The sequence below is a fragment of the Eleutherodactylus coqui genome, chromosome 4 (genome assembly GCF_035609145.1).
Source record: "Eleutherodactylus coqui strain aEleCoq1 chromosome 4, aEleCoq1.hap1, whole genome shotgun sequence".
In the NCBI taxonomy this organism is placed as follows: domain Eukaryota; kingdom Metazoa; phylum Chordata; class Amphibia; order Anura; family Eleutherodactylidae; genus Eleutherodactylus; species Eleutherodactylus coqui.
This window is the reverse complement of record NC_089840.1, coordinates 231,685,425-231,801,195: the sequence shown is the minus strand read 5'-3', so window position 1 is coordinate 231,801,195 and position 115,771 is coordinate 231,685,425. Positions and strand designations below refer to the sequence as shown.

Below are 115,771 nucleotides of genomic sequence, written 5' to 3'. Positions count from 1 at the left end.
TCATGCAATCCCCATGTCTGAAATTTAAGAGGAAGGAAAAGCACCACGGAAAGGAAACATGTACTTGTGGCCATGATATATTGTGCTGGTGTTAGGAGAGGTGATAGAATTAATAAGATGGTGCTGCCGGCCTAGTACACTGGTCGACCAATGGTCAAATTAGCGTCAGACATTAGCATAGGTAGAGAAAAAAGAACTAGGACTCTAGTGCAACTTGGGGGTAGATGACAATTTTGGAATAAAGGTAAAGCCAAAGATGTAATGTGAACCAAAAATGCTTCATTATATAACTAGCAGGTTAGGCATTTCGATGGAGAACCTCTTCCTCAGACAGATGGGTACACGTATGTTCAGCAATCCTGGTCCAAATGCTGTCAAGGGAAATATGCCAGTAGTCGCCAGCGTCCTTGGCCACCAAGATTGCCACCACGGATGACTTCTGGCTTGTTTCCCTTCACAGCATTTAGACCCGGATCGCTGAACATATTACTATATGTTCACCCAGCTGTCTGAGGAAGAGGTTGTACCTGCTGGTTATATAAAGCATTTTTGGTTCACGTTACATTTATTTTCCTCTATTCCAAAATTGTCATCTGCCACCAGGTTGCGCTAGAGTCCTACTTCTGTTTATCTATGCTAATGTCTAATTTTCATATACGGATCTGCTGTTTGTGCTGCTGTAGATCCTGAATTTTACAGCAGGATTTCACAATTATCTACCATTTATATTGTATTACATTCTTCTAATAAACCATTTAGTTGCTTCTCATGTATTAAAGCACATTTTAAAATGAACACTGAAATCATATTATTAATAGCCCTCATAATGAAGCTGTGTGCGGTTTATTGCTTGCATCCGATTCAGCATGCCACACCAAACTTTGTGAAATCTTCATTTGATCTTCATAGTCTTCTTTTTACATGATGGAGTGGTGGGGTGGATGATATCAAATATTACATTTTTTATATATTTGACTTTGTGTAGAACTGTTCATTATCAAGTAATGGCTTAATATCATATCACTGTACAAAGGGGTCACTTGGGATACAAATTTTCCTATTTTGGGAAAATCTAGGGTAGTGACATTCATCTGGCAGACAAAGAGCAATTGTCTTAAAGGTAGACGGTATTGGTCACACATAGGCATTCTTGTCAAAATTTCTTGGTATTCCTCTCTGTTCATTGCGGTTGTTGTTCTGATCCTGTCGGCTTGTTGGACCAGATCTCACAGACTTTACTCCGTTGTACGGATAACTTAATCTGAAAAACACAGAACAAGAATTGATGGAAATAAAAACGAAGTAACGTATATGTAGAGTTTACAAACGTTCAGCAGCTGGGCATTTCTCATTGTAATGGGGATGAGAATAGGGATGATAATGGGGTGCCCAGGTGCGAGGAAAAGTAGTCTTATGAACTCTAATGTGGATAGCAATGGTAGCTCTGACATCCAGAAAAATACGAAGGCGCTCCCCAGTGATGATAGATAAAGTAGCCTTTACATGTGTTTTGGACCATTGGTTCTGAAATACTATTGTTGGAGTAATCACTTAATTTAGGTGATATTCAAGGGGTATCGAAGCCTTATCAACCAGGTATGCCAGATTTGACGGCGCACTGGAGAAGAATACAGTGTGAAACAGACAAGTGGCGTTTCAACATTCGCTTCCTCCTCTGAAGCTCTTTATTGGGTAAAAAGTATATATAAACACACTGTAGCAGGAGATGATCATGAGCAGATACTGCCCGGCTGTCATCCAATCATAATATGACAGATGGGTTGGGTTTTTCTAACTAAGTAATAATCATAAAATTATTCTAGAAGTTACAATTGACGTGTCAGTTACATTATCTCAAATTTGCATGTGAACATGTAAAATTGCTAAATGTTAAAGCTAGCAGTTGCAATATTTTAGGCTTGCTGTAAACATATGCAATTACTAAATGCTGAAATTGACAATTATTTTATCTAAGGCTTGCATAGAGAACAGGTATTCTACTAGAGCCTCACCCACTGCTGACTTCTGTTTTTGACTAGTTTCACAAGTCAGTTATGATCCTAAAATAAAATAATGTCAAACACTATTACAGGTTACTCTTAAGGCCCATATACACGGAACAATAACAGAAAACGGCCATATACTTACTGACTAAGGAGTACATATAGATGCATCCTCTCACCATGCAGGTAGCAGACTGCCAAATGAGGGAGCTAATTGCGCCTGTGAGGGACCCCAATGAGACAGAAATACATATACACTGAACAATTTTCACTCAAAATTGACCTAAAAGCCATTGTTTGAGCGATAATTGTCGTGTGTAAATGCTCCCATCTTTCACTAGTTGGCTAAATGATGATTTTTAGGTGAGCATAAAATCCATCATTCAGTTGGAGAGAAGATAACACAGACAGCATGCTGTTTTCTGTCCATGGTGCTCTATTCTCCACGGGAGTGCTGATTACATTGTATTCAGCTTGCAGCCCAGCTGAAGAACAAAGGTGCTGAATGCAGAGAACAGACTACTTGCTGCACTCTGCATACAGGTCCCGGAGGCTTATTTACATTCAAATGAATGTGATAAGCTGCTAATTGACATTAGTGTACCTTAGTAGTTGATGCAAAAACAATCACTCAAAACCTATCTTTTGAATGATTATGTTTGCGTGTAAATGGGCCTTTAGATTCCAAGGGGGCACTTTGCATTGTTTTTGATTTGTAATAGTAGATATGTACATCTAGTTGCTTCCTCAGAATGTAGCAAACACAGCCAAGATCATTATTACCAGAAAGTTGTTTGGCCTAACTATACTTAAAAGGGTTTTCCAATTTAGTAAAATAATGTCATAAAAGTAGAATAATGGGCATAAAAGTGTTAAAAATAATAAATTAAAACATAGAGACCTCTCCGGTTCTCTGCTAGCCCAGTGCCGCCACTCTGTTCTCCTAGTCAGTGTTTGTTTCTATTGACTGCAGTGGTCACGTCTATCTATGAATGTTGGTCCAAAATGAATGCATCTTATCTTATTATGTTGGCACACAACATCAGAAGCAGATGTTGATAGTATGGCCTTCCTGCCAATACTCAGTAAATTTTGCTATGTGACTTGGTGGGTTACGACTAGAGAACTACGTAAGGAGTTGAATATCAGCTTCAATGCATTGGAAATGATGATTTACCAATTTGTACGGATAAGCTTATTAAAACGCTCTTCATTTTGTGGTGTGACAGCTGTGCATGGCCGTCCAAGATGTTGCTTGTCTTTTACGTCGCTGTCGCCACTGCTGAGACACGCCACCCACGTCCCACTGTGCTAACATCCACTGTTTGGTCTACATATACATTCAGCAAGTATCCATGAATTCAATAACTGTATGAACCTTTGCTTTATACGCACTTTAATGTCAGACGCTTTTTTGTCAGACTGGTCCTCCGCTGCCATCTTTTGCACAGCAACAAAATTTATGGATATTAGCAGAATGGTTCAAACTCTATTGCCATACCACTAACATCTGTTTCTGATGCTGTGTGCCAACATAATAAGATAGGAGGCCTTTGTTTCAGACAGACCCTCATATATAGATGTGAACACTTCAGCTAATGTCCTCCCAAGATCCTCCCCATGGATATGTCATCAGTGATGTCCCACAAACAGAGGTAGGAAAGAATATCTGCTCCTTAGACTGTTTACAGGATGTCACTGGACTGGGAGCCAACAGTGAAGTCACAGGTCACATGACATGCTACCTGAATGAAAAAGACAGGTAAGTATATGGCCAATAGGCTTTGGGCACTGGCAGAGGAGGAGCATTAGCATTTTAAAAAAATATGGAAAAACTCTTTAAGATGGACTTAAAGCCCATTTACATGCAAAGATAATCTTTTGAACAGCTGAAAGATCTTGCTATCTGTTTGCATAAAGTGTTAATGGCCATTAACACTTTATCATCTTCATTTGCATGTAAAAGGACCTCCAGGAGCTGTTAGCAGAGCCCAGCGTGTGATTAATCACACGCCCAGCTGTGCAAACAGCTGCATTGTTCTTTTTGTGGCTGCCAGCAATGTTACAATGTTATCTGCCGACTCCTGTGGAGATAACAGCCTACGGTCTATTGAGAGATACTTTATCTCTCACTAGGTGAATGATGGATTTTAAGTTCACATTTACATGTAACAATTATTGCTCATTTTCGTTTGTTTGAACAAATTATGAGCATTAATCGTTACGCGTAAATGTGCCTTTACACCTTAGATGGCTGTTGTCAATTGTTTTCAATTGAGAGGGAGGAATAAACTGGACACTCCCATAGACATTAGATAGACAACTCGTTTTGTCCAATTTGCATCTAAGGATCCTTTTACACAGAATGCTTATCATACTGGTAATTGTTGGAATATGAGAAACTGAAGTGTAAACACTGTCAACTAATGAATAGAGATGAGCGAGCGTACTCGTCCGAGTATTAGGGTGTTCGAGATGCTCGTTACTCGTGACGAGTACCACGCGATGTTCGAGTTACTTTCACTTTCATCTCTGAGACGTTAGCGCGCTTTTCTGGCCAATAGAAAGACAGGGAAGGCATTACAACTTCACCCTGCGACGTTCAAGCCCTATACCACCCCCCTGCAGTGAGTGGCTGGCGAGATCAGGTGTCACCCGAGTATTAAAATCTGCCCGGCCGCGGCTCGCCACAGATGCATTCTGACATAGTTCAGGGAAAGTGCTGCTGATGCCGGAGCTGCTATAGGGAGAGCGTTAGGAGTGATTTTAGGCTTCAAGAACCCCAACGGTCCTTCTTAGGCCATAGAAATCGCAGATCGCACCTATCTGCGATCTGCGATTCCTGTTCTCTTCTCTATATGCGCTCAATGGGGCCGGCGGCAGCAGCGCCGACCCCATTGAGAACATATAGAAGACAAATCATTCTTCTCTGCCACAGCTGTAACAGCTGTGACAGAGAAGAACGATGTTTGCCCATTGAATTCAATGGAGTCGGCAATACAGCAGGTTCCACTGAAAGCAATGCGCTGCGGGCGTGCACGGGATGAATTGTCGGGAAGGGCTTAAATATATAAGCCCTTCCCTGCAATTCATCCAGAAATGTGTTAAAATAAAAATATACATATATATATATACTATTACTTACCTTGTCCCGGCAGACGGAGTTCAGCCGCGGCGGCCGGCAGTGGGTGTGAAGGGGGTGTGAGTCAGACTCAGCGCTGAGCCAATCAGGAGGCAGTTCTGACTCACACCCCCTTCACACCCACTGTAGGCCGGCCGCGCTGAACTCCGTCTGCCGGGACAAGGTAAGTATATACCGTATATACTGGCGTATAAGGCGACTTTTGAACCCCGAAAAATCTGCTCTGAAGTCAGGGGTCCTCTTATATGCCGGTAATACAAAGAAAAAGAAAGTGTCAAAAAAAAAATCATTACTCACCTTCCCCGGCGTTCTGCGGCGCTGCTGCAGGCTGTCGCTCCCTCCTGGTCCCTGGCAGAGCATTGCTTTCTGGACGCAGGGCTTGAAATCCCCCCGTCTTATACGCCCCGTCACCTTATACGCCGGTATATACGGTATATTTTTTTTATTTTTACACATTTCTGGATGAGTTGCAGGGAAGGGCTTCTATATTTAAGCCCTTACCGACAATTCATCCCGCGCACGCCGGCAGCCCATTGCTTTCAGTGGAACCTGCTGTATTGCCGGCTCCATTGAATTCAATGGGCTAACATCGTTCTTCTCTGCCACAGCTGTTACTGCTGTGGCAGAGGAGAACGATCTTTATGCTGACAGTGCAGGGGGGGCACTCTTGCTGCTATTGTGGCTTAATAGTGGGACCTGGGAACTTGAGATGCAGCCCAACATGTAGCCCCTCGCCTGCCCTATTCGTTGCTGTGTCGTTCCCATCACTTTCTTGAATTGCCCCGATTTTCACAAATGAAAACCTTAGCGAGCATCGGCGAAATACAAAAATGCTCGGGTCGCCCATTGACTTCAATGGGGTTTGTTACTCGAAATGAACCCTCGAGCATCGCGAAACGAGCACCCGAGCATTTTGGTGCTCGCTCATCTCTACTAATGAACAATAAACAATAATTCATTCACTTATTGTTCATCGATCATTTTATGCAGGCATAACAACCTGACGATAATTGGCCCATGGAGACAGGCAGTTGTTCATCTATGAATGACTGCCTGTTTATTCTGAATGGAGGCAGGCCACCAGAAGAGATCTCCAGTGTGCTCCAGCTCCATTCAGTGATCAATTATCACTCCTGAGATGACTGTGGGGCGCTTAAGATCCCCCACAGTCGTCCCATGTAAAAGGACCCTTATTGCATATGGACACCTCTAATACTTTTTTTGATAATTGTTATTGATGGAGCAATATTACTTTTGAAAACTGGTGAATCTGATATTTGTTGTGGTTATTGCTATACAGATATAACATATAACAAGGGGTTATCCAGGCAGCGCCTACCGGGATACACCAGGGTCAGAGAGGGATCACTCCTTTGACCCCTGTGTAGTCACTGGCACTCGTAATTTCAAACGCAACTCTCATTGAAATCAATGGGAGCTGTGCTTGTGATTGCAGGCTGGAGGTCCATTGATTTCAGTGAAAGCTGCACCTATAAATACAAGCACCAGACACTACACAGGGGTCGGAGCAGTGCTCCCACTCTGACCCCAGTGTGTCCCGGTAGCCCCTTTAAGGATATGAGATGGCGTATCATCATTTTTCATACCTGTCTTTTTTGATAGTATCATTCAAAGAGAGGCAGAGAATAGCACCTCCAATGACAGTAAGAGAGGATCCAGCCCATCCGATGAACAACGCAGCTCCTAGCTCATACCTGTTAGAGAAGAGTAATTGATATAAGAAGATACAGTATATTTTCCATGATGCGTTTCCCCAATTTATCGGTTTTCTTTTTCTGTTACTTACTTTTGCTCCAGGAATGTTGGATCAAAGAATTCAGAGGTAATTTTGTGAGCATAAAGTGATATTCCAGACATAGCACAAAGACCTAGAACAGACATGAGAGGGAAGTTACAGCTCCTTCTACTGAGGGTCAGTTCACCATTGCATCGTTTCTATTCTGTCAGGATTTCATTGCATAGAATAGTGTAGCAACCAGCGATTATGAGGCCTCTTGTATACAGCTGTACTCCGACTCGGATTATGGCACCATATACTATACCTCTGTGTGCTTCGGATTTTACAATATGAAAAAAGGTTTGGTGCCGTGTTAGCCAGTAGAGTAAAGTATGATTGTTCTCAGTATGAGAAACCAAGTAATCTTGTAGATATGATACCTTTTAATGGCTAACAAAAATACATGATGTTACAGCAAGCTTTTGGATTCTTTTCGACCCTTCGTCAGGCTAATGAAACTAGTTGGGATGGCACACAAATATAACATACAGATGCAGAGGGGATGGGGACACCCCTCTTGATCTAAATAAATGTTCACACACAGAAATTTGAGACTTAAAATAACACAAGACAATCTGAGCAAAGAGATAAATATTTAATCAGTTTGCTCAGCAATTGGGAAGAGGACGCTCGTCTTGACCTCCTTCAGACCTTTCATATTCTCCACTTATGCAAGAATCCCGGGCTGAGGTTCATTCCATTCTTGAGGGTATCAAACTTGGCCATAAACTTATACTCCCAAATTCTTCTGTGAAGTTGGGATTTGAAGTTGTCCTTCAGTATGATAACTCTCATCTGCTCTATGCTGTGCCCCTGAGCACAAAAATGTTTTGCCACAGGTAATTACGTCTTTTCCTCTCCAATTGAGTGGTAATGAGATCTCATCCTGGCTCTCAGTTTTTGTCCTATTTCCCTGATATAAAGCCTCCCCACAGGATCCATGGGTTTCACATCCAAGGAATCCCCTGCTGCAGCTGTCACAGCTGCAGCAGAGGATAGCGATGGGACTGCACTTTATGTGTGAATTTTGCTATTGTGTGACCGCAAAGCAAGTGCAAATTTAAAAACGCACGTCCCGCAAATTTGTTTTACATGTGTTTTGCGGGTTTTTTTCACGTACCTAAATGTGTTATAAAAACGCTCGTCTGACCGAGGTCTGAGACAAACCAGGGCTGTGCACTCTCTCCAAGGACCAGTTGCAATCTCACGGTCTGTCTTTATGCTATGTATGCACTTGCTTATTGTTTGCTTTTCTGTTTTTTTTATCCCCATGCACATTATTGTCTTCCCCAAAATGAGGTGACCAGGAGCAGGTGAGTTGGGGCAGACCAAACTAAGTTAAAAAAATATGCTTCAGTGTTGTGTCTAAAGTAGCACTGCCAAAAACATTGAGTATGCTTTCTTCAAAACTGGGAGCTGCAATTATTCTATTGAGTCTATGAGCTCAGAGGGACATCTCAAATAGAGATGAGCGAACGTACTCGTCCGAGCTTGATATTCGTGCGAATATTAGGGTGTTCGGGATGCTCGTTACTCGTAACGAGTACCACGCGGTGTTCCGGTTACTTTCAGTTTCCTCTCTGAGACGTTAGCGCGCTTTTCTGGCTAATTGAAAGACAGGGAAGGCATTACAACTTCCCCCTGTGACGTTCAAGCCCTATACCACCCCCCTGCTGTGAGTGGCTGGGGCAATCAGATGTCACCGGAGTATAAAAGTCGGCCCCTCCCGCAGCTCGCCACACATGCCTTGTGAGTTAGCTGAGGGAAAGTCCAGTTCTATTGGAGTTGCTGTAGGGAGAGTATTTGTAGTGAGTGTAGGCTTCAAGAACCCCAACGGTCCTTCTTAGGGCCACATCTACGTGTGTGCAGGCTGCTGTTAGCAGTGGAGAAATTTTTTTTTTTCCTCAAAATCGGCAGTGCAGAGCATTGCACCCGGTATTAGGGACAGAAGTGGTGCTTAGGCAGGGAGAGTGTTAGGAGTGAGTGTAGCCTTCAAGAACCTCAACGGTCCTTTCTAGGGCCACATTTAACTGTGTGGAGTACTGTGCAGGCTGCTGTTAGCTGTGTTGCTTTTTTTTTTTTTCCTCAAAATCGCCTCTGCAGAGCATTGCACCCTGCATTGATACTACAGGCACAGAATTGTGTAGGCAGGGCCACAACACAGTTATTAGTCATTGAATAGACGCAGTGGGCCTTTTCTTTTTTAACAAAAGGGAAAAAAAGTATATTTGCCCTGCCTCTGTCAGTCCTAAGGGCTCTGGGTACGTGTGTGCTGCGTGGAGAACGTAAAAAAATCAGACGCAACCAGCCACGGTCGAGTGCAGCCTTGCACCAATTTCTTTCCTGCCTGGGAAATACCTGCTCTGCCACAGTTAATAACTCTGCAACAGTAAAGTTCTGTGACACTTTTGCAGGGCCGCAACACAGTTATATTAGTCATTGAATAGATGCAGTGGGCCTTTTCTTTTTTAACAAAAGGGAAAAAAGTATATTTGCCCTGCCTCTGTCAGTCCTAAGGGCTCTGGGTACGTGTGTGCTGCGTGGAGAACGTAAAAAAATCAGACGCAACCAGCTAGGGTTGAGTGCAGCCTTGCGCCAATTTCTTTCCTGCCTGGGAAATACCTGCTCTGCCACAGTTAATAACTCTGCAACAGTAAAGTTCTGTGACACTTTTGCAGGGCCGCAACACAGTTATATTAGTCATTGAATAGACGCAGTGGGCCTTTTCTTTTTTAACAAAAGGGAAAAAAGTATATTTGCCCTGCCTCTGTCAGTCCTAAGGGCTCTGGGTACGTGTGTGCTGCGTGGAGAACGTAAAAAAATCAGACGCAACCAGCTACGGTTGAGTGCAGCCTTGCGCCAATTTCTTTCCTGCCTGGGAAATCAAATCACTGGTAATACAGCATGCTGAGGGGTAGGGGTAGGCCTAGAGGATGTGGACATGGCCGAGGACGCGGAGGGCCAAGTGAGGGTGTGGGCACAGGCCGAGCCAGTGCGGTGGCCAGGGGTAGAGGCAGGGCCAGACCGAATAATCCACCAACTGTTTCCCAAAGCACCCCCTCGCGCCATGCCACCCTGCACAGGTCAAGGTGCTCTACGGTGTGGCAGTTTTTCACAGAGACGCCTGACGACCGACGAACAGTGGTGTGCAACCTTTGTCGCGCCAAGATCAGCTGGGGAGGCACCACCAACAGCATGCGCAGGCATATGATGGCCAAGCACCCCACAAGGTGGGACGATGCCCATTCACCGCCTCCGGTTTGCACCACTGCCTCTCCCCTGTGCCCCAACCTGCCACTGAGATCCAACCCCCCTCTCAGGACACAGGCACTACCGTCTCCTGGCCTGCACCCACACCCTCACCTCCGCTGTCCTCGGCCCCATCCAGCAATGTCTCTCAGCGCAGCGTCCAGACGTCGCTAGTGCCACAGTTTGAGCGCAAGCGCAAGTACGACGCCACGCACCCGCACGCTCAAGCGTTAAACGTGCACATTGCAAAATTGATCAGCCTAGAGATGCTGCCGTATAGGCTTGTGGAAACGGAGGCTTTCAAAAGCATGATGGCGGCGGCTGCCCCGCGCTACTCGGTTCCCAGTTGCCACTACTTTTCCCGATGTGCCGTCCCAGCCCTGCACGACCACGTCTCCCGCAACATTGTATGCGCCCTCACCAACGCGGTTACTGCCAAGGTCCACTTAACAACGGACACGTGGACAAGCACAGGCGGGCAGGGTCACTATATCTCCCTGACGGCACATTGGGTGAATTTAGTGGAGGCTGGGGCAGAGTCAGAGCCTGGGACCGCTCACGTCCTACCCACCCCCAGAATTGCGGGCCACAGCTCGGTGGTGGTATCTGCGGCGGTGTATGCTTCCTCCACTAAAGCACCTTCCTCCTCCTCCTCCTCCAACGCAACCTCTGTCTCGCAATCAAGATGTGTCAGCAGCACGTCGCCAGCAGTCGGTGTCACGCGGCGTGGCAGCACAGCGGTGGGCAAGCGTCAGCAGGCCGTGCTGAAACTACTCAGCTTAGGAGAGAAGAGGCCCACGGCCCACGAACTGCTGCAGGGTCTGACAGAGCAGACCGACCACTGTCTTGCGCCGCTGAGCCTCCAACCGGGCATGGTCGTGTGTGACAACGGCCGTAAGCTGGTGGCGGCTCTGCAGCTCCGCAGCCTCACGCACGTGCCATGCCTGGCCCATGTCTTTAATTTGGTGGTTCAGCGCTTTCTGAAAAGCTACCCCCACTTGTCATACCTGCTCGGAAAGGTGCGCCAGCTCTGCGCACATTTCCGCAAATCCCACACGCACGCTGCCACCCTGCGGACACTGCAACATAGGTTTAATCTGCCAGTGCACCGACTGCTGTGCGACGTGCCCACACAGTGGAACTCTACGCTCCACATGTTGGCCAGACTCTATGAGCAGCGTAGAGCTATAGTGGAATACCAACTCCAACTTGCGCGGCGCAGTGGGAGTCAGCCTCCTCAATTATTTACAGAAGAGTGGCCCTGGTTGGCAGCCATCTGCCAGGTCCTTGGAAAATTTGAGGAGTCTACCCAGGTGGTGAGCGGCGATGCTGCAATCATTAGCGTCACCATTCCTCTGCTATGCATCTTGAGAAGTTCCCTGCAAAGCATAAAGGCAGACGCTTTGCGCTCGGAAACAGAGCCGGGGGAAGACAGTATGTCGCTGGATAGTCAGAGCACCCTCCTGTCTATATCTCAGCGCATTGTGGAGGAGGAGGAGCATGAGGAGGAGGGGGAAGAGACAGCTTGGCCCACTGCTGACGGTACCCATGCTGCTTGCCTGTCATCCTTTCAGCGTGTATGGCCTGAGGAGGAGGAAGAGGAGGAGGAGGAGGATCCTGAAAGTGATCTTCCTAGTGAAGACAGCCATGTGTTGCGTACAGGTACCCTGGCACACATGGCTGACTTCATGTTAGGATGCCTTTCTCGTGACCCTCGCGTTACACGCATTCTGGCCACTACGGATTACTGGGTGTACACACTGCTCGATCCACGGTATAAGGAGAGCCTTTGCACTCTCATTCCCGAAGAGGAAAGGGGTTCGAGAATGATGCTATACCACAGGGCGCTGGTGGACAAACTGATGGTAAACTTCCCATCCGACAGCGCTAGTGGCAGAAGGCGCAGTTCCGAGGGCCAGGTAGCAGGGGAGGCGCAGAGATCAGGCAGCATGTACAGCGCAGGCAGGGGAACATTCTCCAAGGCCTTTGCCAGCTTTATGGCTCCCCAGCAAGACTGTGTCACCGCTCCCCAGTCAAGGCTGAGTCGGCGGGAGCACTGTAAAAGGATGGTGAGGGAGTACGTAGCCGATCGCACGACCGTCCTCCGTGACGCCTCTGCCCCCTACAACTACTGGGTGTCGAAGCTGGACACGTGGCTTGAACTCGCGCTGTATGCCCTGGAGGTGCTTGCTTGTCCTGCGGCTAGCATCTTGTCAGAGAGTGTGTTTAGTGTGGCTGGGGGAATCATCACGGATAAGCGTACCCACCTGTCAACCGACAGTGCCGACAGGCTTACACTCATCAAGATGAACAAAGCCTGGATTTCCCCAGACTTCTCTTCTCCACCAGCGGACAGCAGCGATACGTAAGCAATACGTAGGCTGCACCCGCGGATGGAAGCTACGTTCTCTATCACCATCCAAAACGGGGACATTTCTGCTTCATCAATCTGTGTCTAATATTCCTCCTCCTCCTCCTGCTCCTCCTCCTGAAACCTCACGTAATCACGCTGAACGGGCAATTTTTCTTAGGGCCACAAGGCTCACTCATATAATTTTTCTAAACAATTTGTATATGTTTCAATGCTCTTAAAAGCGTTGAAACTTTAACTTGAACCAATTTTTCGTTAAACTGGGCTGCCTCCAGGCCTAGTTATCACTTAAGCCACATTAACCAAAGCGATTAATGGGTTTCACCTGCCCTCTTGGTTGGCCATGGCCAATTTTTTGGATGTACATTAGTACTGTTGATACAGCAATTTTTGTGGGCCCTCGCCTACAGTGTAATCAAATGAATTTTTAGCCCACCTGCATTACAGCTGACGTTACATCCGCTGTGTTGGGCAATGCAATGGGATATTTTTGTGTATCGCCGGTGGGTCCCAGGGAGCCACCCATGCTGTATGTGCACACGGAGTTTAACCTACATGTTTCCACTTGTAAAGAACCCCAGTCTGACTGGGGCATGCAGTGTGGGCCGAAGCCCACCTGCATTAAGCACGACATTACTACCTCAGCTGTGTTGGGCAATGCAATGGGATATTTCTATGTACCGCCGGTGGCTTCCTGGCACCCACCCATGCTGTGGGTCCACAGGGAATTATAAATGCATCTGTTTCCACTTGTAAAGAACCCCAGTCAGACTGGGACATGCAGTGTGGGCCGAAGCCCACCTGCATTAAGCACGACATTACTACCTCAGCTGTGTTGGGCAATGCAATGGGATATTTTTATGTACCGCCGGTGGCTTCCTGGCACCCACCCATGCTGTGGGTCCACAGCGAGTTGTTACTACATCTGTCCACTTGTAAAGAACCCCAGTCTGACTGGGGCATGCAGTGTGGGCCGAAGCCCACCTGTATTAAGCACAAATTTACTACCTCAGCTGTGTTGGGCAATGCAATGGGATATTTTTATGTACCGCCGGTGGCTTCCTGGCACCCACCCATGCTGTGGGTCCACAGGGAATTATAAATGCATCTGTTTCCACTTCTAAAGAACCCCAGTCTGACTGGGGCATGCAGTGTGGGCCGAAGCCCACCTGCATTAAACATGACATTACTACCTCAGCTGTGATGGGCACTGCAATGGGATATTTTTATGTACCGCCGGTGGGTTCCAGGGAGCCACCCATGCTGTCGGTCCACAGGGACTTCACAATAGGGAGTTGTACCTGCCTGTGTCTATGAATTAAAAAGCCGGGTCTGACTGGGGCATGCAGACACCTTGACAGAATGAATAGTGTGTGGCACATAGGTTCCCCATTGCTATGCCCACGTGTGCAGCTCCTGATGGCGGTGGCACAGGATTATATTTCTCATTGCTTCTGTACAGCATTGTGGGCTATCGCCCCGCCCCTTTTAAAGAGGGTCGCTGCCTAGCCGTGCCAACCCTCTGCAGTGTGTGCCTGCGGTTCCTCCTCATGGCAGACGCACTTCTAAATAGACATGAGTGTGGCGTGGCATGAGGGCAGCTGAAGGCTGCGCAGGGACAATTTGGTGTGCGCTGTGGACACTGGGTCGTGCGGGGGGGTTGGGCAGCATGTAACCCAGGAGAAGTGGCAGCAGAGTGTCATGCAGGCAGTGATTGTGCTTTGTTGGAGGTAGTGTGGTGCTTAGCTAAGGTATGCATTGCTAATTAGGGCTTTTCAGAAGTAAAAGTTGTTGGGAGGGGGGGGGCACTCTTGCCGGTATTCTGGCTTAATAGTGGGACCTGTGAACTTGAGATGCAGCCCAACATGTAGCCCCTCGCCTGCCCTATCCGTTGCTGTGTCGTTCCCATCACTTTCTTGAATTGCCCAGATTTTCACACATGAAAACCTTAGCGAGCATCGGGGAAATACAAAAATGCTCGGGTCGCCCATTGACTTCAGTGGGGTTCGTTACTCGAAACGAACCCTCGAGCATCGCGATAATTTCGTCCCGAGTAACGAGCACCCGAGCATTTTGGTGCTCGCTCATCTCTAATCTCAAACATACAGTCTCTCCACTTTATGAACTGATTTAAATAATGCATAATAAAATCAAATACAGATCAGTGACCTAGTATAATGCAGTTGGAAAGGATTATTTTAGCAAATATGAGGTGTTGATGTGGCAATAACTTTTAATGGCTTAGAAAACAAGTCACAAAAAGTTATCACTGTCAAGTATAATTTTGCAATTAACTTCAAATCAGCTTTCCTGAAAACGTATGGTACATCTAATTTGTGAGTATTTAAGTTAAAGGGGTTCTCCCAGATTCAGTCTGAATGTGCAGAACTTGCATACCAGGCTGGATGTGTACGTGTATGTGGCTCATACTGCACTTTACTATATATACTGTCTACCAAGCCATTAGTACAGTCAGAATCAATGTATAGCAGCACGTTTTCACTATAAGCAGTCATGCAATACAAGCACACTCACCACTTATGATAAATAGCACACCAGAGAAACCAGTGATTTTTGCTTTCATGTCATCTGAGCCTCCAATCTTGGTACATTTCATTCCAACAAGGGCAAATATTGAGCCAAAAAATCCCAAGCTAACAGCAGCTATCAGCAAACCCCGGCAAGCCTGGATGTACCCTGCAACGAAGACATGGTTTAAAAAAAAGACTATACATATGAAATAAAGTCCATTGTTTAACAGGTTGTGATACATTATGGTGATTTTTAGTTTCTTCCATTGGTCGTCATATTTGTGCCAACTACAGAATATGTACAAGCAGCTCTTCATTATGTTTTCAGGACATTTGTGAATCTAACGCTTTTCAAAGGGTGCCTGCACACGAGCAGAATTTCAAGTGCGTGATTTTAGGCACATAATCCGCCCCAGACCGCAGCCAATATACTCCTATGAGGATCCGCAGTTGTCCCCAGACGGACGGATGTGTATCGCGTTTTTTCACGCGCGTGAAAAAATCTGCGACCTGTTCTAATTTTGGTCGGATCATGCGCGTGAAGCCTCCAATACAAGTGAATGGGTGCGTTTTTTCACGCAGTACATCCGCAGTGCAGCTGCGGATGGAGTCACTGGTTGCTATGACTACAGGAAGTAGGCATGGTAGGAGGCGTCCCAACACACAGCACAGAGCTTCACAGGCACATTTCAACTGCAGATCTGTCCTTTCAGTCCCCTCATCTACCAGAGAGCAGCCAGCAGACACCAGCCTGCCACAAGCCATAATGATCGACATGGGGAAACTTGTGGCAATCATGCAGGACTTCCCCAGCCTATGGGACAGTAACTCCCCAGAATACCTCGACAAGAACAGAAAGGAACAATCCTGGCGTCTACTGTCCGCGCAGGTTTATGGGGATGCGTGGACGAACGCAGTAGAAGCAGAACAGAAGAACTTGCGTGAGTATTATTCGCTATTGCGTCAAATGTACTTTTTTTTTCATTTTAACCCCTTAGTGGCCAAGCAGTTTTACTTTTGTTTTTATTGTGCTTTTTTCCATCCCCACTTTTAACCCCTTAGTGACGGAGCTTTTTTGCTTTTTTCCTTCTTTTCCCCCTACTCCCTAAAAAATCGTAGTTCCTTTATTTATCCATCGACGTCGCTGTATTAGGGCTTGTTATTTTTTTGCGGGACGAGTTGTATTTTGCAATGGCACTATTTATTGTACCATATAATTTACTGAAAAACCTTTAAAAATTGTAATCGGAGAGAAAAAAAAAAGACTTTCCACCATCTTTCGGTGCATCCTGTTTGTGCAGCGCGCAAAGTGCAACAAAAACGACCCGATATTTTTATTCTATGGGTCAGTACGATTACTACGTTACCACACTTATATAGTATTTTTATAGTACGTCCGAAAAAAGTTACATGGATCAACCATGCCCACAAAGACATCTGCTCACCGGGTGAAAGCATGTTGCCAGAATAATTTAACGGTGCTCGCACAAGCAAGAGGGACAAAACGGAGTCTGGGTGTTGTTTTTTAAGCTGTTTTCCAGAGAATGGGCAGTTCTCTAGGGGTTGGGTTTACAATAAGGGTGTCTTCTGGATTTTTCTGCGCGTTTTTTTCCGCAACACATCCGCGTATATCCGTGCGTGATTTTTCACGCATCCGCACCTATCCGCAAGCACATTTAGGTAGCATACGCGCGTGAAAATCCGCTAGTGGAATCCGAAACGCTCGTGTGCAGGCGGCCAAAGATAGGAATAAAACTGGTCAATTTCTTTGTAGGATGGCCTTTTTTAAATTGGAGCTGGCCTGGCAGTCAGCTGGAACATGCCCAACTTCAGAAACACCGGGCAAACAGTTGCTAGAGCCAGTGAAAGGTTTAACTGCACCTTCTAGTGAGCATTGTAGGGTAAAGACACTCTCTCATGCCAGCCATGTAATTCTTGGACAGACTCGGTCTACCAGAATGAGAGCTTGGCTCTCTTAGTGGTTTTCCAAAGTATAAGTAGGGAATACTGTATGTGCAGGGTATTTTGGTGAAAGAAAACTTTTAAGAGAAGGTTCAAACTTTTATATAACCTTAATGTCTTCTGTAGCCTAGGTCTACACTATGACTTATTCATTTAACACTATTTAAAGGCACAAGTACTTAAAAACAAGGCAGCGCTCTGGGATAAAGACTGAATGGACTCACCTGGCATAGACTGCCATACCTCCTGGCAGGCTGCTACACCTGTGGTCCATGAATGTGTGTAGTTAAAGCACTTTGTCACTGGGACATCAAGAAAGGAAAGCACGAGGAAAGGATCCAAGACTTTAGTGAGGCTCGGTATTAAAAGCTAATAAGACAATGACTAGAGATGAGCGAGCACCAAAATGCTCGAGTGCTCGTTACTCGAGTCGAACTTTCAGTGATGCTCAAGAGTTCGTTTCGAGTAACGAACCCCATTGAAGTCAATGGGCGACTCGAGCATTTTTGTATATGACTGGTGCTCCGCTAAGGTTTTCATTTGTGAAAATCTTAGCAAATCACCAAAGTCATGTAAAAAACACAGAAATGGATAGGGCAGGTGAGGAGCAACATGTAAGGCTGCATTTCGGGCTCCGAGGTCTCACTATTAAGCCACAATAGTGCATATAAGCCATTCCCTGGAAATGAATTAAAAGTGATTTAAAAAACAAAAAAAATAGATACTCACCTCCCTTCAGCTGCCGGGGCACAGCCGCGTGTTCTCCTGCTGTCCCCTGCACTGTGGTGCTGAACTGCTGTCATTCAGCTGAGAGCTGCGCTGAGCCAATCAGAGGCAGCATTCACTCACCCATTCATGAATTCATGAATGGGTGTGAGTGAGATCTGCCTCTGATTGGTCAGGCTGTGACCAATCAGAGGCAGCTCATTTAGCAGGCGGGGATTTTAAATCGCCGGCTGCTGAATACTACAGAGAGCAGTTCAGGAGAACTGCCAGCTGGCCGCAGCTGAACTCCGTCTGCCGGGACCAGGTGAGTATATATATATATTTTTTATTTTTACACATTTCTGGATGAATTGCAGGGAAGGGCTTATATATTTAAGCCCTTTCCGAAAATTCATTGTGCGATCGCCGGCAGCCCATTGCTTTCAATGGAGCCGGCTGTATTGCTGGCTCCATTGAATTCAATGGGCTAACATCGTTCTGCCGGGACAAGGCGAGTATATTTTTTTTTTTACTTTTTACACATTTTAGGATGATTTTCAGATAAGGGCTTATATTTTTAAACCCTTCCCGAAAATTCATCCCGCGCTAGCCGGCAGCCCATTGCTTTCAATGGAACCGGCTGTATTGCCGGCTCCATTGAATTCAATGGTCAGCGCTCGTTTAATCGAGATGAGCACCACGTGGTGCTCGTCTCGAGTAACGAGCATCTCGAGCACCCTAATACTCGAACGAGCATCAAGCTCGGACGAGTATGCTCGCTCATCTCTAACAATGACCAATAAAATCCTGCGCTTCAAGTGTTTAAAATACGACAATTAAAAATCAAAGTGGTGAAACATCCTGGTACTCCCTCGGTGGGGCGTAGGTTCCAGGAAACCAAAACAACAGTAAGATAATAAAAACTTGTCACTACTTCGGACCCAGCCTAGTGCATTTGACGAAGAACATCCAACTAAATTTGGTATTCCAGGATATCAGAGCGGGGATTCCTGGATCCTAACCCCCACCTAGTGAGTATCTGGATGTTTCAGCTTTTTGATTTTTAATTGTCATATTTTTAACACTGAGAGCAGGATTTTCTTGTTTTTTTAATTTACTATTTAAAGGCAAGTTGCCCAACTTAAATTGGATGGTGCAGCAATTTTCAGCTCCAATAAAAATATATAAAATAGCTCTAATTTTTTTTTTTCAAGCAACTCTTATTTACATACAAATAGCAAAAAACAACCAAAGTCATAATATTGCCCATGTCTTTGTGACAGATATATGTATACATCTAGGTGACCAACTCATTTTTCCTCACCATTTAATTTTATGCAGGCTTTCCAGTTACAAAAGGAGAATTGTGAGGTGCCTTATACACATTACATAGCTGTCAGCAAGCAATTATCTTGCCCGATGGGCCCAAACATCTGATGTTTGGCTCAGCAGGATTGGCAAATATCCATCTATGGTGTCCGACCCACTTTCAAGTTTATTCAAGGGCATAATTTGACGTTCTTGCATGTCAGCTCATACTGACTAAATTTCCCTAATGTATAGATATTATTAGACATATTTTCTTTCATATCATTTTTTCTTTCTGCTTCTACATTTTCTTCCTTCCACTCTTATAAAGATTATGGCTCCAGTAATCATGTGGGGTTTCGAACAGTAGGGAGATAGAACAAACAGGAAAGCATTCGGGAGTTAGCCATTAACAAGCCCATTTAATGGCTCATTAACTTTTGGGTCTCTAGAACACAAGCATTACTTACATAGATTGCATCTCGCATAATTTCAAATGATCCCTTCAATTAACAATTCCAATGTTACTTAAGGTTTATTCATGTGGTTGCTTTGGTTTCCTGAATTTAAAAAGTTGGTATAGAAGAATTGCAGTCTAATTTATTTCAAATTGTTGTGAGAGGTAAAGTTGTTCCAAACTTAACCATATTTGATGATTAGTCCGGCGGCAAAATACTTGTGATCAAATAAATGTAACACGTCATAGTCTAACCAAATAGATAACTCTACGTCTCCCTACTGTCACAAGAAGTTGAACAGAAGACCTATGGCTTGTGTAGCAGGAGATTCTGGCATCTCTGGATAGGCAAGTGGTTCACCAAGTGATCGTGATGCCCCCTTACTGTCTATATCAGTGGTGCCCAATTAACAGGTTATAATCTACCGGTAGACCTCAAAGTGGAGACCAAGACATCTTGATGTTAGGCCACCAGGATGTTAGCTATCCTTACCAAAGAAACGGGAAAGCTCGTAGGTCTATATTTCCGTTTGCCAGTTATCAACATTCCTAGTGAAATGCTGAAGTGTGAATCATATGGGAGTTTGTGAATCTCGAGTGCTAGTGCTGATAAAATGGTGTGGGATTCACACACCCTGATAATATGTACTCTGGCACAGTATAGAACATAGGGAAGGAGCTGCATAGTCTTGTATGCCTTGCAGTAAATAAGTAAATTTGACTCTTTTTGCTGGGGGACATCTAAAAAGCATGGTCATTCGAGTTTAGCCATTGGTCTATATTATGTTCTGGTACCTGTTTCCATGTGTAACAGTATATTAAATCTCCACTAGCTACCAGATATATGTACAAGACACAGCTAATACACTAATGCTAGATTGAAGTTCTGGAGTTGTGCTGAGAAGAGCTTATAGTTGGTAAAGATATTTGTCCTATTTATTATTACAACCAGGATGTTAGTTCTGGCATGAAAAACCTCTTCTTATTAAGCAGGCTGTGTGAAATCCAACATCCTCATATCCACTGTACATGTACAGAGGGTGTCACAGGGGAGTGAACAGAGAGGGCTCAGGAGCTGAGCCCACTCCATACGTACTGCGGTCAACTGTGTTATATAGCTGAAACCTACCTGCAATGGCTGGGATTGTATATACGTTGGCTGTAGAAGCTACAAGCAACAGCAACTAAGGCATCTCAGTGGTTAGACAAAAATAAGGGGCTTCCTTTGTTACCCTATTAGTAGCCCCGCCACATGATTGCAGGGTGCTGATAGGTTGGCATGGCCAGGGGCCATGAAGGCCTCCAGGTCCGCCATTTCAGTACTCCTATTAGGTCCTGACAGAGTCTGACAGTCACAATATACTGCAATACAAAAGTATTAGAGTGTATTATTCAAGGCTTTAAGAGATCATATGGTAAAGTCTGCTAGTGAGACAAAAAAAATGTAAAAAACAGTTTAATAAAGTTTTCAAAAATATTCCATGCCCATCCCCTATTAAGAAATCTGTAAGTAGATTTGCCTATTGAAAAGGACAAACTCCACATGCAGATACCAGGCAGATAAGGGCATGGCCGGGCAGAAATCCGTAACTCGAACTGAGATTTCTGCCATGGATTTTGAGATGGGGTGCACATGAGGAGGATTCATCCTTGTGAACCTACAGTAGCCTTGAATGTGATCTATTTTTTAAGTAAAAGGCTTCCAAGATGCATAAAGTAGGTTGTACATTCAGTATTTCCATGATTTATAACTAGTAGAGATGGCCCCTTGGGCCCTGTTATGTATCTTGCATTATGGCCCAAGAGCTTTCACTTCTACCTCTGACTAGCTTTGCTGACAAGCTCAAAGCATGGGTATGAGCGCAATCAGACAATAATTGTTCTCCTGCTTTCTGCATCTGGCATTTGACCCTTGAGCAATTTTTATGTCAGCTCTCAAGTATGGTTGAATGTCCATAGTAAAGATCCGTAATATGTATGGTGAAAAAGGATGCTTCAACATTTCATCTGTATTTGTATTCTTTGGTATTAATTTCTAATGGACAATATAAAATAGGGATGCAATGCTGATGCAATATGAATGCATCCCTATTTTAAGCACTCTTCGTGGACTTTAATTAGTGTTTTCAATCAGCAAAACGAACGACAGTAGTGCAAGTTGCAGAAATGTGTGTATATTTTATACTCCCTGGAAAAATAGACTTTAATAGATTAACATTAACTCCATATTATGGACAGAAAAAAACAACGGAATGCAGATAAAAACTATGATCAGCATTTTTTTCGGGGGGGGGGGGGGGGGAGACCTGTAAAATTCTGTCTTAATCTAGGTGTTGTTGTGTTGTTTTATTTATATACACTTGTCATGCTTCTATTTATTTGCTTTTTTCCTATGGGAAAGTCTATGGAGATGAACCTAAAAAAAACACCATACCTAGAGCATGCTAATTTTTGAGTAAAAAAAGCCCAACTTGGTAGAAAATTGCAACAAAAAAGCCGCAAAAATGTACTATTTGCAGTGCATTTTATAATTACCTAATAACTTACAGCAAAAAAATTGCTCCATTTCGTTGCGAAAAAGTGCCAAAAACATCTGGAAAACACTGCAAAAGACTTTAAAATTTTTTTTTTTAAATGCTATGTGTGAAAGCACTTAAAGGCATATTTCACATGAGCGTATATCGGCCGCCTTTTTTTACATTCGGCCGATATACGCTACCATCTCAGGCGTAAAAACTCATGAGAGGGCGCACAAATCTAACATTTGTGCACCCGTTCAGATGGCATGGGCCCCGGCGCATATACACCGAGGCCACCATGCTGTTGCCCCTTTCCCTTTCCTCCCACTCACCAGCTCACCTCCTCTCTCCTCCTCTCTGGCTGTTTGCAATGGGAGTGGAAGGGGGCGGAGCTAAGTTCCTGCCCTCTCCCTGTCCCTTGTCTGCAGCAAGCAATGGGAGGAGGCGAGATGGGGTAGCACTTAGCTCTGCTTTGCCCCGCCACGCCCCAACCCTTCCATTGCAATCAGACGGAGGGGAGGAAAGAAGAGGGATGGAGTTTAGCAGTCATGCTGCTAAACTCCCTCCCACCTCCCTTCTCCGTCCGCTGTCATTGTCCTCAAAGGAGCCCATGCAGCGGCCAACGTATTCCGTCCCAAAAGATAGTTCCAGGACTATCTTTTAGGCCCGACGTAAAAGCGCCCGGTGCTATATTGGCCCAGCCGGGCTCTTTTATCTCGTGGGAATACAGCCATGTGATCTGATGCATTGGGATCCAGTGCATCAGATCTTACCATATATCGGCCGATATACGCTCGTGTGAAGGATCCCTAAAAGCAACAATTCTGAAATTATAAATCCTTTTTCAAAGTGTATTTTGCTATACAATGTATTTTACCACAAGGATGCAGATTACTAGCCTGGGAGACCAGTAAATTCAAAGTGAAAGAGCTCTATAGAGCACTAGAAGACACAACAGGTGCTGTGGATCTGGGAATACCTATTCATTTAATGTTGAGGACAATGGTGTCTCCACTTTTAGTGGTTGTGGCAACACATTAATGGTCACCTCTCCACTGAAATGAAAAGATAGAGAAAAGTCCTCTTTTTATAATGCCTGAAGCCCATGGCCATATTATAGTTTCGTAATACTTCCATTTTGTATGGAGCCACAATATAGCACCACTAGAAAACTATGTGCCCGTACTGTTCCTCTGTATCCTCTATTACAGAGTTCTCAGTTCTTTAGATCATACTGAATAATAGAAAGATAAGAATGATATAAAGGCACTGTAACATGGCATATACAATGCCTAAGACTCATGTGTCACAGATAAATGTGAGAAAATCACATTGCTGAAGTCTATGATATCAGTCCACCTCTAATTTTCTGCTTGGCTGATCTATATGGAGTACTGAAATCCTTTTGCCATGCTCAGAGAATTTTTTTATACTGCAAATCTAACACAATATACTAAACAACAGACAATTCAGGCCAACCAGTACTAATGAATTTAATGAGTATATTTACTACCACCATGAAAGCAACAATTAATAGACCAATATTAGAATACCCGATTAGATGTACTTGATTGTTATTATACTATTATACAGTTGTAGTATGAAACTATCATTTTTAATCTCTAGAGTATTTTGAATGCCGCTGTCTACTTACCTTCTAACGCCAACATAGAAGGGAAGTCCTTGCAGTTGGACACCCCAGTAGAGTCGGTAACACATGTCTTCCAAAGGTTGGACCAAAAGGTTGCAGTGGTGATCACCGTGCCATCAATACTAGAGACCTTCCAGTAATCAGTGGGCAGTGTAGAGCTAACTAAAACCCAACCAGACACACTCAACACAAAGGCGATAATCTCAGAAGCCATGTGAGCCATCTTTAGACTAGATAAAAGTTGACAATGGCAGAGAAAGTTAATACCAGTACAAAGGGAAATCAAAGGTTTGCTGAGGAGGTAAAAAGTTCTTGAAGAATAAAGTTGGCTGCTCACAATTCACAGAGCATGCGCCAAGAGGAAACCAAGAGAATGACTCCGAAATGTCTCCTGTGAGTCTCATGGTCAGAAAAATCCAACCCTGTCCTCTGCCAGTCCCTCCCTAATTAATTCATGTCCATTTCAGGTGCTAAGTAAAGCATTCAGACCACTACATGTAACTAAGGCTTGTGGTTAATGCATCTCACACACTTCTTGTTTTAACAAGTGCTCATAAATCTAGAATGTGACGTGTGAAATGATGGACTGAAAAGCGTAATTAAAGCATGTTGGGCTGCAGATTGAGTTGCAAGTTAGATTGTAGGAAGGGTGAACGAAGTCCCCTTATCCATCTTATTTTTCAGTTGTTTGTTTCTTTAAATGGACTGCATCTGTAATTGAAGGACTACTCAGATCTATATGTACATGATGCACTGTATATGTACATCTATGTCTATATGTACGTGCATTGTATATACAGTACTATATGATCTTCCGTTTCACAAGTCAACTGGACGATAGGCTGTGGCATTGCTGTATGAATCTGATGCTGTGAAGGTACGAAGGAATGAAAGCCGTCTTGGTGACAGTTACATGGGAGGTACAGAGGAATGGCTAATCCCAAGAAGAGCCTTGTGCCAGCTTGGATCAGAGTATGGTGATGCTGACACGCTGTGCCACGAAGAGTAAGACCCCATGCTAGCATAGGTGCATACTAGCGTAAGAAAACTTGTCCGAGTTGTGTCCTCAAGAAAGTGACTTTTTTCATACATATGCAGTTCTGCATGCAGTACTCATGTCTGTTTTTTTACTTCAATATGTAATTTGGTTCTCATGTCCACAAAAAAAGAACTGAAAAAGGGCCGAATTCCTTTTTCTTCATGTCTTAAGAAAAACAGACAGCAAATGGACAGCATACGGATGGCATCGGAGTACTGTCCATTTTTTTGTATCCTCATTAACTTAAATTAACTACATTAACGCATTAACCACAGGCGTTCGTTACATGTAGTGGTCTGAATGCTTTACTTAGTACCTGAAATGGACATGAATTAATTGTATCCTCATTAACTTAAAGGGGTTGTCTCGCGAAAGCAAGTGAGGTTATACACTTCTGTATGGCCATATTAATGCACTTTGTAATATACATCGTGCATTAAATATGAGCCATACAGAAGTTATTCACTTACCTGCTCCGTTGCTAGCGTCCCCATTTCCATGGCTCCGTCTAATTTCGCTGTCTTCTGGCGTTTTTAGACGCGCTTGCGCTGTGCGGTCTTCTGCCTGGTGAATGGGGCCGCTCGTGCCGGAGAGCTGGTCATCGTAGCTCCGCCCCGTGTTCCGATTCCAGCCAATCAGGAGGCTGGAATCGGCAATGGACCGCACAGAGCCCACGGTGCACCATCGGAGAAGACCCGCGGTGCATCGTGGGTGAAGATCCCGGCGGCCATCTTGGTGAAGGAAGAAGTAGGAAGAAAGAAGAAGTCGCAGAGCGGGGATTCGGGTAAGTATATATATACAGTATATTTTTAACCCATCCCTTGGGTGTGTCCTGCGCCGAACGGGGGGCCTATGGAAAAAAAAAAAAACGTTTCGGCGCGAGACAACCCCTTTAAGTCTCATCTGCAAATTGCATAAGCATTTTTTCTTGCGATATGTGCGTCAAAACTGATGTTTCTTGCCATCAGTTTGCACTTAGACTAAAAAAAAAGTTAATGTGTCGGAATCCTATGGAAGAGGTTTAGTGCCATAGTGGGGGAGTGCAGTAAACCGCATGAGAGGACAGAGTGGTGTGCTGCGAGTCTGTAGGTTGCAAGGCCAGGATCTGGTCACCTGTAAAATGTGATTTGTTCTTCACTGATGACAAGGATACGTTTGTTGCAAATTTTTGCCAAGCACAACTTGCAAAAAATTTTACCACTTTTTAACGTCAGGAAAAAAATGCAGTTTTTATGGTAGTTTTGATGCAGTTTGCAGTTGTAATATGAAGCAAAATACGGTGAAGGGAAATGAGGAAATTCAGGAAGGAATTTTTTCTTTTACTTTTTGTGCATTTTCTGTTTAGTGTTCCTTTCCAGCCTACAGGTAATGTATTTTAAGGCTTTTCCAGACTGAGTAAATTCACATATCCCAGCTGTATATTTGATATATATATGGTGTACCGGCGCACTCAAAGTGCCAAGAAATATGCAAGCATGGAATATATAAATATGAACTGCATTACTGCTAAATGTACTGTAAACTGTATATTCGATGTGATATACTGTAGCGTACTCTAAAACTAGACTTGCTTTCGTGTCTAGGCATATAAATCTTCTTTATGGATTCCTGACGACTAATTACCCAGAACTGGCACATTAAAGAGTTAATTAACGACTAGGAAGATTTGTAAGCCAAACCTGTCAGAATATGAAATGAGCCAACTTACTTTGAGTACCGAGGATGCTGCTCAGAGTGCAGATAAACAAATGGAGGTAGCTGTCACATTTTTAGGGGCGACAATGAAACTGGGGCTACAGAGCGACTTTTGGCCATGACAAAGGTAGCACTTCCAAAAAGTTCTCCAAAGTCACAACGACGTTGAAGTGAATGGAGTCGCAATGCAATTTGTAGCTTGCTGCACTCATAGGTTGCAGGTCACAAGAAATCCTTTGAGGTTGGAATTTTTTGGTGACCCATGATCCACAGACATTGCAAGCTGCAACTTGCACTGTGACTGCCCTTCAATGTGAGTGCAAGGTGGCAGGGCTGCACAGTGATTTTTGATCAGGAGACTCGCATCGCAAGCAAAAGTTGCTGTGTAGCCCTAGCCGAGGAGTGATACTGATTTGTTATAGAAGTAAAAAAAAAAAAAAAAAAGCTAAAATGTTTGTATTTGTAAGAAATAAAAATGAAAAGTAGTAGTCAGGCTTCAGTCACACAGGACAGTGGTTTACTATCAGCACTTATAACTGGAAAGTTCCCTTTTATATATATTGATATTCCTATAGACTTCAATAGCACTGCGTGTGTCATAAACACATCCTTTTGGAATATCTTTGGCCATTGCATATGTTTAATGTACATGTGCCTGTGATTGGCTGAGGTGCTCAGCCAGTTTAGAAGCCGCTGTCTGTGGTTGGCTGAGCACCTCAGCCAATCACAGGCAGCTCTCGCTTAATGACTGAGAGGCGAGAGCTGCCTGTGATTGGCTGAGCGCTCAGCCATTCAGAAGCAGCTCTTTTAGCAGACGGGGATTTTAAATCCTTGCCTGCTGATAGAAATGCATTACAGAGTTGGGGACAGCGCAGAGAGGATGAGGCTGAGCTCCGGCAGCTAAAGGAAGTTGAGTATGATTTTTTTTTTTTTTAACAGCACTTTTCCTTGTTTTTCAGGGAAGGGCTTATATTTAAAGCCCATCCCTGAAAAACAATTACTGGATGCCGTCAGTGGGACCCCCTACTGCAGCTGTTATCTGTGACAGTTGCGGTAGGGAATTCTTTATTCCCCACAGGAATGAAGAATTCCTTTGTGGCATCTGTCACAGATGGGGCAGGTGCAGCAGGGAATTATTTTTCCTCACAGGCATGAAGGCATGAAGGAAACATCTGCCACATGGGGCAAATGTGTTCTTCATTCCCGCAGGGACGCAGCCGCGGCGGACAGGTAAGCTTTTTTTGTTTTTTTTTTACACTAAAATTCTTGTTTTTCAGGAAAGAGCTTATAATTAAAGCTCCTCCCTGAAGAACAATTCAGGGGTGCTGGCAGACCAGCTGCAGCTCTATTGCAGCTGCGGCACAATTGAAGACAAGTGCATTCCCTGTGGTGCATGCATGTCCTATCTTTGCTGGCACATGCCTGTAAAGCACTGTCACGTGAACACACCATAGGGAATGCATTGGTTCTAATAGAAGCATGTTTTTGTGCACATGTATGCATGCACAAAAACATGCTCATGTGAAGCCACCCTGACTCTGAGAAATCTATAGTACAGATAACACATTGGCCTGGTGACCCCCTAACACTAATTCAGGGACCATAAAACTTTCACACCTTTCAATATATAATTGTATGTGTCTTCAGATCTATTCCATAAGCCTGAGGAAGAACCCCAAGTAGGTTATAACATCATGTATTTTTGTTAGCCATTAAAAGGTATCATTACTTGCTAGATGCATAATTCTTTTGACTGCTATTAAACAATTCGTTGGCACCCCCTTAAAGGGAACCTGTCACCTCTAGTTCACCCTTAAAACTAACTTCACTGGCCGACAGGGAATGAAAAATAATTTACTTCTAATGCCCTCGCTTTTCCTAATGAGCTAGTGTATCTGCGCAATCAGGTTCCAAAGTTCTCCCTTGCAGTATGCAAATCAGCATAGAGGAGTCATCTGGCCATGAAGAATCACGCTGAATCATGAGCTGCCAAGCTAACCATGCTCCCTTTCTCTTGATAAGACAGCTTGTCACATCCCTTGTTACACAGTCTATCAAGAGAAAGAGGGCATGGTTAACTTGGCACGACTCTTCTCGACCAGATGTCTCTTCTCTACTGATTTGCAAATGGTGCAGAATAAAATTGGAACCTAACTGTGAAGATATATGGGTTCCTTACAAAAAGAGAGGGTATTAGAAGTATTTGATTATTCATCCCCTGCAAGCTAGTGAAGTTTGTTTTGGTGGTAAGATTATGATGACAAGTTCCCTTTAAGCTTAGCTGAGCTTCTATATAATGCTGATACATTGCATGTTGGTAGGGTTAGTTCTTCTTCTGGCAGAAAGGTACCTGGTGTAAGAACTACTCTTCCTAGATTGCAAGCCACCAGATCATGTTTAGAATAGACACTGAGTCAATAAGGAATAAACAGGCCAAATGTTATCCAAAAGGTGATTTTGATGCAACTTTGCAAATAAAGTCAAGTATAGCAATAAAAATAAAAAGTACCGGTAATAACTACAAAGTTTATCAAACACAAACATTTTATTAAACATATAACATGCTTTCATACATAAGGTGCAAGTTAGTTCTGCACATGTGCATTATCCTGAGATTTATATCTTAACGTTAGAGATATCCTGCAAATTTTAGCAAAATTATATGAATACATAGGGTTTTAATAAGCCCCGGTGTCAACAACTGTCCCCCATAATAAAAAATGGAGGTATCTGTGTAACATTTTTTATTTGCTTTATTTCTAATATACGTATATTAGGGGTGTAAAACTGCATCTGTACGCTTCAGATAGTCTGCTATGCCATTCTATGCGGCCGCCAACCCTCGGGACACAGAAATGCTTGTCTGTATGGCTGTGCATATGCGGTTTCCATGTTAGAGTGAAAAGGAGTAGCACACATCTTAGAAACAGGCATATGCAAGTACTAAAGGTGTACTATATAGTCATCTCTGCGTCCCCCATCTATCAAGAAAATGGGGTCTTTCGACCCTGGATTTGGACTTCAGAAGAAATTAAATTGAAAGGGTGGTCGTCCATGCATGAGGCTCTCTTCTTTGTAGCTAATAGGATTCGGCACATTCTAGGCTGTTACCACAACAGCCATCATCTACAATGTAGAGAGCCACATACAAATATTAGTCTCCTCCTCTGTGGAGTGCTTACTGGGGAAGAAGGGAATCTCCAATTTCCTTAGCGGGTCAGCTACTTTGAGTCTTTAAGTTTAGCTTATAGGGCTCAAAGTAGCTGACAGAGTCTTTTTAGGTGTTATTGCATACCTTAGGAATGGTTTAATATGACAATGTGCCCCTCAGACCTGAAGAGGTTGTGCTACTGTATATCATACTATTTCCTGAGTGGCATTCACTGTATGGTTAATAAACTGCAGCCTTACTACTGCATTAGATTCCTAGGGATGATTAAAGGATATATCCACATTTGAACACCATTACAGATGCACTGATTTCGAGTCCCCCCCCCCCCCCCCATAGTATAGTTTAATAATTACTATTTCCTGTATTAAAATAATTATAGCAGCTAGTGTTTCAAAATTCAGGACTTGTCATTTTTGGAATTCATCAATTTAGGGTCTTCAATACATTTTTTTCAATGCAGTGTTTCAAGTCTCCTGTAAAGCCATACGTGCAGTAAAACAATATAAAAAAAAGTGGCTGCCTGCAGCCACCACTAGGAGGAGCTTAAGAGCTTACTGCATTCTGTTTTTATATAGAGTACAATGGGAGATGCAACTTGGGATCCATATAAGATACATTTCCCATGTATTGAAACTTACCCAACTTAGAATAAATCTATATGCAAATGCAAAAAGCCATTCAAAGATGAACATTTTTCTAGCTATTAATACATTTTGCAAATGAGCTCAGCAACAAATGGCAGGTGCAGAGCAATTGCTCCTAATTTTTTTTGAATACTACATATCAGGGGCGTAACTATAGAGGATGCATGGGATGCGGTTGCACCCGGGCCCAGGAGCCTTAGGGGGCCCATAAGGCCTCTCTTCTCTATATAGGGAGCCCAGTACTATGAATAAAGCATTATAGTTGGGACCCTGTTACAGGTTTTGCATTGGGGCCCAGGAGCTTGAAGTTACGCCTCTGCTACATATCATGTTGTGTCAAGGTGGTCAGCTGAACAGCTTCTTCAGTCTAGCAACATACAGCATTCTTGATCATCCTAGAGGCACTAAACGTACCATAAACTCAAAACATACTCATTTCTTCCCCAGCACAGAAGAAAGGAAGGTAAATGAAAATAGTACTGTATGATAATTTAAAATCCGCCATATCCATCTATAAATATGTATTACCATGCTCAACATAATAAGGTGTATTCATAGCCAACATCTGAACTAATTTTAGAACAAAATTTCCTATCCCTTAAATAAATAATGTAGACGCTTTCAACCAAATATGCATAAAAGAGGGTCCAAAATATCTTAATCTTGATTAATAACAGTGCATGAGCTATTCAGGATTTGCTGAGAAGATTCATTGTACAAACCAGGGTTAAAAGCTTTGAGTACTAAAAGTACTAAAAGTCTTGATACTAAATGGAAGAACCCTGGATGGATATATGTAACTAATAAAGACCTTGTCTAGGAAAACGTGAAAAAAACTGCTACATTTGTCCAGGTAAGACACCCACCCCAAAGTTATACTTACCTGGTCACCACTGTTTCAGAGATTCATAGGGTCTCCATATAGGGCATCGGGAAATTTGTGTAGGAAATAACTATGCATGCATTTCCCAGACTGCTCAGGAAGACCCCTACAAAATCCTGAAAGGGTCATCTGTATAAAGACTTGATGGATCTCTGCAATGGTGAAGGCCAGATAACTAGAACATTAGGAATGGATTGGGTATCTTCCCTCTGGGCAAAAGGGAACGTTTCACATATTTTCTACAGGATCACATCATTATACAATCCTTTTAATACAGTATAGATAAAAGTCAAATCAAAAAGTTTGAGCGAGGAAAAAAATAAACTATAAAGCTAGTACTAAAAATGTAAACTAAGTAAGGACATTGGATGAGAAATGTGGCCCAAGAGCTGCAATCCAGTTGCCCCCGATTGGTAGACTGTTCATGAACGGTGTTTTCTGACTCCTTCACTGTCAGTGGGACCATTGGCAAAGTATTAAAAATGTTAATGTAACATCCCCATGATCAGATCACTGTCCTTCTTTACTTGTCTCTCACAGTTTGACCTCAAATGAAACAGTTAAAACCTTCATTTAAAAAATAAGTCTTTCTTGGTTTCCATAAATAAATTATAAAGTTAAAAATATCAGTCTGGGTAACTCCATCTTTTAAGAATTTGCTTTTAGAGGACGGTGTAATCAGTCTCCATTTTCACAACTGCTGTCCCTGCCACTCCCTCGTACAGCTCTGGTTCTACCAGCTCAGGGATCTGCACCACCGTCCTATCATTAGAAGATTTCTTGCCGGCTTCTAGTCTCTTTTGCAGTTCCGGAACAGAAATCCGGTCCTCAGCCTTCCAGGTCCAACATGCCTTCATAATATTGTACCTGTAAAACAGAGATTCATGTAAGTGCATGCACGAAGATATGGCACAGATTTCTTTAAGGTTTCATAAAAAAAAAAAAAAAAAAACTCAACAGTTTTTTACCATCCTTCTCCATTAGGAAAGAGGCAGAGAGACTACTAAATTGCAAACATATCCATGACATGTATTCCTTGGTAATTTAATATTGTAGAACTGTGGAACTGACTTAATCCCATCCCTACCGCATAAAATAAATATACATCATGCAGTCACGAAGGGAATAAGCAGCAGACTCGGAAGCTAAGTCTACTCCAAACTTGATGGCTATCAGTTGTTTTTGAGAGCAGACAGCCACCGGCAACTGCTGTGATCGTGGCTAGCTCCTATAGCGGCCATTAACTGTTTAAATGCCATAGTAAAAGCTGACTGTGTCTAAACAGTCAGCTGGAGTTGAGGATCCCTCTGTAGCCCCATTGCCCTCCCTGAGATGTGATTTGTGGGTTGCTAATAAGCTAGCATGGAAGCCAGGAGCAAAGTGAAGGCTCCCCGGGCTGCCATACATGAATGTTTATTAAGCATTGCCTGTGGCAGGACTTAATAGGCAACAATAATATAACTATATACTGCAATAGTATAGCAGTATATACTACAAGCGATCAAATTATTGCCATTTCAAGTCCCATATTAAGACTAAATAAAAATGTAGAAAAAGTTTAATTACATTTTCTAAGAAGTTAAAAAAATTGTAAAAAAAAAAATAATGTTCAAACCCCTTCTTTTCCCATTTTGCCCATAAAAATCTGATCAATGAAAAAACATATGCCATTTTTGCTGCATCGTGAATGCTGTAAACACTAATTTCCCCCAAAATTGCAGCAATTGCATTTTTTTATTTCACCCCACTTAAACATTTTTAAAAGTTTTTCAGTACAGTATATGGTATATTAAATGGTACCATTAAAAAAAATACAACTTGTCTTGCAAAAAAGGGCTTATACACCTCAAGGGTACCAAATGTCACACCATTTCTGATGCCATGGCTGCTACAGATGACTGGCTTGAGGCACAACCGAAATCCTTCTTTTTGCATGACTTGCAGAACTTGGAATACCGATATAAGAAGTGTGTTGACATCAGTGGAGAGTATGTGGAATAAATGTAAAGTTTCATCTTCCGATCTCGTTTCTATCTGGGCAAAGCCAAAGACTTATCAGCAGTCCCTCATACGGTATATATGACCTATGTAGAGTATCTATCTTTCACAAGGGAGACAGGGAGAGCAGCTGACCAGTTCACATTATGCAGCATCTGTCATAGAACAGAACGGGCTTTACATGAAGATATATTAAAGTATAATTCACTTGCAAATGATTTGTAGTATAGAGCTGCAAAATTCTTCCTCCTACAGCTGTAGCTGCCTATGTACTGTACACAGCATTACCACGAGTATGGACTCTGTATTGCAGCACATGGAGTCCTTAAAGGAGTTATTCCAGGAAAATCATTTATCACCTATTACTGGATAAGTGATTAATGATTGACTGATGGGACCCTCTGACCATTAGGATGGTGCACTCAGAGTCTGCTAGATGGATGTAGCAATGATGTGCATGTATAATCACCACTCCATTCACTTCTATGTGGCTGATGGAGATACTCAGGCTCTAAGCTGTTCTATCTCCATAGAGAATGAATGGAATTGTGGTCACAAGAGCTGAGTGAACCTAACCTGTAAAACCCAAATTCAGGTTGAACCTTACTAAAAGTTTCGTTGGCGTGAGCCAAAACCTCAAGCCAAACGTAAGTTCATTAAAAACTAAAGGCCCAGTTACACACAAAGATAATCTTTCAAACGATTGAAATCACATTTGTGATCCATTTGCATAAAGTGTTAATGGCCATTATTACTTTATCATCTTAATTTGCATGTAAAAGGGCCTCCAGGAACTGTTTGCAGAGCCCAGCGTGTAATTAATCACACACCCAGCTGTGCACACAGCAGCATTATTCTGCTTCGGCTCACAGTAGAATCCAATGTTATCTGCCACCTCTTGTGGAGATAACAGCATGCGGTCTAGTGAGAGATCTTTTATCTCTAACTAGCTGAACGATGGATTTTAAGTTCACCTTAAAATCATTGTTCAAACAAAAGTACACGATGCCCGCATTTACATGTAACAATTATCGCTCATTTTTTTGTCGTTTGAATGAATTTTGAGTGATAATCGTTACGTGTAAATGGGCCTTAAGAGTCCTGAAACAATAGTGGCGGTGGCAAAGGTATAGCTAGGGTTTCCTGCACTTGGGGGCAAAGATTTGGTTTTGCGACCCCACCAGCACCTTACATCTGAAGTTTCTGGCCTCCCACCAAATCACAAGAACAGGGGTCAAATGTCCATTGGGAAAAATAGCGGTCAGCCAAACAAGCATTTGGCAGACCACTATTAAAGGTGTATGGGCACCTTAACACATATTCATATAACAAAGAATGTGACAGATAAAGATAAAAAACTTGTTACTTACAAATTCTGCCGGCAGCTGGAGGGTCTCTTCATGATGTTACCACGTTGTAAGTGCTGTAAGATATTAGTGGGAGGAACCTCGGGGTAAGGAGGAGCACCTAGAACAGAGAAAATTGCTGTTTAGAGAAAGGAATATGAACAGTACATATATAATGATTAATATTATATTTTACTGCCGGTAACTACTAGCACTACAGGATGATGTCTTCCCCTGTAACTGCGGCTCCTATAGATGCCCCAGTTACAGTGGATAAGTGTGAAATATTAAAAAAAAATTACATTAGGAATATCTCCCAAAGGTTTCATATGACGACACAGGGGACAGATATTAAAATGAAAAAGTTACTAAAATAGGTTAAAAAAAATTACAGAATAAAATAAAAATATATATAAAAAAAAGAAAACGACCCAACGCCAACCTAAACCATCACTATGTCTGCCCTGTAATCCAAGACTATACAAATACAAAATGGTAATCCCATTCCTTTACTTTATTTTAGCGTAAATATACTAATTTTTAAAATAAAATATAAAATTAGAAAAAAAGATTTTTTACCCATAATAAAATGAAAAAAAAAAAAAAAAAAAAAATCGGTGATAAGATGCACAAAAAAAGAAGGAAAAATAATTTTGATAGCTAAAAAAAAAATAGGAACTTAAATGCACCACATGTGTAAAATACCAAAAAGGTGTCTGGTCCTTTAGGACCAAAACACCCTGGTCCTTAAGGAGTTAATTACATAGTAAGGCCTCATTCACACGAGTGTTGTTTTGCACTAATCTGTGCTGCGCAAAAGGCAGCACTGCGTGGATGGGCAGAAAAACAAGTGAACGAAGCTTTGTGCCAATTGCTTTCAATGGGGCCACGGCTACTGCTGGCAGCCCAATTGAAAGCAATGGGCTGCAGGCACCCCCCGCAGTAATTTTCGGGGAAGGGCTTTAAATATAAGCCCTTCCCTGAAAATTATTCCTAGCTTGTGTAAAAAATAAAAAAAATATATACTCACCTCTCCACCACTGTCGGGGCTTGGAGCGCCTGCTGAAAGAACTGTGTCTGATTGTCTGAGTGCTCAGCCAATCACAGGCAGCACTCAGCCATTAATTGAATGACAGCTGAGCACTGCCTGTGGTTGGTCACAGCACTCAGCCAATCAGACACAGCCATTTCAGCAGGCGGGGATTTTAAATCCCCGCCTGCTGAAAGAGCTTCAGAGCAGTGCAGGGGGACCAAGCGGCTAGACGCTCTGAGCCCCGACAGCGTCAGACAGGGAAGTGTGTGTGTGTGTGTGTGTGTGTGTATGTGTATGTGTATGTGTGTATGTGTATGTATATATATATATATATATATATACACATATATATATATATATATATATATATATACATATACATATACATACACACACACACATATATACATACATACATACATACATACATACATACGGCCACCGGCAGCAGTGACGGCCCCATTCAAAGCAAGGGGAGAATCACTGTCACAGTGTTCAGTGATGAGGGGACTCCCCACCGGGAATATTTACACGCACCATGGACCTATGTGCACGCATGTCGTATCTTATGCAGGTGCTTATATGACAAGATGCTCCATGGACACACAATCACCATCCAGCACAAACAGATGAACACATTAGTTTAACATAATATTTTTCTACTGATACTTTACAAATCAGTGCATTTTAGTAGTAATGAAGAGAAGAAAATAAAACCATGAAGAGAAAAGCCATCCTTACCCAACGTTATTATCTCATAAAGCAGAATTCCAAAGGACCATCTAAAAGAGATGCAAAGATGTCATTTTAGAATAATGGAGCTGTATGCAGAGAGGTTCACATGAAAATGTGAACATAAATGGTCACATACAACAGTACAAACAATTTTTTACAGGTCAACTAGTACAAGCAGTCGAAAACTTCCATGAAGTCTAACAAATAATTTGTAAATAATTTGATAAGTAATAAAAAAAAATGTGGCAGCTGGTTGACTTCAAGTGGGGTTATTCTCATGTTCAAGGCATTGTTGTACTAAAGTAATTTCACAAACATTGTTTTGGGGTAAAAAGATGCAACTTTTGTGACACTTTTTTATGAAGTTCTTTTCTTAGGAAAAGCCAGATGTAGATTTGAAGACAATGGGAAATATAAAGGAAGGCTTCTACTTCTCCTTCCTGCTGGGTCCACTTGAGGATTTTGTTAAAAAAAAAAAACTACATCAAAAAGTTGCAGTGGTGTTTTTCTAAAAAACACTATGTATAAAACCACCTTTAAAGGTCCATCATTGTGCTACAACCTGGTTTCATAGAAGAATTCTTTCAGAGCTTTCCAAATATTTTTTACCCCACTGACATATATAAAGAATATACAGCAGTTGTGGGATATATATTACATGACCACAAATGCCCTACTAGGCAAATGGACATGAAGTAGGAACTACACTAAGAGCCTTACCCTCCCTCGATCTAAGCTGGGTTGACTGCTTGTGAACTTTTAGCTTACTCATATTGCAATCTGGCTCTCTGCATTCCACCAGGGTGTAATGGTGATTGAGTTTATCAGATGGTGTATTTTTGGCTCACCTTTCTTGTGCGTTGTGTCTTTGTACATTTCTTCTCTCATCTCTGTGATTTTAATTTAGTTAATAGTGAGATAGTGTAGGTTCTTACGGACGCGTGGTGGCCTTGCCGTGGCCCATGAGCTTATGTGTCTTGGCCAAAATGCAGACTAACACCCACATTTATCAGTGTGTGTTTTATTTATTTTTTTATGCAGTTGGTTATAGATGCTGAGCGAGCCCGAGATGTCATGCCAGTGTGGTGCATTGTGGCGATACAAGGCGATCCACTGTTTTGCCGGTAGGGGTTGTAATCCTGTATGGTTTGTCGCACTTAACTGACCTCCTTGGTATCAGTTCACATGTGCAGTCTATGTTTGTTAGCAGTCACCCCTCCCCTGATCTGAGCTGGGTGACTGCTCATTAGTCTGCACATGAACATTTAGCTTACTCATTCCTATCTGGCCCTCTGAATTCTACCAGGGTCTAATGGTGATTGAGCCTGCCCTGCAGTTTATCAGATGGTGCATTTTTGGCTTTGTTTTCTGTGAGTTATGTCTTTGTACATTTTTTTCTCTCACCTCTGCGATTTGGGTTATATATTACATGACTACAAATGCCCCACTAGGCACATGGACATGAAATAGGAACTCCACTAAGAGCCTTACCCTCTGGTGATAACAGCTATATATTAATATGATAACTTATAAAGTAGCTGAGCGAATAAGGAAGTAGTAAATGTTATCCATGTTCTTTCTTAGACACCGTATACAATGATATCATTAGGAAGATCATAGATCTTCTTTCTAGTATTACAAAATGCCATATTAATGTTGTGCAAGTCAACGAGAAACGTCAGCAATAATCAAGGGCACTACACTGCAATCTTGTATGTTGTGGTAAATTGCCATTTGACATGGCTACATTCCAAATATGTGGTAACTGACGCAACTGTTAGCATCAGGTGCTCTACTGTTCAATGGACACCAGTAATTAAATTGCATAACAATTCCCTATGTAACACTACCCTGCCATAATTGTTTTCTTGCAGCAAACCAACTGGTCATAACTTTATCGCTAAATGATCAAATTACTTATTCATTACTTATAAGGGTCATTTCCATTTGTCGTATTATGCCACATACAATACATACAGAGGCACCCCACTCAGAGTCAAGAGCCACTATGAACATGCAGCTCTAGTTATGGTGGGTGTGGACTGTCCATATTATATGCTCCTGCATTATTTTGAATGGCTGGCAGGTAATCCTTTAGCAAACCTCAGCTTTCCCTGATAATAGCAGCTGATTGTTGGGGACTTTTGACGCTCTACTCGCAGCGATCAGCCACTCAAGAGGCCAGCTTTTATTTAAAAAGGAGTTGTCTAGATGGGAGATATTCAAGCGGACTTACATATCAGATTTCTCCGTAACAGACATGTACAGAAGTTGTTCAGGAGACATCCATTTCAATGGTCCAGGACGTCGAACAGGATAACTCCCTCTTACATGCATATCACATGCTCCACCCAGTCCAGTCAGTTTTGGCGTTAAGTCATGCTGGATGAGAACATTTCGGGCTGCGACATCTCCATGCACTAAATGCCGTTTATGTAGGAATTCCTGTGTAAGATAGCAAAAGAAGATTAGGGACAATATAATAAAGAGGATAGGACTCCACCCCTTGACATAATCCTGGCATTGTATAAAGCACTACTATGTTAAGAAGCAATGATCATGCTGTATATGGCCATCTAGAAGAGTGCTTACACTCTCCAGGAACCTTGACATACAAAGAGATTTGCCAGCATAATGTATAAGACATCATTTCCTATTGTTACACAACCCTTTCTGCCAGAATTAGGACTGTGGATGATCCCCACTATCTGTGGCCGTCTTTAGAGAAATTACAAATGTTGCAATATCGACTGGTCAACTCTGAAGTTGCACTGACTAACATGTATTGCCTATGCTGTGACGTGCACTAGGGGCCTTGTGTTAAGTGTTAAGGCAGCGGAATGCAGTCCTAAGCTCTCACTTACGACCTGATGTTTGCAGGTTCAATGCCCACATGGTTCAGGTAGCCGTCTCAAGGCTGACTCAGCCTTCCATCAGAGGTCGGTAAAATGAGTACCCAGCTTGCTGGGGGTAATAAACAAAAATTACCTGAAAACGCTGCTGAATAAGTTGGTAATATACGAATAACAAGTCCCTTTCCTAGTAATCTAGTTGGGATACGTTATGTCAGATTGAATGATGACCATTATTGGCCTTTTAGGCAGCATTTTCTAGACATACGATATGACGTGTGACCATGTTATAAATGCATGGGCCAGGATCACCAGAGCCTTGCTTAGCGGCTGCCTACTCTAGATTATAGAGAGCGGTACAGAGTGGAGGACTTTCCTCTGTGAATCCATGTCCCCTAACAAAGCATGTGGACAGGGATTGTCCTTATGTGGACAGCAGCTGTACATTTAGTTATTCCATTCATCTTTCTTTGCACATTATACTGAAGACAATCACACTCCCTAATTTGTTCAGCTTGTGTTTACTTAAGTAGGCACTGCACTTTGAACAAACATGTACTTAAGTGATAGCCAATCTGATAACTAGCAAAATTGAAACTCACTTTATTTGTCTAAAATTACGTTTTTGTACAGAAAAATTACTCTAAAGTGCTAGCCACTAGGGGTCCCCCTTCTTCCTAACTTGCTGTCCACTGCCTGCTGTCATGTAAAGTTTGTCCCTAGTAACAGAGACATGCAAATGGAGTAAAGAAAGCAAGGGACCTGCGTCCTTCTGTCTCAGATGTCCATAGTCATTTATGAAAAGGAGGAGAAGAGTGAATTGCTGGAGGGAGACAGCGGCAGAGAGGCTCACACAAAGATGTGGCTGCACTGTATCCCACCCCACTGCTGGTTTTTCCATCTACACTGCTCATGACTGCTGTATAAAGTCCTCCATGATGCTGATACTTTTAAAGATGTGCTATAAAGAGACAGGATTCTCTAATCTGTGTGCAGTGTACATCTTTGCAGCTAGTCTTCACCCTCCAGCTCTGGGAAAACTGAAAATTAGAGATACAGCCTGCAGAGGGGAAACCCGATGATACAAGTCATATAATGGCCAGAAAAAGTGTTATTCCACATGGAAGCCTATTCTAAAACATCACCTGAAAGTGTGGATATGCTTTAATGGAACTCTCCAGACTACCCTTATATACTGTGCTACATTTAGAGCACAACTTGAAGAAGCATATGTACAGAGGCTGGCCTTATAATACAACCCATTTAAACTAAGCAGAGCCTCACTTGGTTGTGTATAATATATAACATAACATATATTAGAAGATATAACAAGAAAATTATTTTGGACTATGCCAGACATACCAGTGCTGTCAGGATCTGTAGTGCTATTGTATAAACTTGGCACTCAGTGATGTCATAAAGTATTCCATCCATCGGCACGAAATCCTGTTAAATAAATTACTTTATTTCACTGACAATAATAGACGTCATCAATAAACAAGTCTTTGTATGAGTAGTCTGGGGGGAAAGGTGTGTGACATTTTTTACAATATGTAACATTGTGATCTGTGGCCAGGGAATTTCCCACTAATTGCCAGCTTCCTTGTACATCCAGTTTTTCCAATTATCTTTCTGCGTACATTGTATTGAAACCCTCTGCACCATCCAACAGCTCCCTGGGGCAAGTTAACTATTGTACTTAGGCCAGATTTTTTGCAAAAGGTGCACCTGTTTTTCAGCACATTTTGTATGCATGTTATTTATTAAGGGTTTGCCTTAAAGAACTTTATTTTATGACACAGTTGACACTTTAGTCTATAAACCTATGGACATGGTTAAAAGGAACCTGTCACGTCCCCACAGCACCATAAACTAAGTCATAGTGCTGTTCCCTTTAAGCAGAGTGTAAAGGTATGTTCACATGGAGGATTTTGACATTAATTCTACACCAAATCCGCACCATATCCCCCCTTATTAATTTGAATAGGAATCCGGATTTTTCCACTGCGAATTTGAAATCTGCATTGTTGAAAAAAAAACTCAAACTAGTGACATTTCAATTCTTCATGCAGACCCACACGGAATCTACGCTGATTTTGCGCATTCACAAGGGCTAAATTTGCCCATGGATCAGTGGCGGCAGAAGTATGCAGCTTAGCAAAGGACTTCTACCTCAGTTTTAGAAGCAGAATTTGCAAAATCAATGGGCTTATTCCCACTGCTATGGCCATGTGCTGTCCAACAAATCGAATGGAAAAACATCAGACAGCACATAGATGCCATCTGTGTGGTGTCTGATGTTCACAGATCCCACACATTTCATGCCCCATGTTCATCTATGAGAACAGACGAGAAAAGGACAAGCAGTAATTTTTTTTTTTGGTCCAAGTAAAAAATAGCCTAATTGGCCTTCTAAATGAGTCTCCAAGCCTTAACTATTGATGAACTATTCTCAGGATAGGTCATCACTAGTTGATCAGCGGGGTTCACTGTCTAGGATCCCTGCCGATTAGCTGATAGAAGAAGTTGCAGCCTCTTCCCAGGTCTGTGATGTCACATTCATTGGTCACATGGTCTGAGAGCAGCTCAATCCCATTCAAGTGAATGGACCTAAGCTGCAATACATGCCACTACAGAAGAAATGCATAATGGCCCTTGGCTTCCCTGGTGATAACAGCTCATTGCCAGGAGTGTGAAAAGGCTGATGTAGCTAATCACCGCAGCAGACTGGAAGCTCCGTTCTGACCATCTGTAGGAAAAAGCCGAGTGCTCAGCTTATGGAGTTATAGAAACAGTGTAGGGCACTGTGCTAGCCTGCTTCCATAGCTCCCATTCATTTCAATGAGCACAGCGCTAACCACTTGGCTCTTTCTGTAGGCTCTGCATGGGCGACCAGTAGCCATGCCAGTGGTTTCCCATCTAGGCTATGTAAAAACTGAGATGATAATACTCCTTTATTTGAAACTGGTCAGGGCTCCTAGTGGTCAATGTATATTTTTGCAGGCAAAAGTCCTGGAGAAAAAAATATGGCCGCACCAGTTTCTCTAACTACCTGGTGTATACTGTGCATAAGTATCATTAGTCTAAGACACTACACCTGCTTTGATTGACCAGCACAGGCCAGTAGCAACAGCATTTAGTGTCTGAGGCCTCATTCAGATTAGCGTGGTTTACACACTGCTACAGCAGCGTGTAAACCACGCTGCTGACATGCAGGAATTCTGTGGTGAACGAGCTGCTCCGTGGAGCAGCCCATTCACATGTCCGTGTGGCGAGTAGAGTGCTGCCGCTGCTCCCACAGGAGCCTGTGGTCAGCACCATGGACAGCGCCTAAGCATGGAGCTGACAAATGAGTCGGCACTCGCTGTCCTATCTTTTTTACCAGCGCAAATTCTGAAATACGTGAAATGAGATGTTACAAGGATCCTTGATTGTAATAAAAACTTTCACTTTTTTATTTTTGTGTAAAACAAAACTATGTTTACTTGAACTGTTTCATTTCTACATCCGCTTTTGTCCTCATTGTTGAAGTTCTTTATTATGGTCAATATTAAATGCAACAACCCAGAAAACCAACACAGGTTGGCTAACCTGGCACCTGAATAAACAGCAATATACTTTTTTCTCTATTACGGAAATTGACTAACATAGCAGTAAAAAGCAGAATGAGTTGGGTGTCTCCGGAAAAATGTTTATTCTGTCCTAAAGGAGCAAGTGAAGTTTTATTCTTTATGAGGTCTTTAATTCTTAGACAGAACCACACAGATAACTCTACACTGTAATTATAACATCATTAAATCTAAGTTCAGCAGCTTATAAAATACTGGCATTTCTTCGTTTACTCACTCTGCGGCAGTCCCAGAGAAACTTCAGAAGTGATCCTTGCTCCACTCTCTCCAGCAGCATGCAAAATGGTCTTGTTTCTGTGCAGCACCCAACAAATTCTACCAAATTAGGGTGTGGACCCAACCATACTTGAAATGCTGCCCTCTGCAGGAAATGACGGACCTCGCCGGGCTCAGCAGATGCTTTGGAAGAAAAATGGAAGAAATTAAAGAGGCTGTCATCATCTTTTTGCACCCCTCAGCATAAGGTAGTGACAGGCATACTGATTACAGTGATATGTCTGCTGCGTGGATCTGTTCAGAAGAGTTGGAGAAACTTACATTTTATCAGTAGCAGCACAAGGACTACTTGAAGTAGTCCTGGATATTCATGAGCTGCAGGCTAGTTCCACACTCCAGCTATTGGTTGAATGCAAATGAACATGCCTTGCAGGTAACAAAAAGTAAAGTAGAATGCAAAGATGTACGCTCAAAAAAGCAAGGTTCAATCTGCAAGAATGCTACGCTCATGTGTGGGAAAATATGCATACACCGTGAAGGGTTCCTAATACGCGGTGATAAAAGCCCATTGATTTCTTCTGGCGACTCACATGCATATTATGCACATGAAAAGACACAGCATGCTCTATTCTGGTATGTCTTTCGTGCCAATATAGGCTATGGGGATTTAACATCTATATTTGCTGTATACTGCGTATTGTTGGCCCGTGAAAAATAGGTGCATATTATGCAGGACACATACCCCCGTATGAGTGAGCCCTAAATGTGAGATGGCCTTCTAGGTATGGGAGTTAACTGCAAAATGAAAGGGGGACCTCATTCACTTTTCACCAAGGGCCTTCACTAATCTTGCTTCAGTCTTGGCCTCTTTATAAACTTATTGGTTACTTTATAGTTTAATGTTTGGGGAGAGCACATAACATAACAAAGGGGATTGCATAGTTATTATCGTCAGAGATGCTGGTAGAGCGAATACAAATTTTGATGGCTATGACATTGCAACCACAAAAATGTCAAAATGCCAAAACTAAAACCACATGAATAGTTCTTCTCAGAACAATAGTTTATGTTCCTCATTCTTATCTGCTCCACCTTAATATCATGTACATCAATAGAACTTTACTAAGTACATTCAAAGAAACACGCAAACAGTGTATATGTAAGAAGGAGTTGCTGCCCCACGCTCCCACTTACTGTTAGCAGCACTTCTGTCACTGCTACTGGCCGCCAGAGTTATGCTCCACCACAAGATTCAGGTGGGCAGAGGCAGAGAGCAATCAAAAGGTGCTGAAGGTGGAGGAAGAGGTTAAAAGAGGCACTGTGAATTGGTGGGATGTGACTCTGTCCCTTCCATGACGTTACTGTGCCAAGCCCAGACCCTTACCCCTCAGGAACGAGCCCAAAGACTCAAGAAGGATCTCTGTGCCTCAGGTGTCTGATATAAATAGTGTGAGCTGCTGCACAGTAGGGAGAGGGTAGAGAGCAGAGGAGCAGCACAGAGAAGCAGCAGTGACTGTTGAAGAGCGGCAGCTACAGAGAAAGACAGCCACAGGCAGTATTGAGATAGTCAAAGAGAAAGTAATGGCAGCAGCTGAGAATGGGGTAAGCAGTACTGTTCCCATGCTGGGGAGCAGCACAGAGGTCTGCGAAAGGACCCTGATGACTACGGGGTCAAAAGTGGAAGACCAAAATGGTCCTGATGACCAGGGGTCACAGTACATATTTTGAGCACTGCCGCTTTAAGGTAGTATATGCTGAGTTATTTTAAAGTGTCAATACTGTTTGTGTTCAGTAAAGCTATATTTTGAAAATGTTTGCTGCTTCTGCCTCAGTCTGTCACCACTGCACCATCACATACCATCCACCTGCTTCATAAATATACTCAGATACGTAATCCTGCAATCTTACCTTGCAGTTCTTTAACAATAATACTCCTGCCTTTTCTTCCATCTGTATCTCTCAACACAGTCCTGTAGATTGGACCAAACCTTCCTTCACACATCAACTGAAAGGGTTGACTGATGTTCTCACATGGGATTTCTAGTGCCAAAAGACTGCGATCTCGTGTGCTCAGGACAGTATCCAGTGATAGCTGCTGCAAACTGATCCCAGAGTTCACACCTCTGGAGTTCTCCTGGGTCAGATGCTCTGCTGCAGATAAGCATAAATCATTAGACCAGGACTTAGAAGAATACAAGAATACAGTTGCAACAAGACAAAAGGAATTGAAGAAGAATTAGAATAGTTACTGCCATGTTTTTTCAGTTAGATGACTGTTTAAAGATCCTTATTAACAGATCTTCTTGGCAGGGAGGTACTTAGCGCAACAGGACATACAGTTACACCCTGGGGATAGCGCAAGATCAGAAGAGATCCTGCGCTATTCGGCAGCAGGAGCTGGCTGTCACCGATAGCCTGCCTCCTGCTGCAACAGTGGGGGTGCATCAGGACAGAGTTCGCCGCGCAAAAAACAAGCCCTTATACAGCCGTATCGACGGAAAAATGAAAAAGTTATGGCTTTTGAAAAATGGAGATGAAAATCCACCAAAAATCGTTGCGTCCTTAAGCCCGAAATAGGCCATGTCCTTAAGGGGTTCAAAATCATAAAAATATTCCAACATATAACACCATTTTAATGCTTTGTAGAGATGAGCGAGCGTACTCGGTTCAGGTGTTTTTGCGCTCGAGCACCGCTTTTTCCGAGTAACTGACTACTGGGACGAAAAGATTCGGAAGGCGGCGTGATGGAGCGGGGGGTAGCAGTGGGGAACAGGGGGGAGCTCTCTCTCTCCCCCCCCCCCTCACTCCCCTCTGCAACCCCCGCTCACCCCCGGCGCCCCCCGAATCTTTTCGTCCGAGTAGTCAGTTACTCGGAAAAAGCGGTGCTCGAATGCAAAAACACCCGAACCGAGTACGCTCGCTCATCTCTAATGCTTTGTTGATGTCATGATGAAGCATGATGAAGGGTCCTAGTAGCCTCGAAAGTTGGCACGTATTTTTCTGGTTAGCTAATAATGATATCACCTCTGTAATACTTTTGTCTTTTTTTATACAAGAGTATTTAACATCACATTGTTGCATGTGGCAATATTAAATTCAGTGAAATAAAAGCTCTTCCTCTTTAAAAGGGTTGTCTGGTTTGAAATCCCCCCCCCCCCCCAATACCCTGCAGGGCCTTATGAGTTAATAGAGGGGAATTCAAGCCATTTAGAGATTAGCCATAGCAAAGAGTAGTAGTTACAAAAAGCTTCTCTCACAATGACAAGAGGACCCAGCTCAACCCTTTATTACAATGACCGCCCATGACTTTTCTGGTCACCGTGTAATGCTTCATTTTCCCCGTGGTGGCGCTGTACAGTAATCAAACACTTATCAGATTTTCCCACAGATTAAAGGGGTTGTCCACTTTCTACTGTTTTTGTACAGTTTGTATAATTTCGTATTCTAGCACTAAATAAATACAATTTTCTAATACACATGTATTCAAAATTCTGCTCACATCCCTTTCTTATACCAATGCAGTGTCTTCCATTTGCACAGCAGAATGGAATAGTCCATGGACTGGACTGTCCATAGTAATGTTTGTCAGTCATGTGACCCACTAAAGCTGTCATGTGACTCATGTACAGCTGACACTGATCAGGTATCTAATAGGTGAATAGTATATTACCGAGGAGCAGAAGTCACACGGTATTACTATGTGCTGCATCCCATCATGTCTATCAGTGGAGAAGCGGCTCTTATATTCTTCTCTCTGTTTTCTCTGCCTGGTGTTTTTTTCAGCTAACTTTATTATTACACAACATGAGAACATCACCTGAAGACACCTGTGGTTTTTTTTTTTTAGTAGTTAACTTTATTAGCAACCACTATTAAGACACACGCAACTGTTTCCAGGTCATGTTGTTGTTAATAAAGTCAACTGAAAAAGACAATAACCACACAAAGGGGACGGAAAAAAATATAAGAGCTGCTTCTCCAAAGATACTGATAGACACGATGGCACTGCAGGGAGTAATACTATGCGAGTTCTGCTGATCAGTATCTACTGTTCACCTATTAAATACCTGATCAGTCCATGGACTGTACCATTCTACTGTGCAGATAGGTGCAACTGCGATGGTACCAGAAAGAATTGTGAGCAGAATATATAATACATGTTTAGAAAACGGTATGATTTTTTATTGTATAGCTAAATAAATAAAAACCGGTACAAGCAGTAGAAAGTGAACAATCCCTTTAAATCTAATGACTGTGGCACCCAGCAGATCAAGGACCAAGACTTTGGACTGAGAGGTAAATCATAAATCACACATATTCAGGAGTTCTTTGGCCACATTTGTTTTTCATTGGCTTGAACTTACCTTTGGCTCTTTTTTTCTCTAATTTCAAGTCTCGAAATCGTAAACAGAGAACAATGGCAATTAGAACTATAGTAATCCCTACGAGGAGGACAGGGACCACGATCACCTCATACTCATGCTTTCGGACAACTGCAAAAGAAAAAAAAAAACTGTTGAATTTAACACTTTCATGTCCAAGCGTCATTAATGCCCCAGTGTTCAGGTCACAGTCTGCAATTCTGGTATCCGTGCTTTTGAATAATCATAACTTTTTAATTCTTTTTGAGAAGTAGAGTCAGTGCTCAGATAAAAGCTTCTGCTGCTTCGTTCTAGAGATCATTAGGAGTCTCAGCAACCAGACTCCCATTGATTGAGAATTTTGACATATCCCTAAACATGTTAAAAGTTGTTTTTTTTTAATATGTACTGTAGTTATGCTTTCATATACTTTTATACTTACTGCAGAGTTCATCAGTGCAGTCCGGTAAAGTACTTGCTTGTGGTTGGACACTTTGGTTGCCCATTATTAGATATTTGGGTTACTTCTTCGAGTCTGCACAGTAACACATAAAGCACATACTTAGCACACACTTAGGAAACAGCATAGATTTCAACATAACCTCAATTTCATTAGATTTACTTTGTTATGTATTTCACATATTAATCCACAATAATCTCAGACTAGGAGGCTAATAGTAACAAAAGACTAATCTGCTTCATTTGGGCGTCTTTACATGACTGTGTTTGCACGTTTTTGCGCGCAAAGAAAATAGAAACAATGATGTCAATGGATTAGTTCTCATGTGTGCTTTGTGCATGCATTTTGTGTGCATGCCAAAAAAAAAAAAAAGGTGCCACTATTTTTTAGCGTGCATTTGCACAACAAGGGCCCTATGGAAGTCTGTAGAAGGTGCGTAAATACGCACTCAATATGCACGCAAATGCTCAACACGCTGCGCAATTCAGTGAAAAAAGAACACATCTGGAACTCATTTGTCTAAATAGTCATTTAAACCGGGGAGTATTCATTTGCCGCATACATATTCATTTACGCCGATGCACACGCAAAAAAGCCTCGTACATAGCGCAAATACAATGTGCTGAGGTATGCACAAAAATGCTTACACCCTTGTTAAAGAGCCCTAAGACACTACACGCTACTTTGATAGGCCAGTGCTGCCCATGAGAAGAAGCCCTTATAGACTACCAATACAAAAGGGGACTCAATGTTATAAATCTTAGGTTAATTGTTAATCCGGGTATACAGGCAGGTAGGAACTATTAGGGGTTGATCCAGGGATTAGTCTGATTGCCATTAGGGAGTCGGGAAGGAATTTTTCCCTCATAAGGGCTAATTGGCTTCTGCTCTTAGGGTTTTTTTTGCCTTCCTCTGGATCAACAACACAGAAGAATAAAACAGGCTGGACTAGATGGACATTGTCTTCATTCGGCCTTACAAACTATGTTACTATGTTACACAGTGGGCATCATGTAGTCAGTAAAATGTGATTGTTCTCAGTAAGAGAAACCAAGTAATCCGGTAGATATGATACCTTTTACTGGCTAACAAAAATACATGATGTTATTGCAAGCTTTCGGAATCTCAGAATCCTTCCTCAGGCATTAAAACCTTTTTTTTGTTTCATTAAGTCAGATTGCTGGTGTGGCTATCTTTGCTTGTCCAGGACCAGAGCGTCACTTTAACAGAATTGCCTAAAATATTACTTCTCCATCCAATTCTAACAAGCTAGTATGTTATTTTTAGGCATACTGGTACTTTTAGGTTGACATCTTTATTAAAGTACATTTCATATAGGTCATCCTTTACTCTAAGCAATGTGTTTAAATGGTAGAATGTGCAAAGTCCACTCTTGCAGCATATTGTGATTGTAAGTTTCATTTCACTCTGACTACTGTACTGTTCACAGAAAAGTGCCTGCTATAGCGAGGCAGGCACCTTGTGTGTACACAATACAGTATGCAAAAACTGTATGAGCAAAGGTTACATTTAGATATGGAAAGTACTTGCTTTGGCACCTATCTGATGCCATAACAAACCAGCAACGTCTAATTCAATCTCGCCTCATAGATGGGTAGATAGATAGATAGATAGATACATAGATAGATAGATAGTAGAGATGAGCGAATGTACTCGGTAAGGCCGATTTCGCAATCGAGCACCGCGATTTTCGAGTACTTCACTACTCGGGTGAAAAGATTCGGGGGGGGGGGGGGGGGCGGGGCATGGCGGAGCAGGGGGTAGCAGCACGGAACAGGTGGGAGCTCTCTCTCTCCCTCTCCCCCCCCCCCCCCCCCACTCCCCTCTGCAACCCCCCGCTCACCCACGGCGCCCCCCGAATCTTTTCACCCGAGTAGTGAAGTACTCGAAAATCGCGGTGCTCGATTGCGAAATCGGAATACCGAGTACGTTCGCTCATCTCTAATAGATAGATAGATCGATCTAGTAGGTGAGTGCTGCTAACACTCCTGATATGCAGTTAGTACTTGCAAGTTCAGCCTGAGAATAATTGGGAAAAGTTGAGTGTATTAGCACCTAAATGAATAGTCAGTCCTATTAATTAACCATTTTTCTAGAGAATCCTGTTGCAGGCAATTACAAAACAGCCTGACCCTATAATAACAGTTTGTATAGTCAGGAATGCTGTTTATAACAGCAGCCTGCCTGTATATTCTGTAACTCCTATAATCACAATCTGGCGGTGTAGTCTGACCTGTAATGCAAGGGGAAACAGCAGGTTCTGTTGAATGGCACAGATATAAAAGCTAGGCGGAGGCAAAGTCTAATTTGTAGCGCACAAAGCTTTTTACTATACATGTGTAAGAGGGGTAAGTGGTGCCCTGCTCCTCTCTGACTACAGCGGCTGACAGCTGCTTTGACAATATGCCCAGCTGGTCATGCTATGTTCCAACCCCTGCCAGGGACACGGCAGGGGAGAGACAGAGAGACTGACAGGCCGTCTGAGAACTGGGGTTAAGCCTGGCCCCTTGCTTGTGATGAGGCCGGCCAGGAAGAGAGTGGTATGCTAGAGAGTCACCCTATGATATAAGGGGGCTGGCACTTCCATAGAGCATTCTTTGGGCATTCTTTCAAGTGGTTGGAGCTCAACAATTAGCAAGTTATCCTGCATCCTATGCTATTCAATCACTTAGGAAGCCACCCTAATGGCGATGGGGTATTCTGTGCTATGCTGCATTAGCCAGGCCATACTTAATTTTTGATAGTGAGAATGGAGCTTTATTGCTGATTAGCAACGTGAGAATATAGGTGGGAATATCCCATTGAGGCTCGTGAGTTTAGCATGGTCTGTTTTTTTGTTTGTTTTATATTAGCTATCCCTGGATAGGGAATAACTTGCTGAGTTGTGAATAAGCCTCTAATATCCTTCCACAAACATTTGCTATAACATAAAATACAATATGAGTTGAACTCTGATAGCAGAGACCCTCTTGCAAGGACAATATATGAACCCCCCTGCTTGCTAATAGGCAATCATAGAGCATTCCCTTATGTCTCTAGCAGTAATTGTGAGACACTAAATTCATCAGATCAGTCCCTTAGAAGTAGGATGTTGTCAGCTGCTTTAAGATAATAGTGTCTCCCTTACCTACTGGGTACCTGTGCAGCTGTATAGGTTGCACATATGGTATTCCAACGCCTGTTTAACACTCTATCCTAAGCAAAGTATAATAAGTAACATTATAACTACAGTTAGAAAACCTCGCCTAAATGTTGTGATATAATACCTTAAGCCATAAACAAATAGGAATGCAAAGGTGTGGAGTGTAGAGTGATGCAGAAGCTCCTGTTACAATATCAACGCTCATGTGTCCAAAGCGAAAACATTCAGGATGTCGGGAAGTCACCATGTAGACAAGAACAGACAATTTAATAACTCGTTTAGGCAGTTCGTTTATTTAATTTAGCACATAACTAAAAGTATCCAGGAGCCTAGAAATTACACTACGTCACTTCAAGCTTTACCTACAAAGGTTAACGATTAGTGATGAGCGAGTATACTTGCTAAGGGCAATTGCTTGAGCGAGCATTGCCCTTAGCGAGTACCTGCCCGCTCGAGACAAAAGGTTCGGGTGCCGGCTGCGGGGGAGAGCGGGGAGGAACAGAGGGGAGATCTCTCTCTCCCTCTTTCCCCCCCGCTCCCCCCTGCTGACTGCCGCTACTCACCGTTCCCCCGCGCCGGCACCCGAACCTTTTGTCTCGAGTGGGCAGGTACTCGCTAAGGGCAATTGCGGAATTCCGCACCATGAAATCTCCCGTCCTCACCCGCGGCATGCTCTATTTGCCGCGCGTACACCATTGCAGTCAATGGAAGCCGTCCGCTCACGCTATCTTCCACTGTAGCACAGCAGAAGATAGCGTGAAATCGCCTCTCTGCCCACCGCCGCCGCATCATATGACGCGGCCGGCGTGTCATGTGACGCTGTGGGCGTGTCTTGTGACGTGGCCGGCGTGTCACATGACGCTGCGGCGCGTTACGCCGAAGCGTCATGCGGGACCCAGAACGCCGGATCCGCTGGTAAGTATGGGGTCTCTGTGGGGGCAGCCGGCCTTAAAGATTAGACTACACGTGTTTTGTCTGTACTTTGCAACTATGGAGATACATGATATAGGTCTGCATAGGAGCTGTAGACACAAAATGCTAGGATAGTTGTTTCATTTTTTTAAAATCTAGATAACTTAGAATAACAGATAAAATTGTTGTAAAGGTGGCCGTAGTCTTGAAATCAACTGTATACAGTAGTTAGAAGTGTCTAGGCTTCACAACACCTGTACTTATACAGGGTAATTAAAAAGGAATGGTGCAAAATAAAAGCTGACTTGTTCTACTGTCTATATCTGGAATTGACATAGCTAGAGTGACATAAAAAGATAGAGGAACTCCTCATGTTTTTAATGTACCTTACAGATGTACAATGTGGGCACTGTTGGTGACAGATGTCAAGTCAGTAGTCTAGTTCTGCCTAGATGTGTCCCGGCATATCCTCTGTTATCAATTCTATTGCAGTGGAGATACATTGTTTTAGGTTGTCTAATGTCACCAACGGCGCCCACATCAAACATGTGTAAGGTGCATTAAAATCTTTTCATGTCATTCTGACTGTTGTATGTCAATTTATGCATGAAGAAATGAGATTTACATTTGCACCATTCTTTTTGAATCATCCTGTACTTCTCAACTTCAGTCCTCTCCCTCCCTCAAGTCCACTAGACCGGATCTTGTTGATAATCCTCAAACATGGGTGACGATCACATTTAGCGCTATTTAAAATCCTCTTGGTATTTACATGCGACTGGTCCACTGCCCAAAACAAGCACCGCTTTTTACTGTCTCATGATCCTCTTAGATTATAATAAGCTCTAACTTTCCAGTTCCTCTCTCCTCTTATTGTCTTACTGTGTGCTGAAGATTTTGGCAAAACAACTGTACTTCTTACTGTACTGTAGTAGTTAACTACTAGCTACTAAGTGTTAGTTGAACGCATATGTGCTTCAGTCTCAGATGTTTCCCACTGTAAAGGGATTTTCCATGCAAACAGTATTGATTACCTATCATGAGGAGGTCACCAATAGTTTATGAGCTGTGGTCCTCTGCTCAGGACCCAGGCTGATCAGTTGATTGGGCTTCTGCTGTCAGCGCCACAATACACAAGGGTCAGAGTAGAAGCAGTTGGCTCTGATTCCTGTGTAGTGGCCATTGCTTGTAATTGCAGGCACAGCTCTCATTAAAATCAATGACAGCTGTGTCTGCAGTTACCAGTGCTGGCCTCTATACAGGGGTCGAAGCCAACGGCTTCCACTCTGAACCCTGTGGATTACAGTGCTGACAGGAGGTGCTCGATCAGCAGACCACAGCTGATTAAATATTGATGACCTATCCTGATAGGTCATCAATAGGATTTGCATGAAAAATCCCTTTAGATAATCAGACAGTGTTTTTTAATTTGCACAAAAACTTGGTTTTCATGCGAATTGATGCAACTTTGACAGTAGAAAATCTTACTGTCAAAGCCCTTAAATAAGCCCTAGATGATGGGGGAAAAAAAACATCACCTAGAAGCAGTGTCTGGCTCATCTTGTCCCCGGCACTGATTGAAAATTCCCCACCTCCTGTAAGCGCTGCCTCTGATTGGCTGAGCGCTTTGACCATTCATAGCCATTCGGTCAAAGAGCTCAGCCAATCAGCAGCCAGAAGTACATGAAGAAGAGCCGAGGAGCGCTTTTAGGTGATGTATACATATTTTTTTTCCTGCAGCTAGGGTTTCTTTTCGGGATCAGGCTTATATTTTAAGCAAACCCCCCTCACACCCCCCAAAAATACCTGCCTTCATCCCATTGCTATCAATAGGGCGGCAGAAGCGCTGGTCCCATTGAAAGCAATGGGATAGCATCGCGCTCCTCTGCAACAGTGTTCAGTGATGAGTGGACTTCCCGCAGGGATGAAGAAATCCCCTGCCACAGCTGTGATAGCTGTTGCAGAGGAGCGCAATATTCTCCCTATGTTTTCAATGGAGCCGGCGCTTCCAGCCCCGGCCCCATTGACTTGACAACGAGGTGAAACCCCTGGATGTGACAGCATCCAGGGGTTTCACATCAAAGGAATCCCCTGCTGCAGCTGTCACAGCCGCAGCAGGGGATATCAATCCTATGCCATTGCTTTCAATAGGGCCGCACTATATATGCAAATTTTAGCTTCCTGTGACCGCACAAGTGTGAATAAAAAACGTGTCTGCCGCTTTGGTCACATGTTCTTTATACATGCGTTTTGCGTTTCCCTTTCACGGACCTTTACATTCATGAAAAAAATGCTCGTCTGACTGAGCCCTCAGTCAGCAACACATTGCCCTGTGGTAAACAAAAGTTTTCATAAATGTATCCTATGCAGTGAAAACTCCAGAATACCACCTGGATATTACTGTTACTCCCTCGCCACGCCATAAAATATATATTATACTACAAATATTAGCTTTTTTTCAAACACCTTAGAAAGCCTGTTCTAAATGTTCTGTGTTTCTCACATAAAATTGAAGTGTTAAACATTTTTGTACCATATAATATACTGAAAAACTTTTACAAATTTTTAAGTTGGGTGAAATAGAAAAAAAATACACAATTGTGCCAAATTGCTTTTGTCAGTATATTCTAAGATCTAAGACCCATGACTGTTTTCTTTTTCTTTTGATGGGATTGTGTGAGGGCTTGTTTTTTGTAAGGTGACTTGTAATTTTGGGGTATGTATGACATTTTATCACTTTTTATTCTTTTTTTTTTTTTAGTAGGGGTACCCAAAAAATGGTTATGCTGGTATTATTTTTTTTTTGTTTCCTTGTTACATTCACTATGTATGACAAATAATTATATGTTTTAGTAATTTGGACCTTTATGGATACGATATCAATTATGTTTATTTATTTACATGAGAATCAAGCGTAGGTGGTGAGAATATACAGCAGAGTTGTATGTAGGCAATCAGACAGACAACCCTTTGGATCACGTACATCAAGTAGAACAAGAATCAGGCATTCTGGAGGAAGAAGTCACATGGGCCCTGAAACAACCAAACAGGAAACCTCCTGTGATCACATACCAGCCGAACTGCTTAAGCCAGTGTCAGTCAAGATCTTAACCGACCTATGTCAAAAGATCTGGAGTTCCAAATCATGGCCCAAAGACTAGACAAGATCTGTCTTCGTCATACTTCCAAAAAAAGGTGATGCTCAAGAATGTCCCAATTACCTCACCATCGCCCTCATACCTCACACAAGCAAAATTCTTTTAAAGATCATACAAAAACGTATCGCGACAATTGTTGAACGGGAACTGATGGCTGGCTTCCGCAAAGGACGTGGCACCAGAGACCAATTCGCGAACTTGTGCTGAACTAGGAGAAGACCTGAGAATATGAAAAGGACGTATACATGTGATTCATCAACTACAGCTAGGCATTTGATTGTGTAGAACATGACAAACTTTGGATGTGTCTGAAGCAAATAGGCATCCCAGAACATATTGAACAGCTTATAAGGTCGCTTTGCAACAACCAAGAAGCAACAGTCAGGACCGCTTATGGAAACACGGATTGGTTCGAAATCGAAAAAGGCGTACGGCAAGGCTGTATTCTATCACCAGTCCTTTTCTATCTGTACGCAGAAACGATCGTGAGGCGATGCAATCTGGACGAATCAGAAATTAGAGTCAAAAATCGGTGGCAAAAATGTCAACAACCTCCGATATGCAGATGACATGAGGCTGCTTGCGGAAACTGAAAGAGACCTGGAATACTTTATCCAACGAGTGCAAAAGGAAAGCGAACGCATGGGACTGTACCTCAACAGGAAGAAAACAAAAGCCATGACCACAGCAAGCAATGGTACAGTCAACATAAAAATTAACAATGAAGAAGTAGAGCGTGCAAGATTTCATCTTTCTTGGATCCAAAATCGATTGCAACGGGTAATCTGGACCTAAGATCAAGAGACAGATTACACTTGGTAGGATTGCAATGCAAGGAATGGAAAAGATTTGGAAAAGCAAGGACATTAGCATTGCAACAAAAACCAGACTGTTCAATGCAATCGTCTTTCCTGTACCAACATATGGTTGCGAAGGTTGGATGCTCAGGAAAACAGGCAAGGAAAATTGATGCGTATGAACTATGGTGCTGGAGGAGAATGCTACGAGTACCTTGGACTGCCATGACAGTGAGCAAGGTAGTGTTAGATTGCATAAAAGCAAAAAAGAATCAAACAGCGTCTCTCTTTTTTTGGCCACGTGATGCGTGCTAACTCACTGGAAACAGTACTGATGCTTAGCAAAGTCAGTGTAAAGAGAAAATCAGGACAACAAAGAACAAGACGGCTGTATCCAATCAGGGCCACCACGACCACATCAATAGCCGAACTGAAAGAAACGGTGAAAGACAGGAATGCGTGGAGAACATTGATCCATAGAGTGACCGAAGGTTGGATGCTACTTAACAGATAATCATCATTATTTCCATGAGAAATGGGAAAAGGTTTTTTGAACTTTTAATTCATTTTAATATTTTTTTAAATATTTTTTTAAATTTTATTCAACTTATTTTTGCATTGTTTTTTTTAGCCCCCATAGGAGTCTTTAACATACAATTGTTTGATTGATTCCACAATACACTGCAACAGTTCAGTATTGCAGTATATTGTATTTTTAACCATCGTCTATTAAGCTCTACCTGTGGTAGAGCTTAAGAGACTGAAATACATGGCAACCCTGGGAGCCTTCCCTAGGTTCTAGGCTGCCATGTGAGTTCATCTGCACCCCACAATTGTGTTTTAGGAAGGTGATGGGGCATCAAAGGGGCCCCTCTCTGGCTAGCTGCTTAGATGTCAACCTTGACATTTACATCTAAACATTCAAGTGCTTGCAAGTGGTTGTCAGCTGTCAGAAACAGCCAGCACCCACCAAAAATAAGGCAGGCTCAGATCCTGAGCTCACTGCACATACTACCCGCAACCACCTACCGTATATTTGCAGGTAGTATGTGGAGTGAGCTCATTAAGTGAGCTTAATGGGTTAAAAAGCTTTTTCTAACTAGCTATTGATCCAGCACAAGACAAGGGTTAGGTAGAGTTGGTGTTGCATTTTAACACTGTTGTATTTAATGAGGATTGATGTAATTTATTCTATAATTAATTCTCAATAAGAATACAAGCACATGATTTACTTAATCTTGGCATATCCTACTGTAAATTGTGCGATATCTGACAGTCAGATCGTCTCTTTGTGTATAAGTATAAGCTATCATGACTATTTCTTCTTTTATGTACAATCTATTAACTGAGCAGCATCAATTATTCTTCATACAGTCACAAATTGCCCAAGAACTTAATACAATTAGATCTGAATAGGTTTAGTTTATTTTCTAAATATAAGCAGGATTCTGTATTACTACAGTACTGTACAATTTGGAAGGGGAGCTGAATCAATCTACTTGGACTTTTGCAACGGTCCATGTAAATAATGTCCTATTCTGGTCTGATTTCTCAGATGACCATAAAACCAGAGGGCACATGCATGACATTTTTCATCCATTTGGTGTGGATGTTGACGTGGTATCTCAGCAAGCTTCATCTCTTTAAGTGAAGGTGTGAAGTCGCTGCAGATCCGCATTAAAATCTGTATCATAGTCTGACATTGTCCAATCAGTGCTGACAGTAGTAGACACCCCCATTGACAAGATGAATTGTAATGACCAGTTGGCGATTTATACATATATTTCTAAGACTTCACAATTTGCATTTTTGGTGCATTTCTGAGCCACAACAAAGAAATAATAATGAAAAAAAATATATATATATTTCGGTAGCTTAGAAACTCACCAAAAATGCAAAGTGTGAATGCAGTCTGAAAGGAATAACTGAAGAACAGCATGAAGCAGAATTATGAGAAAAGCTACTGTCACATTTGCCCTGAGCGTAAGACACACCACACCCAGGACGAACGTAAGGTTGCGTTCACACTGGGATCCGACTGCGGAATGGAGTAAAATATCATATAATCTAAACAAAAGGAGCAAGAGACAACCTCATCCTGACTACTACGACAAGAACCGCCCTGTCTAGAAGCGAGGTTATCCCCTCGATAAAGGCGGCCCTACGTCTCATACTTTGGCTACTAACTCTAGCAACAAAAAGAAGGGAAACACTAACAAACAAACAAAAGCACCACTTAGCAGAACTCTAAGGGCTCCTTCCCACGGAGGGATTTCTGCTGCGTAATTCGCGGCGGAAATCCGCTGCGTTGCCCGCAGCTATTAGGTTCTATTGAACCTAATAGCTCAGGGCTCACAGTGCGGAATTCCACCGCGGAATTCCGCACCGTGAAATCACCCGACCTCACCTCTATTTGCCGCGGGTGTACGCTCGGACAGCTTCCATTGCAGTCAATGGAAGCCGTCCATTCACGCTATCTTCCGCTGTAGCACAGCGGAAGATAGCGTGAAACCGCTTCCCCGCCTACCGCCGTCGCGTCATGTGATGTGGCCAGCGTGTCACATGACGCTGCGGCGCGTCACACCGAAGCGTCATGCGGGAGCGAGGACGCCGGATCCGCAGGTAAGTTTGGGGTCTCTGGGGGGGCGCCATGATGGGCTCTGCCGCTGAATTCCGCGTCGGAGCATGTCACGGCCATGTGCAGCCGGCCTTACCACTACAAATACGTTCACTATCCAAAACATTGAAAAAATAATCAGCAACAACCAGACCCAGAAGCAGACCTTAATAATGACCAAGGTAATGCAATTGGACAGACAGTTCCACAAATACCCGGGTAACATCAACATAGGAAACAAGAGAACAAAAGCAGTGACGGGAAAAATACTGCAGAATACAAACAAATGAACAAAGTAACACCTAAAGAAATAACAAACCACAAAATCATAAACATCAACCTGTTGGACAGACTGAAACAGTGCAGCAAGTCTGTCTACGTGTCACGACCACCGTGCCACGACCCCGTCACGGCCAACAGACCATGACAGCTACTCCAGAATTATTATATCATGAGGAAAACAAGTATTTGCTAAAACAGACATATTGGAAGAGGTGGCAGGTCTTAAATAACAGGCTTTGTGGATTTAAATCTTTATTGCCTCATTCGCACGAGTGTATGCATTTTCATGCTGGCTCCATCGTGGCCGAAAAATCGCATCAATGAAGAATAGCTGCAATCGAGTCTCGAGCTTATTTAGCGTTTTGTCGTCCATTCATATGGGTGTTTTGTGGGAAAAATACGTAGCAGCATGGAAATTCTTTGGCTGGCAGAAATCCTTAGAATGACTTCAATTAGCTTTAAAAGCTTAAATAAAGGCAGCTGTCTTCTTTTCCGAGTCCCAAACGCAGGTAAACTCCTTCCATAGGAGTCTATGGAAGTTTCCAGAATTTTTTGGCAAAAGATAGGTCAAAACCTAGCGAGAAAAAACTGTGATTTCTCATGTTGACGGCGCAATTTGATCACAAGACCAAATCAAATGCTTCAAATGGTCACCATTTTTTTATGCAGCTCCCATAGCTTCGTAAAAATGATAGCGTGAATGAGGTCTAAGGGTGCTTTAACACATGATGGAATACTCCACCATGGAAAAATCAGCACCAACATCTGCATATCTAATATGTGGATTGTGATGTGGAATTGCTGTGGATTTCCAAATCCACATGTAATTCCACCAGATACCTGATGTACAATAAAAAAGCATTATTCTGCCAGCAATTCCGCATCAAAATCCACATATGAGACTTGCTGATTTTGGTGCGGAATTCCAAGATGGCATATTTCGCAACATTATTGTGTAATAATTTTTCCTGTGTGAAACCACCCTTAAGCTAGTTTCACACGGGCGATATTGCCATGTAAAAAACAGGGAAAAAAGCGAGTCTTTGCTCCAGCGATTTTTGGGCGTCAGCAATCCTTTTCCTTTAGAATAAAATTGTATCATATACAAGGGAGTGCTGATAAGTCTTTGGCTTTGTGTTTTTTTTTTTGTTTCTATGGTAACGAATGTTACATCACATGAAAGCCTTATGTGTCTAATAAATGTTTTCAAAATTTTGTGTTTGTAGCTTATGGAAACAGTGATCTAGGCACGCGGGAATACAAAATGGCGGAGTCTAAGGCGATATTCACAGCAAATGAGAGCAGAGGAGTGATAAAATTCTTGTTTCTGCAAGGAAAGTCCATGAAGGATATTCATGGTGATATGTCGCAGACATTGGGGGATCAATGCCCTTCATATTCTACAGTTAAAAACTGGGTTGCCAAATTTAAAACGGGCCACTTCAGCACCAATGATGAGGAACGTCCTGGACGACCGAGAGAGGTTGTTGTTCCGGAGATCGTCGATGCTGTGCACAACTTCATATTGGAGAATCAGCCAATTTCAGCTGCAGGAATAGCAGACATCATGGGGATTTCTGGTGAACGTGTTTGTGTCATTATCCATGAATATTTGAACATGAAGAAGCTATCTGCAAAGTGGGTCCCCAAATGTTTGACAACAGATCAGAAAAGCATGCGAGTGAAAACTTCCCGGTCCATTTGTCAGCGTTTCCGGACTGATAAGAACTTCCTGGATCGACTGGTCACTATATGGCTGAGACCTGGATTTATTTGTATGACCTTGAAACGAAGGAGCAGTCAAAAGAGTGGAGGCACAGTGGTTCTCCTCACCCAGAGAAGGTCAGGGTGCAAAAATCAGCCACTAAGGTGATGGCGTCTGTGTTCTGGGATAAGGAGGGCATGCTGCTAGTGGACTACCTTCTAAATGGTTCCACCATCAATGCAAGGTATTTTATTGAACATTTAGACTAATTGAAGGCAGCTCTGAAGGCCAAAAGTGCGGCAAGCTGCCCAAAGGAATCTTGTTCCTGCAAGAAAACGCCCCCGCTCACACTGCACAAGCAAGCACAGCAAGACTGGTGGAGCTAGGCTTCCAGCTGGTTGACCACCCACCTTATTCACCAGATCTAGCTCCCCCCGACTATCATCTGTTTCCAAACCTGAAGAAACACCTCAAGGGCACCAAATTTTACACCATTTCTGATGCCATGGCTGCTGCGGATGGCTGGTTTGAGGCACAACCGAAATCCTTCTTTTTGCAAAGCTTACAGAACTTTAAATACCGATGTAAGAAGTGTGTTGACATCAGTGGAGAGTATGTGGAATAAATAATGTAAAGTTTCATCTTCCCATCTCGTTTCTTTCTGGGTAAAGCCAAAGACTTATCAGCAGCCCCTTGTAGCGGTCTCTGGTGATAAAATCGCGCAATTTTTTTATTCCAAAACTTGATTGCACTTTCTAATGTTGAAAACGCAAGTTTGTTGAGTTGCGATAAAAAGGAGGCTCCATAGGGAAACATGGGAGAAAGAAAGAAAAACCCCACCCCTCGCAGAAAGATAGAACATGCAGCGATTTTTAGTTTTCTCAACATCGCACCAGTGAAGACATCGCAGATGGGAAGGAAACCATTGGAAATCATTGGTTTAATAATCTGCTTTTTTTACTGAGTCACATCAGGCGAAAATTGTGCGATTTTATCGCCCGTGTTAAACCACCCTTATTGAAACGTGAAGAAACAGCTACATACTTCAAAGCTGAACTGGTTTCTTCCTCAACCATTTCCAGTTACAAACTATGATCATGACATCTATATGCCCCAAGACCTTTAAGAGATAAACATATTTCAAATGTTTTGGCATATTAGCATATGTAAAAGCTATCAGTCATGTAGGAATGACTGCACATGTCCAGCAGGCATCCACACATGACAAATACTTAAGGACAGGCCGGGCAGGATTCTTCAACAGCTATTTAATGCATTTGCCAAGGAGTCAGATCTTGTATCCTACTTATTATATACAAGACTTTTATTCTTGAGGAATCTATTACAACAAGGAAACACTCAAAACAAGAAATCTATTTCATATATTATCTTGTGGCTTTATCACGTCCGCATTACGGGAGAAATACACGTTCGTCTGAAACCGCCCTAAAATGTCCGAATGACTGTGTGCTTTTACACAGACCGATTGTTTTACACTTGTTCATGTTCACGATCCCTTAATGACTTGTTGGGAGTATTTACAGGGGCTGAAATATCGTTCTTCAACTAGTTACGGGTGTGAGGTTATTAGATGGGCAAGTCATTAAAAGTTCAACCCCCTCCCCAACGCATGCTCATTAGTTGCTAGGTCTACTGAACGCATATAAATATGTGTGAGCGGTCTTTGAGTGAATACTCGCTGTTGCGGACTCTAGTAGAACCAAAAACAATCAGATACCATAGTAGTCAATGTTCTTTCAAAGACCAGCAAAGACTGTTCAGTCGAAGATTACTCGCACATATTTATGTGTTTTCGGAAACCAATGGACATTAAGAGCTTAAACACATGAACGAGTTTCTGTCCCATTATGCGGCAGCATCATTGGGCGGAGCAAAACCATTGATTTCAATGATTTTCACTATTGGGATTCTCGCGCGTGAATACTACGCATGAGAAAATATAAGACTTATCCTATCTTCTTGCTTTTTTTCAAACCTCCTGCGCACAAGCGCAGAGTTTAAAAAGTTAAAATAAACTTTGGCTCATGTGCTAATACCCTGTTTCCCAAAAATAAGACAGTGTGTTATATTAATTTTTGCTCTAAAAAATTTCACTTTTTTACATGTATAGCTGCCTGGACACTATTTATATTGTCTTTTTTTATTGAATGTAACGAGGTTTCAATTTTGGAGTAGGGCCTATACTTCAAGCATTCTCAAAAATCCTGAAAAATCATTCTGCACCCTCAAAAATCCTGAAAAATCATACTAGGGCTTATTTTCAGGGAAACAGGGTACTCAAAGTGTTCTAAAAAAGGAGTCCATCAGCATTCCATAGGAGGCTCATACTTAACAAGCATACACTAGCGAATAGTGAACAAATTCTCGCTCATCACCCAGTTGGTGGCCCCTTTTTTTTTTACCCACAACAACTGTTGCTTACACTTACTTCAAGCGACTATTTGGATGATAGTTATCCCATGTAATGCGGCCCTTATCCTAAATAAGACGCGGAAAACCTCATTAATTTTCACCGGTACGTTATCTAAAATGTAATTACTGAAACTTAAGTAAACGTCTATAAATAAGCAGATCCCTTATCATACAGTTATTATGTTTTGAGCTGGTTCTGAGATGTTCTGATATGCAGCTAAATATGGAAGGTTATCACATGTCTAATCTGTTACTATGCTGAATGCAGCAATTTATTACGGTCACAATAAAATGTTTACATCATTAGTCATTGGCACATGTGTCTGTATTTGTAAACGTGTCAGCCGATTAGACACATAAATAACACGCATACAAGTTGATACAGCAATACAGACATCCTATTAACATAAAGTAGATTTCTATTATATTACATACAAAGCCATGTGCTTCTCCTTTAGGTCTGGGTGAAAATGACACTATCAACCATCATGAGAAAAAGTGGACCAAGCAGTGTTTACACTATTTTTGAAGACTTTTAAGTTTACTGTGTTTCTTTTTCTTGTATAATCCTTTCTTCTGCTTCTTCTATTTGTCTTGTTCCCTACATAAAAGACTGATCTGAGTTCCTTCATAAATAATGAATTATAACACAAAACTTCTAAAGGTCCTTTGACTATTTTGTATAATGGTGTCAGGTTATCAGCCCTACAACAACTCCTTGTAAACCATCCTGGAGTCCTCCAAGTCCCTAAACTTTTACTGCTCTGAACGTTTGATACAAAATATTAGATACAGATCAGTATACACAACCATAGTCGTTACAAACAGCTGAAATGTGTTAAGAAATAACAAATCCTATAACTGTACAACAAATACAGTACTATAGGTTATTACATGAGCCATTTAGAGCAGTATTTCCCAAACTCCACTTCTCAGGACCCCCCAACATGTCATGATTTGAGGATATCCTATAGAGAGAACAGGTAGCAATGTCAGAGGCACTGACAATAATTACATCACCTGTGCAATACTATGGAAATCCAGAAAATATGACCTGTTGGGGGTCATGAGGGTTGGAATTTTGTAAACACTGATTTAGACTGTGTAGAACATGCAGCACGGGGGCTCCATGCCGCTCTGTGCGGCCCCAATCATCTGGACACAGAAATATCTATGCATGGCTGCTTACATGCAGTTTCCATGTCAAGGTGTAGAGGAGTGGTACACAGCAGGGACGGATAAGTATAAGGGTGCACTGTGTAGCCATGTCTGCTCCCCTATATATTAGGACAAGTACTAAGGGTGCACTGTATAGCCATGTCTGGGTCCACTATATATTAGGACAAGTACTCAGGGTGTACTGTGTAGCCATGTGTGGGTCCTCTATATATTAGGACAAGTATTAAGGATGCACTGTATAGCCATGTCTGGGTCCCCTATATTTTAGGATAAGTACTAAGGGTGCACTGTGTAGCCATGTCTGGGTCTCCTATATATTAGGACAAGTACTAAGGGTGCACTGTGTAGCCATATATGGGTCCTCTATATATTAGGACAAGCACTAAGGGTGCACTGTGTAGCCATATATGGGTCCTCTATATATTAGGACAAGCACTAAGGGTGCACTGTGTAGCCATATATGGGTCCCCTATATATTAGGACAAGCACTAAGGGTGCACTGTGTAGCCATATATGGGTCCCCTATATATTAGGACAAGCACTAAGTGTGCACTGTGTAGCCATGTCTGGGTCCTCTATATATTAGGACAAGTACTAAGGGTGCACTGTGTAACCATATATGGGTCCCCTATATATTAGGACAAGTACTAAGGGTGCACTGTGTAGACATATATGGGTCCCCTATATATTAGGACAAGTACTAAGGGTGCACTGTGTAGCCATGTCTGGGTCCCCTATATATTAGGACAAGTACTAAGGGTGAACTGTGTAGCCATATATGAGTCCCCTATATATTAGGACAAGTACAAAGGGTGAACTGTGTAGCCATATATGAGTCCCCTATATATTAGGACAAGTACTAAGGGTGAACTGTGTAGCCATATATGAGTCCCCTATATATTAGGACAAGTACTAAGGGTGTGCTGTGTAGCCATGTCTGGGTCCCCTATATATTAGGACAAGTACTAAGGGTGCCCTGTGTAGCCATGTCTGGGTCCCCTATATATTAGGATAAGTACTAAGGATGCACTGTATAGCCATGTCTGGGTCCTCTATATATTAGGACAAGTACTAAGGGTGCACTGTGTAGTTATGTCAGGGTCCTCTATATATTAGGAGAATAAAGTCTCTTTCCTTTGGCACTACACTAATGAATATATGAGTTTGTGGCATTGTATTGTAGTTTATAGGAATTATGAAATGCCACGCTTTCTTCTCGACATCCATCATCTACAATGTAGAGAGCCACATGTTTCCTCCTGCTGATTGGTGAAAAGGTAACCCCCATTCTCCTAATAAGTGGGAGTCCTGGAAGTGGAACATTCTGATTTATTGTAGCATATATTTAGGATATACCATAAATGTCTCAGATGGCAATACCCTTGCGCCATTGGAAGTGGTTCAGTATAGCAATGTGGCCATCAAACCAGAAACCATCCCCCTGAGCTGTAGAGGTTGCTCGTAAGAATTAGAGCACATACAGTACCTATCATTTTCAATGCTAGAAATGTATAATATTGTGTAAATTACATTGCTTTCCCCTGGGATACATAGTATTTCTTTCTCCTGTCCATTCATTCCATTCACTTACCTTTTGGTAGCCTTTTTCCTTTCCTGGTGAACATGGTTATCTTGGCGTCCCTCAACAATTGCGCCTCAGTGATTTCTGTGTGTCTTCCTCTGTGACTCTCTCAACTGTAGAGCTCTTCAGACAGGCAGAAAGGTCCCAGGATCCAGTCTGTGATCAGATTTCCACTGACTTCACACCTGTCTGACGGGTCTTTCTGGCTCTGATGTGTACTGAATGATTCCCCACCCCTACTCAGTGTGTAGGACAGGCAATGTACCGAGGTGCAGCTGTGCGGTGACAACATGTATTACACACACAAAACATAGTACCTGCCAGTAACATGAGTGACGAGAAGGACACCATAGAGCTCCGCATAATGAGTCCCTGCCCACATTGCTACGTATGAGGCTACGTAAAAGCTATCTGCAAACAAAATAATACAAAAGTATCTAAAAGGTGTATAAAAGAGGCTGCAAAGTTGGGAAATTTATGTCTTTGATTAAGGACTTCTTCAGACTACCTTATTTTAGTGTGTTTTTGCACACAGAAAATCCGTCTAAACGCTGTGCAAACCCGCACACACTGGCACCTCGTTTGGCTTAATAGCCATTTAAATCAGGGCAGGGTGATTCCCCCACTCATGTGAATTAGTGGTGCCTGTGCAAATAAACACGGTATGGTGTACAGACACGCGCACAAAGTACCCTCGTTTACTGCGCAAAAAACTTGGGCATAAGTAAGCATATTTTGCAATATGCCCATATGAAGCCGCCCTAAGGCTTTATTCCCACAAGCGCATATACACTGCGTTTGCATGCCCGGGCGCCATGTAAAACATTGGTTTCCAATACAGCCATTCACACAGGCGAATATACGGCGCATAAATACGCCGGCAGCACAAACATTAGAACATATATGCAGCTGGCACATATAAGCTCAGCCAAATCATAGTTCTGGAACTATGCTTTGGCCGATGTATGCCGGCGGGTCCGATAGACTCCTATGGGGGCAGGGAAAGAGAAGGGAGGGCATTTTTGCAGCGTCCAACGCAGGGAAAAGCTTACAGGTGCCTCTATATAGACACTAAAAGGCATCCCAAGGATTTTGGCAGAGCAAGGGATTTCTGGGGTGCGGCGTATTTTTTCGCTAAAACGATGCTCGCGGTCATGTGAATGGGTGAGAAAATGCTGACCGTGATCACGGAAAACACCCATTCAGGCGCTCATACAGAGCAGGCGTGAAAATGTAAAAACGCCATCGCCGTATATCCGCTCGTGGGAAAGGGCCCGGAGTAGGGGGTACTTGGCTAGAAAGACAGGGAAACACTGTGATAGACATTATATACTAAAGAGAAACAAAGTATAGACACATTGGAGGGAATATAGCATTTTGAATATTCAATGTCAGTTTTCTAATAGCTTTCTTTTCCCTTTCCGCAGTTTAACCCTTTCCTGACCAAGGGTCATTGATGCTACTGTGTTCAGGTCACATACTGCACTTCTGGCATTCCCACTTTCTAATATTCATAACTTTTTATTTTTTCATTGATACAGCTTTGTGAGGGCTTGTTTTTTTGCGAAGTGACCTATAGTTTTTATTGGTACTACTTAGGGGTTCATACAACCTTTTTATTGATTTTTATTCAATTTTTTAATTGGAGACCAGGTTAGCAAAATAACACTTTGTACACGACCAAACTGGGAAATTGTGAAAGATTCTGAAACTTTTTAAAGAGTTGCAAATCTTTAAGGCCTATTCACATGGGCATATGCAGGTTGTGCCAAAGAGTCTCAGGCAACTTGCACCAGACAGTAGACATTGCATGCCCAATTCTGGCCTTTGATAGGGATCAGAATAGCACATACTGGAATATATTTTTAAGCCAAAGGAGCTATCGGTATGTGCGAGTTTGCTCAGTGTGATGTGCAGACTCAGGCTTTATTCACACGACCATCTGATGCATTGGATTCCAATGCATTTGTTCAGATGGGCATTTTTTTTTTGGTGCGTCTGGACCTATCTTTTACCTGAATATGCTATCTGCTCTATGGGAGTCTATGAGAGCTGCCATAAAAGAGAGGTGGGAGGGAGTTTAGTAGCAGCTCTGCTAAACTCCCTCCACCTTCCTTCCACCTCCCCGCCCTTTGCCGGCTGCCAGCAAAGGGAGGGGGCAGGAGATTAGCACGCTAGCTCTGCTAAGCTCTCATCCCATCATGCCCCCTCCCCTTGCCGCCACCCAGCAAGGAGCTGAGAGTGGACCGGAATTTAACACGATTTTATGCCGTGATGCGGACAAAAATTGCAGTTCCCGTGTGAAGGAGCCCTCACGCATATACACGTGGGTATTTACATACCTCCCATATACTTTTGAGGTTTTTTGGTGCACAATTGCACACAAAAAACAGCAGGTCCTATATTTTTGTGCACACGAGAAGCACACGTGCAAAAAAAAAGAAATGAGAATGAACCCATTGAAATAAATGGGTCCTATTCTCCGCGTATTGTGCCCGCAAATTCTGCACGTGCAAAAGAGCTTGCAAATATGGTCATCTGAAGTCATCCTGGGAGGCCGTTTTTCAGCTTGTGTAAAATGACCCCCAGCCCCTTGTCACACGAGCATATGCAGATTAGCCCTCGCATGAATGCTGCGTATTTGCGGAATGAAGAATGCTATCTTATGCGCACATTGGCGTAGTCTGCTGTAATTTTTGCGCCCAACAGGCGTGCTAATTTGTGAGTGGTAAACAAAGAGACAACGATTGAAATGGCTAATTAATCTAAAGAGTACCAGATACTTTTTTTCCTCCGCAATTATGCAGTTTTCCATGGATTGCCTAGCGTATTTTGTGCACATTTCTACACACAGTTTGACTTCTATGGTGACTGCAGGCGCACAAATGCGCAGGAAATAGAGCATTCTGCATTTTTTTTAGCAACAAAAACGTGCAGGAAAATACGCACACGTGAATTAACCCAATAGAAGCAAATCCACCCATGTAAACACGGCCTTAGGCTGCCTACGCACGATTGGATTTGCTTTGTGGAATCCGTGGTCAGCATCCGCGCCTTGGATCCGCAGCAAATACTGTCCGTAGCATACTATGGGAAATTGATTCTTGCTCTACACTTGTGGAAAAGAGGGAAAATCGCAGCATGCTCTCTTTTCATGCGGTGTCCGCACGAACGACTTCCATTGAAGTCAATGGAAGCAGTTTGACCGGCGGCCCATCCACAATTGACATAGCGGAATATTTATAAACTTTTTTTAAAAAATCTGTACGGCGCATGACAAAGGAAAAAGACAGGTACGGGTGGATGCCAGCCGGGCACAGGGTCAGATTCTGCTGCAGGCTCCTGCATGTGGAATGCGACCCGTTCATGTGCAGGCAGCCACACGGCCGTGACGGGCTCCGTCACGGCGCCCCCCAGAGACCCCATACTTACCTGCGGATCCGGCGTCCTGGGTCCCGCGTGACGCTTCGGCGTGACGCGCCGCAGAGCCATGTGTCACGCCGGCCACGTCACATGACACACCCACAGCGTCACATGACTCGGCCGGCCGTGTCATATGACGCGCCGGCCGCGTCATATGACGCAGCGGCGGTAGGTGGAGAGGCGATTTCACGCTATCTTCCGCTGTGCTACAGCGGAAGACAGCGTGAACGGATGGCTTCCATTGACTGCAATGGAAGCCGTCCGCGCGTACACCCGAGGCAAATAGAGCATGGGTGAGGACGGGAGATTTTATGCTGCGGAATTCCGCGGTGGAATTCCGCACCGTAAGCATTGAGCTATTAGGTTCAATAGAACCTAATAGCTGCGGGCAACTCAGCGGATTTCCGCGGCGTATCAAACGGTAGAAATCCGTCCGTGGGAAGGAGGCCTTAGGGCTTATTTAGACTACCATATATCGGCTCGATTTTCACGCTGAGCCGATACACGGTGTCCTTGTCTGCAGGGGGGGAAGGATGGAAGAGTCGCGAGCAGGAACTGAGCTCCCGCCCCTTCCCCGCCCCTTGCCACTATTTGCAATGAGAGGGGAGGAATGGGGGCGGAGCTAAGCAGCGTTACTTAGCTCTGCCCTTCTCGCCCCCTCCTTTTGCAAATAGTGGAGAGGGACGGAGAGGGGGCGGGAGCTCAGTTCCTGCTTTTGGCTCTTCCATCCTCCTCCAGCTGCAGACAAGTACACCGTATATCGGCTCGGCGTGAAAACCGAGCCGATATACGGTAGTCTAAATAAGCCCTAAGGCCTCCTTCCCACAGTTGTCTGAAATAGCCCTTAGGGTTCCTTCATGCAAATTTTTTTTTGTAAAAATCACCGTGAATTTCATGTGTTTTTGTAAAGCTTCCTTTGTTGCATTTTTTTTTAAGTAAGCTTTTTCAACATACATTTTTTTGCAATGTTTTTCCTCTTATGAAGAAGCCTGTATTGTGTTTCATATTTCCCTATTGACCTAGAGCGAATATCTGACAAAAGCTGCAGCATTTTCACAAAAATCGCTATGCGTGAAACTACCCTAAATGGTTAGGACATTGTGTAATGCCCAAGTATTCACTGCATTAGGGAACTCAAAAGTGGAAGTTGTAATAGTCTTTAATCTCATTCATCTTCTATTACATTAAAGGGAATCTGTGATCATCTTTGAGCCCCATAAATTATGTTATGGGGTCAAAGGTGATAGAACGGGGAGTCTGGGGAGCTGTATTACATACTCATTGGGTTCCCCATTCCTGCACTGGGCTCCTGCAAAGTTGGCGCACAAACACAGCATGAGGGCTTAAACTGACAAACATGAAATGTAATATGCTCACTTCTGCATGATTTTTTTGCGCAGAGAACGAGTGTATTTTGTGCTCAAGCCTACCCAAATAGGAAGCATATCATTCACAGGGTCTGGGGGAATCACCCCTCCCTGATTTAAAAGGTTAATTTGCCTAACGAGGTGCTTTGATCATGGGTATGCATTGTGTTTAGTGCATGACTGCACGGGCACCTCTCATAGACATCTATGGAAGTCTCTTTTGCACAAAATGCAGAATGATTGGTCAGGTCCTATTTTTTTGCGCACGCAAAAAAAAGAAAAATAAACGCAAAAAGAGAATGTAAGAATGAACCGATTGAATTCAGTTTGTTCTATTCTCTGTGTTATGTGTATGTTAATTTTCCCTGTGCATAGTCGAAATCCTGACTCTTTTCAGACAGTTCTGTGCATGTGTTATCCTATTCAGCTCTATCAGAGAGCATGCAGACAGAGAAATGTGAAAAGAGTCAAACTACTAAGGACCACTTCTGTATGTTTGTGTTTTGGTGCTTCTCAGGCTCCGCCCCTGGTGATGTCATCACAGGTCCTACAACATATATAAAACACAGAGCCTGGCTGACAGAAGAACAACAAAGTTAGGGCTCTTGGAAGGGGAGAACAAAAATAACAAAATGAAAATATAACTAAGCCGTTATTATCTGACACAACTCAGCAGTCCTGACAGAAGACACCGACCTACTGCCAACACAGAGATCTGGTGGGCTGAAGGACCTGCCGTGATGTCATTGTTGTGGGAGGAGCCATTGTGCAGTTTGGTAGAAAGTACTGTATACTGGATAAGCCAACAGCAGCCTCGAGGACCTGTGATCATGTCACCGTGATGTGATTACCTGTGTGGGTGGAGTCAGAGATGACATGACCAGGGGCTGATCACTGTATTCAGCAGTCTGCTGAGCTGGTAATGTCTGGAAATCAGCATGGATGTACCATGTGTGATGTGTGTGAATCAAGATGGATGTAGTAGAGCTGTGTGTGTGATGTGTGGGGATCATAAGGGATGTACCATGTAACACAGCTGTGTGGCGCCACCAGAAGCACTGGTGCTATAATTTCCTAATAATTAGTAGTCAGTGTATTCATGGCAATAGGGACACAACACTGGAATAGGGTGTCCAGTGAGTATGAGACACAGCTTCCCGGACTCCCCGTTCTCTCACCTTTAAACCCAATAATAAAGTTTATGGAACTCAAAGGTGGTGACAGGTTCCTCCTAAAGTGGTTCTAAGCTGTTAATGGAATTTTACAGTTTTATGTAACTAAATTATATTCATTGCTTAATGAATATGTATGAAAACTTGTACTATACTTTGACAGGAATGTATGTCAAGGACTTTGTGTCAATTTCCTAGCAAGAAAAAGTTGCAAATGATGATGCACACCTTTTATGAGTATGACTTCTTTTATGTCTTGCCATCACACTGAGCAAGTTCCAAAAAACATTTGGGGGGCTGAATAAGCCCTATAATGAGGATGACAAGCAGCTACTGGACTCTGCCCCCATTGTAGCTTACAAATTCAATATTGTCCAATGCCATACCCATTATATTGTATACAATCACATTTTGTTATATAAATAGAATGGTTTCTTTCAGCTCGTAAATAATTAATGGAGTATCTGAGTCAAGCCTTTGGATAGAATCCCAGGTAAATATTTTCTCTGGAGATAGTATAAAAATCTAATTGTCTTCAATCAGGAAGTGAAAAAATTAGTGATCATATTCTAAGTATCTCAAGATTCCCTTGGTCCACCAGCAATGCACAGATTGAGGGCTTAAAAAGATGAACGTGTTTTAGTCCCAATATGCGACACAAAACACATTCGCCTAACGGGGTGAAACAAAACCATTGATTTCAATGGTTTCGTTTTCACAAGCTCTTTTCTCAGGCAGGAACACTATGCCCAAGAAAAGATGGGACTTGCCCTATCTTTCCTTTAACAGTACATGTGGGAAAGATAGGGCAGGACATACGTTCCCGCATTTTTTTAAAACTTCTGTACTATGGCACAGAGTTTGAACGGCTGGAGGGGAAAAAAAACGTTCGCTTACGCTTCATAGCGGCGAGCGTAGTTGCACATGCAGCCGCCTGAAACCGCACTAATGAAGAAACGTTATCACAATTTCTATCTGTTCACTGTGCAATTGCATTAAAGACCTTTCACCCGGCCGCAGCCAATCAGTAGCCTCAGCAGTCATAGGCCATACTACTGGCATAACTGCTTAACACTGACCCATAATCCCAGTATGGCATGTGACCATTAATAATGCTAATGTCATGATGTAATTGTACACAGCAGAGATGTATGCAAGAGAGGAAAGACCAGAGAGAAATTAGAAAAACCCTGAGTGAAAAAGTAGGAAGTGAGTAAGGAATTGCTCAAAGAAGCAACGTGTACGTGCTACATCTTTCATCATGCTACAAGTGCAACCAATGAAAGACCCTCCCATGTGTTTGTCATAGACAGAGAGAGAGAGAAATGCCAAGCACAGAAAAGAGGCTGTTTGCAGAAGAGAGGTGCCAGAACTCCCGCCCTTAACAAATTTAGTGACAAATTCAGTGACCATTGTGTATGTGTCTGTATGCTGACAAGAGTACACCAGAGCATCAGATAGAATAGCTACAGCAAGAGAGTGATGGTCATCAGTGTCGGAGAAAGAGAATCCGTAGGCAGAACTAAATTGAGGTCCTGGTGAGAGTTTGACAGATAGAGAGCCAGCGGGCCATAGTAGAGAAAACAGCCAGAGTAAGTGCCAAGGTGCCTACGCTAAAAAGTGCCCATGCTGCTGTCAGAGATGAGCTAACCATCTGTAAAAAACTGACGTTTGTTGCAATAAAGTTAAGTTGAAGAAAAGAATGTGTAGTAAGTTGCGCTCTGTTCCAATGCTTAAGATGATTCTATGGCAGCCATATGACCAATACTGCAGCTGAGGATGGGCCAAATTGAGCTTTGTCAGCCTGAGTAGTCATCATCCACCAGTGTGGAGCCTGTTGCAGAAGATGGCCAGCTGGGGAGGCTTGGGAACTTGACTGCATCAGTTCTGAGTGTTTGAAGACACCAGTGTATCATCAACTGGGCCCAGACCTGGCCATCAGTATCAAAATACCTGGGAGACCTCCACATCATCAAACAGGTTTTGAGTCCAGTACAGATACTGAGATTGCAGCTAACCAAGCATAGGGAGTTGCTACCAAGTCGCCTGCACCCAAGTGCAAGTCCCAAGGTATTTCAGCCTTATGCCATCTCGCGGTGTCACTTCAAAATATCACTGGGGTCCCACTGGAGCATCTGCACTGGATTGGTGTTGGACTGAATAAGTGAGTAGGGTTTACTTTTGTTCATTTTTTTAGTAACACATGAGGATCTTTTTATTTTGTTTTTCTTTTCCCAGAAACCAAATAAAGATCTCATCTTGGCGGGTACAGATACATTGTCGCAACCATAAAAAAGCAAGTTTACTCACTTTACAAATGGGAACAACCACTCCTGTTCTTGCCTGCACATGCTGTGGTGTGGGCTTTTATAACAAAGGACACTGTGCCAAAGCAAATATTCTTACTGCTTTTACAATTTTTAATGTTTACATTTCAGGATCAACACTTTGTTCATTCATTTAACACAGAATTTCCTCTGGTTTTACTAATTAGTCTGTGTACTTTAAACTCTCTTAACAGGAGTATATCAGCTCCATTCATTCTAATGAATTAGGGCACAGGGTTCATCCAGAGCCAACTTAAGGAATTTCAAGGACTGTGAATAACAACTCAGAAAAATACAATATAGGCTAAATAATTGGAAAGCTTGTGTACACCTTTGTGCTATTTTTTTTTCTTTTAATTAATGCGTTTTTGGAAATGAAGACTTTTTGTAATTGGTTTTCCTTATAAATTTCCAATTGTTTGATTTCTATCCTTGTATTGTTTTGCAAGGCGCTGCAGACTGGAGGACTAATATCTTAGCCAATGCTGTCAGAGTAAACTAAGTTCTCCCCTTTCCATGAAGATAAATCCTAATTAGAGATGAGCGAGCACCCAAATGCTCGGGTCTGCGTTATTCGATTTGAGCTTTTTGTAAAATTCGAGAGCTCTACTCAAGTAACGACCCCCATTGACTACAATGGGAGATTCGAGCATTTTTGTATGTGGGACGCCGGGTGCCGAGCTTTTTTTTTTCTTTTTTTTCATCTTGGTTCGTGTTTCTCTTTGCCAATGAAGCACACTGCGTCGCGGCGGGGAGGGGCCAAAACAGGCACGTCACAGCGGGGAGGAGCCAAAAACTGGGGCGGGGTGAACATGATTTGATGCTCGTTCGAGTAACGAGCACCATCGAGTACGCTAATAGTCGAACGAGCATCAAGCTCGCCAGAGTATGTTCGCTCAACTCTAATCCCAATCAATAATGATGAAATGTTTTTTTCTCCATTCCCTCACACCTTAAAAATTAATAAAAGCTGATCAATACATTATATGTACCTGAAATTGGTTCCTATAAAACCTACTAGAACTCGCCTCGCAAAATACAAGCTGTCATACAGCTACAATAATGAAAAAATAAAGTTTTGACTGTCGGAACACATTGTGGCATGTCCTATCTTTGGGTGTTCCTTTGGAATGCCTCATATTCCCCATTGTTTTCAGTGGGGCCGACACAGCATTGCATGGCGTGTGAGGTGCATGTGAGTGCGGTGCCATGTTTGAAAACAATGGAAAACACTGCGCGATCCTCCATCGTAGTTAAAGCGATGTGAGGTGGTTTTAACACAGAAACACCTTGCATGCACGGGGACATCGCATGTTGGTGACCACAATATCGTCGCTGAGTTTCACGGTCTGATATTGTACTTGTCCGTGTGAAATTAGCCTAAGGCATTAAAAACGCACTTAAGACAACCAAGATCTGTGTCAAATATATTTACATGAAAGACATGTAAAATCTACAATTTAAAAAAATTGCGCGTGGGAGAAAAAATTCAAATCCACATCCCATAAGCATGCATTGACCATCCGCGGTTAATTAAATAGCCGCGGATGGTATTTTGCAGATTTCAAGCAAGGGAAAAAAACGTGTCATGCTCCATTTTAACGTGGATCACGCGAGCGGGAGCTCTATCCCAATTTACCTTAATTGATCTCCCGCATGAAAAAAACGACGATTATAGTGCATCCGCAGCAGAAATCTGCAGCTGAAATCCGCACGGCCTGATTTTTCCTGTGAACACAAGGCCTTAGAGTAGTTTCACATCTACGTTGGAACCTCCAGTCAAAAGTTCCGTCGCAGGTGCAGCACTAAATACTGAAAGAAAAAGCGTTTTTGCTTCTGGCAAAAAGCCAGGCAGCTGAGCATAAACTGAACAGACCCTATTATAGTCAATGTGGTGTATTTGGCGCTGTTTGGTTCCGTCATAAGATGGAGCCATACGCCCAGGGGAATTCCCCTTTACAGCTCATCAATGGAGCAGGAAAAAAGAACCCCAATGCAGAGGTGAAACCAGCCTTAGAGCTCTTTCACACGAGTGTATATCAATTCCAATGCATCAGATCGCATGGCTGTAATCCGGCGACATAAAAACGCCCGGCCAGGGCAATACAGCACCTGGTGCTTTTATGTTGGGCCCAATGGATGGTCATTGCCTCCTCCCACGCCCCTTGCCTTCTCCCATTGCTGGCTGTGGGCAAGTGATGGGAGCTTAGCTCCCCCCCATCCCGCCCCCTCCAATTGCAAACAGCCAGAGGGGAGGAGAGAGGAGGTGAGCCGGCAAGGGGGAGGGAATGGGCAACAGCATGGCAGCCTTGGCGCATATATGCGCCAGAGCCGATGCCGTCCGAACAGGCGCACAAGCGTTAGATTTGTGTGTCGGTTCATGGGTTTTTACTGCCAGATCGTATCGTATACCAGCCAGCCGTGAAAACAGTGGCCGATATACGCTCTTGTGAAAGAGCCCTGAGTAGGTTAAGTGTCCAGTAGCGGGTCCTACTCAGTGATTGGCAGCTATTTCTTTATGCAAGGGATGTTATTAGTTGAGACCGCCCATTGGATTAAACTAATCAATCTCAGGTTATCCTGAATCTTTGGAGACAAATCTATATTTCAATCTTCTGATCTCCTCCTCCTCTAAAACATTCTACTCACAGTTCGAGCAGCATGTCCAACGTGACACGTTGCCTTTAACCTGTTGTGTTGTGTCATAGGAATTTCTGGCATTCCTAAACTAATAGCATGATGAAATTGATAGCTGTTAGGAGAAAGCTAGTCATAATGCATTTCACATTGAACCTCAGTATACTTTTATCCTGTATAACCACTAAGGTTGTGCTCACATCTGTGTCAGAGGCACTATTATATTTGATAAGGCAAACTATTCAGAATTTGCTTGCTAAAATGATGGACAGCTCTGAGGAACCTGACTGATTGTCAAGTCAATAATATTCATCATGCATCAGTGATGTCTGGCGTCCAAACAGATCCAGCACTGTGCTACGGTTTCCATTATAAAATCAAACCATGATGTAGATGTGAACAGAGCCTAAATCACATTTATAAAGACACTGTTGGCATCTCCCAATTAAATATCAACATTTAATCTAAATCTACTATAGGTACTGTGGCCATTTCCAGCCCTGTATGTATTCTGTAGAGATTAAAGGGGTTATCCAACTTTGTCAATCTGCTAATTAAATAGGCCACAATGCTCCTAAAAAGATACTTTCACACTTGCTCTGGGGATTTCACTTTCCACTTTCTTGCTGTGTTCGGGGAGCAGTAAAGGGGAATACCCGTGGTAGAATGGTCCCATCTCTGGACAGAACCGAACAGTGCTATGTGGGCCCCATTGACTACAATGGGGTTCGCCCGCTTTCCACCCAGCTGCCCAATTTTGATCAGCTGATCGGTGGGTATCCCAAGTGGCAGACCCCCACCAATCGTTTATTGATGTCCTATCCTGAGGATAGGCCTTCAGTTTTACAAGGTTGAATAATCCCTTTTAGGTTCTTTTACATGGGCAGTCAGCAATATGCAAGTAATCAGTTTATGTTTAACTTTTATTCTCCCTGTGCAATGATTGTGAGGGTGGTGAACAAGCATTTCTCTCATACACCTGCTGACATAGGGCGATATGCTGCCAAAAAAATGATAATTTTTGCACCCCCATAAAAGATGGAGTGTACACCAAATGAGAATTTTACCATTTGTCCTTCAATCGATGGACATCTTTATGATGCTATTACAGGACACTTAGTGGTAGCCACTAGTAGATACGTTTTCCCGACAATTGCTGGGCGGCACCAGTGAGCACCAGAGTTGTTTGGCCATTAGTGCTATAACAGTATGTTAATAGTGCCAAATGCTGGGCAGCACCTTAATGGTGCCTCGTGGCAATTGTTGGGAAAATGCGAGCTTTAGCGGCTGCCAATAGCACCCTTACGTTGATTGATGATTGAGAATGAGTGTTGAAAATGTGATAATTTCGCTCACTAATCAACCAGTGTCAAAAGCCCTTAAAGTGGTTATACAAAGATTTTAAGTTATTCCCTATCCACAGGACAGAGGATAACTGCCTGATCACTATGGGTCCGACTTTTGAGTCCTCCACAGGTCAAGAAAACAGTGGTCCCATGCCTCCCATATGAATGGAACATTGCCGAACATGATCACTGCTACTCTTCTCATATCAATTGTACTACAGGAGACAGTTGACTGTCTAAACTCTGCCATATCTGGCGGTCACCTTGAAATGAGTGGAATGGCAGCGAGCATGCTCAACCGCTGCTCTATTGATTCAGAAACCTTTAGATCTCCTGTTCTAGTGACCAAGCAGTCGGACCCCCATAATAGTTACCCCTTCTTCTGTGGATAGGGAATAGCTTTATATCTTAGCACAACATCCTTAAGTAGCCCCTGTATGTACTCTGTGGAGATTAAATGAGGTTACCTATTGTTAATTAACAACAGCAAACAATCTAGTCAGACCTGTCTAGTGGAATGAACTGCATAGACACACCTAAGGCTTTGCACAGTCATGTGCATGTGCTGCTCTGTATGAGTCTTGACCTGAGCTATACATCTATGCGTCACACAGACTGTTCTATTTAAAGACTTTTGTCAGAAAAAATAGACTGCATTTGAATATAGAGTTTAAAGAGCATCTATTCTTATATGACAGCCAATAGAAATGATAATGTGGTGAGCAATTTATTCAATAAACTAATAAAAGCATAGTTATACAGTAATTGTTGAAAAGCAAAGTCAAGTCTTCTACCTTGCTCGTATCATTCCACCAAAAACACACTCCCAGAATGCCTGGCCAATTGCTTTTAATCGGGCCGGCAAAGCATTGAATGGTGTGTAAAATACACGCACATGTGATACAAGGTATCCCATTGAAAACAAGGGAACATACTGGCCAATCCACTAATGTGGCTTTCCGCTACACCAGAGGGTCGCTACTTTCCTGAAGTGATGTGAGGCGTTTTTGACACATACATGCCTTGCATCCACGAGGAAATGTCACATGCACGAGCAAGATATCGAGCTGAGTTTTAGGGCCTGATATCGCGTTCACTCGTGTGAAATTAGACTTAGGGCTCAGTCACACGGGCGTTTTTACGCGCATATATATGCGCGTAAAAACATTCGTGCTGCGTTCTTCAGGAAAAAAAATCGCACCAACAAAGGATAGAACATATGGGTGGCAATGGACATGGTCCCGCGATTTTTTTACGCATGTATATGTGATTTTTTTTTTACGCGCGTAAAAACGCACGTGTGACTGAGCCCTTAGGCAGCATCCATAAGACTGCATTATGGGTACATTTTAGCATCTGAATAATGGATGAGTGTCCCGGACTGAGCTCTGGTCTACTGACCAGAAATGCCCAAGAAGGTTGGGATATATTACGCAACGAGATTCTCAAAGCACAATCGTGAGCAATCCGTAAGGAAAGGAAGAATTGGAAGCATTTAAAGAGACCAGGATGGATGAACACAGAACTTACACTCATGTTAAAAAGGAAGAAAACTATGTTTATCAAATGGAAAGAGCGGGGCATAGCTAAAGAAAAATATAATGCGGTCGGCAGAAACTGTAGGGCAAGTTTCAGAAAAGCTAAAGCTGATAATGAATTGAGGCTTGCAAGAGAGGCCAAAAGCAATAAAAAAGGATTTGGGAGGTATGTCAAAAGCAATAGAAAAGTATACAAAGCTATATGATGTTCACAGGATGAAAATGGTGAATTGGTTAAAAATGATGTTAAGAAGGCTGAATTTTTTAATTCTTCAGAAAGTAAATGTAACCAACGGATCTTACCTGTACAACTGAAGGAATAAAAGAATCTATCTATAAACAGAGAAATGGTGAGGGAACACTTAGTTAACTTACATGAGTTCAAGTTTTAAGGTCCAGATGAATTACATCCTAGGATACTGAAGGAAGCAGCGGATGTAATTGCTAAACAACTCACCATAATCTTTGGAAATTCCTGGAGAACAGCAGGAGTCCCAGAAGATTGGAGAAGGGCAAAAGTTGTCCCTATCTTCAAAAAAGGGAAGAATGTAGATCCAGGAAACTACAGGTCTGTGAGTCTGACTTCTATACCAGGAAAGATCTTTGAACAAATTATTAAACAGCATGTATGCAAATGCTTGGATGACAATGGAGTAATCAACCAGAGACAGTATGGGTTTGTAACACACAAGTCATGCCAGATGAATCTAATTTCCTTTTATGAGAAAATCACTGACTGGATTACTCAGGGAAATGCAGTAGATAAAGTATAACTTGACTTTAGGGGGGCAATGCCTGGTAGTGGAGGAGAGAGGTTGTTAAGCACTTCTGCTCCAGTTACCCGGTGAGAAAAATGGCTAAATATTGCACTTATGGGAACCACTGAAGTGCGTTTTGACAGGCTTATTTATCAAACATGGCACACAACTCAAGAGAGAAGGGACAGTTAAGGGGGTTGTCTCGCGAAAGCAAGTGGGGTTAAGCACTTCAGTATAGCCATATTAATGCACTTTGTAATATACATCGTGCATTAAATATGAGCCATACAGAAGTTATTCACTTACCTGCTCCGTTGCTGGCGTCCCCGTTGCCATGGCTCCGTCTAACTTCGGTGTCTTCTTGCTTTTTTAGACGCGCTTGCGCAGATCTATCTTCTCCATTCGGCTCGGCATCACCGGCATTTTGGCTCCGCCCCCTTGTACGAGTCATCGCGAAGCTCCGCCCCGTCACATGTGCCGATTCCAGCCTCTGATTGGCTGGAATCGGCACATGTGACGGGGGCGGAGCTTCACGATGACGCGTACAAGGGGGCGGAGCCAAAATGCCGGTGATGCCGAGCCGAATGGAGAAGATAGATCTGCGCAAGCGCGTCTAAAAAAGCAAGAAGACACCGAAGTTAGACGGAGCCATGGCAACGGGGACGCCAGCAACAGAGCAGGTAAGTGAATAACTTCTGTATGGCTCATATTTAATGCACGATGTATATTACAAAGTGCATTAATATGGCCATACTGAAGTGCTTAACCCCACTTGCTTTCGCGAGACAACCCCTTTAAGATAGCAGCTCTAATCCAGCAGATACACACCTTGGAGATTTCACACGAACAATCACTTTCCCCATCCACACATGCCGAATTAGTAAGGGGCAGAGTTGAACTCAAATGCAAATTAGATAAAAAATATTTGCGCTTCAGAGATCAGGGTAGGTGCTTTTACTATAAATACTCCAATAAATCCGGTTGACACTTAGCTCACTTATTACATTCAAGAGCGGTTGGTACCTATATTCCCCCGCATCAAAAACCCAGCTGGTATGGATACACACAATCCCACAGAAATTCTGGAGAATATCCAAAACTACTACTCCTAACTGTATGGATTGAGAGGTCAGTTTGCTGATATGGATCCTGACTACCAACAAGATCGCTTGTCAAAATATATAATAGAGACAGCTTTGCCACCCATAGACACCACCTTTAGAGAAACACTAGAGTCAGATTTTACCACAGATGAGATTGAGAAAGTCATCAAGACTACGCCAGCAGGGAAGAATCCTGGGCCAGACAACTTAACGCCTGCCTTTATAAGCTCATTATTAAATCAATGGGTGATGATTGTTATCCGCTGCTGCTGCTGTAACAGCAGTGGCAGAGGATTCCTTCACCCCTCTGGCTAGTCCCCTCATTGCTAAACACTGTGACAGTGCTGTCACAGTGTTCACTGAGATGGGGGCATCCTGCGGTGATCATTTTCAGGAGGGGGGGTTGAAATATAAGTCCTTCCGTGAAAATCATTCCAAATGTGTGTAAGAAATAAAAATATATATATACTCACTTGTTCACTGCTGTCAGGATCCGGCGGGTCTTGCCGCGTCTCTACCTAGCTTTGTACTGAAGATCTTTCAGCTGGCGGGGATTTAAAAATCTCCGCCAGTTGAAAGTGCTGTGTCTGATTGGCTGAGCGCTCAGCCAATCATAGGCAGTGCTCAGTCATTCATTGAGGGACAGCTGAGCGCTGCCTGTGATTGGTCACAGCGTTCAGCCAATCACAGGCAGCGCTCAGTCCATTCATAGAATTCAATGACAGACCCCGACAGTGGTGGACAGGTCAGTATATATATATATCTTTATTTTTAACACAAGCTATGGTAGGGAGGATTTTTAGGGTACCATTTGGAGAGGTGAGAATATTTTTTTTTTTCTCCCCCCCCCCCCCTAGGAATGATTTTCACGGAAGGGCTTAGTTTGTTATGGTATACTGCCCTTGATACGCCAGCCTGGGTGCCATAGATCTCACCCATAACCCCCCTGCTTACTTGCCTCCACTCCTGGCTAACTCCAGGGGGTTAACTGGGCGGCGATCCCCACTCTAACTAGGGACCGAAAAAGGGACGCTGGCGTACCTGGATGGAAAGGGTAGAATTAGAATACTGACAGAAAAGGCAGATGTAAATTACCAACACGAACAATACTAAGCAGAATTGAGGCAGATGGAAAAACCTGGCAGATAATAGCAAAGTATAGCAGACAAGATGACAGGAGCAGGAGACCAACCGAGGCAGACTAGCTAGCACACTGAGGGAAACCAATAACTGGCAGTGATTGCCAGTCTCTGCCCGACCTTTAAACAAAAGCTTCCGTCCAGGGGTGGAGAGAGGGAGACAGCCAACTCCCAACAGAACATAATAAAAGGGAGCTCGTGCACGGCAGTGGCAATCACAGGTGTGCGCGCGCACGGTGCCGCACGCCACCAGCACCATGCTGTCCACGCCGGCCAGGTACCCTTGCCCCAGGTATCTGGCCGGCGCCGCCGCATCGGAAGTATCAGCAACCGTTGCATGGTAACATTACCCCCCTCTGACGGAGGGACCTCTGAAGGGACAAAAGGTTTCACTAATGACTTATGAAAAACCCTATGAACCCTCCATGTAGCTGGCAAATCAAGTTCATAAGCAAGCGGATTTACTACACGCGTGATGACAAAGGGACCCACGTTTCAAAGATGGAACCTTCAATTTGAGATTTCTAAAAGACAATATATACCTTCTGTCCCATCCTGTAAGGTTCAGATACTGACAGACTCCTCCCACTACGCAACTGCATACAAGCCCCCGTTGCTTCCAGGTTCTTCTGTACTTCTTTCCATACCCCATGCAGCGTATCTGTGGCGACATCAGCTGCAGGAGAGGCAGATGGAGTAGAAATAGCTGTAAGGAAGCGAGGATGCTGACCATATACACACAGGAATGGAGATACCCCAGTGGAAGAACAAGTACGGTTCTTTAGCGCAAACTCTGCCAACGACAGGAATTCTGCCCACTGATGAGCAAACAACCATAAATATTGCACTAAATCCTGGTTCTTCCGCTCAGCCTGACCAGCTTTCTACAGAAGGCTCGCCAAAATTGTGCAACAAACTGAACACCGCAATAAGATACAATGTTCTCGGGAACCCCATGTAGACTAATGATTTCTTTTACAAAAATCTTGGAAAATTCTATTGCAGAAGGTAGCTTCTTTAACTCCACGAAATGTGCCATCTTTGAGAAATGGTCTACAACAACTAGGATAATGGTGAACTTCTGACACTCAGGTAGATCGGTGATAAAATCTACAGATAAATGCGACCACAGATGAAAAGGCACCGGTAACGGTCTCAGAGGCCACTCTGGACACTGACTTTTACTGTGTGCACAGACAGAGCATCCCTTAACAAAGTTGCGGCTCTCCTGAGACATGCCTGGTCACCAGTAGTGTCTAGTACAAAGATCCAGAGTTCCCTGAACCCCCGGATGCCCTGCAAGAACAGATGAGTGAGACTCTTTAATGACTCTGAGATGCAAGGTCTCTGGCACAAACCATCTGCCCTCCGGTACCCCCGAGGGAGCGTCCTGCTGACAATTTTGTAGCTGAGGAAAGAGATCAGATTCTACAGCTGCCACGACCTCCCCAGGTGCCAACATATTCTCGGGAGCCACTGTCTCACTTTCCGGCGAACCGAAACTCTGTGAGAGGGCGTCTGCCTTCACGTTCTTCTCCCCTGGAATATATGTAACGACTAGGTTAAACCTGGCGAAAAACAACACCCACCTGGCCTGACGAGCTGTGAGTCTCTTAGCATTGGCGAGATATACCAAGTTTTTATGATCAGTATATATGGTAATAGGATGCCTTGCCCCCTTAAGATGGTGATGCCACTCTTCTAGAGACCACTTAATCGCCAATAACTCCCGATGACCCACGTCGTAGTTACGTTCTGCCGAACAGAACTTCTGCGAGAAGAACGCACATGGACTATACCCAGGTCTCCTACTGACTTCCTGAGACAATGCAGCCTCCGCCCCCACCTCAGACACATCGACCTCACTGAAGAACGGTTGCCGCGCGTCAGGCTATATTAGCAGCGGGGCAGCAGTAAACGCCCTTTTGAGATTACGAAAAGCCTCTAGGGCCTCTGGCGACCATCTTACCAAGTCGGCACGCTTCTTGGTAAAATCAGTCAGGGGTTGAGCAATAACAGAATAATTCTTAATGAATCTACATTAGAAATTTGCGAAACCTAAAAACCGCTGGAGAGCTTTCAGGTTATCTGGTCTGACCCATTGGGAGGTTGCTGCCACTTTATCAGACTCCATTTGAATCTCCGTGGGTGAAATCACATATCCAAGGAAAGACACTTGTTTAGTACCAAAAATGCATTTCTTCAACTTGACAAGCCTCAGGTGCCGCACATGTGAATCCCAGTCTGGGGAGTACATCAGAATGTCATCGAGATATATGACCAAAAATACCCCCAGGAAGTTGTGGAAGACCACGTTCATAAGTGAACTGTAACATGGGAATCCTCCATTGTACAACCCCGAATACTAGTGAAGCGTATGGAAATCTTTAATGCCGAGAATTCAGTCAACAGAGGCCTGACAAAACGTAAACTAATCAAATTGGCGGCCGCCCCTGAATCAATAAAAGCTTGATCGGACTGAGTGAAATTCCAGAAGCCAATCTAACAAGGCACCAACAACTTACGGAGTACCTGTGATCCTAGGCGATCCTCCCAAAAATCACCTAGGATCTGAAGTTTTCCGCCGGTTCAGACTGATGTTGTAGACGCTTCTGAGGACAGGTCGCTACACAATGTCCGGCTTTCCCACAATAGACGCAGAGGCAATAAGTCATCCAGAACCGTCGCCGTTCCTCGGTACTTAGGTGATCCACTTCCATAGACTCGGCACCAGAAGTTGGCATGGGAGAAGTGGGAGCAGGTCTGCCGGATTTCCTAGCCTTACAGGCCTGACGTTCCTCTTTTCTAGATCTCAGCCTCCTGTCAGCTTTGACCGTCAATTCCATCACATCATTGAGTGTCCTGGGAGCGGAATGAAAAATGAGTAGATACTTGACTGCGTCAGAAAGACCCAACAAAACACATCTTTAAGGGCACTATCGTTCTAAGAGGTTTCACCTACATACAGTCTAAATTTAGAGCAATAGTCCTCTACCCACTGCTGCCCCTGACGTACAGACATGAGATGGGATACCGCCAACCCCGCACGGTCCGGCTCATCAAAAATACCTTCAAGTTCCCGAAAAAACAAATCAACTTACTGCAGGCAAGCCGAACTCTCGGGTAAGGAGTAGGCCCATGTCTGGGGGGGACCCCGAAGTAAGGACATAATCAATCCATATTTCTAGGATTCTGAGCCGGAGGAGCAGGGCTGCATCCAAAAATACAATCTACATGCCTGCTGAAAAACAAAAAACTTGCTCCCCTCCCCTGAAAATACCTCAGGAAGCGGACACTTGGGCTCAGGAATTGAAGGGGCGGTAGAAATATGCACTAACTCCCGCTTTTCCTGGTCCACCATACGACCGGACAGGTCTTGGATCACGACCACTAAATCCTGCAACTAACTTGCGAGGGTACTCATGGCCTCTATTGGAGAGCAATATTAGGGCCAATTATTAGGTTACGGTATACTACCCTTGATACGCCAGCCTGGGTGCCATAGATCTCACCCACAGCCTCTGTCCCTGACTTCTTGCCTCCACTCCTGGCTAACCCCAGGCGGTTAACTGGGCGGCGATCCCTACTCTCACTAGGGACCGAAAAAGGTACGCTGGCATACCTGGATGGAAAGGGTAGAATACTGACAGAAAAGGCAGATGTAAATAACCAACACGAACAATACTAATCAGAACTGAGGCAGATGGAAAAACATGGCGGACAATAGCCAATTATAGCAGACAAGATGACAGAAGCAGGAGACCAACCGAGGCAGACTAGCTAGCACACTGAGGGAAACCAATAACTGGCAGTGATTGCCAGTCTCTGCCCGACCTTTAAACAAAACCCTTCGTCCAGAGGCGGAGAGAGGAAGACAGACAGCTCCCAACAAAACATAATAAAAGGGAGCTCGTGCATGGCAGCTGCACTCACAGGTGCCCCACACCACCAGCACAAAGCCGCCCACACCGTCCAGGCACCCGTACCCCGGCAGGCAGACAACAAGCCAGGGGGACACGCCCCGACCGCGGGACCCCACACACCGCCGCCCCGGGAGGACCAGCAACCGCCGCATGGTAACATATTTTAAGCCCTTCCCCAAAAATCACTGCTGATATTACCTGCATCCCATTGCATCATATCTCCTAAACTATACTAAATATTTTTTAAAACATTAGACTTCCAAGTTCAGAAAAAATCATAGAATTTAAATTGCTAATAAAAAAGTGACGTTTTTTGACCCATAAATAACAAAAAAATGTGACACTTAAATGGTTAAATGGAAAAAGGAGGCTATAAAATATTTAGGGATGTATGTCTTAGCTGATCAATCCAAACTGTACCCACTGAATTATCTAACCCTTCTGGAACACACACTGAAAGACAGATTTACCCTTCTACGACAACGGAGACTTATCTTGGTTTTGGGTGGAAAAGCTACCTCAGAATGGATGTGCTCCCTAGGTCCCATATCCTTTCCAAGCGATTCCCATTATCCCACCGATACAATTTTTTAATAGGCTTAGATCAGCCATGATCAAATTTGTTTGGGGTTAGACGAAAGCCTCGTTTAGGAATTCGATATCTATCACTTCCCAACACAAGGAGAGGAGTAGATCTACCAAACTTTAAACAATATTACACAGCAACAGTCCTAGTGAATCTTATAGATTGGCATTATCATGCTGCTAGCAAACAATGGGTGGAGCTGGAAAATTGCTCAATCCCTATGAGTTGTCCTCCATGGATCAGAGCCAGTGATAGGGCCCAACTTCTCTCTCTTAACTTCCTAATGAAGGGGACACTTGGGTTGTGGAATGTGACAATTCACAGATTACATCTATCAAGGGTAGATAGCCCTGTCATACCCCTTTTTCACAGCCCAGCGTTACCACCTGGTCAGGTTAGAGACAGATTCCTAGATTGGTATTGGGGAGTCCTAGATGGACTCCCCATCTGGTAGTCTTCTAGTAATGACCAGAGAATTCTGAGTTCTTTCATCATACACACCAAACTCTTTTTCGGGGGCAAAGACCAATGCATCTTTTGTCTAGGTAGAAAGACACTAGCTAGGACATGGCCTACATTTGGTGGTTTACCTAAATGTAATAAGGACAAGGTAGGCTTAACTTTAATTTTTACTTTTCTTCCTAGCTCTGCCCCCCTTTAAATAGACCTAACAGGTTTTTCTGCCATCCAAATTAATAGGTTTAACATCAGTAAGTGTTAATTTGCATACAGCAAAATATGTTCCTGAACAGAATGTGATTTGCCTCCCTTGTTTATAAAGTAACTTACTTCATGTTGAGTTTTTCTACTTTGAACCAGTTTTAAATACAGTGGAATATATTGAGTTAGGAAAGTTAGACTGCAAGCTTCTGAAAGCAAAAAGCATACAATGTCATGTATAACACTGCACAAAAAGAGCAGCAAAATGGTCTCATAGTATAAGCATGGGACTGGCTTATATTAGGGTATGCTTGGTTTAGTTCTACTTTGTGCTATTTAAAAATGAAAAAAAAACAACATGAAAATAGACGATCATTTTCTTTTTTATCATTTAACCTGATATTACAAAAATATAAAATATGTACTAATGCCAGTATACTAATATATTGGCACTGGAATCCATAATTTGAGAGTTCTAAAAACAGTATAGCTAAGTGTGCTACAACTCAAAAATGAAGGAGAGAAATGTTTAAGCTAGAGCTACAAAGCAACCAATGGCAGATATTGTATGGCCAAAGATGGCACTATGGCCCTGCTACATTGTACCCTAATGTAAGTGGAGTCACAAGTTGCCTTAACTAAGACAAGGGAAATATAGCATAATACACACTGAAGAGGACAATTTACACCTAGTGTAGTAAACACCTAAAGACATGCACAGAACACAACACTGTTCACACCAAGTAACTGCAACATAAAGGAAGCACCACACAGAACAAGTCATTGCTCACACCAAATGTAGTCCACACCTTCAGACATACACTGAACAAGACGTTGTTCACACCTAAAGTATGCTCACCTCACGGACAGAAAGGAACCCACTCAGAGCTTCATGCATGCGTAGATAAAGAAGAGCTAATTCAAGTGTCCACACACTGAGAAAGGGACAAGAGAGTCCAACAGCAATCTGATGTAAAAGAAACATAGTGGCAGATATCACCCACCAGACAACGTACAAGACATCAGATGTCTGGAGGCTACACCTGATAAAACTACACAATGGAAGTGAAAGAAAAATGGCTTAAGGCCTCATGTCCACGGGGAAAATCAGGCCCGCTACGGATTCTCCATGGAGAATCCGTAGTGGGTCCTTCCTGCCCCGCGGACATGAGGGCTGAAAATAAGAATAAATTTACCCGCAGCGGACCGTGCAGATCTTCTCTTCTTCGCGGCCGGATCTTCTTTCTTCGGCCGGCGTATGTGCTCGGCACGCCGCAGGCGTGCCGCGCACATACACCGGGCACATCCGCTGGGCCGAAGAAAGAAGATCCGGCCGCGAAGAAGAGAAGATCTGCACGGTCCGCTGCGGGTAAGTTTATTCTTATTTTAGGTCTCCCGCGGATCCGGACGGCTTCCATAGGCTTCAATAGAAGCCCGCGGGAGCCGTCCCCGCGGGAGACCCGCACCTAAATGGAGCATGGTCCATTTTTTTTCATGCTCCATATTTTTTTTAATTCACTTTTATTGACCATCAGCGGGTATTTATCTACCCGCAGGTGGTCAATGCATCCCTATGGGGTGCGGATCCGCGTGCGGGAGAAGAGTTAAAATCCGCTGCGGATTTTAATTCTTCTTTTCCCCGTGGACATGAGGCCTTAGGCACAATGACTCCAAAAAATGGTGATGATGGTATGATATAAGAAGATTTTATTATATGAGGAGTATAACCAGCAGAAAAAAGCATTTCGAGGAAGAACCTCTTCTTCAGTAAATGCTGTGGCTTAACATACTTGATGGCTACAGTGAGTATTGAAGTTGCCATATCAGCACAGCCAATAAGGAAACTATGGGGAGAGAACCAGGCTGCAGGTGTAGCTCCTGGTGTCTGAAGCGTAGGTCACCTGATACAAGGGAAGGGAGAAGAGGCCCGCATAACATGCAGACAGGGAAATCAGGTGTCCAGACCATGTCATGCTAAACAAGCAGCAAGCATAACTCCAAACACAAAGTATTAAGAGGGAAGTGTGCTGCTGGTAACCCATAAAACTACAGGTGCCAGGAGCAACATGCAACACAGAGAAACGGACGCACCACTTTAGCTTTTGCCATGTTGCTCCTCTTTGCTGCACCACTGCTCAGACTGCTGTTTTTATATGGCACCTTAGCGCATGAAAGCTCCCGAAACTTTGGGGAAAAAGGTGGAGCTTAACGCTCCACTATTCCCCACTGTGAGGGCTGTCTTCACTTTGTTGACAAGCTACCGCATTATTACTGAGGGAATGGTGCCGACTCTTTTGGCAGCTCTCTAATCAGCACAGTTAATGCTCTTATTTACTGGCACTTCTATATGCCTACCTTCCAGTGTCCTGAGCAACTCTGCTCTGTCTTTCTGTTTCCTCCCCACCCAGCTCTGACTACAGGGAACGGGGCTTAGCGCAGCACTCGAGGCCGCTGTCACAACTGCTTAGCCACTGCTTTCTGCAAGAGTGGAGCAGGGGCATTGCTCATTTTTCTTATATCCTTGTGAAAAAAGTCATGGCATTTCCTATTCCTCTCCGTTTCACTGGTAAGAAATAGGCATGCAATGCCCCAGAATGTACATTGTCCATGTATATCGGACATCAAATTCGATGCGATGACTGTGATTGGTTCATCGAGCACTGCAGTGATTGGCTGAGCCACAGTGCTTGAGAACCAATCAGAGCAGGCGCTTCCTGGAGACAGGGTTTTTAAATCTCTATGCCCTCAGAAGGAGCCATGCGGTGGAGCGGACAGCGCCTGTTAGGTGATGTATTGTGTTGTGTTTTTTTTTTTTTTAATGCAGCTAGTGTTTATTTTTGGGGTAGTGCTTATATTTCAGCCCCCCTGAAAATCCCAGCAAAAGAGTGCTACGATGTTGTGTGACTTTGTAATACCACACGCAACTTTTTAGCGACAAAATTGCGATATCACCACAATAAAGCGCAGCAATATTGCACAAAACACAGCTGCGATATCGCTGTCATCCTCGTGAAAGAGGCCTTAGGCATAACTTGCACTCAGGCAGGAGTCAATTCATTGAACAATATGAAAATCTGTACAGCAGTTGGTGTAGTGACCCCCTCCACCCATAGTGAGATTAGAGTTGTGCAATACATGCAAATAAGACATGCTATTCTTAGCCTCCGCGTCAGGGTTTAGAAGGTGCTCCATAGGTGCAGCTGTACTCACAAGCAGCGCCTTCTTTTTGCATCTTACTAATATCTTCCTGAATAGATAGATCATCTATTTCAATCTAGTTACAATAGAACGTGCCAGCTTGTAGCTGGTTCCAAGACGAATGGATTTTTCTCCTTTCATTGCGGCTTTGTGTGTACTATAAGTGGAAGGGTGTGGAGAGATCTCTCAGTTGGTTGTGAACAATTGCGGAATTTAATGGGTTCTTTATGTTACATCTGAACTCTTCTGTTTCAGGGCAACATTAGCTGGCTATTGTATATTACTAGCTGAGGTGTAATTATGTATTATTCAACATGCACCTACCGTACATATTATTATTATATTACTACAAATTGTCATGTTTTATGCAGCGTGGCTTTTCCCTTGTAGCCCAGTATTACACTCTTATGAAAGATGTCTAAAAAAAGTCTGTCTTTGTTGCCCATAGCAACCAATCACAGCGCAGCTTTCATTTCTTATACTGCTGAGGTTGCTATAGGCAACAAAGACCAATTGTCTTTTAGCCAGCTTTCATAAGACTGCGGTACTTGGCTACTTTTCTGTGGCCCACGCTGTATGATGACCTGACTGAGCCTTTATGAACAGAGAAGAGACTGTAAACAACAATGTCTGTGTTAGGACCGAGTTTTACCTAAACTTTTAAACCTTTCCCGATATCCGCCGTCCCTGGATGGAAGGGTATCACTGCATGGAGTGGACGAGCTGGATCTGCTTTGTACATTGTGGATGTCAGTTACTTCCGATATTGGAGATAACCTTTTAGATACTGCTGTTAGTTCTAATAGCAGCATTTAAAAGGTCAGACAGAGGGAGGGGGCTCCATATGTCATCCGAACAGTTCACCCGTAACAAGATCATGGCCAGCATGTTCGTTCACCATGGCAGCCTGGGCTTTCTAAAGGCCCTAGGGTCTGATACATATTTCTACCTATTAAGCCATACCTGTGGAATGCTTGCAGAAATAAAATATATTGAAGTATTGCAATATATTGTTTAAGAGATCAAACAATCACTTGTTCACGTCCCCTATGGGAACTAAAAAGATGTAAAATAAGATTAAGAACATTTTTGTAATTGTTTGTAAATGTAAAAAATCTTAAAAGTTACAAAAAAATGCAGTTTACTAGTCGTCGCATAAAAAATGGTATTGCCGTGTCGGTAAACGTTCAGTTTATTAAAATATCACATTATTTATCCTGCACAGTGAACACCATCAGAAAAAAATATGCATTGCCAAATTTGCTCTCTTTTGGTCACCCCATCTCTTAGATAAAATTGAATAAAAAGCAATCAAAATGTCATGTGTACCATCAAATTGTGGCAATCAAATCTACACGTTGGCCTGGAAAAAACAGGGCCCCAAACAGCTGCACTGATGGAAAAATAAAAGTTATGGGGAGGTCAAAAGAAAGCTGCAAAAAGCCAATTTTTTAAAAGTTTTTTTTTTTTGAGTAATTCACCTTAACCCCTTCCCGATCCAGGATGTACATTTACGTCCTGGAGAATCGGGGTATGTATGAAGAGAGGCCGCGGGGCGACCTCTTCACACAGCGCGGGCGTCAGCTGTTTATTACAAAAAAAGGGGCTGTGTCATTAAGGGGTTAAAAAAACTTGGTAAAAATAAAAGGATCTGAAGACTTTCAAGACCCACTGTATCCAAAAACATATAGGAATGATGAGGAGTTCATGTATATTATGGTTTTACGAAGACCTGCCTTTATGTGTAAAGTATAATATATAGACATTAATTGATGTCGTATAGTGTAATATGTATCTTTTTATGACGTCATTTACTGAATGGCTGTGATTGGTTTATCGAGCACCGGCTGTGATTGGCCGGTGCTCGATCCAATCACAGCGCTTCCTCACACAGCGCTGAAGGCGGGGAATTTCAAAACCAAGTCAGGGAGATGACAGTGGGGAGAAGACTGAAGCAGCTTGCCACACCGCCGGGGAGAGAATTTCGCCGGGGGCACAGACGTCGGCTGAGAGGTAAGTATTGCGTTTTTTTTCTTTACCTAGTATATACTACAGTACAGCTAGGCTTATACTCGAGTCAATAAGTTTTACCAGTTTTTTGTGGTAAAACCTATTCACTCGGCTTATACTCGGGTCGACTAATACTTGAGTTTACAGGGTATGTCAAACACAATGCCCTTTGACTGAATCTGCGCTGCTGCCTCATTTTATGTGGCCTGTCAGCTGTGTGTTAAATGGGTTTTCCAGGGGGAATACTATTGATCATCTATCCTTAGGATAGGTCCTCAATAGTTAATCGTCTGGGGTCTGTCGCTGGGGACCACGACCAATCAGCTGAGCGAGCACATGCTGTCAGCACCACAAATAAACAGAGATCAGGGCTGAAGCGTCATGCACCCGCTCAGCTGATTGGCCGGGGTCACGAGCAACGAACACAAGCTAATCAATTATTGATGACCTATCCTGAGGATAGGTCATCAGTAATATTCTTTCGAAAAAAAACGCTTTAAGATTTAAAGAGGTTATCCAGGCAGCACCCACCGGGGTCATACGCAAAAAAGATACGCAGACAGGCTTGTTGAAATGGTGCGTACATTTACTGAACATGTGCCCACCCATTTACTTCAATGGCCTACTGCAGTGCATAATACGCATAATTGCACATCACGTGGAAAAATATGCTTATGTGAACGAACCCATTGAAATCAATGAGTTCTATTCATTATTTATTGGGCTTATTCAACAACTGTTAACTTACCCTAGATATGCTGTGCTTGTCAATGAGGTAACACCTCCAGCTGGTAACATCCAGTTATTAATTTATTCATACAATTCTAGGAAGAGGGAGTGACACAATGCAGAGTTCTAAGAAAGGATGCTCCAAAGGTGTCTTCTAATGAGAAATATCAGTACATTGTTTAATAAAATATACACTAGGAGAGCTGACATGTCCTCCCTAATCCTACTTTATTAAAAAAACACATATAATGCATTCTGTCCCCTAGCAAAACATAGCATAAATTATCAGAATATAATATATATAGTATAATATGCATATGTATATCAACTCAGAGATTGAGCACACCCAAAGTTTTAAAGGGAACCTGTCATGTCCTATAAACTATAAGTCGGTGCTCGGTCTGTGAGCGTGACTTTTCTTCAGTCATTCCCAAAGTGAAAAAAAGAGTCACTCTCCTAGACAAAGCGCTGAGTTCCAGCGGTGACAGCGAGAGAATGGGGAGCTAAGAAGTGTAAAAATTACCCCCCCCCCCCTCCAGACTCCTTATTCTCTGTCCTATAAGCACCGTAACTTAGTTTAAGGCTTCTAAGGTTATGTTCACATGGCAAATTTACCAAAAAATCCTCTGTGGTGAATTCGCCTCTACAAACCACATCAAAAACCCCAAAACGCCTCTTCCTGCCATGGTATTTCTCGCATATCCGCACCAAAATCCACGGCAGACAGATGTGGATTTTGACATAGTTTTTAGAGGCGGAATTAACCGCAGAAAGTTCAGCGGCGAATTTGCCACATGAACATAGCCTAAGGGTCCCTTCACATGAGAGAAATAAGCAACACGAAAAGCCACATGTCTAACATGCAGATTTTGAGGTACATTTGCATCGGAATCCCTGCATTTGCACATCTGCAGTGATTTTACCACGAATCCACATCAAAATCAACATGTTAGGGCTTCTGCAGACGGTCATATTTGCGCAGATGCACAGAACAGAACGCTTTAATATGGGAGACAAAATCACGTGATTTTCTCACGATGCGACAGTGCTACAAATCGCATGTATGTGACGCCCATGCTTTCCTAGGGGTTCCTTCACATTAGCAATGTTTTGTAGGCTGCTACATTGAAAGAAGAAAACATCGTGGCATGCTGAATAGCGCCGTAATTTGCGATGTTTCGTAGCCCATGTTTCCCTATGGAGTCTTCCTTTGTGTTGTATCACACGAAAACGCGGTTTTCGTATGGCGTGATGCAACTTTTACAGTAGGAAGTCCCTAAAATAAGCCCTAGCTGCATAAAATACAAAGAAAAAACACAACACTTTACTTAACAGGTGCTGTCCGCTCCACCGCACATCTCCCTCTGAAGCTCCAGCACACTTGTCTGTAGTTTTCAGGCAGCGCTTCCTGGTTTGGAGGTGCAAAAACCCTGCTTCTAGGAAGCACTGGCTCTGATTGGTTCTCGAGCGTCATGGTTCAGCTAATCACTGCTGCGCTCGATGAACCAATCACGGCCATCATATTGAATGGCTGTAATTGGTTCATTGAGCGCTGCAGTGATTGGCTGAGCCACGGCGCTCGAAAAAAAGACAATCAGAGCTAGTGCTTCCTGGAGGTGGGGTTTTGGAAAACCCTGACCAGGAAGCTCTGGCTGAAGACTACAAACAAGTGCCACATCTGCGGAGTAGAAGTGCGGCAGAGCGGACAGCGCCTGTTAGGTGATGTATTGTGTTTTTTAAATGCAGCTAGGATTTATTTTCGGGGTAGGGCTTATATTTCAAGTCACCCTGAAAATACCAGCAAAAGAGCGCTACAAAGTGGTGCGAATTTGTAGCACTATGCACAACTTTGTAGCAACACAAAATTGCGATATCTTCATGAGAAAACGCAGCAATATCACACAGAACACAGCTGTAATACCGCTACGATTTTCTCGCGGCGATATCGCTGTCATCGTGTGAAAGAGGCTTTATACTCACACGGACCCCACAGTGTCTGCTGCTGAATTCTGAACGGTGCAGGGGAATCTGACTCTTTTCAGAGTCCTATGTGCACTCTCACCCATACAAGTCTATAATACCCAATATGGCAGACCAACGTTCAGGTAAATGTTCATGTCCAGTAATTGGGCCATGGAAGATCTCTCTTTGACAGTCAACTATAACAGGGTTATCAGACTTCGGCCCTATTAACCATTCCTATTAGCTATTTTTTGCAGCTTTAATACGACATTGGGAGATGGAGACTTTTTCTATTTTTGTATGTGGCTTTTTTGACTTTACGCCAATGATTTTGCACACGATTTACAAGGTAAGTAACACCACCAGTACACAAAAAACATCTTGAGACCCCTGTATTAAAAAAGGGGATCTCCTAGAGGTTCTCGCCATAAAGACCTCTGGGGTGTATGAGCACTCCCATTTATATTACAGTTACGGCCATCAGGATTGTCCTTATGTACCTTGGCACAATATCATTGAGGTCACATGAGAGCTTAGCATACCCTTGTGGATGTAAGCTGTTATGGTGCTTTATGCACTAAGACCCATCCATAAATTTTAATACACACTTTGATAGGTGTACTTTTGCGATTCGCGGCTTTCAGGGTCTATACACTGCGGTCATCAGATAAGAGGCGGTTTTGGGGTTCTGTTTTACGAACCTTGCTTTATATATGTGTGTTTGCCTACTAGTTTTAGTTTATTGAATTAAAAGCGATGTTTTAGGAGTCTTTTCAGTGAATAGGCATGTTTATGCCCCAGTGATTCTTTGATTTACAAGGTAAGGCCAGGCTCACACATCCATATGTTATGGTAATTGAGCATTACCTACATACCCTGTTTCCCCAAAAATAAAACCTACCCTGAAAATAAGCCTTAACCTAATTTTTCATTGTGGAGGCAGGATTTAAAAAATGACCAATCAATGCCGCGGCTCAGCCAATTCATAAATCCCGCCTCCACAACGCGATGGCTGTGATTGGTTCTCGAGTGCTGATCAGCCAATCAATGCAGGATGAACCAATAAAATCATTGGTTCCTCGAGCGCTGCATTGATTGGCTGAGCAGCGCTCGAGAATGAATCCGAGCCATCGCCGCCTGGAGGTGGGATTTATGAATCCTGTAACCAGAAAGCAATCTAATGCGGGCAGCTAAGGGCAGCAGGAAGCCTGCCGGAGCTCCAGAGGGCAGCGGGAGTGACGTAGACCGAGCCTGCTAGATAAGTATAGAAAGACATCCCCCGAAAATAAGACTAGTACTTCTTTTGGGAAAGAAATGAATATAAGACAGGGTCTTACTTTCAGGGAAACAATGTAGTTTTTGCAAATGTAATACACAGGAGCAAAATCCCAAATACTTTAATGATGCTGCTCGCAAAAAAAAAAAATCACAGCATATTCTATCTTAGCGCGTATTATATGCGTGTACATGCCAAAATAGTGGGATTGGCGGCACGCAGCAAGACAGCATGTCATTGGATGCTTGCTGCGTACTCGCGCAAGTAGTGGGCAGCTTATCACAACAGTGTGAGCCCAGCCTAACAGACATAAACCCAGAGGCATTGGTCTGCATGTCTAGACTTTGGAAGATACCTAATTACTAGAGATGAGCGAGCACCCAAAGGCTCAGGTTCTCGTTATTCGAGTCAGGCTTTTCGTAAAATTCGAGAGCTCTATTTGAGTAACGAACCCCATTGGCTACAATGGGAGACTCGAGCATTTTTGTATGTGGGACGCCAAGTCCCAAGCTCGGCACCCGACGTCCCACATACAAAAATGCTCGAGTCTCCCATTGTAGTCAATGGACCCGAGCATTTGGGTGCTCGCTCATCTCTACTCTTTAAGCTCAATCAGTACATTAAGTAATATATTAAGTCCCTGCTTGAATAGATTACAAAAATAACGAGGATTTAAAACACGTTAAATCACATGTATATGTGTTTTTAAGACTGTAATAGCTCCATTATATTTGCACATTTTCCATCAGCAAACATCATCTGATGTTCTCTCCATTACCTAACTATGGCGTATTGTTGTGAGTCACAAAATCAATATTTCCACCCTGGGAACTTGAACGTAGCCTGAGACATGTATGACCGTGCTATGGTTACATATTAACATTATAGGCAAGGCTGAAAAAAGACAAATTTCTATCCATGGTCTTGTTCTGTTATTTCTCTTGGTGTTGGAAAGATACTATTTTATTTTATCGTTATCAGGTGAGGATGATTTAATTGGAGTCTGTATAGTGCAGCTTCTGATCTACGGCATGTTATAATGAAGATGGAAACGAGCCCATATATTTATAGAGATGTTGTACAAAGTTTTATACACATTTCAACATGAAAAGTTTCTGCATAAAAGCTTTCTAACTAGATTTATATAAATATCAAGAGATATCTGACAGTCATGTGTGACTTCTGCAATCACATTAGGTGCTGTAGGTAGTCACTAGAGATGAGCGAACGTGTCCGTTACGGACACATCCGCACCCGGACACCGGCTTTAGCGAACACTGCAGTGTTCGCGCGTAAGTGTCCGGGTGCCGCCGGGGGGCGGGGAGATGCGCGGCGGCGCGGGCGGCAGTAGCGGGGAACAGGGGGGAGCCCTCTCTCTCCCTCTCCCCCCCACTCCCCGCCGCACCCCCCCGCGCTGCCACGGCGGCCCCCGAACTTTTTCGCCCGAACACCGAGGTGTTCGCAAAGTTCGGTGTTCGGGCGAAAAAGGGGCGGGGCCGAACGTGTTCGCTCATCTCTAGTAGTCACCAATAACATCCAGACACTTCTGATTTTAGCGAACTACTGCAAAAACAACATCGGTTACCGTGTCCACAGGGATTTTATTTGACTCTCCTGTCAACAGGGCATGCTGTATTTTCCTGCACATTTGTGCAGCAAAGGTCCCCATAGAAGTCTATGGGAGGTGCACAGGTGCACGCTGAATGCGCGCACAAATGCACATTGCGCTGGAAGCAGTGTGATTGTTCTCAGTGAGAGAAACCAAGTAATCTTGTAGATATAATACCTTTTAATGGCTAACAAAAATACATGATGTTACAGCAAGCGTTCGGATCTTCTATCAATTCTTCATTAAGCTGTCAATGGAACTGGTTTGGATGGGGTACATATATAATATACAATGCAGAGAGGAAACCCGCCTTAAATGAAATACAAATGGTCACACACAGAAATTTGAGACTGTTTTGCACTCAAAACTTAAAACAACAGACAAACTGAGCTGATACATAAATATTTAATCAGTCCACTGAGCTCAGGAATGTGACAGTTTTATGATGTGTCTTATCTCTCCATTAATCTGCACATGGAAGGCGATGCAGCACCATCTGTTGGATGGCAACATTCTTATATGTCAAGTTATAAATTTTTATGAAGTTTAAACAAAAAAATGATTGGGAAGAGGACATCCCTCTTGACCAGTTTCATTTTAGCCTGATGAATGATCGATGGAAGACCCAAAAGCTTGCTGTAACATCATGTATTTTTGTTAGCCATTAAAAGGTATCATATCTACAAGATTACTTGGTTTCTCTCAATGAGAACAATCACATTTTAGGCTAACACATTACCAAACCCCTTTTCTTTCGTTTTACCTACTGGAAACAGAACACATCTGTACCTTGTTAGGCTGAATAGCCATTTGCTCATCTGCTGCGTGCACATAAAGTACAGCCCAGGGCTTAAACACATGGGCATGTTTTTCCCCTGTTTTGCGGCTATGAAAATCACGTCTGCAAAACGGGACAAGACAAAACTATTGATTTCAGAAAGATAGGGCAGGACCTATTTTCCTGCTTTATTTTTAGTAAATTTCCCCCCTCCCGCTTTATGCGCTAATACGCTCCGTAAAAATCAATGGTTTCGTTTAGTACCATTTTGCGGCCTTCATTTTCACTGCTGCAAAATGGGACAAAAGCATTGTCGTCTGAAGAAGCCATTAGTCTAATGAGTTCCAGTTGTGTTCTTTTTCCAGCAGAAATGTACAGCATATAGTGCATCCCCTTGAGTATTTTGCGTACATTTGCAGGGACCCTTGGTGCGCAAATGCACAAAAAAATACAGAAATATATATGAACCCATTGAAATGAACCCCTTAGTGACGGCGCTATCGTAAAACTACGTCCTGCTGTTGCAGGACGTGTATGGAGGGAGGTAGCAGCGCTATCTCCCTCCATACAGCGCGGGCGTCAGCTGTTTATTACAGCTGACACCCGCGGGCAATAGCCGCGCTCGGCCGTTCGGTCGATCGCGGCTATTAACCCTTTAAATGCCGCTGTCAATTCTGACAGCGCCATTTAAATCCCCCGAACGCTGTTCGGGGGTCCTGCACGGCCCCCCAGCGGTGAAATCAGGGGAGCCGTGCAGGTGTCATGGCAGCCGGGGGCCTAATGAATGGCCCCAGGGCTGCCTTAACAGACTGCTTATCAAGCCATCCACACAGGGTGGCTTGATAGACTGCCTATCAAAAAGCAGTATGACGTAATGCTATAGCATTACGTCATACTGCAGGAGCGATCAAAGCATCGCATGTTATAGTCCCCCAGGGGGACTTCAAAGTAATCTAAAAAAGAAAATCAATAACGTTTTTTTAACTGTTAAAAAAAAAAAGTTATAAAAGTTTAAATCACCCCCTTTTGCCATATCTATTATTAAAAAATCTAAATCATAAAATAAAAATATGTATTTGATATCGCCGCGTCCGTAAAAGTCCGATCTATCAAAGTATTGCATTATTTTTTCTGCAACGTTGTCCGAAAAAAAAAATAAAGAACGCCAGAAATATACTTTTTTAGTTACCCTGTCTCCCAGAAAAAACGCAATAAAAAACGATCAATAAGTTTTATGTATTCCAAATTGATACTATCGGAAACTACAGGACATCCCGCAAAAAATGAGCCCTTGCTCAACTACGTCGACGGAAAATAAAAAAGTTATCGCGCGCACAAAATGACCGCAGAAAATAATTGAAAAAAAATAAATATCTTAAAAAAAAATACAAGTACTACAGCGAAAACAGTACTATATAAGTTTGGTATCGTAGTAATCGTACTGACCCATAGAATAAAAATATCAGGTCGTTTTTGTTGCAGTTTGTGCGCTGTAGAGACAGGACGCACTGAAAGATGGTGGAATGTCGTTTTTTTTCCATTTCTCTCCGCTTAGAATTTTTTAAAAGTTTTTCAATAAATTATATGGTACAATAAATAGTGCCATTGGAACGTACAACTCATCCCGCAAAAAACAAGCCCTCATACGGCGACGTCGATGGATAAATAAAGGAGCTACGATTTTTTAAATGGGAGTAGGAAAAAGCAAAAATTGAAAAAAAGCAAAAAAGCTCCGTCACTAAGGGGTTAATTGGCTCTATTCTCTGCATATTATCTGCGTAAATTTTGTGTGCGCGAAAATGGGTGGGAAATAAACCTGTTCACTGCAGAAATACATTGCGAAGTAGCGACCGAAATTGCACTTATGCTTATGTGCTGGAGCCCTTAGCCATAAAAAGTTCATAAGATCTATAGCTTCATGATGCTTAACCCCTTTGTGACAAAGCCTGTTTGCGCCTTAGTGACGGAGCCAAATTTTGGAAATCTGACATGTGTCAGATTTCCAAAATTTGGATACCGGCGATCGCGTTACCGGGGGTGGGGTCCCGCGGCCCGGGATGACAGCTCCATGCTGTCGGCTACCTCCGGTAACCGGCAGCATGGAGCTATCACGTCCTGAGCCTGCAGGGCTGTCATTCCTAGAGGATGCATAAAACTACGTCCTCTAGGAATAAAGCCCAGCCGGCCAGGACATAGAATCCCCATGGGGCCGTCGTTAAGGGGTTAAATACTGGAACTTCAGCAATAATTGTTTTGTTTGTCTGTGTTCATTCTAGTAAAGTATTTGTATTTAGGCCATAAAACGTTTATGTGCATTCCTTAGCCTCATGATGCTGAAATACTGGAACATCACCATCATCATTGGATCCAGACTGATGCACAGTAGCAAGCAGCTATCACAGAGACTTGTAATTAGCTCACAGAGCATTGTCTAGCCTGGCCACAATTAAGCAACACTGAGTTTTTTATCATTGTTCACCGGTATAAATAATGCATTAATTTTGTTGTACAGGTATTAGTAACAGGATTACCATATATGTATGTAGTGGCCCAGTACATCGTCCTGGTCTTCTCCATAAATGTCATATATGTTTGTCTCATGTAGATGCACTGTGCAAGCTTGTCTTGTCATTTCCAATGTGTGTGTTGCACAGCTGCGGTGCTTCAGAGGTTAAAGGGGTTGTCCCGAGGCAGCAAGTGGGTCTATACACTTCTGCATGGCCATAATAATGCACTTTGTAATGTACATTGTGCATTAATTATGAGCCATGCAGAAGTTATAAAAAGTTTTATACTTACCTGCTCCGTTGCTGGCGTCCTCGTCTCCATGGTGCCGACTAATTTTCGCCCTCCGATGGCCAAATTAGCCGCGCTTGCGCAGTCCGGGTCTTCTTCTTTTCTGAATGGGGCTCTGTGTAGCTCCGCCCCGTCACGTGCCGATTCCAGCCAATCAGGAGGCTGGAATCGGCAATGGACCGCACAGAAGCCCTGCGGTCCATGAAGACAGAGGATCCCGGCGGCCATCTTCAGCAGGTGAGTATGAAGACGCCGGACCGCCGGGATTCAGGTAAGCGCTGTGGGGTTGTTTTTTTAACCCCTGCATCGGGGTTGTCTCGCGCCGAACGGGGGGGGGGGTTTAAAAAAAAAAAAAACCCGTTTCGGCGCGGGACAACCCCTTTAACTCTAATAAAATGATTGCCTGCATGTAAATGTATCAGTTTGTCATGTCATGTGGTATGAGGGAAGTATAAATAGGAGTGCCTGAAAGCGGGAAAAGGGTCTTCAATCTGTATTCATAGAGTTTCCATTTTCCAAGTTCCAAGAGTACCACCTAACACAGAGCCACATGGAAGCACCTTCAGCTTCCTTGTGGTGAAGATGGTAGCTGAAGAGAGATAACCTGTAGCGACTGAAATTTGGATGTGAGTGGAGTGAGCCCCAGATCAGAGAGCGAGCCTTTGTAAGTAATCACTTTCCCTGTCAAGGCCTGTGCAGAGGTACTAGTCAATTCTTCCACTGTTTAAATTTCCTACGCAGCCGTACAAATCCAGGATTCCAGCGTAGAAGTATGCTACTAAGTGACGCCCATGAATCTCCCGTGGGGGGTGCAAATCCTAAAAGTGAATTAAAGGAGATGTCCCGCGCCGAAACGGGTTTTTTTTTTTTTAAACCCCCCCCCCCCCGTTCGGCGCGAGACAACCCCGATGCAGGGGTTAAAAAAACCACCCGCACAGCGCTTACCTGAATCCCGGCGGTCCGGAGACTTCAATACTTACCGCTGAAGATGGCCGCCGGGATCTTCTACCTTCGTGGACCGCAGCTCTTCTGTGCGGTCCACTGCCGATTCCAGCCTCCTGATTGGCTGGAATCGGCACGTGACGGGGCGGAGCTACACGGAGCCGCTCTCTGGCACGAGCGGCTCCATAGAAGACTGCTGAAGACCCGGACTGCGCAAGCGCGGCTAATTTGGCCATCGGAGGCCAAAAATTAGTCGGCTCCATGGAGACGAGGACGCCAGCAACGGAGCAGGTAAGTATAAAACTTTTTATAACTTCTGTATGGCTCATAATTAATGCACAATGTATATTACAAAGTGCATTAATATGGCCATACAGAAGTGTATAGACCCACTTGCTGCCTCGGGACAACCCCTTTAAGCACTGCTCGAGTGTCTGTGGAGTAACCACACCCCCTTCATCCTCTGGAGTACTCCCAGTCCAGGAGCAGTACCATACAGATAACGTGGACTGCAGGACCGGCTTCATCCTGTGATCCTCCCTGACCTCTGATCTTTTGAGTTACCTGCACTGTGAGGGTGAAGTCACACGAACGTATATCGGCTCGGTTTTTACGCCGAGCCGATATACGTTGTCCTCGTGTGCAGGGGGGGAGGACGGAAGAGCCAAGTGCAGGAACTGAGCTCCCGCCCCCCTCTCTGCCTCCTCTCCGCCCCTCTGCACTATTTGCAATGGGGAGAGGCGGGGTGGGGGCGGGGCTAATTCTCGCCACTTGGCCCCGCCTCTTCCCATTACAAATAGTGCAGAGGGGCGGAGAGGAGGCGGAGAGGGGGCCGGGAGCTCAGTTCCTGCTCCTGGCTCTTCCATCCTCCCCCCCCCCCTGCACACGAGGACAACATATATCGGCTCGGCGTAAAAACCGAGCCGATATACGTTCATGTGGCTTCACCCTGAAGCCTGAACCTAATTTGTCCTGTAAAGTTGTTATCTACAGTTTTATTCAAGTAAAGTTTATACTGGGCCCTAACCTGGGGTCCCAAGGTACTCAGAATCTGTGGCTGTGATTATTCCCCGCCAAGTAGAATACTGGTATGTAGGAATGGTGGTGTCACCCGTGACAACTACTACCCCCCATCGTCCTGTTATTGGCATTGCCTATCCTAGGGGTGTCTTTGGTGATCTGCAGGTACACACTAGCCTTGGCTGCGTGTTATCCATCAGGGAAAGGAGTCTGATAAGTAAGTGCCACCATGATAAGTCATCACTTAACTCTCCCAGCTCCCCACGTATGTCAAGTGTCAGGAGTATTCCTCTGGGGTACTGCATGCATAGTTATTTTTTTACACTTGTGTCTAATAAAAGCACTTTTAGGGGTAAAAAAGTTATTTTTTTTACATTGGATTTTAAGAAAAATAAATTTAATCTAACGTTTTTCCTCCAGTGGACTTTAACTTTACATTTTTTATTTACTTATATAATACATTGCAATACTCCTGCGGTATACTGACAGGCAGACTAATAATCATATAGTCCCTGGCTACCATAGCAACCCATGGACAGTTGCATGACAAAAGCCTCCTCTTTCTCAAACTCTTTAGTTTCTGCTCTAACTATTGACCACTGTGTTTAAGGGGTTAAATGGCCAGGATCAGAGGAAGGTCCCCCTTCATACGGGTTTACTTACACACACAAAATTTGCACGTAATATGCAGAGAATAGAACCCATTTATGAACCAATTGATCGATGAACCAATCACAGCCCTCGCTTCCCGGAGGCGAGATTTATGAATCCCGTAACCAGGAAACCAGGAAGCGAGCTTGTGTCGACAAGAGAGAACTTTTGGCACGTGTGCCGAAGCGCCGTAGATGAGCAGGAGGAGCGGGACCACATCTGATAGGTAATGTATATATATATATATATATATACCTATTTTTTTTTCCTTTTAAAGTAATGCATTTATGTTAAAGCAAAATTGCATCGAAAACCGCAATTTCATGCAATGCTACTAAAACAAAGGCTCCATAGAGAAACATTTATTTTTGCAAATTGCGACTGTATAGAGCATACAGCGATTATTTTTATTGTTGCAATGTAGCAGCCTACAAAACTTTGCCAATGTGAAAGAACCCATTGAAAAGCATGTGATTTGTAGCGCTGTCGCATCGCCAGAAAATCGGGTGATTTTGTTGTTTGTGTGAAAGCGGCCTAAAGCAGACATCTTGTAGTGATGGCACAGCCAGAGCTCGCTGTGTTGTACTACGGTTCGCTAGAATGACTGTCGACATACTATTATGCCATATGGCAGGAAGGAGATAAATAGTATTTAGGTTCCATTGAGGAAACTATGTCACATTAATTGTAGCATCTCTGTACATATGAAAATTATTTTGAAGCCATGAGGATGACTATAATTTTCTGGGCCCCAATTTGTAACAGATACAGCAGAGGAGTTTCTGATCGCTACTTCTGCATCGGCCATTGCTTCACTCTTGTATGAATCTTCTTATATAATTCAATTATTCTACAGGGTGGCCTACAGAAAATTAACCCAGCACCATAGCAACCAATCACAGCACAGCTTGTATTTCTTCTACTGCTGAGGTAAAATGAAAGCTGTGCTATGATTGGTTGCTATGGGCAGCAGCTTTCATGGGAGTGTGGTGTCGGCCTACTTTTCCGTGGCCCACCCTGTATTATTTCTCATGTTTCCTCTGAAGCAATAATATGTGAATTACAAGGGGCACAATAAAAAGTATGAATTTTCATAGTTTTCCCTTGTTTATCAACCAAATGTAAGAGTTGACGTTTTAATGAGCTAAGAAACAAATAGTCAGGTGAATTTCAGGCCCTCCAGCTAGGCCTTATGTGGTTACCATGACTACATGGCCTTCACTGTGGATGAGGTGGCAGTTGCAGAGCTGAAGACTGAGCACTGAGGTGTCTGAAGGCAGGAAGTCTGTTTCTGAGAGAAAATCACATAAACCACTGAGGAAAAAGTATGATATTATAAGTAGATAATGTCTCGCTGCCGTATATGTGATTGGTATCCCGCTAACATGGAGGATATTAGAACATATTACACCTTCCAGCTCTCAAAGAGGAAAGAAGTTCAGGAACTATTGGGGCCATTACTTAGGCACTATTAATATTGGGGCCACGACTGGGTGCTCTGTTACTACTGGGGGCACTACTACTACTGGGGCCATAACAGTTACTATTGGGGTCAATACTGGGGGAATTATTACTATTGGGCCACAACTGGGTGCACTATTGCTATTGGGGCCCCTACTGGGGACACTGTTACTATTGGGACCATTACTGGGGGCACTAATACAGTTGGAGCCAATACTGCAGGCATTATTATTATTGGGATCACTATTAGTATTTGGGCCATCACTGGGTGCACTATTACTATTGGGGGCACTGTTACTTTTGGAGCCACTACTGGGGGCACTATTATTATTGGAGCCACTACTGGGGGACCATTAGTATTAGAGCCATTACTTAGGCCACTCTTACAAATGCACTTTTTACTGTGATTACCGCGTCGTTTAAAAACACTGCAGTAATCGCAGTATGACGTCCCCATTGGGGGCCTCGCAGACACGCGCTCGAATGCGGTGCTTTCTAGCGCTGCAATTTTCAAGCGCTGTCCGCTCTATTTTGCCGCAATTAAGAATGATGGGGTGCGTTAAAACTCGCTGCCAGAGGCAGGAACCTGCGTCCGAAAACTGCGATACAATCACAGCAAAACGCTGCGATCGAAATGGCAGCATTTTGCTGACAGCATGTGTGAGAGTGGCCTAAGGGCACTATTACTCTTAGGGCTACTACCTGGGGTACTATTACTATTGGGGCCACTGAGGGGGGCACAATTATTAGTTGTGGCCACTAGAATAATGGAGGTAAAAACTTACGTTGTGATAAGCCATGCCTCTAGCCATGCCCCCTTTTATCTTGGCAGGTAGTTTTTGGTGACAAAGGTGGCAACCCTAATAGGCATGTATCTCCATTAAAGTGAAAGCCACATCCCTCCATATATTGCAACAAACCTTCACACAATGACAGCCCTCACAGAGTGACAGTAGCAAGAGCCATATTCAGCCATAGCCCCCATATAATGACACCCGCAACCTCCATAGACAACCACAGCCCCCATATAGTGACAGCATCACCATATAGCAATAACCTCTGTATACAACCTCAACCCCCATATGCAGCCTAATCCTCCACCTTCATGGTTCAGTTGTCCTCTTCCAGTCTTTCTTTCTGATGCTGCCACCTTCTGGTTGTATTGTGTCCTGCAAGATAGTGGAATTATTTTCAGGAAAATGTTGACTAGACAACCCCAGAATAGTATTTAGAGTGCCTTATAACAATGTGTCACAGTGTCAACCGAGTTATTATTAGTAATAATAATTCTTTTTGCACCATTGCATTTCAAAAGCCACAACAACTAGAAGGGTTCAGTTGGCAATATAATACTGTATATGAATACTGTACATTCACACACAGGCCGCCTGCAGACGGCCAGGTCAGATCCCGCTGCGAGAATACTCACAACGGGATGTGGACCCATGCCGCTGCAGAGACCTGCGGCTCACCCGCTCCCGGCGTCTTCTGTTTCCAGCTATGCGCTGTCTGACGGCCACCCGGCGCATGCACAGAGAGGAGCCTGCCCGTCACCACTGACATTTCTGTGCGGGCCTCTGCGAGACCCGCACAGTAATAGAACAGGCCGCGATTTGTTTTTCACATGTGTTTTCACGTGGAAAACTTGCGGCTGTCTGCCTAGATAATGCAATCCTATGCAGGTGGGAATGGGTGGAAATTCTGCGGGAGATCCCACCGCAGAATTTCTGCCCGTGTGCAGGGGGCCTTAGTGTAATTGGTGAGTATTTTCCACCGCAGAAAATCTGCGTCAAACTCTGCATTGAAAACAGCATCAAAATATGCCTAATTGGGGCAGATTTTAGCTGAGATCCGCAGGAGACTTCACCCCTTCAAAATTAACTGTTCAATTGCTTTCTATGGGTGGATTCAGATGACCGTATTTGCGCATATTTTTGCAAAATTTGCCTGCGCAAGATGCAGAGAATAGAATTCATTGATTTCCAGGTCCATACTTTTCGCTCTTTTTTTTGTGCACTACTGTGCACCAGGGGCCCCATAGAAGTATACGGGATGTGCACAAATGCATATTCAATACCCGCACAATCGCACCAAAACACTGCACAATTTTTGCAGGAAAAGGACTACACCTGGGCCTTATTGAGCTAAATAGCCTTTTATATCACGGCGGGGGTGTCCCGCACGCATGTGAACTGGCCCTGCATGTTCAAAAAGTACAGTAATATGCGCAGATACGCACGCATATACCTATCTCATCAAACTTTGTTCACTGTGCAAATATGTTGCACTGAAGCGAGCGCAATTGCACATATGGTAGTGTTCAGCCGCCCTAAGGCTCTGTTTAGGTCAAAGTGTACGTTTTCCGCATACTCCAGGTTAATCTACTGAACATAGTATATGCGCTATGGAAGGCCCCAAAATATGCCACTAAATATCATGCACCACAGATAGGCCCCCGCAGCACAGTATATACTTTTTGCAGTGACCATATGTATGGAAAAGCTCACCATAACTACGGTATGTATAGCAGGTGTAGAAGTTGCAGTTACATCAGGCCCCTAAAGGACATATGACAATATTTTACAAAAGGGCCCAGGAGCCACATAATATCCTCCTTGATGCAGCTCATTCCTAGTAGTCTTCTTGCTGCCTGGTTTCTAACATCTTCAAAGACCATCTTCTTTATGTTTTCAGATACTTTTGCCTGTTGTGAAGACTGATGTCCTGGATCAGACACAGTTGGTGCATGTAGCATGAAGAAATGCAGGTTTAGTGCTGTATCTCAATACTGGTGTCTTATATTGAAATAACAGTAGTGTACTTGAATAGGAAGACATGGGTGCGCTACACTATGGTATGGTGCACGATCCCCTGGGGGCCCTAGAACATGGATTTCAAATTTGTCTTGTGGCCCTTGTAAGAGCGTAAAATGTAATTGCAAAGTTGAAGAGTAGCATGTGAGAAGCACAAATCCACTTTCCACGTCTCTCTAGGTCCCGTGGGACCGCTGCTATGACTGAAGGAAAGCACACTGAAAGTGGCCTCCTGCTATGATACATGCATGGAGCCATTCAGCAGTGCGGTCCATGTCCCACGCTATCATTGCTGGACCATGTTAGTGAATGTCAAAGTGTCATTTCAGTGCTGGTGCAATGCAAATTACTAAAAAGAGTACAACCTAATCAGCAGACAATGCAGATTTCAGTGTGAACATGTGGGTCGGAATCTGGCACGATCACCTAGCTGGACCTGTGTTCATTTCAGGGACTCTCAACATGTATGTGAATCTCCTGCAGACGACAGTGGACGACTTCATGGATGATAAGCCTTTATCGTTGCAGAAGGAGGCCAAGTTGAGTACTCTCTCCCTACTTAAAGGGGTTGTCTCGCGCCGAAACGGGTTTTTTTTTTCCCCATAGGCCCCCCGTTCGGTGCAGGACAGTCCCAAAGGATGTGTTAAAAAAAAAAAATTATTACTTACCCGAATCCCCGCTCTGCGACGTCTTCCTTCTTCTTCCTTCACCAAGATGGCCGCCGGGATCTTCACCCACGATGCACCGCGGGTCTTCTCCCATGGTGCACCGTGGGCTCTGTGCGGTCCATTGCCGATTCCAGCCTCCTGATTGGCTGGAATCGGCACACGTGTCTGGGCGGAGCTACGAGGACCAGCTCTCCGGCACGAGCGGCCCCATTCACCAGGAAGAAGACCGCACAGCGTCTAAAAAAGCAAGAAGACATCAGAATTAGACGGATCCATGGCGACGGGGACGCTAGCAACGGAGCAGGTAAGTGAATAACTTCTGTATGGCTCATATTTAATGCACGATGTACATTACAAAGTGCATTAATATGGCCATACAGAAGTGTATAACCCCACTTGCTGCTGCGAGACAACCCCTTTAAGGCATAGCAGCGGTCCCATAGAGAGATGTGGAAAGCGGGTTTCTGCTTCTCACATGCTAATCTTCAACTCTGCAATTGGGTTTTACAGGAGCCTCAACAAAAAATTGAAATCTATTTTCCAGTAGCCCCAATGGGCCGGTCTGGCATACTATCGTACAGCACATCCATGCCTTCCTATTAGAGTATGTTACTGTTACCAGTATTGAGATATACTGCTGGATCCATCTTTTTGACTACACCCTGTATAGCAGACTTTAGTGTATTAATTATGCACAATTACTGTATAATAATAGTTGTAAGTACTGATCTTAAAGACATTTTCTTAACTAGATGGCAGAAGCAAACTCAGACAAGCAGACATATGAAGAAGTTTCCGGTATGTTGAAAGATCTTAACAAAGATCTGGAAAGAATGCTGGAGCAAATGGAAAAGATATCAGGTAGGTTTGGAATAAGAAATGCACACTAATAGCTCGAAAATGAAATGAGCGACGATCAACAAGCTTGTCGATCGGCGCTTATTACATCAGGCAGAGAATTCGGCGCGTGTAAAAGGACCATAAGTGATCCCTAGTGCTCATCCAAATTAATAGGATGTTGTGTAGTGCATAGATATGGGGGTTCCTCCAGGGCAATAAACACTTTTTAGCTCCTCTCTGCTCAGACTTTCCTTTGCTGCAATGGTCTTTTTGAACATACTATTGTCTCATATCTAGCCAACCAATCTGGGCAGCTCACTTGCCTTGTACTATGGGGGTTCTGGATTTAAATTTTACCAAAGACAACATCTACATCAATATTGTATGCTCTCAGTGTGTTCACTAAGGCTTCTTCCAGGTCTTTTTTTTTTTTCCACACTTCAAATAACATACCAAACTAGTCCATTCAGTGGTGCTTCTATAGGGGTCGCAGAGGTTGCAATTGGGGCCGGGCCCCCTCGCCACACTGGTGTAGATGCAATCACACAGTTTAATACCTCATTACATCCTCTGAGCAATGGGGATGGTCGGTTTCTGTCCAAGCCAGTGTCCTCCCCTCTGGTATTTTGGGCCAATTAGCCTTTACTTACCCCCTTAACCTATTTGTTTGTGTTTATGAGATAGGGAGTTTTGATTGTGAGCCCCACAAGAGATTGGGACTGATGCGCATTATATTGGTGCTATATGAGCAACAGAAATATATGTATTTATGCTCCCTATTCGTTAGCTTATATTTGTAACTTTAATACTTTATTCTTTATATGTCATCAGTTAAAACTACATGGATGGTATATGAAATGATAATGACACGTAGCGATCCTGCCCTGGTTGACCAAATGAGAAGATTGGAGGAAAGTTTCTCGCAGTGTAGAGAAGAAATAGAGAAAAACTGGAAAAATATGTTAGATGAAACCAAGAAGACATCATAGAACTACAATGTTCATAAAACATGTTCAGCACGATCCATTCTCAGTGCTACAGGTCCTTTAATAAAGAATAAAGCAGCTCTGTGGCTTACATTTATTTCTGCCAGAGCATATGTCTTCATGCCTCCTCTTACTTAAAATCCTGATAATTGCTGTCTGTTTTTTTTCACATGACAAATTATGACAAAACCATCTAAAAAAGCCTCAAGGGTTTTTAACAATTACAGAACATGACTGTAAAATCATTTGTATTCTGGGGAACATGGAATGTTGTAAATAAAAAGTCAAGGGTGATTCATAAGACTAGTGAAAATGGTAAAAGTGAAAAACTTTGAGGCCCTTTATATCCTAGCAATGGTGAAGTTAGAACCCCTCTTTTTTGTGCAACAGAATTTTTTGTACTGCTGTAATGAGTACCAACAACCACATGGGGGCAGTCAAAGCTTAAAGTGTTCTTAAATTAACTCCCATCATGTTATATAATAGAGAATCACCTGGATGATGATGATGATGATGATGATGAGAAAACAAGAACTGTCATTCTCCAGGAAATAAGTAACTATACAAAATGGCAAATTTGAAAACAATTCATTTTTCTGATAATACAAGAGAAACTACATTGCTGTTGAGTCTAAACAGTATATTTCAATCTTTATGTTGTGCTGTCCTGACACGTCTACCAAAAACCTTTTCAAATACAATACATTTGACGTTGGAAATTTAACTTTGCTTTCTCCCCATTGCAACAATAATATCCACAAGGGTAAGAAACATTAAAGGGTTTGTCCAGGATAAGTCATCAATAGTTAATTGGTGGGAATTCTATGGAAATAGTGTCCAATACCAATTAAGACCCGTGCAAAGTGTTTGGAGACGTCTGGTTCTGGCTACATACACTGTGACAGAGAACCATCGAATGAATAGCTGATTGGCACAGGCCATGTGTGGCAGACCCCAGCCAATCATCTATTGATGACCTAATCCGGTCATCAATAGTTCAAAGCTGGTCAACCCCTTTAATGCTGTACCGTGAACTTGTGCATCCAAGGGGTTGTCTGAATGTTATAGAGAGAGAGAGAGAGAGAGAGAGAATGTTATAAAAAAAAGAATACAGGACTTACTTTGTAAATTGTTTCCACACCTCCATGCAGTGTCAGGACTGGGATGCCCAGGGCCCACCAGTAAAATTTGTTCTGGGGGCTCCCTGTACAACTACATGCAAATATTACATGATCCCCATTCACAAATTCCTCACTTCTGCATTTTCCACACATTTCAATGTAAAGGTGGCTGTGATTGCATGCGGGCCTTTCTATAGGGTGAATAGGGATAATTCTCACAGCAGGATGCAACCCGTGCCCCTGCAGTGACCCACAGCTCACCTCCTCTGGCATCTTCTCTCTGCTCTGCGATGTGCTGGCTGGCACACATGCACGGAGCGGAGACGGCGTGTCATCGGTGACATTTCTGTGTGGGCCTCTGTGAGGTTCGCACAGAAATAGGAGATGCCACGATTTTGTTACCGTGCAAGTTTTCACTCGCGACTGTCTGCATAGGAATGAATAAACTAATGCAATCCTATGGCAGTGTTCAACGGCAGAAATTCTGCATGGAATTTCCACCCGTGTGCATTCAGCCGTAATATATGCATTCAGTGTAGTTAGTATATGGAGAATGCATATGGGCAGGAATTTTTTGGCTCCCATTTACCCAATATATGCAGATCTTGTGTGCAGTTTGGGGGCCGACACTAGCTCAAGGCCCACCAGTGGAATCACCTGTTCCTCTGTAACATAGTCAGAGCTTACCTCCATGCCAGACTTTATTTACATGGCTGCAGCAATGACATGCCTGTATACTCATATGACCTTTTCAACTGAACTCCCTGAAACAGGAAATCATAGTGACCTCCTGTATACCATGCTGAGTCTATCATCCCCTAGCCCATATGATTTTTATATGGGACTTCATTAGTTTTACATAATGTGCTGCCGTAGCACTTATTTGGCCTCTTTCACACGGGCTACAAAATCCCACTACAAAACGCATGTATGTGAAGCCATGTTTTCCAATGGGTTCTTTCACATCAGCGATGTGTGTTGTAGTCTGAAAGAACCCATTGGAAACCATGAGCTTCACATACATGCGTTTTGTAGCGATGATTTTGTAGCAGGATTTTGTAGCCCGTGTGAAAGAGGCCTAATATTTATAGCAAGTGGAGGTTTAATCTGACACCGAGAACATTGTGACTTTACCTATGAACCTACATAGTTTCCTTGAATTTCATGAAACCACCTTAGGCCCTGTAGATGTGGATTAGGCTGTGTTCACCTCAGCATTGGAGGTTCTGTTTGGAGCCCCTGTCACTAATATCAGCAAAAATTCAGAATGAAATAGCACAGCATGCTAGACAGCAGAAAGAAAACTGAGTAGACCCCATTATAATGGAGACATAATATCATAGAATGGTAGAGTTGGAAAGGACCTCCAGGGTCACCGGGTCCAACCCCCTGCTCAGTGCAGGATCACTAAATCATCCCAGACAGATGTCTGTCCAGCCTCTGAAGACGTCATTGATGGAGAACTCACCACCTCTCATTAGTTTAGCACTGTTCAGTAAGACAGATCCGTTTGGCCAGTGGGTTCCAGTTTCCTTCTCCCATAATGGAGCAGGAAAATGGAAGCCATAGTGCAAATGTGAATGTGACAGATGGAGAGCAGACAGAAATTTTTGGTCTTGCTTTTTCCTCTCCTAGTTTCTATAAATATATTGTTTTTTTCCTGCCCATAAGTATTGGATATGAGTGTATTAGAGCTGTGTATAGTGCACTAATCCAATCAGACACTCCCTTGTAGTCTCCTTTTCATCCCCCTTCTAGAGTATAAGTCTCACCCATAGTGTAGGATAAATAATTCAGTGGCATCCCTCTTTCCCTTCCTTTAATTTTACTGTTCCTCTAGTATTTTCAGTTTTGTACTTGACAAACTTTTACGCCTCCTGCACACGGGCAGGTCAGACCCCACATGTGGGATTCCCCCACCAAAGTTCGACCCGGTGGCTAGCCGGTGACCCCTGCACACAGGCGGGTCGGACCCCACATACGGGATTTCTGCAGCAGAGTTCAACCCGGTACCAGGCCTGCTTACCTGTCTGCCATCTTTTCCGTCTTCTCCTGTGCTGCCAATGTGCCGGTCGGCACATGCGCAGTACAGGGGATGCTGCGCCGTTGCTATGGCTATAACATGGCCTCCTGTTCTGCGAATGTGCTGGCCAGCACATGCACAGTTGAGAGGATGCCGTGCCATCGCTATAGTGATGACGTGGCTCCTGCAGCCATTCCGCAATGATGATTGCAGAATGGCCGCGCCATTGAAGTCAATGGAAGCCGGACGTGTGTATCCCGCGACAAATCACAGCATGCTGAGGTTTCTTTTCCGCTCGTGGGCACGGAATCACATTTTTTCATAGCATGCTATGGGCTGGATTTGCTGTGAAATTCGGAGGTGGAATCCCGCTCTGGATTTCGCAATGCAAGTCTGCCCGTGTGCAGGAGGCCTTGACAATTTTTTTAAAAATATATATATAGGATTTATAGTCAATTTCATGTGCAGGAAAATCTGCAGCATTTGCAGGAACATTTTTCCAAATTCTCATCCACATGCTATAGAAAACAATCTGCATTAAATCTATGCGTAAACTTACCTATAGTGGGGATTTTAAATCTGCAGGATATAAATTTATATTGTGGATTTAAAGTGCCGCTGCAAAGGATGAAATTTGTGACAAATTTGCCACCGTAGAACCACTGTAAATGTTCTGTGAATTTTCCAATGCTGAAAATCCACTGAGGGTCTATAGTATGTGAACATACCCTTATAAATCTACAGGGAGTTGAGGAAGATGCTATCTCCGCCACTGAGATATTTTTTTAAGATGCCATATTTCCATAATTACTACTAATTTATAGAAGGAAAAAGAAATATATATATATATATATATATATATACACGCACACTGCTCAAACAAAAATTAAGGGAACACTTAAATTACACAGCAGATCTCCATGAATGATAGATTCAAGTTTAAAATCTTTACTGACAAGAATTGTGTGTAATTGTGTGTAATTCGTTGAGGACAAAATGACGTTTCATCAGTCATATGGAAAACAAAATCATCAACCAATTGAGGGTTGGATTCCAAATCACTCAGAAAATCACTTTGCCTGAATTTTATCACAGCAGCTCATATTGTGACTTACCCAGTGGCAATGTGAGAGCGAGTGAAAACGCATGATTATGAAACCAGTGATTTTCAGTGATTTCATTCTCATTTGTGAAGTCTTCACTCCAGCCTTGCAGCGCTAAGAAAAATCCGCAGGGATGAAGGAATCCCCTGCCATAGCTGTTGCATCTGCTGCCGCCGGCCCCATTGAAAACAACGGGCGATAGCGCAGATTTTAGATTTT

At 43.3% G+C, this 115,771-nt stretch overlaps 3 protein-coding genes across 4 annotated transcripts; 1 reads left to right on the top strand and 2 right to left on the bottom strand.

Moving 5' to 3' along the window:
* Positions 1–1,086: 1,086 nt before the first annotated feature.
* LOC136624887 (claudin-10-like) lies at positions 1,087–23,934 on the bottom strand. Its single transcript, XM_066598815.1, has 5 exons — positions 23,700–23,934; positions 15,099–15,260; positions 6,953–7,034; positions 6,753–6,860; positions 1,087–1,261 (listed from the first exon to the last, which is right to left on the bottom strand). Exons 1-5 carry the CDS (start codon positions 23,917–23,919, stop codon positions 1,135–1,137), a joined length of 699 nt encoding a protein of 232 aa, XP_066454912.1. The 5' UTR covers positions 23,920–23,934; the 3' UTR covers positions 1,087–1,134.
* Positions 23,935–28,956: 5,022 nt separating this feature from the next.
* Positions 28,957–65,857, bottom strand: STYK1 (serine/threonine/tyrosine kinase 1). The gene is made up of 10 exons (XM_066600846.1): positions 65,597–65,857; positions 47,742–47,834; positions 47,303–47,431; positions 44,847–45,089; positions 42,940–43,121; positions 40,456–40,539; positions 38,478–38,686; positions 36,248–36,288; positions 34,498–34,594; positions 28,957–31,996 (listed from the first exon to the last, which is right to left on the bottom strand). Exons 2-10 carry the CDS (start codon positions 47,803–47,805, stop codon positions 31,792–31,794), a joined length of 1,254 nt encoding a protein of 417 aa, XP_066456943.1. The 5' UTR covers positions 47,806–47,834; positions 65,597–65,857; the 3' UTR covers positions 28,957–31,791.
* On the top strand, positions 31,824–111,402 carry LOC136626101 (synaptonemal complex central element protein 3-like). 2 transcript variants are annotated; one of them, XM_066600848.1, is made up of 3 exons: positions 31,824–32,015; positions 110,232–110,340; positions 111,151–111,402. In XM_066600848.1, the coding sequence occupies exons 2-3, from the start codon at positions 110,232–110,234 to the stop codon at positions 111,306–111,308; spliced, it is 267 nt and encodes an 88-aa protein (XP_066456945.1). In that variant the 5' UTR covers positions 31,824–32,015; the 3' UTR covers positions 111,309–111,402. The 2 variants fall into 2 exon arrangements, with proteins under 2 accessions (XP_066456945.1, XP_066456946.1); XM_066600849.1 differs by lacking the exon at positions 31,824–32,015 and adding an exon at positions 105,777–105,862.
* The last annotated feature ends 4,369 nt before the right edge of the window (positions 111,403–115,771 follow it).

What these genes read in the sequence shown, in the direction of transcription:
- LOC136624887 (XM_066598815.1), bottom strand. Translation starts at nt 23,919, where the DNA reads ATGGCTCACATGGCTTCTGAGATTATCGCCTTTGTGTTGAGTGTGTCT. An exon ending in TTCTATGTTGGCGTTAGAAG is followed by an intron (nt 15,261 to 23,699) that starts GTAAGTAGACAG and finishes TCTTCGTTGCAG; the next exon opens with GGTACATCCAGGCTTGCCGG. An exon ending in TGTGCTATTTATCATAAGTG is followed by an intron (nt 7,035 to 15,098) that starts GTGAGTGTGCTT and finishes TGTCTGTTCTAG; the next exon opens with GTCTTTGTGCTATGTCTGGA.
- STYK1 (XM_066600846.1), bottom strand. Translation starts at nt 47,805, where the DNA reads ATGGGCAACCAAAGTGTCCAACCACAAGCAAGTACTTTACCGGACTGC. An exon ending in TATTGTTAAAGAACTGCAAG is followed by an intron (nt 43,122 to 44,846) that starts GTAAGATTGCAG and finishes TTTCTTCCAAAG; the next exon opens with CATCTGCTGAGCCCGGCGAG. An exon ending in TACAGATCCTGACAGCACTG is followed by an intron (nt 38,687 to 40,455) that starts GTATGTCTGGCA and finishes TATCTTACACAG; the next exon opens with GAATTCCTACATAAACGGCA.
- LOC136626101 (XM_066600848.1), top strand. Translation starts at nt 110,232, where the DNA reads ATGGCAGAAGCAAACTCAGACAAGCAGACATATGAAGAAGTTTCCGGT. An exon ending in GCAAATGGAAAAGATATCAG is followed by an intron (nt 110,341 to 111,150) that starts GTAGGTTTGGAA and finishes ATATGTCATCAG; the next exon opens with TTAAAACTACATGGATGGTA.